The sequence below is a fragment of the Manacus candei genome, unplaced genomic scaffold, assembly GCF_025592945.1.
Source record: "Manacus candei isolate 608988 ecotype Guabito, Panama unplaced genomic scaffold, ASM2559294v1 h1tg000011l, whole genome shotgun sequence".
Classification (NCBI taxonomy): Eukaryota; Metazoa; Chordata; class Aves; order Passeriformes; family Pipridae; genus Manacus; species Manacus candei.
The window spans coordinates 14409813-14550260 of record NW_026138059.1 but is presented as its reverse complement, the minus strand read 5'-3'; the positions used below and the strand labels follow the sequence as shown (position 1 = coordinate 14550260).

Genomic DNA, 140448 nt, shown 5'->3' with positions numbered 1-140448 from the left:
AGGCAATCAGGGAAATGGGCCCCTTAGGAAGACAACTCAAACTTTTTTTCTGAAAGAGGAATCTCATGCTTGGGGTCTAGGTGAGAGAAAGAAAAAAACGTGAAGTGAAAGAATACATTTTTAAAATTCTTATGAAGCAAAGTCTCTTTGTGCTTATACAGCTCTTGTACCTGCCCTCAACCTTTGGGAATAAGTGGCAGTATTTTTCTCGCACTCTACAGAATACCAAATTTAAAGACAATAAGATTAACGATCTCCAGCAACAGTACTTACATCTGCTCCATAGACCAGCCAGCTACTCTGGACTCCTCTAAGCTGTTCTGAAAAAGAAAGCATTTGGATAATTGGACAAAGGTGCTTGGTGGAGCTCTAAAATAATTACTACCATGCCTCATCTTTCCCAGCCCTAAGTATATATTTGAACTCTATCTTTTAATCCTGCTTTTTGGCAGAACATCTTTAGTCTCCTGCCCTTCCATACTAAGAAAACTTCATCCGCATGTGAGTTTCAGTAAAAGTTACTATTTATAGCAATTTAAAGTGGTTTATATTGTCTAAATTTTTATTATACTGTCATGATAAATTTGCAGGCTTTTTTTCCAGTGTTTTGCTTTGAATAGAGACTCATATGTATGCTCTGCTTACAGTATCTAACTACTGAAGTTGGATGACTTTTTTTTTCTTCCAGTAACAATTATCTCTACCCCTTCATAAACTTTTTTTAAAATACAATTTGAGGTCCCTCAGAAACAGTTGCAAATTTGACTTGCATTTTTTTAATTGTTCCTGCCAAGTGAAAAATAAAGACAAATTTTGAAAATGAGAAATTTCCAAATGCTTTAAATCGTATGGTTTTGTTCACAGCAAGTCTAAGGTGCCCTTCATAACCCTGTTTTGCCACTGTCGGTGCACTCATAGTTAAGACACAATATAGTAGTTTGGGTATTTCCTTAAAAGATGCCCTACTCAAGCCCTCTACCTACTTCTTTTTTGAAGTGTTTCCAGCCTCTTCTAGCAGAATGTAGTGTGATGGTTCTCACTGCCACTCCTTATGAATTCCTGTTTTAACTCCTGAAATATTTAAGAAACTATTAGTTCATGTTACTTTGATTAGTGAGCGAGGAAATAAGAACTGCATGGTATATTCTGATTCTGTGGTCACATAGAAAAAGCAATTGTTTGTTCAGCCTGCTATACTCACATCCTAAATACCTGGGTGATGATTTCCTGGATACTTTATGTTGAGTTAATAAAGACATTTGATGCTGTGTTTTGGCTAAGGGAAGGTCTAAAAAGTGGCTGGATTAGTCACTTGCCTTAAGACTGCTAACTTCTTAGTGGCCATTGCATAGGATAAGCTGTTTTCTTAACGACTGTTTCATTTTGTTATAATTCCATGATTGTTGTGGCAGAATGAATTATCAGATGTAGGAAAAAGCCAAAGCATCTGAGCTTAATTAATCATTAACCCACTCAGTGTTTGCAGGGAGCTGTAGCAGGAGTGTGGACAAGGCTCTAAGGCCTCTATATGATAGATGTAAATCACGACAGAGTAAGAAGTCTTCAGGAGTTTCTGAAGTATCAAGGAAGGTCTCTTCTAATGTGGGACTGAATATAGAATCCTTCTATTCTGATTAAGTCTTGCTGTACCCAGTTTTGTGCCTTACACTTCAGGAAAAAATTGTTGTTCAAGTAAGAAAGGAATAGCAGAGTAAGATCTTGAAGATGGTATCTGGAAAGAATGAATGAATAATGTTACACTTTAAGAAGTGTACCTGGTGGGACGATCTAAAATAAACAGAGGAAGAAAAGGCTTTGATTTCTCGATCAGTGAAGCACTGGTCAAGAAGTATTAGGCAGAAACCACAGTATGGAAGGTAAAAGTTACCAACAGAAAAACTCTCTAGTGATTAAGAAGTGAGGCACATATTCCTGTACAAGTGACAGGAGAGACATACCTCAAAACAAGCTAGGGTTGAGTCTCCAGCACTATCCTGTCTTCTGCCATATGTGTTCTGAATCACGGAAATTTAAGTTTTGATCATCCTCCTCCAGATGAATGCTGTAAATCTTAGATCAGTGGAAGATAACTGAAGATAAGACATGATCTCAATGAGTATGAGCAACAAAGTCCAAACTAATGATGTCTCTTTCTGCAGGACAGTATCAGTATTGGTCTTGTGACTGGTCTGAAGAAGGGAAGAGGCTAACGAGCCATACCCAGTAATGTGTAGGACAGGGCTGATTTATGTTGCTGATACTCAGCAACATAAATGCTGGTTCTAGTTAAGTTACTCACTCAACTGTCAGTTGTGTTTCGGTCCCTGATCTAGAGCATAAAATAACAACACTTCAACAGAAGAAGCTGAGTCTGCCCACTTGCTTTCAGAAGGGTTTCTAACTTTCAAGTTCTTCTTTAAAGATAAGGGTTAAAATACTTGAACCCAGAAAATTCATTAGCTACTGCCTGGATTAGTACTTTAACCCCTGAACTACTGGATAAAAAGAACAGATGAAGGCTCTTCACACCAGATATTTTGTGAAAAATTTGACTTGAAGAAAATCAAATGAAGCTATTATATAAATTTATCAGGATTTATGTATATTTTTAGGGTGACTGAAACAGAACATTTCAAGGGAACCCCCACCACCACCTTCTTACTGCTGTAAACTATTGCTAAGATGTTCTTTTTAGCACTTTGGTGTTAAATTGTTAACACATTTAGGCATACAAGGTTATATTTAATGTTTCGACATATCTTTGTGAATGTAATGTCTTCAGTCTTTTCTGGAAAGATATGACCTGACAACAGCTGTTTCTCTTATGAGAACAATGTCATAAGTATTGTTTAGATATTTGCTGCTGTTTTAAATGTCTCCCAGAGACCAGTGGACAATGCTTCTATACAGTTTATTTTATGAAGGGAGCAAAAAGCTAACTCTGTCATGATCCTAGAAGACAAGAAATTAAATAGACATCTTGTTTTATAATTAAAGTACAATATATGCAAATACCTCTTTTCAGTTCTGCCGTCTGGTATTAAAATGCAACCAATTGCAGACTTAACTATTCATAATATGATGATTCTTTTCCTTTTTTGCCCATTGATCAAAGTACCAGAGTATTAGAACAGTCTCTCACATTATTTATGATTTATAGGAACAAGTTTAAAGTTATACCCCCACCCTATTTGTTGCTTAGCTATTTGGAGAACAACTGTTGTATAGCCAAATTTAAGTACTAGTAAATGGATTATTGGTTCCAACATATAGAACCTACACATTCTCCAAATAGCTCAAACAAGTACCCACCCACTCTTTAATCCCCCACTGCTCAAAGCAGAGAATGACTGTTTTCTGAGCCATGGATCTGACTACTGTCCAAATACTTTTTACTTTTTTTTTTATTTTTTAATTCCCTCATACTTATCAGTTATGGGACTGAAAACCAGAATGGTGAGGAAGGTGAGCCCACCACTGTAAAAAGAGAAACACAATAAGCAATATAAGTGCAAGTCTGGGAGAAAAAAAAGTACGCAAAACAGAAACAGAAGAATATTTTTGGTATTTTCTCCTTCTATGTTAGCATTTGTTGCTGTCACTGCTCATTTCAAGAAAGAAGTTTTCCCAGTCTAAGTTACTTTTTTATATTAAAATAAAGAAAAACTGGCACTAGTAAAGAGCTCTATGTGCAGTTTTTAATGGGGAAAAAAAGTTATAAGAACCTCAAGAGCAGATGAAGGGCTGTTGAAGCCTATAGCTGTGACAGTGCTTGTGGGAAAGTTTGGAACAGCAGGAAGGAAAGTGTGAGCCAAGAAACCTGAAAAATAGTCCAAATACTATCATAAAGTCCTTCTTTTAATAAAGTAGGTTTAATTCTCATAATATATTACTATTTGGTTTGTTTCTTAGGGACCCATGTTCATTAGAGAGAATTCCTTCAAGCTGTCAGTCTATGGGATTCCCCTAAACTCCTCAACATGCAGCTTTAGCGGTTTTCCTCTGTTTTGAGAGGGTACATTAATAACCACACACTACTGCAAGCATTAAATAGGCCACCCACTCTCTGAGAAGCACAGTTCACATTTCTATCCACACTTAATGGCAACTAGCCTAATGGGAATGATGTCAAGGGGTGCAATGAAACACTCTGTGTGTCTCTACTCCTGTCTTGGGGAGGATCTTGTCCTGCTTGACAGCTATGCATTCAGTCAGGGAATATAATAAAGAAGTTGATTCAGTGCTGATGAGGAGGAATGATGCCACCCGCTGTATTATCAGTAGAACTGGTGTCCGGCCTGTGCTGCTGCCCTTTGGTCATGTCTGCACACATACAACCTGTAAGATATTCTAATTACTCATAGCTCTCAAGTTTATCACTTACACATGCTGCACAGCCACAACCTGTGAGCAACATCTGCAGAGGCGGGAGTCTCATTTTCTGGTTGACTCCAGACTATTCATACTTGCTCTCATAACTCTCTATCCTTCCCATCTGCCTCTGGCCAACTCCGCTGGATCTGTCCAGGAGCAGACATGTGGGCATAAATGAGGTTTTTGAGGAAGTGCATGTGTGTGCTTTTGTGGATGTGCAATTTTTATTACAAGCAGGGGTGGCAGCTCTATTTATTTAAAGTTTCCTGGAACTTTCCACTACAAAACTCAGCTTCCAGTTGCTGAAATTGAACTATTTGATCTGAAATGTTTCAAGTCAACAACTCACCTCAGATTCAAAAGTTTGTAAGGGACATGTGCCCCTTACATTTATTTGAAGTTCTCAGGCAAGCCCCTTCAGTAGTTTCCTGAAAGTTAAGGACACCAATACTTTGCTTTACAAGCAGTACTTTTCCCACATTAAAAAGCACACCTCTCTGGTGAGAACTCATGCCTTCACAGTAGCAGGCATGACTGCCAGTTTGGTAGCTAGCACACTGGCAGCTGCTGGTCTAGAGGAATGTTCTTTCAGTGATAATGTGTTCAAATATTGCTGAGATTTAAGCCAACACCTCAGAAATTGCAACCTGACCTGTAACTGCAACTTCGTTTGCTGTTGTTGCAGCCACCTGAAGGAACATGAATTGGTTGCAAGCTGCAATCTAGTGTCTCTTCATTGACAGGACTCCAGACTGTACTGCTGTCAAAACTCATGTGGCTGACACCCATCCTACAAGTCTTTAGGACATGCCTCAAAATGCTGGTGGCCATCTTTCAGTGAGTTAGGAGGGCCAGGTGCCATCCTCTAGCTCTGACACCTGGTGACTTGGCTGCATCCATAATATATAGCACTCAATCTAGGGTCCCCAAATATGTGCAGTATATATCTGTGCACCTAATGGAAAAAGTTATACCAAAATTACCACAGTGAGCTGACTCTCTCTGCTGTACTGAATTCACTACTCTTCCTGATCTGCCCACACATAGTAGCCATTCCTTTGATGTTTCTCAGCATTCAGAAGCCCAATCAGCTACTTCTCTGACCAGAACAGCAGACAGATGGGCTTTGCAAATCCCTCCGGGACAAAGATTCTGTGTGGAATAAAAAAATTCAGGTATTTACTGCAAAACTCAGATATTCAGATTTGTGAAGAGGGCAAAACCAAAGCATCTCAGAAGGACCAAAAGGGGTCCATCACAACAGATAGAATAGTCCATCCTTACGAAAGGGAATTCTTCTCCATCCAGAACCCAACACTCCTCTCTGCTATCATGCTGCTATCAGTAAATGCTAACAGGGTGACCTATTCCTCCTAGTGATAATCAACAAAGAAGACCACTCTAAGTGTGATATCAAGTTACTTCATTTGTTCAAGTGGAAGAAATTTTGTCTGGTGTAGTGAGAGATCAAAGGGCTGTTACATTAGGTTTCTCTTCTCTTTTATCTTCAATTTTCTTTTTTTTTTTTTTTTAAATTTCCTTTAAAATGAAAACCCCAGACTTTCTTCATACATAAAAGAATTGTAATCCAATACCATATTCAGATACTCAGAATTTAGGAAATTCCAGAACAAAAGGCTTTTCTATCCTGTTAGTATTCATATGAAATATGTGAGTTTATAAAATATAAATATAGAAAACACTATATAGTTTGCATTGATGTAAACAAAGATCAGATTTTTTTTCCAAAAGTCTTAATCACAATGTGCATTATTTTCTGTTTCCTAACATGTAATCTTTTATTACTGTGTCTGCTTTACAAAATTTTCTTAAACCATTTTTTTTAATTATTAACTCTATTATTTGCCTAAAATAATTTTCCAATTGTTGAAAAAATCCTCAGTTTGATTGTTCCTTCTTTCTAGAATTGCCACTCATGGATAATGAACCTAATAACTTAAGCACTTTCTTACTTTATTTGGCATTTTCTTCATGTAAGTGTCATGAATTTTAATCAAATAAATTAAGATTTCCTACAAACATACCAGAAGAAAATTGTATAATACAAAGCAATACCAGACTAAAAAGCCAATCAATCATTTCTAATAATTTTTTAGTGTTGGGAAAGAAAAAAACCAAACCCCAAATCAGCACATGATGTTTTCAAGCAGAGCAGCTTTCAGTGAGTTTTTATCAACAGCAGCTGTCACAGATGGGTTCTGTTAGTTAAGAAGATTCCAAAACAGGAAAAAAAAAGCCCATGCTTATATAAATGAGAAGAATATCAGCTTGATTATAATACTCTTTCACCAAGAGAATATACAATGTTGGGCTCATCTGTGTTTGCTTATACATGAGTAAAGAAGTGTAGACCATAAAAGTATGGTCTTCTGAGCACTTTTTCCCATCTAAAAAACTCGCATCGATTCACATGCTCAGTGATTAAACAGAACACCATATATCATTCTGCATACCTTGAGGACTTTGTAGGGGTCTGGATGAGTGAAGTGCTAAGAAGATCTTGAAGCAAAGCACTGAATTCTTTAGTTAAAGGATAGCACATTATTGCCAGATTAATTTCTGAACACTATAGATATTTTTACTTTAATGGATTACAAATTGATGTAGTTACTAATTTTTACAGGAATTTTTACAGAACTTCAATTTAACAAAACTCTTTTCCATAGAATTAGAATAGACAGTTACAAAATGAAAGGTATTAATAATCTGAAAATTAATAGAACTTTGTCTGACGTCATCTCACATTTTCTGGTTTTAGTAATGTCAATAGAATTAAGTGGAGCGTGCTCTCATTCTTGTAATCTGTGTTATAACACAGCTCTTTGTGAAGTGAAAATGATGATGGTTATATTTGTCAAATTCACTGCATAGTCACATGGAAGAAAAAATTACCATCAGTACACTGATTTAAGAAATATTTCTCTAGCCAAATCTATCAGCATAATCTAATAATAAACTATCTGGTTTAGTCTTTGCTATCAAGATTATGTTCTTTATTCTGTCTAAGTAGTGTAAAGCATATAGATGAAAAATGCAATCATATTCTTGATCTTATGTACTGAGCACTCATACAATCATAGAATTGTTTGGGTTGGGAGGAACCTCAAAAATAATCTAGTTCTAAACCCCATGGCAGACGGGCAGGGACACCTTCCACTAGACCAGGTTGCTCAAAGCCTCATCCAGCCTGGCCATGAACACTTCCAGGGATGGGGCATCCACAGTTTCTCTCAGCAACGTTTCACTGTCTCATCACTGTTATTTTAAGAAACATAACTCCTTTAGGTTCCAAAATTTGTACTCTTGGTAGTCCAGCAGTGCACCTTCAGCAGGACAGTATCCGAACACTCTCTTTTAGATGTATCCCTCATAGTCATGTAGGCTGATGTTATCCACACCTTCCCAAGGAGGCTAACTTTCTCAATTGATTCTATAGAGAATGCAGAGTGTTATAAATTCCATTTCCTAAAACTGGCACCTGCAAATCAGATGTAGTTAAGCCACATCAACATGCTCTTCTCAGAACGTGCCCAAACAAGAGAACATCATTACACTCTACTGGAGTTCGAACTGCACAGATGTGGAGGATCAACTGGAGAAAAACTCATCTCTGCATGCCCTTATACTGCTTTCCAAACTATCTTCTTCCCTGTACACCTGGCATTTCGATATCCTGAATTTATTAGAAAGGTCTCTTTAAGTACCGGCCTGACAGAACCACTGGCTTGCTTTTGGCAAGGAGGTGTTGGAGGAATCTTAGGAGAGCAGTTGTTCACTGTAATATGTAGAATAGAATGTTCTCCATTCTATTTCAACTACATTCAAAAAATCCCTGTAACTTTGAACTACAATCCTTAGGAGAACATATATTTCCCTAAAATGTGTCTCTTGGTTCTTTCAGGGCAACAAACTTGATAAGTTTTCCTGTTGCTGGCATCCTCCTTATTCAAATGGTCTAAGCAATTTAATTAATTCAGTTAAATTAATAAAGTTAAAATAATTCTGCAATTAGCTTGAAGTTTGCTGCCTGCATTTCAGATCAGCCAGTTCCTGTGTTCCTAAAAATGTGTCTGTTATTCCTAACAGCATTGATCTAATAAACACCTACAGTCTGCCTAAAATCCTTCCTCCATATTATTGAAAATCACAGACTAAGGAATCTGTTGGACATCTATTCTAAGCTTGTCTGTAAGTGGTTTTGGATATCTGCTAAATATACAGTTTTCTAAACTTTTTTAAAGATAAGACGTGGGCAATTCTGTGTGGGAACTATCACATAACACATTGTAAAACTTTTAAAAGTTTAAAATGTTTCACTGTATCAAGATGCCAGAATGATAATAAAGGAATGTGTTAGTTTGTTTTTAATAAAGACAAAAGGAAAGGTCAATAATAAAGACAAAAGTAATGAAGAGTAAAGCTGCTTAAGGATTAAAAGGGGTAAAAATATAAATAATTATAAATAAATTATAAATAATTATAAATAAAATGATAATGCTATTTAACTGTAATTACATTCTCAGTCAGATTTTGTATATATTGCTCTTTATGTGCACAACAGCAACATATTTAATACTAAAAGTAATGTTATTTTGATAAAAAACTATTTTGCAAATTTATAAGAATCATTTAACATTTAGAGATAATAAAAAAGATAAATAACAACATAATCTGTCCTAAATGGCTCATAAAGCCAATATCTAAACAAAACAACTAAATTAATTTCAAACTGATTGTAAATCGAATTTGTTTGAATGTGAGGTCTTCACGTAGCCAATGAACCAGTAAAAGTGAAATGCTATTGAATGTACATCAAGACATCATCAAAAGAACTTGCTACCACTCAAAGGGGAAGACACTATAAATGAATTCTCCTTAGGTGAGAATGATGTAAATGGCAACAAATCCAAATAGAAATGTTATTTATTATTCTTAATCACTGTTAATCCAACACAGAGTAAAAATTCAAGATTGCTACTTCTTAAAAAACATTCACAATGAAATAATAAGGCAACCCATCCTTTGCCTACCAATTTCTTTCTCTTTTTCCTTCATTCTTGTTTGTACTGCAGGAGGATCTTAGCCTAGCTTTTAGTGAGCTACTTAGCCCTGACCACCATACTCTTTTTTCTTATTTTCCTTAAGCTGCAATTTAAAAAGGTATAGCAGCTACATTTCCAATTATATATCTGTAGAGGACAACCTAAGAAGAGCACATGAGAGAGGACCAGCCTTCTCATTCTCACTTCCATCAAGTAAATGCCATTGTTTGGTAGACCGGAGGAGGAAATTCAGGTTGTGTATAATACTTTCATCCAATCACCTCTTCAAAAGCATTAACTTAGTCAGCAGAGTTGTAGTTATTCTGCCAAAACACTATATATCTTTGGCATTCCCAAATAATCAGACATAGAATATATTCCTACAGGTATAATTGGATTCTGAAATAAGTACTTATCGTAGTATAAAATACACTTAGGCAGCACTTTCATTACAGCACTTAATCCAGCTGAAATCTGTATGAGTGCCTCAGAATTCCTCCAAAGAATATCATATTTGCAAAATAGATTTGACAGGCGTACAATAGGCCACTAAGTATTTAACAGAGATAATACCTCCAAAACATAATTACTTCCCATATGAAACGTATACAAAAAAAAGTGTAGATACTTCAACATAATATGTCTGAAACCCGACACATTTTATTGAAGTGCCTAAGGGAGACCAATAATTTCACAAAAAATGCTGAAATTTCTTACCAAGTGGAGGTGGAATATCTGCACTCTGGACATGGCTTCCAAAATACCATTTTTTTTAACGTGACTGTAAGACTTTTAAGAAACAGATTGGTAGGAGAAGTATTTTAGTGGGGTTTTAAAATGAACTCCTAAGATTTATGAAAATTATTCTAATGATTTATTTTCAAAACCACTACACTTCATTACAAGACATAACAGACACATTCTGAATAGGTTTACAATTGCCAAATTGGTTTACTAATTAAGACAAATCCGGAGCTTTTGGAACTTTTACTGTCTTTCTCTGATTTCAAAATTTTGCAAAGCTATACTTCAGTAAACACTTATTTTCATTTAATTACTTCAGATGATGTTTCTGTCTTTGTTGAAGAGATTGCAAACTATAGAAAGCATATTTGGGTAAAAAAGGTCATAAAAGACAGTCATCATTAAGTGTATATATTTAAATTGCCTTATGTTCAAAAAGAAACATTTAATAATATGTGAAACAGATGTTTTCAGCATGGAAAACTGTGGAGATTTTATGCAATTATCAAAATTACATGGGAGAGTGTCCTTTTTCTGTTTATACAACATCAAAATGCTTCAGTGCTAGTGTCTGATCTGCATAACCACTTATAGCTGTTCCTTAACTATGCAGTTTGTAAATCTGTTGGCTCTTGTTGCCTAATAACAGCTGCCAGATGATCAGAATGCAGTAATTTGCATTATTGTTACATATTTTTTCTTTAATAGCCATCAGCTGAAGAGGCAGATCTCTATTCAGCGTGATGCCTCCCGGCCTGCAGTAAAGCTACAGTTTCTCTCCACCTCCTCTCTCTTCAATTCAGGCAACTACGCCCAACACAACCCAACCCAAGCCAGTGCAACCCAATCCAATCTCATCCAATCCAACCTAATCTAATCCAACCCAATTGAATCCATTCCATGGTAGAATTATTTACAAAAAAGAGAAAGAAAATCTCTTTCTCTGCAGACCTAATGGTGGCAAGTGGAGTCAATGGAAGTTTTGCCAATGACCTCAGTAGGAGTAACACTGTCTAAACTTCCTTTCTTCTAGCAGACCAATAAATTTCTTATTTGCACAGTCACAGACACATATTTGGACCACATATTTTTGCCTACAGTTAGACTAAGTTAAGACTGGGAAATGTTACATAGCCATAAATTTGAAAGCATTTAATAGGGATTTTAGGCATATAGTCTTCTGCAAATCAACAGAAATTATGCAGCTGAAACCTGAGGTTTGCTCTGAAAGTGCTATTGAGGTACCATTTTCTTGTACATGGTGTGACTGTTAGTAGACATATGGGGTTTTATATCAGAATAATGAATGAAAACTAGACATTGTTTATTTGTAATATATTCCATTGAACATGAAGGACCACCGCCTCCCTAAGATCTTGCTTTATGGTGAACTTGCCACCGGCTACCACAAGAGAGGAGCCCCAAAGAGGAGATACAAGGACTCCCTGAAACAACATGTCAACCTGGGCCATATTGATCATCATAACTGGTCTACTTTGGCCTCCAATTGGGAGGCCTGGAGACACACCATCTATAACACTGCTGATGCTTTTGAGAACGCACGCAGGATCACTCTTGAGGAGAAAAGACAACGCAGAAAGAATCGTGCCTTGCAGAATATACCACCTAAGGAGTCTTTCTGCTGTGCCTTTTGCAACCAGACATGCCTGTCTCATATTGGCCTTTTTAGCCACCAACACGCTTGCAACAAATGTGGGTAGAGTCCTTCTTAAATCTTTGTTCACCAAGCCTAGCCATGAATGATTCTATTGAACACCTGAAGTAATGAAATGGAATTTTTGGATGGATAGCATGTCCAGGGAAGTAAAAAAATATCTATAATTAAGAGTGATTGAGGCAGAAGTTCGATGTGTTTCTGGTTTTATTGTCTCTTACTGAGAAAATTTTGTTTCAGTAATAATTTCAGCTTTGGAGGAGGAAGAGCAAATATCCATGTTATGAGTATAATTAGAATATAGACCAATTTAGGCAAAGCTTCTTTCCAAACATCAGTCTACTCAGTATGGATTGAAAAGAGCATCACAGACTGAGATTCCAGATGGATGCAGTCTATTCTGACTGAAGAAATAGAAAAAGGCAACTGTGATGGACTTCTGGGATGATCACATCTGCCCATTAGGGGTTGGTCCTCTATCTCTCTTTACACAGAGCTACCGAGCAGACATCATTCACATTAAATCTCTCAGTCCATTACCAACAGTTGACCTTGTGACCTTACATTAAATGCTTCACATCCCATTACTTTCCTCCCAAGTCATCTATTTTCCCAATTTTTTACAATAATGCACTTCAACTTTGTCACACATTTCTGGCTCCAATTCTGGAAAATGTTTCCACTCAAGAAAACACTCCACTGTGTGCTTTACTTTGCTTATCTCCTGAAATCAAAATGAAGCATGCTGTTACCATTTGCTCTCCACAGAGATAGACTGAAAACATGCTTATGGGCTTTTCTACCCTGGGCTCTGAATGATGGAAGTTATTTTTTCCAGTCTGTTTCAGACAGAAGGACTAATGTAATCATAAATGCATTGAAATTAAATCCTAATAAAGGGTCTTCAGAAGAATATTCTTGTTCCCACTTAAAAAAAAAAGGTTTATTACACTTGTAAAAGATATTTGAAGCATTCCAGCTTTCTAAAGCATTGCAGTATATTTCTGCAATAGTTTGCTACCCATTACTGAATTGATTTAATTATACTTTCTCTGTAGTAGAATTACAGTTACAGATGTTTTTTTGCTACTGATTGGAACATCAGTAATAATTTAATTAGATATTATGACAGTTTCCATGGCTTATATGTTAACGCAGTTAAAGTCTCTCTGTAAACTAATTTTGAGAACAAATGTTTCTGTTCAAAATCTTTTACAGTGGAAATGTTTCAAAGGTAGAAAAAGTTAATTACAAGGCTTTCCCCCCCCTCTTCTAAATCCTCTGAAGGAGCAGGAACATTTTCCATGGAAATATAGTCAGTCACTGAAATGTCAAAGAGGTTCTAACTGACTAGTATACAGAAAGCATATGAAATTTAAACTACCTCACAATCTAAGTTAAATCGTACTATTTATTTATATAACTATAGTGACCCTCAGTGTGCAGAAGATATGCTTTTTACTGTGTGATTTTCATGTATGCAAGAACATTGAATGGCTGTATTATATTTAATTAAAAGCAATAGTGGGTCTACCCAGATGTTAAAAGGGCTTGATCTGAACAGTGTGTTGACATCAGATGAATAGGAGAGGCCACCTGCTAGCTCCACTTTTGGCTTTGTGGATGATTTGCATTCCTGTGGCCTGTTGCTCTGCATGATTGCTCTCAGCACTTCACAGCCCCATGAACTGTTTAATATCATGGATACCTTCCAGCCATGCAGGCTATCTCCTTTTATAACATCAGTGCAAAAGAAAGAGTGACCACTTGCATGAGTCTGATGGGTAGAGTATGATGTTTTCACTTAGCATATACCACATCAAAGAAGAGGAAATGCTTTTCTATAAACCAGATTAAGATAAAAATTAATCCATTCTTGCCTAAGAGTGTTAACAGACCTTTTTTTCTCTTTCTGAAAGATGCTCATCATTTTAATGTGAGTATAGTACAGTTCAGACTGTATCCTTGGTTTTTCACTTGAGCACAGAACGTTTCTAGTTTAAATATGTAAAATTTAAACAACTTACAAAATATATGTACTGTTTGAACTCTGAGAAGGCCTTCAGTAGTATTATTGTATTAATGAATACAAAGGCAACTATTAGACTTCATGTGCTTTATCACTATTAGATAGTGCCAGTGCAGTCCTGATCCCTTTCACCTTTCTGAAAAACTACAAATATTTTAAAGTGAGAGGTAAGAAAAATGTATACCATTTTCCAGCAGGTAATTCTGAAAGACAAAAAAAAATTCACATCCATGTTTCCATATATTGTCCTCTCCTGAGATTACATTTGCCACATGGAACTCACTGAAAGTTCCCTGTAAGTTCCCAACTTGAAGGTTATTGAAGGAGTGGAAGGATGCTCTTATCTAAAACTAGCCATAGTTATTTTACAGATTCCCTTGTATTTGTGATCTGTATTTATTTTTGCAGTGGTGAGTTGGCTGCATCCCAACAAACTCTCAGTGACATTTTCTTATAGTTTTATACTTCAGTACTAAATAATAAAATAATAATATACTTGCTTTTCTGTTCGATGTATCCTTTTTATCATGCAGTATAATGATTTAAAGTACAAGACAGAAAAATCAAATATTAATCCAAAACAGATTTATATACAGTATGTGTGATAATTCACTTCTAACATGTCATTACAAGATCTCTAAAATTTTGAAAATTTTAAATCAACTTTTTGCTATAACCTTCCTGACAAATTAGTTACTTAAGAACTGGGATAAGTGAGGTTAAAGAGGAATTTATATAGTTAAATGCATTTTTAGAAGGCTAACTCTAAAGCACTGATTTTTTGACTCCATACTCAACTAAATGCAGTATAGAAAACTCCTACAGATTTAATCTTATGATTTCAAAGTTGCTCACGTATCACAAATTTTACTTCTCAGCATATTCACAGATGACTCCATCTTAATGCTTAGAGAGAGCAGAGATTTAATTTTGAATTCCAGAGTATAAAATGCACCTATCGCTGATGAGAAATGGGGTTACAATTCCATCCTTTGGCTGAAAGAGTCTGAATCTAGCAGTGTTTCTACCTGCCAGGCTTCAGAGGTTTCACAGAACAGGACCTGTCAGTTTCTTCTGATTAATTAGTGTTTTTCAGTGCCCAATTAAACATTTTCTAGTCAGCTACTGTGATTAAGAAAGTCGGTAACTCCACGGCCTGCTGATTGATATTGCTCCTGGAAAAATTATAATGATGGCTAGGGAACTTCTGCAGTCAAATAAAAGTGCTCAACTATGACAGGCAGGATGTGGACCACTACCAGTCGACTAAATAGAAGGTATTTGGCTGTTCTTGTTTTTTTGAAAGAAAAAAATTTTCCTTCAGTTTCCAAACTATGAAACAGCATGAGAGAGAAGTATCTCTTTAATCTGTAATTAGGCATCCAAAACTTTAAAAGCGATGAAGTTGAAGATAATCTCCCATTTATAGCATTTTAATTTGAGATGCTCAGGGGTGTCCAAGACACCTGTGGCAGGTTTGACAGATGTCGCAGGCCTGCAGGGGACTAATTCCCTATGCTGGCAGCCAGGAGACAATGGCATCTTGAATGGCACCAGGCATGTTAAATTTAGGGAACCGAATCCCAATAAGGGTGGTTCAAGGTTGTGTCATAGCAATTATCTAATCAGCACAGTCTAGAGAGTGATTTAATTATCTTTGTATTTGGAGCTGGGAATGGCTTTTCCAGCTCCATTGACTGCATTTGCTATGGTTTTGCTGGCTGCCACTGGAGCTCATGCACCTAGCACACATGGAGACAAGTGCATGTAGACATATAAATTCAGGTCTTAATCACGCACTGAATCTTATAATTAATTGTGATATTTACCATTACTTTCACTATAATCAGTAAAACTATTAGTATTTAGAGAACACATTGCTGCAAATGCCAATGTTGTAAATCACCTAACTCTAACCTGGCCATGGAGGCCAGGTATCATACACTTGGACTTCCATAAAAACTGCAATTATTTACGCATGTCTTCTCCACAGCATGAGGGATGTGAAAAGAGAAGAGAACATATTGATATTATTCCCCCAGTGAGCTAGCTAGCAGCACTGGGTTTAACCAACAGCTAATATAGTTCATGTCCACCATACTTCTGAAAGGGCCTTGCAGTCCTAAAAAAGCTGAAGGACTTGAGACTGGCAGCAAATTAAAGTTTAGTATGTACTGCAATTTGTATCTTTTAGAATCCTACATCACTTCCCCTCCATAACTGCGTGTTAACTGCCATTACATTCAAGTATATGAAGTAATAAATAGGTCCCAAGTGCCAAAGCAATGCTAAAAAATATCTGAGGCATTTCTTTTCCATGTGGGAACCATCTCTAGTGAACTATACTCCTGTAAAAGGAAAGTTATTACTGCTGTTCTGCAAGTGCTTTCCTTCATTAGAAAGCTGCTATGGAAAATAACAAAGAGTTTACTCTTTTGTTGAGTGCTCTGTAAATGCTGTATGCCTTCTCCAGATACAGCTTTGCAGATGGAAATATTTGAGGTGAGGTTGAATGCTTTACTGAATTGTGACCTGCTATTCCATGAGTTTTCTTCTCAGCCTAATTCTTTCTGATTTGCACTACTCAGGTGCTGCAAGACAGCTGCTGGATTAGCTGATCTATGCAGATTTAAATTCTCCTGCGTGCATGAATCCCCAAGTCACAGGGATGGAAAAGGACTGAAAAGTTATGTCCTGACTGACTTCTAGCCATAAAAAAGAAGTGGGCTTTCCCTGAAGAGGTGATAGTCCAGAGCATTCCTGCACTCCACTGATTCCTGTATCTTTGGCTCTATGTACAGATTTGTGTAATTTTGAAGCAGAGCTAACTTCTACAACCATCAAAATAGTTTCTGCTGAACCTCAAGAACAGTTGAAGTGACATACAGTCATCTTTGCCACCCATACATGACAGAGGCTTATGTTTAATCAGCACTTAGTAAGGAATTTAAGTAGAGAATAATAAGATTATATAAATTTCACTTTTAAAAGAAACTAGATTATCATCCCTTTGACCATATCATGGAGACAGCTTTATGATAATATCTCCAAATATGTTCAAACACAATAAGGAATTGATAGCGGATGTTTCTGTTGTTATAGCAAATGGAGTGGTAAGGTATGATGATAACTGCTGCAATGCATTGCTATTGTATATATAATGATGGAGTTGCTGGGCACCACACTCTTTAGGGCTTATCTTCGTCTATTTTTAAGCAAACTGTTAACTGAGTGCAAATGTGTCTGATTCTGTGATGTAGAGAACTGTTCTTTGTTGACAGTCCTTAGCCTCCTGACTGCTCTTTTGGTATTGGCCAGCTGTGGCCTTGACTGATGAAATATCTTAAAATATGAACTATGCTTTCTTCAAAGTATGTATTTTGCCTTCAATATGGTGAAGCAATCAAACTTAAACTTAGCTTACAGGAAGAGAACAATTTTGCTGTAATAAGTACTGGGAGGCCTCTGTTCAAGGAAAGAGAGGATGGTGAGGAATGTTAAAAGCAGACACCGCTATCACTCCCTTTGTGTAGAGTTTACCTTCACCTATAGTTGCTTCAACTACTCCCTCTCTAACCCTGAAAAAAGCCTTTCAGGAGTATAGTGGCATAATTTAAGGAAGGTATAGCACTGAGGGAGGATAGGAAAGGGACTATCCCCATCTTCTCTTCATGGTATTTTTACAGAAAATGTATAGGCAACCCTCTGGATTCCATGAAAAAAAACCAAAAAAAGGTCTCCCCCTGCTACCTTAGTAGGGGATCAAACCCAGTTTCATTGATATTCTGACATAAGATGCAGATCATGAATGGATTCATTTTGACAAAAAGCCTCTTCATATCTTTTTGCAATTTAAAATCTTAAAATTTCAGGACCTTCCGGCTTACAAAATAAAGAGCTGGCCCCAGCCTTGACAACACTCCCTCACTCCCTGAACCCACACCTAGGCGGAAACTGAAACCCCAGTGAAGTCTGTCTTCTGTTCATCTGGAATGAGGCCACTGGGTCATTGATTTCAACAGAGCTACTTGAAAGTGCTCTAGAGGTGCTTGTTCCATGCAAAGGGGACAATTGCAACTTGTTACTTGTATTTTTTCTTTAGTGTGTTCTCTGAAGTATCTCACAACATTTCTTCTTTGTCCTTGAAAAATAAATGCAATGATCATGTTTGTGCTTCATGTTCACTCCAGTGGTGTTCTTGCTTCTGAGCTCTTCTGAAATGATAATCACCTATTTCCCACTCTCTGACATGCTCTCTTCTCTTCATTTCATGTCAATAGGAGAGAGTAAAATTTTCTGTGACTCTCTTGAGAAATAGTTGGTTTCCTTATTCTCTGACTTATACTTCTTACCTGTTGAAGTCAGAATTCTGACTTAATCATTTTATCAGCTATTCCTTCTGCTGTCTTCCTTCAATAGAAAAAGTTGAAGGCCTCCTGCTCCCACATCTTCCTTACTAGTGCTTTGCGGACATACACTGGTGTTGGCAGAGTGCAACCCTCAACAGCAGGAAATTGATAGTTATAGGAAGTTAGGTGCAGTTAACAACCTGAGCAGTGAAAGACAGGTGTTCTAAAAACAACTAGTAAATTATGCTTTTGAATCAAAACACCACCAGATATTTGCCTTTTTATTTGCAGAGATCACATGGGTTGCTAAACTTCAAGTTGTATATGTCTCTCTTTACACAACACACATTTATATGCATTTAGGAGGCTCCATCATGCACCTGGTAAGATGGTATCAACAGTAAAGCTAGGAAAGAGTAGCATTTCATACTTTTTTCTGGATTTTCTGTAATTCTAGTTATGTCAGTTCAAGACATAACTTAGGTAACTCACTTGAAACAATAATAACAGGTTTGCTTCTGCTGTTGTTGGTGAGAATCAGTAGGAAATACAATAATTCCACAGAGGGTATAGCTTGAGTAGGCCATACAAAAATTTCTTTTCCTGTCACCACAGGAAAAGGGCAAAGAAGGAAGGAAAAGAAGTGGTAAGAAATGGAGCATGCTATTCCTTTTCCTTCCAGTATGAGCTCTGGAAAAATAAGACTGTTCTCAAAACTGCGCTCTCAATCTACAGAAGAGAATCTGAAGTACAAAAATGAGGATCATTGTCCCTTTTTCAACCTTCTGTAATTTTTCAGTGAAACAAACATAGGAGAACACCCACCAAAAAAAGGAACTTGCACTGAGTTTAAAAAAAATGAATTTAAAATTCTACTGTCAGAAAGAAATGTTATTCCTAAACCACTTTATTTTGCTTAACTACCCAGAAGAAATATGTTTCATTTTTTCCCCCCTGCTACTTATATGCACATTAGCAGGTATCCTGAATCTGGAGTATCTCTTCTTGAAGCATGACTGTAGTTATCTACAGTCCTGAAGCACTGCACTCTTCAAGGTTAATAAGGCAGAGCAAAGGTTAATGGAAGCTCAGCTCACCACTTTTTACAGTCCACCTTTTTCTTCAGCACATAGTCTGGGGAAGTCCAAACTGTGGTGTTTCAGTCTCATGAATGTCTTTTGGTTTTCATTTCAGCTTGTATTTAAAGCTGGATAACTGTTTTAAAGGGCACTTGAATTCAGTGTGCTTTGTAGCACATTGATCTGCATCTGTTTAAGAGGTGTTCCATGTGCTTTTGGCAGATGATATTTCCAGCCATTCTGAAACGTTTAAAAAGGCCAGTTTTCTGAACTGCCTGCTGATGTATTATATGCTGTAATTCAAATTTGGGCTTTTGGAGTTATAGATAAATTCAATATTTTAGATGCACTTTGTTGTGAAAATAACAATAAAAAGAAAATACCCCTTCAAAATACAAATAGAGAAAAAATGTAAAAATATAGGTTTAATATTTTTATGGTTTATCTTTTAAAATTCTTATGTCTTTTTGACACTACTGGGAGCCAACAAAATCAGTTCTTACTGTAGCAATATGGAAGTCATCAGGTCCAAAATCTATAATTCCAAAAGAACAAATCATTAATTCTGGGCAAATAAAAACACTGTGGATGATTCTCAGAATGAGAAGACCAAATCTTTATGATATTATATTATAGATTTCGACACTCCCCACTGCCACATGGAAAATACAAAATAAAAAAGACTGACCAAACAGAAAAGTTGTTTCGCCTTGCTGCATTATGCAAAATCCATAGCTGAATAAGTAAAATGGTGTGATATATATGGATGCCCTTCCTTTCCTTTCTGGTTTGTTCATTAGAAAATCAAAACAGAAGCTGTTGTGACAGAACATGAGACAGAGTTTAAAATTCAGAGGGTCTGGAGTTGTTTATTTTTATATTAGCCTTAAACCACCTGTTAGACAACCAAAGTAGATGCACAGCCATTCTAGAAAGGCACAAGTCACAGTCCCACGTCTGCCCATTCCATTCGATGCATGCATCCTCTTTAATTTCATATTTTTTAGCCTCACACAAATGTCTTATTAACTACAGTGCTTAAAGATACCAGGCATCCATGTCTGTGAACCTGAATCACCTCCCAACTAATTATGATGAAACCATCATCTTTTAACTCATATGTTTATAAAATCCAATGCTTCCTATGCATAAATTGCTACATTTATATAGATTTCTAAATTTACGTTAAACAAGGTAGCTAATGCTTTTCTACTGTTATTTAGAATAAAATCGTAATAATCTGTTCAGACACTAGAGGTGTTGAGAGATCAATGGACTTGAGGCTTTTAAATTTCAATAGCTTCCATATAAGGCTGGTATATAGGATATATGCACTCAAGCATTGTTATTTTGGGTAATCAGATCTGCTGACACAATAAAATGCCTTTCTTTTTGCCTTGCACAGCTCCTTTTTTAAAATACTGTGTGTCTTAAGTTAAGAGTGCTCAGCACCTCACAAAACAGAGTCCTTAAGTCACACAGTCATAAAGTTGCATTTCATTATGCTAACATTGCACATATACTTTTCAGACTTGCTATCAACTTTATACTGTACACACGTTTTGGTGGCTTGCTATTTTCAGGCTTGTCGCTTTTGCTTTACAGTAAGAGGTCAGTTTACAATACTGCACAACTGGCTGCACCTTGGTAAAAAATATATTGCAGACATGTGCTAAGCAAGCATCCCTGGTATCACTTTCCTGTTGTACTCTGTTTCTGATCTGCCACACCAGGGTTATCATAGCCTGAGCCTTTCTGGAGCTAAGCCTGCCAGATTTGCTGAGCTCTGTCAAACTTGTGTGGCAAGTCTCTGAAGGATTCATCCAACATGAGGGAGGTTTCATCCATATGGAGGTTTTCCCCTAAACAAAATAGGTCAAATTGAAAGCAGTTGTAATTTAGAGCATAACTCATACATCAAATAACAGAACCACAGTTTGCCTGTAATTTTCATGAAGAAAATATGCATACTCGGTATTTTGCTGAGAAATACTTAAATAGATTTTAAATATAAAAGACAATAGTTGCTTTAAAGGAAGACTGGTGCTTCATTTGAGAAAATATACTTTATCATTAAGATAAGTATCCAAACTAGTATGGGTCTGCAAAATTCCAGAATGATTTAAAATAAATTTCAGTTGGAGAGCAAGGTCCATTTCAGACTGGTTTCTACACTCTGTAACTTGCAGATCAGGTTTTTAAAAGTTTCTATGTAAGTGGGAAGTGCCCTTTATCTCCTTTCACAGCAGGTGAGTCTGTCAAAGGTGAGGAATGATGCCAAGAAGACTTCTTCCAGTCCACTTTATCTTTCAGTCTTGTTTTGCTTTATTAAATTTTTTTAGCAGTTCATCAGGTTAGTCACCAAACTTTATTCTTTATTATTGGACTAATTTTAAAATGATACTATTTTGACTGTGGGAATAATGAGAAAAAGTCATTGGGGATCAGCTGTGGATATATTGCCCCTCCTTTACTCATACTCTCATGGGCCAGATTAGTCATGTGTTGGTTTAAAACATCCCTACAGGCAATGTCTTAGTGCTTAAGGTTCAGAAATATGAATAATAAAACTAGACCATAAGCTATTTAGCTTGCTAGAAATTAAATTTAACAGCTTTAGCTCATGAATCCAGCTGTAAAACTACATACAGGGCATTAAATTAACAGGAACACATGGAAATCTACAGGATCATATTCCAGAGGAAGCAAATTTTGTGTTTGTTTTACCAGATAATCTGGTAAAACTAGACAAAACATATTTCTTCTTTTTTTTTTTTTCTAACATTAAACTTCTTATTCTATTAACTGGCTGAAGAAACTGGCTGCTGCAGAACAATATTAATTACTCTGACTTGTCGTCCTCTCATAAAAACGCTGTATCTGTCAACTAGTCAACTTCCTTATCCCCATAGCAAGAAATTGATGGACTAGGAAGGCTTAATGTGCCCAAGGGATTATCTATTTTTTTCTGAATATATTGATGAATGCTACTAAAAATATTGCATCTGATCAAAAACTTCTTGTGCCTATCCATCACAGTCACAGAATTGCTTCTAGTGTTAGTTTTTGAGAATATACTCATATAAACAAAAATTAGTGACTAAAATCTTGCATCTCAAGAACAAACTCCACTCCAAAGGGAGTTTATACTTTCCAGAGACATTATTATTGTTATCAGTTCTATAGAGGAAGTAAACACTGCAGGAAGAGGCAGCAGTATAAAATCCCAGGGACGGAGTTTCACATATAACACTGTAAGATATATTTGAGCCTTGTGTGGCAGAAGTTTCATGTAGGAAACTTCTGTGTTAAATGCTATGACTGCTCTTGAGACAGTGATAAGTAAGGAAGTAGGGGTGACAGTATAGTGGACTTCACAGAAAGGTGAGCTTTGCATCTATTATGAATATATCAGTAAAGACATATTAGGGTAGGGCAAGAGGAGAGCAAAAATGAACATCGTGCAACTTGTCTTCCTCCAGACCCCAGATGTAACACCTGTACAAAAGACTTTGTCATTACACAGGATTTCAGGATTTCTTATTGTATGAGGGGGGGGGAAAGTAGTTTTTCTCCTTTGGGGCAAATCCTAATTCTGCTTCTGAGGCCAAGATGACTTCTGCATTGCAATTGTATTTTGGCATCACAAGGCAGGACACTAGACTTCAAGGGTATGTCTCTGTACAGACCAGTGCACCAGTAATGGTTAGGAATGGGAACCAGGCCAATGACCGGCTGATAGCCAGCTCTCTTCCTTCTGCAGAGTACTGAGTGACACCAGAAATAGGATGTTCTGTTTACTTAGCCTACAGCCCCCCCTAAAAAGATGAATCATTATCAAAGTCTTGGGTCATATCTTGTATGAAGTCAGTTGTCTCTTGTTGCCTGGATATCCTTTATATAATTACTGTTAGGCAGCCTTTTCCGGATAAAGTTGATTTTCTCACAGCTACATATCCATCAACTTTATTGTCTTCTGACATCATCCCTCACTGCTGTTGCTAGGTGACGTTACCTATTGTGAAATCAAAACTGAGTATGTGTTGTTCATGTTATTATGGCTGCTGTCTTTTCAGCTATTGTATACGATCTTATCTTTTGTAGTGGTAGAGATGGAAGAGATTCATTATGGCATTATAAAAGGGAGAAACTAAGCCTCTAAAATCATGACCTGGTTCATATCCATATTAAAAACATTGCTTTGTTTACATCAGATATATTAAGACACCTCTTTCTGTTCATATTAAGATACTAAACACCAGCTGTAAGGTCTATCTAGTAAGTAACCTGTCTCAGGATCTGGAATCCATAGGTTATTATAGAAAATCAGACAATGATGAATAATTTAAATCTGCATGTAAGTAAAACTCTCTAATTCCATGTAGTATCAACTAGGTAAATAATTACTATATTTTTAATCTTTCTTTTATAGCTATATTTTCATGCACATAGGCAGTACTATTTCTTAGAATTCTGCTAAACTCTTAGCTTCCAAGATATTTTATGCAAAGAAAATAATCTCTACCTAGTTAAATTGCCTTAATATGCACTGTAACAAGAATATTTTTATGAGTCTGAAATGTTCTACCTGACATGAGATACATCCTTTGTTTTAAGTTATAAGGAAAAAATGTTACATACTCAATTTTAACCTTGGTTGAAAAGTCAAACTTTTCTGATTTGTCATGATGACATGGGTTAGGAATCAAAGGAATCATTTGCTTTCTTAATGGTATGGGAATATAATTTGAATTTTGTTTTTAAAAGCTGAATCACTGTTTGCAGATATTATTCCTAGGAAACATGTTTTCAATTATACCCACTTCACTTTTTCTCTCAGACTAGCTATACTATCTATTTAAGCAAGGTAAATTATTTTTTTTCATAGACATATCTTTCAAATGCTTTTCTCCATTTTTTGTTGGAATTGCTTACATAATATCCAGAACAGGTCACTTATTTTAATTATGCCCAATTAATCCTGAATGTGCATCTCATTGATTATGGACTTCATTCACTCTTACTTTGATTTGTGCTTTGGAAAGCCCAAGTCATTGATGTTGTTCATAGACCTTTAACACCCACTGGCAGTAAAAAGTTCACATTCCTTTAATTTCATATTCCTTTAATTCTTTAATTCATTCTTATATTCCATGTCTGTTGTGATTTGATATTCATTCCACATCTATAGTACCAACTGCACAATAATTCATGACAGTACGTTCCAGATAAACCACATTTTGAATATAACACAATAATTACCACCTTACAGACCATTCATGTTTCTACAGAAGGATCCCAAATCTATCCCAGCAGACTACAGGATTAATGAGAATAAAGGTGGTGAATTATTCATCATGCAGTACTCGTTAATTAGCTGATTGTTTCACATTTTCCAGCAGAAAAGACACTTCAACTGTTTTTTTCTTTTCCATACCACTGTTTTCTGGGTGGAGCCCTCATCAGCGTAAAATTTATCCCCTGTGATTAGAATTTTACTTCCAATTTCATAGACCCCTGCCTATTCCCCTGATCTGCTTTGTTCAGATATCTAACCATGACAAACAAAGATTATTTCTTTATTTTCTTAAAATGTTTTTAGCAATGCATTCCCTTCTTCATAATTAATATGCTAATTCCTAAAATCATGTCAAAGATAAAGAGAGAACAGTAAGAGATTCTGCACCCTCCTACCATATTTTCCCAGTTGCTTCTGTCTTAAAGGAACAGGACTGGCTATATTGTACATTTTTTGTGAATAAAAGGCTTTTTAAACTCAGGTTTTTTGTACGACTACCTTTCCTTTCCCCTATTTCTGTTCTCTTCTGTCAATTTGATAAACTGAGATAGGAACCATATTTTATTTTATGTCTTGATGCAGTCAAGCTCAAGGCAAACATGCAGGCATGGTTATATATGTTCATATGGTCATCATTAGCATCTTATATGCATTACCTGAATGATCTCTTGCTGGAAATCATTGTTTTAGTAGAAATAAAATAGTCCACAGGTACAACTGAATTCCTTTAGAACTTGCATTCTCTGAATTAGCATTCTCTGAACTTTCTATCCATACTATAAAAACCATACGCATCAGATGTGCAATCTATGAAGCATAGCATCCTGTCCGTGATGGTAGCCAGCACCAGATGTTTTACATAAAGGTGCAAAATCCCCTTACAGTAGGCAGATGTTGGATTATTTCTCTATTAAGGAGGTCTCATCCTAAACCCTAATACTTAGAGATTGTCTGAAGCCCAGAAGCATGAAGTTTTATTTTTATTCCAGAACTCCTCTTTAGTGTCTCACTAATCTTTACTCTTTGAAAGTGTTTGTTGTGGACCAGCGGCAGGAACGGAGTTATGTGAGCTCCAGATGTAGGTTCAGTATTGTTTCCTGTGCTGGATCAACATGTAAGAGCAAAATCTGCTTGGAGCAACTGGAATATTAAACTGCTTAGCTGTTAGCCCCTGGCAAGTATAAAAGAGCAAAACATAGCTAGAAAATCACATTTCTCAACATTTTAGAAATTAAACTGATATTCATTGGGACAACAGAGGGCATGTTCTTGACTCCTGGCTATACTGCTGCTAAACTCCAAATTCTTGCTACAAGACGTGGAGATCCCTGTTCTTTTTGAAACAGTTGGACACACCTCTGTAACAGAAAAGTTTTGGTAAATTAAATATAGTGGTCACTACTTCAGACACGAATGTACCACAGGTAAATAACACTGTGTTTACAATGGGAACATGAGTTCATTGTCTCACAAACATGTGTGATGACAACACTGTGGCAAAGCAACAGGAAATGGATGTTAATGAGGCTGAAGAGCCAAAGTCTCTCTGGGACCAATTGTGAAAGAAAGTTAAAGCTTCCCTTCCTGGTTGTCAAGCATTGGAGCACTCCTACTGCCTCTGGCTACAATGCTGTCTTTCCTGTCTGTACTGGGCCTTCTGGTGTCCCATGGTGACCTGTTCCCCTTCCCTCATGTTCCTCAAATGACCCACTGAAAAAGGAGTATAAAAACTCAAACTACCTCTTACCTTTGTTAGCTCTCTCCTTGAGCTCAGAATAACAAATCTGATTTATAATAATTGAAGCATTGGGTCAAATTATGTTCCTTAACATGGTGCAAAACACCTAAAAAATTTTAACTGAAGTTCTCTATGTGCAGAAGAGAAATAAAAACTTTTTACAAATAAAAACCCCAAACCCAATAGTCTTAAGTCCAAAAGTCTTCTTACCTGTTGACCTGAAGGAAAACTATAGATCTTTAAGAATCTTTCTGTACTAGGACCAGCAATATGCCAAGGTCAAAGGAAAATCAGAACTGTAACACTTGTGTATTACCATAGAACTTAATAAAATATTCTATACATTATTTTTGATTCCTTATTACTCAAATTCCTGGCTGTACAGTGATCCAGTGTCAACAATTGGTTTGGCATTTAGGATTGTCTCCTAGTAAATGGGAAGTATGGGTTCAATACTCTGAAGGCTTCTCAAACTCAGCCAGCAACTTTGTGGCTATTCGTCAGTGCTTGATGTTTCCTCCTGGCCAAACTTCAGTGGCTACTTGTTCAACATGTGAACATGCTGCCCTGCCTAGAAGACACCGAAGTTTCCCTAATTGCAGTGGAAAAGCAAGTCTGTAGCTAAACTGCTCCAAACTACTCCCTGAAGGTGATGTGGACACCTAGTTCCCTACTCTTAAGGCACAAAAATGCAGCCTAAATCTCTCTAAAGGCTCATAAATGCTGCAATGTCTGATTTTTTAAGTGCCTTAAGTAGGAGGTTTGACTAATGCGGTCCATACTTATTTCAATCCTCTGCAAACTCACGCAGATAGACTCTTGTATCAGTTCGTTGTGGGTTAACCCTGGTATGCAGCTCATCCCCTTGCTCAGCCACTTGCTCACTCCCCCACAGCGGGATGGAGGAGAGAAACAAAAGGGTAAAAGTGAGAAAACTGTGGTTTTGACACTGATCAGCAATAGCTAAAGCATGGGTGTGTTATCAACACCATTTACTTTACAAATCCAAAACAGAGCATCACAAAAGCTACAATGAAAGCAAGTTACTCCAACCCAGCTAAAACCAACACCCTGTTGTACTTGGACCACACTAACACATTTTAAAGCCATTATTTCCAAACAGAAATACGAGAAAATGGTGAATTTTCTTAAGAAAATTGCTAATTTTTGTGTTGATACATAATTGTGGCACTTCGGGACATGTTTTAGTGATGGACTTAGCAGTGCTGGGTTAACGGCTGGACTCAATGATCCTAAAGGTCTTTTCCAACTTAAAAAATGCAATAATTCTATGAGCTGACACATAGACCTTAAAACCCCCAGACCTACCATGTGAAACAAATCCCTTCTCATTCTGGTATACAAACACCTGCTTTGGAGAAGAATTGTGTTTTAATGGGGAAAGAAATAACTAAGGCTAGCATGGAATGGTTGATAATGCAAATGGCATTCTTGTTATGAAAAAGAACACTGTTCTCTTTCACAGAATATTGCTTAAGCAAACTGTGGGTCCCTCAATGTAACAACAATATGATGTATTCTGCTTCACAATTTGACATTAGCATTTTAATTTAAAGGTATTTCAGTTTTTTTTTCCCCTGATGAAGTTTACAAATAAATTTTTGTCAAAGATGCTGTGGATTCAAGAATGTGCTAATTGTTCCAATTGCGACATCAAGTAGTGCACATTAATTTTTATGTGATTACATCCTGTATTAGTGATGAAGATGCTGAAAGAAGATGTAAAAAACCTGAGAGTTTTTCCAAGCATTTTATTCTATGGTGTTGTTATTACTATTATGCTGAAAGGGGAATCACTGAATGTCAATACCATTCCAGTATTTCCTATGTCAGCCTTTCTTCTAGAGTTATAATATTCATTTGCTTGGTTCAGTCTTTACTGTTGAAGCCAAATCCCACAATTCTTTTCTGAACTTACACATACTACCAAAGAGGATTTTACATCACAGGACTCAGATGAAAACTGCAATCTGACTCTGAAGTTAAATACAAACAGAACTGGAGAAATAAATGATGCACACATTTACTCGGTGATCTCAGATTACTTTGTGTTATGGTGCATGTGATACTTGTTTTTATTCTACATTACACACTATTTCAATTTATTTTTCATTATTTAGTAGTATGCTGTCCAAAAGTTTTTGTTGTGTTGGTAATTTAACAACTGCATTCAGTTACTATGGATATGCATTTTAATTACACATTATTTAGGCAAAATGACATGAATTAAATTGAAAAACATGAGACTGCCATATGAAACTACCTTGAGCAAACTACCTTGGCAAGCTCATCCTTTACGTGCAAACATAAACTTTGCTCTGTCTCTTCAACAATAACTCTGCCTTTTTTACTGTTTATTTGCCAAATTAGGCAAGTTTATACTGCACCAGAAAACTTAATTTTTTTTATCCTAAGTTGAGTAATGTTGGTGACAGAAGAAATAGAAAAATTATAGTGTCAGACAGGCCATTATATTAGAAATTAAGCTGTTACTATTGCTCTGCAACAATTTAATGCCAAGGTCATGGAAGTTGAGTACCCCAAATAATTTTAAAAGGACAGTTACAAGGCAAATGCTTAAAAAAAAAATTCAAACACTTATTTCCATAAAGTAAGTTTTGCACATTAACTTAGAAACTAGAAGAATAAAACAAAAAAGGAACAGATGAATTTAACTTTTGGATTCATATTGTCTACATATATTTGTGCTTTATTCGATAATGCCTAATTGATTTTCACTTGCTGGAAAAGTTTGAAATAGAGAAATTGCATATGGTTCATAGAATATGGTTCATTTGATACTAAAATAGGTATTTAAAATAAATCAGAAGAACTGCTCCCTAAGAGAACAGAAAAGGTGCAGGTCTTCAACTCTTTTTTCCTGTTTGGAAAGCACTATTCCCACAATGCAGTGCAGGTACACTTTCCAGGTGGTTATTTTGCCCCGTTTTGACTAAACTCTGATAAATGCTCTTTACTTGAAAAGAAATGGATATAGCATAAAAGCTGTTCCAGCATCTCTTTATTCAGTAAATATTTCCTAAGGGTAACTCATAGTTTCTCTTTATCCTACAGGATGTGAAGGGGTCACTTCTTGGAAAAGCAAGAAAACTAGCCTCACTGACAATCAATACTATTTTGTTCGCTCTTAACAACATAAAGGGAAGAAGGAAATCAGAGGTTACTGCATATTGCACCTTATAATCCATATAAGAAATCACATCAGTATTTATTGGCAGAGAAGACTGGGTGGAGATGGAGATACTAACTGCATTTATGTGGAAAAAAGAGATGGAAATGAAGTCTGTGTAACAGTAGGCAAAATACTTGCTCTGAAAAGGAAATATTTTCTTAAATATTATAATAGCACCTTGAAAATCCATTCAGGAATTGGCTCATAGTTTCTCCTGATACTGCTGAGTGGTAGGTCAGGTCACTGAGACAAAGAAATTACAGTCTAAATGATGGAGTCAGACAAAGGACACATTTGGTTCATCAGCATTTCTGTCAGTTATGGAAACAACTCAAATGGAAAATGTTATCCATAAATAAGGACTTTCTGCTGCAATTCTCTGCTGTCTTTGATATGCCTCATAACAGTTATATGGAGCTATGTAGTGCTGGTACTTTGGAGACCACCCAAAGACCCAAAGGGCTGCCGAGTACCATTCTTACCAGTGTAAAAGTCATTGCCCCTTATGAATGTAAAATAGCATAGCAAATGATATGCCTCTTTCTTTTATGACTCTGTGTACTTACGTATAACTGTCGTGATTATGAAACCAGGTCCACACTCACAGGATTTCCTTCTTTTCCTATTGAATGCTGCCTAGTGGCATGAGAATAAAATGTTTCCATTTTTTTTGTTTATTTGTTTTACGTTGTGATGTAGTTGGCAAAAAAACCTGCCATCTGACTTAATAAGTGAAAGAACAGAAAAGAACATAGAATAGGATTCAACATCTGGCAAGATGTAACTTGGACTTTCTTCTTGATTGTGTCTGTTTCGAATGCCAGGTGTCTATCACCTGGGATATAGTCTTACTTTGGCAAAGTAAATCTATTACTAACTCTCTGAAGAATGCCGTCCCTGAATGATGCCACAGCTAATGGAACACTGATTTACTGCCACAACTGTAAAGGATATTTTTTAACATTGTGTTACACTTCCCATCAATTTAGATCAACCAGACCTACCATATGTGAGAAGTTATCTGCATTTTTCTCCAATAAAACTGAAATGATGAAAGCTTTGCTTTCCCTGAGGTATGATCCAGTATTGGTAGCCCCATTGTTTTTTCTTTAGCCCTCATCTTCTTTGTCAGGGCTGGAGCATATTATTCCTTCAATGCTTGCCAGAATTCTATGGCTTATTTGTTGTTTGAGACTCACCATATGTGTCTTTGATCCCTGCCTAGTAGGCACCTTGGCTACTTGCCAGTTTGGCACTTATGATTATCAGCAGTATGAATAGCTCCCTTGCTTCTGATTCTGTCCTTCTTGCTGTCATCAAATCACTCTTTAAACAACTTTCTTATTTTCTTTTAGATGCTTATAAACGATCAACCTATTTTTACCATGCCTTTCTTGGCCAAGGTTTTGTGTCACACTGCAGGAAATCCAACAGCTTTATGTTTCCACTCCTAATGATCTGACTGCCAACTACCAGTGTAAACTGTATGGGAACAATAAGGAGTACAGAAACATCTCTCGTGGTAGTATTTGTAGTTATTCTGTATATTACACAAATTTGCCTGTTCTTCCCATCTGGTTGGCTTGGTGGCATGACTTTTATGAGAGATTATTTATTTTAGCGAAAAGCATTCCTTTTAATAAACGTTTTAAGACCTTTGACCAGAACACAGTGTGAGCCAATGACAATGATAAATTCAGAAGAATATCAGAATGATAAATAGTTTTAAGAGACAGATGGAGAGCCAAAAGCCAAAATGTGCAATTTCTACTCACTATCCTGATATACCACTAAACACATCTGAGTTCTTCCACATGTTCTAGTAAACTGAAGTTGTTCCAAAATACCATTGTTAAACTAAAGATATGCAGAATCAAAATAAGGAACAGCATAGGGCATGTCCAGACTACGAGAGGCCCATGTGCTGCCAGATGCCATGATCTGTCAGAAATGTCCATTATTCTTTACATGATTTTGCAAACCCTTCAATTAATAAATATATTGCTATTATCACTGAAAGTAGACAAGGTTAAACATCATATTGTACTGCATTTGCCTCCATGTTAACTCACAAAGTGGGATGGAGTAAATTTTGCAGCCCCTGCAAGCAAAAACAGTATCAGGATGACTGCACATGCCTAACATACAATCTTCTTGGAGATACTTTCACACCCTACTGACCTATGTGACTTGTGTTTAACAATAACAATTCCTTTTAACTCTAAAGCTTTTAACACATACGGTTTTTTTCAAAAGATAAATTATCACAATTCTTCTTCTCCTGAGAAACATGCAAGTTTCAGATGAATGTGTTTTATTCATACATCTCTTGATTTTGAAACAACTCCTTGCATGGATTTAGGAGTAGTTGAAAAATTCAGTGCCAAATTGGCAAGGGTGAAGAACAAATGCTGATTGCAGGGAGAATGAGAGGTACAACACAAAAGAAACAGTGAGAAACTGTTGCATGAGAAAGTTTATTTGGAATTACTTTAGAATATATCTCTGTTATATTTTCCTTCTCCGCCCAACACCACCTGGATTTCAGATAAAGATGCTCCTTTTCAGCATATTTGTTGGCACTCTAAGTCTTAAAGTGGATTTGTGTCAGAAAATATTCACAGTGGGCATAGGGTGGAAGAGCCTACTGAAGCTTTAAGCCCTACAAAAATGGCATTCAATCTGGCAATATGTTTTATTGTTATGTTCATAGAAACAGTGACAGACACAGAAGTGACACCATTAGAAGGGATTTAACAGGGAGAAGATAGCAGTTTGATATCTAAGCTACCTGCAGAGAGTTACAATGCAGCTAATTTCAGAGATATTTGTAAGAAAGATGATTAAAGGCCATACGAAATTTCACTTTGGTACTTGAGTAACTTGTGAACAGGTCAGGTATGTAGGCAAGCAAGGTACACTTCATTCACATTCTCTAACTTCCATGCAATTGCAGTTTTTAATCCTTTTTCCAACTCGCTATGAAATGTACAGAAAAGCGAAAAAGAAAAATAATTTTTTAAAATCTTAATAAAGTTGTTTTTCCTTCATGTATACCACATCGTTGGGAAACTGTCTCTCACTGGGAAACAAAAGAGAAAGGCTTGATTTTTTGGTCAGCTTTTCTACATTTTATCCCTAATTTTATGGGTAACAAGATCAAAGCAGTACCCAGCGTCAGCATTTAATGGAAACTTAGTGGATTTTTGAACTGCGAAAATATAAGAATGTTGAGTTTACAAATATTTTACTGGAAGAAGGAAGAAAAGATATTAACTGCGTCATATTGCAGTCAGTAGAAAACCCCCCTGGCACAGACTTGAAATTGCAGAGATGACCACCAGCAATATTTTAAAATAAATTTTAAAATTGAATTTGAAATATTTTATTTCTGAGAAGCCATCATTACCCTTGAAAACCAAAAATTTCCCCGCCAATCAATCAGCATCCAGTTTTGGTTTACAGTGGCTATGGAAACACCATTTTTGGATGCACAGAACAGCACGCATGAAATGCAAAACAGCAAAAGAAAAATACGCAGCTTTGAGAGCATCGCGCCTGTCTGTGGACGACTGAAACAGAGACTTGGCAGTAAACCTGATAATCTTTTGCAGAAAATTACTGAGAGAAAGGTTAGTCAATTTAAGAAAAAAATCTCTGATACCCCAGAAAAGAAATGACCCAGAAACAATTTCCAGTGCATTCGGTATTTCGCTTGAGGGGAGTTTGGAAAGTTGGCTGACACATTGAATGCTGAAGGAGTTGACAAAATATAACCTGCTGCTGCGGAGAGAGTTGTTGAAATCTGAACAGTATTCCATTTGCTATGCTCTTAAGTTTCTGCTATCCAAGCGGAAAGCAGAAATGGAAGAGTGCGCATAGAGCCTCGTGTTACACGGACGGCCGAGGGATCAGGGCCGTGTTCGGCCCCGGGATGGGGAACAGGGCACGCGGCTTGGTGTGGAAGCAGCCCTGTCCCTTCTCCTTGCTCCTCTCTTTCGCCTTTCTGCCTAAAGCCGTGCCAGCTCCGCCTGGGCTCCGTGTCCCGCGGCCGTGTCAGGGAACACGCGGGTCAGCACGGCCGGCTGTCCTCGCGCTCGTGCCCGCCGCGTCCCGGGCCGCGTCTCCCCTCAGGGGTTTCTCCCGCGCGCCCGCCCCGCCATTGCAGGCTGCTGCGGCGCCGGCCGAGCCCGCCCTGGGCGCGGGCACCCAGTGCCGGGGGCTCGGGGAGGCGAGGGCGGGCGGGCGGCGCTGTGAGGGCTTCAGGCGGCGCTGTGAGGGCTTCAGGCGGCGCTGTGAGGGGTTCGGGCGGCGCTGTGAGGGGTTCGGGCGGCTGAGGCGGCGGCCGCCGCAGCCGCGCGGGAGGGGACGCGGCGGCGCCCGCGTTCCGCCAATCGCGGCGCCGCTCGCGCGCGGGCCGAGCGGCTGCGCCGGTGCTGCGGCGGGCGCGCTCGCCATGGGCACGGTGCCGTCGGCGCTGAAGCAGTGCCTGAGCCACCAGCACCTCCTCAGGGAGCCGCTCTGGATCGGGGAGCCGCCCGCGGCCGCGCACGCCGCGCAGGTACCGACGGACGCGGGCAGGGGACGGGACGGTGCCAGCCTGGCGGGGAGCGGCCGCCGCCAGGGGGAGGACGGGGCCCGCCGGGCGCCGCCGCCCCTTCGCCGCCCCCTCGCCGCCCCTCAGGGCCGTCCCCCGCGTCTCTGCTGCCCGCTGCCAGCCGCCTGTTCCCCGCCCTCGCCCCGGTCCCGGCGTGCCCGTAGGAGCTCCGGGATTGTGTCAGCGTCCCCTCTCCCCCAGGCCGTGCCCGGTCCGTGTTTCAGCGCACGACCGGTGTTGCACCATCTTCCAGGCGGTGCAAACTCAAGTGGGCGTCGCTGGTGGCGCTGGGGCAGCAATGAGGCAGCGGTAAAGAAACCTACCCAGCAGCGTCCTCGCCACCTGTGAGCATCCACTGTGGGAAAACCATAAAATGGCAGGGTGACACACATTTTGGCGACGCCATGGCATTGCCTTTGCTCCCTGCAGCTTTTATTTTTCAAGCGAGTGTGGTGGGCCCGTCTCCTGGTGGCTGAAGAGTTACTGCAGCCGTAGGGGTGCGGTGGCAGAGCCAAAAGCATCTCTGGAGTAGCTACAACCTCTCTGCCTGGCCTGGGGTGCTCGGAGTGCCGGTGGGGTTGTGTTGGAGGGGCGAGTGAAGGGTTGCTCACCCTCCTGTCTGTCAGCCATGGACAGGTGTGGAGAGGGGCTGGAGGTGGTGTGGAGTGGAAGAGGAAGGTAGGTGAAGAGGCACGTGGGCAAGCGGCCAGATGAACAGCATAGGCCATGACTGTCCTAATCATGGCTTTGTAAGGAAAGAAATGAAGGAAGGGGAAGCTACCGGCATATCGTCTTTGAACTGTCAGTCATTACAGCTCTAACTCCAGTAATCAGTTGGTGCCTCAAATATTAAAAAGCATAAACCAAAACCTAGAACAAAATTGGTTTAAAAATCATGTCTTCAAAAAAAGAAAGAACTTCTTTTTGTTGCACCTTTCTTCCATTTTCAGGTATACTGGGGGTACATCCTCCATTTCTCGCTGTCATCTGGAAGTGAAATTTAATTTTTAGATAGCAATGTGTCTTCAGAGGTGGGGAGGTGATAAAAATGTTCTGAGTGCTATGAAAGCTGGCAACATACTAATTTTGCTTCAGATAATCTGAGCCTCATTGCTCAAAAGCTACATACATATGTGGAATACCAAAAGCGATAGTGTTGTGAGTACAGAGCTTTGTATAGGTAAGCCCCATACAGCTTCCAGCTATCGTATTTCTCTGAGAATAGTATCCATCCAGCATTAAATTTTGGGGAAAAAAAATCAAGAAATTTTTTTTTTTTGTAAAGGTGGAAAAATGTTTTATTATGGTAAAAAGAAACAGAATTAAAGGACTTTTATGTATTGGACTTTTATGTATTAAGGCATGAAGCAAAGCAGTATAATTCTGTTCATGTACCTTTGCTGCATTTTGGTGCATCATTTCCTTTAGAAAGATCTGAAAGTTATAAAAAAATTCTTTCAAAATACCTTGATATGCCACTTGATTGTGTCAGTCTCTGTCCCCATCAGACAAAGCATTTGAATGGTTCAAGGGCTTTTACAACAGAGAGGGTTTGCAGTCAAAGATAAGCAATAACATCTTCCCCGAAAATAGTAGAATAAAAAAAAAAAGTTTTCTTCATTGGAATGGATGCCTGTAATTTTTGTTTCATTTTTGCAGTGCTTTTCTTTCATTTTCATGCTCATTTTTCTTTCTCCAAGGATACAGAAAGATGTCTTCATCAGCAAACATCAGAATTGGATGTTTATCATCCCTGTGCACAATGATGTGAGTGTAAGCTGCACAGTGCACTGAGCCCATTGACACTAATTAAATCCAGAGTGAGTCACTGTTAATGTTTTAACATTTGCTTCTGCATTACCTTGCTGTGACTTTACATGAATCTGTTCAAATTTCCATTTTTCTCACATGGATTCTTAAACAACCCACAAAGGTTTTCGTTTTGTGGGAGTGCATTCCATACCAATCCTGTTAAAAAAAAAAAGTGTTCCTTGTTATGTGATCTAGAAACCATACTAGCTCAAGTGGTGGTTGTAAAATAGGGAAGGGGTTTAGGTGCAAGAACAGTTTCCCAGAAATCATTTAGTGCTTCCATGGGTGATGAAAATAAGGAGCTTATTTAAATGCTGAAATATTTTCAGGAGTTCCTCAGGATTTTTCTTTAAACACAAAGTAAAATGTAGGTGTTGCTACTAGGGCTCTTGTAAAAATAAAATCGTTCAATTTCATCTAAAAAAAATCCCAAATACATAAGAATTTGGTTATATACTGTGCTGATTAATTTGTAAAGGTCAAGGTTTAATCACTTGGAGCTGTACTGGAGGTGAAATAATAGGTCCTAGAGTGAGTAGTGAGATGTCTTAGTCTTTGTTTTCCCTTATTTGTTCTGTTTCATTTAGCCAACCAAATGCTACAATTTTTGTAGCATTTTTAGAACCATACTTGACATTAAAACATAAGGTTGCTTGAGTAGCAAAATTATTGAAAAGGAGAGGTGAAAAGTAAAAGGCAATTGGGCTAATGGCTAGATAGACAGTAAATAAAATCTTCTACTATGTATTAGTAGTATCTATTTCAGTCTTATTTAGACTAGCCTGTATTGCATAAAAAAGTTATTGAACCCCTGACTAGTCTGTGAGATACCACATTCCTGTGGCAGTGTGTTCATCATTCTCCATTTTCCTAGTTTCTTAACTGTTTGCTTCAGAAATACTGTGGTATGCTTAATGCAGGGAATATAATTCAGCTTCATTTTGTCAGGATTGCTTCAGTTTTTATTAATAAATGTGATTAACTTAATATTAAAGGTCTAATTTATTTTTACTAAAGAAGAGCTATGACAAATGAGAATTTGTTAAAGACATAGATTTATATCAGAACTGTAAAACGTGCTACAATCTACCTAGAAAGAAGGTGGGAGTAGATGTTGCACTATTATGGAGATTTCTGCAGCAATCAAGGTTGTTACTGATGGTGACTCATAGGATTTGACTGGAGTTTGTAACGTACTCTGTGTTCTGTTTTGTAAAATACTCAGGCTGAGCAGCAGGGAAGGTGTTTATCTGCTGCTGATGGTTGTCCTCTGGCTTAGCAGGAACCTTCTGACTGAAGAAAAGATGATCTAGGAACAACTGACATTGGTCTCATCCTGCAGACTTATTGTCGTATTTTCATGTTGGTTAAAATGGAATTTTGATGTATTAGGAATATGCAAAGGACACAGCAGGGAGGAGCTGGATGGCTAAAAAAGTGATGTAAAAAACTGGGATGAAATTCAAGGATATTGAATGATTAGGTGCTTTGAGACCAATAACCCAAACTAGAAACTTTGATTTTATCTGTTAGAAGAGATTGAAGAAGAACCTTGGAATATTCACAAATCATAGGATGACTGTGAGCTGCCAATACAGCTGTTAAAAAAGATCAAGTTAGGTCTGCAGATATGTTAGATCAAGTATTTCCAGTCAAACAGGGAACTGTTGGGTGCCATTGCAAAAAACTGAATCTGTTCAGTTTTGGTTAGTCATGTTCAAGAAATTGAGTTCTAGCTGGGACAAGTGAGGTCTTGCACTGCTGGAATGGTTGTGAAAAGGGAGATGAAGTGTAAAATGACTAAGGTTTGTTTAATATATTAAGACCTTGAGGGTATGCAAGCAAGGTGGGAAGGAAAGGAATTAACTGCTTAAAATAAAAGAAGATGTTGCCACACACAAACAAGTGCTTATACTTTATCTATGTATTAAAGTAGAAATTTGAAAGCTAATTGTCCGTTGGTGACATTCTTTAGGAGCCTTCTAGTCACAGTAAAGAGGGTGAAAAACCTGTATTATTTAGGTTTACAATAAGGATTATACGATGTGGTTTCCATAGTAGTAAAAATTATTTGATTCATAAGAGCTTTTAAAGATTATACAATAAGGAATAGAGGACTAGATATGTCAGTGATGTAAAATACAGACAATTCCATGTCCAGATTTTTAATTACATTGCATGACTTACAATACTTTGGAGAAAATAGGTTAGTTAAGGTCAAAGAGTCAACTTTGGTGTGAATATTCATCTTCTGCCACTTTAAATTGAGGAATCCTACTCTACAAGAAGGTAGTGGCTAAATATAGCTGGTAATCAGCATCTTTCTCTTAGACCCTTGTGTTTTAAAGTGTACTAGGTAGGTGTACTAAGAGGTATAGTATATTAAGAGTATATTCGAAGTTATATGGTTTGGTTGGGGCTACCCACACCTACCACAAACAAAGCAAAATAAGTAAAAACCAAAGCTCTAGTCTCTTGCTCCCCCGGATGTGGCTGTGACTCTCAGAGGTGTAATCTGTCCAAATAATGCTAATGTGTGCTATGTTATCTTGTGGGATTTCTGTCACAGATTTAGACTGTCATATAGGATGCATTACCCAGAATTATTAACAATTGTTCAGGATATTACCATTGGAAAGCACTGTATACATTATTGTCAGTTTTATAACTGGAGAGGAACACAAATGCTAGGTGCTAAATATATAAAATAATGAACATAAGCTTGAGTCCTCTAATTTAGACAGCTAACTTCTGTTTCAGTGCCTAGATTGCCATGATTTATTTGCTACAGGCCTAAATATCCAAATCAAAAACACAAGCCTGAGATTCCCTCATCTCCTCACTGCATGACATTCTTGGATCAAGAGATGCACACAAGTGTCTTATTTTTATGGTTTTAATTTGCTAGGTTAGATTTTTCAAGAGACTGTCATGTTTTAAACATATGCTAGAAACCTCTCAAATTTATTTTTAAGTAATCAAGAATAACAGTCCTGTAGTATTGTGCTACCTAAGAGGAGATGGTTGACCTGTTTTATTTGTGTCTTTTAGCTACACTTCAGAGCAACTGACTTGAGACATACTGTATTTCACATTCTTTATATTACCATGTAATGATATATTCCAGGAATAAATTAATGTTTGCAGACTGTCCTAAATAGCTGTTTAGGCTATTTTTATTTTTTAATTTAATTTATGTAGTTAAAAAGTACTATAAAAATTGCTTTCAACAATATTGTAAATTTATTAATTTATTATTGCAATTACAATATGCAAGAAACACATCATTATTTACATTCTTTTCTTTTAGATATTTTTGATTGCATAAAAGTAGAAAGAATAAAGAAGCTAGGTGTCCTGGACATTATATTGCAAAAGTTTTGTTTCTTGACTTTTTAAAAGGATGACATTATTTAAAGATAATTAATGAAATCATTATAGAGAAATTATGTTAATTTCCTGGGGCAAAGATCTTTTTTTTTTTCTCTTTCCTTTACCTACATACCTTATCTCATTTTGTGTTTTCATCCTGAACTTCCAAAGTGTTTAAATTTTGCATTGTCTTTTGTGTAAATGAAGACTAACTGATCACTAAGAGACTACGAAGTTCCTGATTTCCAGCCCTTCATATTCTTCTACATGCAGAGACCTTGCCAATACAGAACTCAGTAGATGGATCTTTATCTTAGTGAATACATCACAAGAATCTCCCAAAAATGAGACTTTTGTTTTGTTTTGTTGCAGATTCCCAAGGAACATTTATTTTCTTAATGTTCATAAGATGTAAAGCATACAAAATTATTATAAAAAAATAAAATAAATAGAAGAATAAAGTAGAAAAGATTGCTATAATTTAGAATTAAATTATATACTACTCAGTTTGTATCAGCATGCTGTATCTTTTCTTGTTGAATTTAGAGATGATGAATGTCATATGATACATGCTGATACGGAAGGTAATAAATAAAACACTCCCACGGAATTTTACTGGAGTAGAGAGAGTTCAATGCTGAGCTCTTTCCAGAATTTTCTTTGAAGTCAAGAGGAGTTTCCTCTTTAGAAGATTCAGTCAGTAGACTCCTGCCAGTTTTTTTCAGTCAGGTATTTTATATGCTGCAGGATAAGAGCTCAAGAACATTGAAAAGTCCAAAGAGGCTGAGTACTTGGTTTGTTAGAGGTGCCAAACAGGATGTTAGAAGTTAAGAGACTGATAATAAAGTGTAAGTTTGACCTAAATGGAGTCACTGACTTTTACTTCTTTTGTGCCATTGGACTGTGAATAGTGGAAAGAGAACAGGAGCATTTTAGTTGATAGAGATTTATGCTATACTGGGATCATTAAGTGAGTTTAAAACTTTACAATAAAGCTGGAAATGTTGTAAAGGATTTTACAGATCTTGCTCTGCAAATTTGGGAATTAAAAAAATGCACAGGAAATTTCTACTCAGATCCAACATCTGTTTTTGGTAAGGTCTCGATCTGACTTTTCCCACCTCCATCTCCTTCAAAACCTACATGTGGGCACAGTGATACTCATTTCCTTGAATGCCAGCTCATTTCGGACACACCATGTGTCAAATCATCATTTCAAAATTCGTACATCTTGAAATCATTCTTCTTCATTTTCTCATTGCTTTGGCTGAGAGTGAAGATAAGTGAATTTCCTGATATCAGCTAGATCCCAATTTAATGCCTACCGAAATAAATGGGAATATTATCTTTGTCTCAGGTTTTAATAAGGATTTTATTTACAATTTTTAGGTCTTCTGTTTTCTAGTTCCAGTAAGGAAATCTCAGAAGTTCCTTATAGGACTACTGTAAGACTTACCAATTGTTCAGATATAGAAGTTTTCGTAAAGAAAAATATTTACTGCTCCTAATTAATCAAATTTTGTGCCTTCGAACTGTCTGATGTGGTGACAAATAGTAGTAACAATTGTCTCTATAGAGACTTGGATCATACTTTACTGGGTTTTTTTCACTTAGGTGGAATGCTGGGTACCTAGCATGAAATTACACTTACTTTCTCTACCTTTTAATCATAAGACTATTATTTGGTGCTTCTGAGGAAAAGGTAGCTCCAATTTTTGCAGCATCTCTGGGTTGAAAGAGTCACATGTTTATGAAAGTATGTGTTTGAATTTCACTTTATATAAGAAACTGGTGTGGTGTAGGTACAGTGCAGAGATAAAGCTGAGATGGGTTCTTGTCCCAAAGAACACGCCCTGTTCTTTCACAACATAAATATTTGAGGTGTTTAAACAAAGTGATGATTCTCTGAAATTTTAGGAAATTGAAGGTTATGGAGAACTTTTCATGTGTGAAGTGTGGAAGAAGTTATGTTTAAAGAAACAGAGGGGATCTTCAGAAATTCTTGAGATAAGAGCGTGATCAAAATCAGACTTTTGTACTGTTCTAAATACCCGTAAAGCTTATTCAGCATTTTTGTTTTTCAGCAAAAGGGAAGTATTTTATTATTGCTCTGTTAATGTACACTTGTATAGCCCCCTTTTAGGGCAGAAATGTCAAAATGGTATGCACACGTCAAAACTAAGCAGTGCAGTGGAGATGAAAGTTTTTCTCTATTTTGTAACATGTTGAAAGTGACATAAGTTGCAGTGAATAACAAATATTGTATTAAATAAGAGATTACAAATCAGATACAGATTTTATTATTCAAAGGAACCAGAAAACTGATAAATGCATGACTTACATTTCAGAAAAGTACTTCCAGGGACAGTTTTAGGGTTGCCTTTCAAACTTAAGGTATTAAAGTTGGAAGTAATCAGCTCATGGCTTTTCAGACTTTTACTGGGTTAGGCATAATAATCAATGGTGAGGATTTTGATCATCATTTGGCACAAAATTCAAATGTTGCAAAGAATGAAAGAGGTGCTGCAGGTCATAAGAAGGAAATTATACTTGCTGTCAGAATGTTGTTGTAGTTGATACTATTTTTAGATAATTCCCTTGTTAAATGGAGATTTATTTTATGTTTTGGTGTAAATGAATGAAAGTTACTTCAATTGTTGTATTACATTTGAATTTATTTGGATTAAATATTCTTATGAGAGTCACTCTCAGCAGTTCTTGTGACAAAACCCCAGATTTATTACATGCAAAAGCTGCTAAAGGGTGCAGTGGTAAAAAAACTGTGCTGGGTAGACATTTCTTCTTTGTTTGAGTGTTTTTTGTTTTTTTTTTGTCCACAGATGTTAGCTGTTTTGTATGGGAATAAAGGTGTTAGTTTATGAGTTTCTTGGAAAAAGAAGTTTAAAGGCTTTGAATGCATAGGATGTGTGTACTGAAGCGCCAGAGGACATTGGTGGAATGTTAGGTGAAACCCATAGGGAAATAATTCAACAGCAGCATCTGGAAAGGAACTGTATGTGGCTTTAGGGCTTACTTTTAATGCAAGTAGTTAAGATGAGATTAAATATAGGTGTTAGTATGTGAGAAATGGGAACAAGGTAAATGGTGAAGGTATATCACGTGGGACACTGGGATTAGGAAAAAGATTTAACAGAATCCACAGCTGATCACAGCTGAATTTTTAAAACCCTGGAAACAGAGTTTGAATTGAACTATATATTGGCTTCATATAAAGTAAAACAGTTTACATGAAGATTTTATTGGGGAAAGAGAAGACAGAAGATAGGCAAGTTCATTGGCCTTGCTGTGTCTCACTTTTGTCTGAATGGGATGAGGAAGATGGAAAGTTAAGCTACTAAGCCAACTGGCTGTTGGCCATGCTGAGAGGAATCAAGTGGTGATTGAGAATTTTCTCTTGTCTCCCTGCCATTTTTTGATATTTATGACTTGAATCCATTTCCCAAGCACTGTTCTCTGGTACCATGTGAGTTACCATTAAGGTAACTGAGATGGCTTATAGGGTTGGCAGATATCAAGTAGGATTTTTGGGAGACTTGGGCCCTCTGGTGCAATAGCTGGAGGCCAAGTTGGATGCATCTGGGATATGCTGGGTGCCTGTAATTAGCCATCTGACTTGTGCCCTTAGCGTTTGGCTGAGTTATTTGATATGCTTTTGGCCGCTGCTGACAGTGCTGAGAAGTGATTTGGTTCAGCTGGCCAAGCTTCATTGCTGATGCCTTAAGATGCCCTGTAATATCCTACTTTACCTCCAGGTCCAAAGAGGCACAGGTCCTGTGTCCTGCATGCTGTGTTTAGGGAACATTAGGACATTTTTCGTGAACATATAAATCAGCTGTACTGGGATACCTAGGACACCTGTAGACAGAAATATGTAGATACCTAAGTTCATGTGCTATGAAGTCCAGTTGAGTCCTATCATTAAGAACATTTCAGGACATGTTGAGCTTATTGAGTGGTATGGCTGCATTGCCATTTAGTCTGTAAGTAGTAGTATGTATCATGACGGTTTGGAACACTCCTTCAGTCGAGATTACGTATCACAGTAAAACAAAAGTACAGCTAGTGGTAGTATCAATACATATTTTTTACTTATTTTGTGCTTAGTTCATGCTGGTCTTATTACCAATTTTACAACAACACACATTTCTTTCTCCTCTGTTGTGCACTTTATCCAGAATATGGAGATTTGAAAAAAATCTTCATAAATGTGCAAAGGTTAGAAGTGAAAGCAATAAAAAATTATGAAGTCTCATGATTCATTTTGCCATGACAACCCCTAATTTTATCTTCTCAAATAGTCCAAAGTGATATGTTCTCAGTTTGGTTTTGTCTTTGTCACAGTTCCTCCAGTACCAGTCCATTATCTTCTGCTTGTTCCACTCCACTGTTTTCAGGTTTGCATGATTAGAAATTGTTAAAATCTTATTACTGTTTAATGTAATAAATTGGAAATTTACCAGTTCAGCAGAAGCTGACATATCATTATTATATGAGTACTTTTTAATAAGCTCATAGAAAGCGCTAATTTATTCTAAATGCTTATTTTAAAAATAAGGTCTTATATCTATTTTTTAAAAATTTCATATAAGCAAAATTCTCTATGCCTTTAATTATTTTCAGTTAAATGGGCATAAAATTATAGTCTTTAAATATACTCATGTTTGACTAATTTCATTGTGAAAATGGAACATTTTTATAACATCAAGAATGGTGTAGTATTCAGGATATAATTTCCTTACTATTATTGAGAAATTATTATGATAACACTTTTCAGGTGTTATTTTTCTGAAGGACTTTATAAATTTTAAATTCTCCTGAAGGATGAGTTGCCAACAGTGGTGAAATAAATAACCGTTAAACTACTGTGATTTTTATCAGTGTCTTTTGGAAAGAGAGCTATGGAAAACGTGCTGGTGGGCCACCTGTACTTGAATTAATGATTTACTTGATCTTTTAGGCCCTGCTTTTGTACACAGGGGGTGATTTTGATTACAATAATAATTGAAAATTTTGATTTACTTCCAGCTTTTTACTTGAATTCTTAAAGATCTGTGCATAATTCACTTTTATTGACAATGAGACATTTAAAGCAACTTACCTGATAGGGTGGATGGGCTGGATCGTCGCTATATATTCATTTCCCCCCCCATGGATATCCCAAAGTATTATAAAGGGCAAATTACTTTCACATGTTGGATTTGTAAGGATGATCATGCCTCTGCTTTTTCAATGCGTGTGGAAACACCACTGTTTCTCCCGTCTATAATTCTGTCGTTAGTCTTGCCTGTAAAACACCATACACGCCGTAATACTATTACCATAAATAATAGTAAAGGAAAATGTGGGAGGTTTTGGCTCCAGTGTCATCAGTATGCTGTTGATCTCCGTTCTCTGTATCTTTTTCATCCAGCCCAGGTGGCAGGGTATAATTGCTTTTCCAGGCTTTAACCAAGATAGGGATATGGATGAAAGTGAGTTGGCTGCAAACCAACTTGATTAATGGAGAAATGCTTCTTGTTAGCCAAGGGAAGCATTTAGGGAAATAGAAAAAGGTAATGTATACACCATGTCCTGAAAATACATTTTTAATTCTTGCTGCAGTGACTGACTGTGTTGGCTTCTTGCTAATAACAGAGGTCTCTAGTACCATTTATTATTAATGATTCCATTGTAACACAAGTCTAACTGTGTTTGTCTGTGCCACCTGACTCTTGTAATACATTCCTTCATCATTTTGCAAGTTATCAAAAATTATCTGTGACTACAGTGCATCTGTCTGCTTTTAGATTGTGTGAACTGTTAGCTGTAACTGATCCATGTGATTCCATGTACTCTGCATTTGTTGAAAATAGCAACAAATGTTTCTTAAAAGGTGTCAAGTTGTCAGTGATAATTCAAAAAATTCAGACTCATCCAGGAGACTATTATTTGACAGATTTGGTCTATTGTTTTTGTTCTGTCAGGTTACGAATGATTTGATGTCAAATACAGACATGAATATTAAAGAAGGTGTTTGTTTTCAAAGATTGTGAACAGTCTTTAGGCTTGATTTTACCTTTCTGAGTGTTGGTCCTGTAATGCTATTACTTTTTATTTTTGATAGCATCCAACATGATGTCAGAGAACTTAACATGGTTTGCAGTTACTCTTAGAATTAGCTGCTCCTTCTGTTAGACACTCAGTCCCTAGTTCCTGAAATCTTCTTCTTTGAAGGGCTGTTAGAACAGCAGTTTTGGTAGCCTGCCATCTGCCTGTGGAATTTTGCTGATCCACTGGAGCTGGCATGTGGTAAATTTTAAGCCATGACCACCAGAAGTATTTGTGTGACTCTCTGGTGACATATAAGTTGTCCTTGGTAGCATAGCATGGAATGTCATGATTTTGATGATCACAATTTAAAATGTGTAACTTATACAATTCGAGTGTTCACATTTCTTACCTTTGCTTACTAAAGAGAAAGGCTTCTGGAGATCTGTAACTATCTTCACATTATAATTGCTTTTATACATATTTTATACACATTTTATACGTATACTTTCACTGGCTTTTTTTCAAATGAGTTATAAAAATAACAATAAAATATGTAAATTATTAATAAATCTTAAATGTTGGTAAGAAATATGCTGTTATTTGAAATAACACTAGTAATTGTATTTTATGTCAAAATTATATTATGTATGTTTCTTCATGAATGTTTATGTTTGAATAGGTGGTATTAGTAGATTTTGCTCTTTATTGTTACGTTAAGTGGGAAATACTGCTTTTATTGGTTTTCTATCCAGCATAGCCATTACTGTGTACCTGAGATAAAACCACCAGTTAAGTTCTGTGCTATCATTTCACTGTGTCTGTGCCTTGCACAGTTTTGGGATTTGAAAGCTATAGATGAAAAGTTACAAATCAAGGATTTATTCAGGACTAAAGCTAAAGAATATGGGCTAAAAATTCATGGTTTTATATATTGCTACTGGGAAAAACACTTGCCCAGTGTAGTAGTTCAGTGTCGCACTTCAGTCTTGGAAGAAATACTGTTACATCCACTGTAAGCAAAAGAGTAAACTGCAAATAATAGAAAACAATATTAAGCAGGTGTTTCACCCAAATTATGTGCGAGTTGACCTCTTCCTCTAGTATAAAGGAGAAAATACTGGGAAGTGAGGAGTTCCTTCTCTTGTTCCCTCTGTTAGGCTTATTAACTCTGTAGGTCTTTTGGAAAATGTGTCATTTTGTGTTTGGTCTGAAGGAGATGTTCTTTCATATAGGAAGGAGTTCCTTATTTGTTTTGCTACATCTCGTTGTGTTTTGCTAAGACCAGGGAAGTACTGTGTTGTGAAATTGGTTCGCAGACTTAGTACCTCTGCAGTGATTGTCTGTGTAGTGGGTGATTAAGACTAAGTGTGTACAGCATCTGAAGTTCCTGTGATAGCCACTGCAGACCTAGGACAGGACTGAGTTGCCTAAACGTAAGTGCCTAATGCCATTCGAAGTACAAAGGATACATGACACATCCTTATGGGGTAGTCATATCCTGGACATTGTAAAATGCACAGGAGACCTGTATCCTTCTGGAGTGGCATTCAGTCTGCCAGCAGTTAAACAAACCCAGCAATCGAGATCCTCAGCCACTAGCTGTGAATCTTACAATGATCTGAATTACTCTTTGTCTCCATCACCTGTATTAAATGAAGTTTCTTCAGCTGCAATGAGAATTTAGACATCTATCAAGCCTTCATACACCTGCATGGGGGGAACTGTTTAGGAGCTCAGTTCAGCTGACAAACAGATGTGTCTAGTGCCTTTTAAGATGCCCTGCAGCAGGTAGACATCTGGGTGGATTTGAAATGAGACCTACAGTAAATGGGCGAAGTGGGACTCATGGCCTTTCTGAGCAGCACTTGGAGGCCAGAACTCTGAAGTCATCCAGAATGACTCCAAGTACATATGTTTAGACAGCAGGAATGAGCTGAGGTTTCTTAACCTTGAGCTGAATACCTCTCTTAAACCCTGTCTTCTGTAGCTTTGGAAAACCTAAAGGATTTTCAAAAGGAACAGTTGTATATAGATGGTACTTTGCTTTTTATTATTTATAACTATGTCCATCAGTAGTGTAGTTGAGTGTGACTTGAATGTTCTAGTTCTGTTTAAGAATATTATTCCTAACACAACAACATTTTTTTTCCACATTTGGAGGATTCCTTATTAATGTCATTTGTTACCTTTTGAACTACCAGTTCATCAGAATACTGCTCACTTGACAGAATTATTTTTTTTTAAAAATCTTAATTTCTATTTTCTAAATAAAAGAGGTTTTTCTTACTATTTAATATTAGTATATTATATTATTATACTATTATGTATTAGTACTTTATGACTTTTACCTTTACCATTAAAGTCCTCCTTGTAAACAGGACTAGATCAAACAACTGACCACTCCAGCAGCATAAGCATTTATAGTTTAGTTGAATTCCCTTGTTTGTAAAATCATCTTTCCTTTGTTTTCATATGAATGACTTTCATTTGAAGAGCCCTGCAACAATTTAAGAAGTGTGCTAGCAGATTAGAATTTAATAATTAATGGAAATTACAATGGAAATGTTAGGGCTGTTACTTTAGTGTAGAAATCCCTACAATGAATTCTCAGTCAGTTCAGGTTATCTTCTGATATAGGTAAATCACTACTCTTTCATGAGCTCACACAAACCCTCTAATAAAAGTTGTAAGCACAAATTCAATTTTAAAAGGTGGACTGAACTAATACCTATAGATTTAACCCCCAGTAAACGAGTCATAAATATACTTGATCAGATCCAGCAGAGGGCATCCCATGAAGATGATGAATGGGTTGGAGCATCTGCCATATGAAAAGACGTTTGGGGAGCTGAGAGTGTTTGGACTGGAGAAAAGAAGGGTCGGGGGATCTTATCAATATGTACAAATACCTAGTAGGGTAAATAAAGAAGACAAAGCCACTAACAGGACAAAGGCAATGGACACAGTCTGAAGTACAATAATTTCCACTGAAAGATCAGAAAAGTCTTTTTCTGTGAGGATGTCAACACTGGAACAGGCTGCCCAGCAATCTCCATCCTTGGAGATACTCACAACCCACCTGAACATGGTTCTGCACAACCTACTTCGGTTGACCCTGCTCTGAGCAGTGGTGCTTGAACTAGATGATCTCCAGAGGTCAACAGGTCTGACCTCAACAATTATTTGGTTTATTCCAGATAAGTTAACTCTGCATTTAACTAATTTTATTCTGTAATGATTTATTGCATTAAGGATTAATTGCATTTAATATTTTGCCCTTCCATGGACAATCTCCGTTTGATTGAATTATTTTTTGAAGTAGGAAGTCCAAAATTAGACACAGCATTTATACTCATTAAGTGCCAGGCTACTATTTTATCTATGAGATCTCAGTTTATAGGTTAGGATCAGATTTGCCATTTCATTTTTTTTTTCTTGAGAGCATGGTGTTATTTACTTATTTTCAGTTTGCTAATTTCCCAGTCCTTTTTTATGGAGCTGTTTAGCCAGGTACATTCTATCCTCAGTTTTACAAGAATCTTTTTTTGGGGGGATCAAAATTATTACAGTGGAGAAATATGATAGGACTTGTAAAGCACAACATGCAAAAATTCTTTTGATTAGTCAGTCAGCATCAGATATGGATAGTCATAAGTGTTTCTAATATATTGTTTTTATTGAAATGCATCTAGTATGTCAATGGAATTTTGTATTTTGGAATTTGAAATTTGGTCCTGTTGTCTAAAGCACTCTCAACTGCTTTGTTTGTGGTATGTCTGTGTTGCCATTCAGGTCATGCATATACAGTGATATCATAAGAAAAATTTACTTGATGAAAGATTCTCAAGTGTTGATGAGGGATTTTTTTAGTCATTGTCCCTTCCTGGCTACTATTCTCCCAGTCACGTTAGCAGCATGCAACAGAAGTTCCAGGATGAATACTCAGCTTATCTTTACTGAGGAATATTCACCAGGTGTGCCCACTGTTTTCTGAATATCTGTATATAGCATTTATATCTCACAGGTAAATCTTCTCCATTTTCTCCCTACTTAACTTAGGAATTAATAGATTTTATTTCTGCCTTCCAATAGTGTGAACTATATAAACAAGTCTCTGTAGTACCACTTCAATCATTATTTGGTTATGTACTAAGATTTTAATTTCTTCCTCTTTATTTCCTCTATGTATTGTATCTGTGTGTTCAGAAGATTGACCACTCTTTTCTTTGTTCTTCTTCCAGCAGTCATATTATTTATCTCATAACCTTCTCCTGGTTTTTGGGCATTTGTCCATGTCATTGCAGATATACATATGGAGTTATGATGCCACCTCCCTGCTGATCCTTGTTTAAAACTGCTGTCCTAAATAATTCTTCCTTGTGCAAGATGGACCTACCTTTGTTCAATTGTCCTCTGTGCCAGACCACCACCTTGTGGAAAAAGGAAGCAGAGCTTCATCTTTGGTTAGAAAGACTGAAAATGCCTGAATCTCCAGATTCTTCTCCCTTACTTTTGGGTCCTTTCAGTTACTTTTGAGTAGCTCTGGGTAATATTTACCAGTGCTATTTTTGTCCATGTGAATGAGCTTCATGGAATAAAAATCAGAAGGCTGAAGGAACCTCAGCACCTTTACTAGAAGTAGTGAAGCAGTGGCAGAGCTTAAAAAAGTGTGTTTATTTAATTTAATTACATTTATGGTTATTTTAACTAGATTATACTGTTCTAATTAAGAGTTACTAGGATTTTCTATAATAAACTTGAATTTTCAGCTATTTATAGTTGAAGGAGAATGTTTCCATACAGAAATTTGGCATTCGATGTCTCAAGCTGAAGGGTTTGGTTTTGCTTTTCCTATTTTTAAAAAAATACTCTTTGGCTGCATTCTGTTTTGAGGGAGGGAATTTTTTTGTGGTTTTATATGCTTTTTGTTCTCCCTTGGCAAGGCTTGATACATGGAAAAACAAATTTTCCAGGCTCTTAGTCTTTTATGTCCACTATTTCCTTTTTGATACTTAAAACATGATACTTTCGTAGTCATTACTTTTTAACAGAGATACTGTATTATTCAATAAGCAGTAACTCCTAAGTATTTGCTATAACTACTTTTTATATTTTATTACATAAAAATACTTCATATAGTTCAATTTAGTAAGTATTTTTCCTGAAACAAAATTATATACCTGACATGGTTAGTGTTTAATATAAGTACATGTGTATTTCTGCAAAGTTCACCTTTTTTTGATTCTCTTAAAATATAAAAACTGTTTTTCATTTTTTCTGTTTATTTCTATTTAAATTTTCTATTTATTAGCTGTAGGCCATTTAATGCCACACTTGAAGTTATTGAAATTCTCTAAATTTGTCTTATTGTTGTTTCTGAAAATCCATCCTCTTACCCAAGGGCATGGTGCACATTTGAAATGCCCCAGTTAGAGTTTGGGGAACTCAGTTCTTCAATTCACGAAACCCAAGTGCTGGTTAAGGTCTAATACCATCTGGATAGTAAAGAGAGAAGGGTGTAAACTCTGCCCAAGTTCTTAAAGCCTTCAGTGTGTTCTGTGCATTTGAAGCTTGGCTAGCAAATGCAGATGGCATTGAGCCTGGCACAGCAAGTGCCTTGTGGCTCAGGTGATTTCTTCAGATGGGATTTAAGTGATGTGCAAATATTCTGCAAGTGTGATGCTGTGATCAGAATACTTCCAAGAAAGTACCTTCCTTTCTCTTGCCAACGGCATTACCAAGTACATACTTCTGTTTTGGAAGAATGTCCCAACAGCTAGTTACCAAGTACTCATTCATAGGACAGGTGAGATTCAGGTGAAGAGGTACTCCTTTACTCCTCTGATTCAACTCTGTGACAGAGAATAGAAAAATGTTAGAATAATTTTAGCAGAAGATGGTACACGTACTCTTATAGTCTCTAGTTTGTTTCTGAGTTTTACTCTAAGCTGTCAGTTCATTAGTTTGAAGAATGTATGGATTTGTCTATAGTATTGCCTTGAGTTTCCATTATGTGGCACCTGTGGGAGTCATCCCATATGTGGTTCTCAGTGTTGTGTTCAAGAACAGTGAATTCAAGTTGGGACTGACTAGTGGACAGGATGGCTCTGGAGAAAATCGGGGGCTGAGAGGCCTGGACTATGGCTCAAAGAAATTGTATGTCTGTAATATCACAGATGGAAAATAAAACCCAATACTTGAATATCTTTCTGCAATGTCCCTTCCAAACTTCTGTCCCATTCAAAATCCACAGGCTGCAGGTATCACTTGAACGTCTGTGTGAATGGCTACTGCACGTGCTGTAGCTGTGTGAACTGTTCTGTAAAGGCAGGTACAGCTCTTTGATTTCAACAAAAGTGTTGCCACAGTAGGAACTGAGTCAGATTTACAAGATTTGGCCTAGAAATTGAACATTTTTGCCATCGAAGTTTTATGGACATTTTTCATGCTCTAAATTAAGCTTTGGTTCGCATAATCTGCTTTAGCTTCTTCTTCATTTTCCAGTCACAGGTTTACTCATAGCACACTTGTGGCATTTGTCTTGCAACAAGAAGGATCTGATAATCATGACATATCCCAGATTTATGCCCACAGTGCTGAGGCAGTGCCATATTTGTGAAAATAACTTAAGAGAAACAATATGCAGCAGATGTGAAGGTTTTACCTTCACATTTAAGTAGGTTTATACTGTCAGCGGGTGTGGGCTTAGCACGACCTGACAGAGTTTCAACTTACCAGATGTTCCATGTGATCAAATAGATACTATACAGCTGTTTCCCATTCTTTTACTGGGCTCAGATAAATACACAGTAAATGCTCTGAAATATGTTTATAGTATTTTGGCGAGTCCTGCAGAAAACTACCCACAGGCACCAAGAACGTGGGGAGAAACCAAAGGTGCTCATAGGAATGCTCATTTTTCATTACTGTGAGGAGAAATTAGCAGCTGTTTTGTTGAAACAACCCTGATAACGCTAGCCAGGGAGGGATGAAATATGGCTTTTTCTGTTGTTTGTGGATGGTGTGAGATTAGTGGCTGTATTTATGGAGTGACTTTGGTTTGGGGGAGCCGCGACTCCCACGGGTATGAGCTGTCCCTGTGTGCTGACAGTGTCATCCTTCCAGTGGTGTTAAACTCCTGGGAGAGGTGGTGGGTGCAGTGGAACAGCTACCCACAGGTAGCTCATGTTAATCCCAGCTCATGCTTTCAGAAACACTGGAATGGAGAACTGGTCTGGCTTCTGTATTCAGTACAATATAGAAAACAGGGCATCTCCAGAGCTCCTGGCAAGGCTGCCTGTGTCCCTTCTGTCCACTCCTGTGAGCACAGGAAGAGTGCCACAAGTTGACCATGGGATGTATTTTTAAAGACACACAGCTTTTGGGGGTCAATCCAATCAACTGTTCTGAACTGTTTCAGGATTTAAAGACCCAGTTTACATTAACTGCCACACCTGTCAACTTGATTCAATAACAGAGCAGCTAAATATTAAAAAAAGAAGTTTCATTTCCCTTCATCTGCTTTTCTACTCTCATTTCTTCTTCCTCCCCCTCCAGTTCCCCATGCTCTCCTTAGCCCTTTGACCTTACTGCTGCCTTCCTTCCCTCCTGTCCCCATCAGCTTCCTGCCTTTCCAGAGCTGCCCTTACACCTGGAAGATTCTTCTTATCTACCGGAGGCCTTCCTTGCTCTCCTTTAAATCCTTTTTTAAATACTTCATCCTCAGAGGAGTAACTTTCATCTTCCATTAATAATCTCTTCAACATTTCTTGACTGCTATGTTCTTTTCAGATTTATAGCCTAGTTTTTCAAATATTTACAGAGCTATTCAGTTAAACTGAGAACATTCAGTTAGAAGTTTAGAGGACTGGATTATTCACTGTGAAGATTTTTGAAATGGGAATATTTTTCACTGTAAAACATAATGTTCATTTATAGTTCTATATACATTTTTATAGTAAACATTTGTGGCCTGAAAGGAGCAGGGGAGCATTCACGCAGCTAACTTCTACTTTTGACTTTTATTCCCTAAATCAAGGTGTGGAAGATGTTTTCACAGATTTTTAAATACCCTGAGCTAACTTCCTGTTGACAATACGATGTTATACCCAGAATCATATGAGAGGACAAGTACAAGCTGTACGTTTGATCTTGGTGACCTCCATTGTTTTGTGTTTCAATATTGATTTTTATTTCAGGAACTTCAAGCATCTGGACTGCCTGAGTACATAAAGATTGTAGAAGTTGGACCAAGGGATGGATTACAAAATGAAAAGGTAACTTTTCTCCTTTTTTTTTTTTTTTGAGTACTTTCACATAGATATTAGTGTTATTTTCATTGTGTAGACCATGTACGTCCTGCTAATTAAGTTCCTTTCCTTTTGCACTATTAAATATATCTATTTCTTTACATATTGATAACTGTTTTCTGTATTAGAATAAAAGTGTATTCCTATTTACCCAGCTTTTAAATCATACAGTTTCTTTCTATACTTGGCTAACTAGCCTTTCTGTTACTTAACTGCCATTTCTTTTTCTGGAATTTGTCTTGTCAGTGAATAGCATTCTGTCATGATGTACTTGGTAAATACCATGAAACACTGACTGTCTTTGTAACATGTGTTTGTGCTCCAAGTGCTAATATAGAAGACTAAAATGGGTTTAATCATGCTTCCTGCTAAACAGACATGGGGGAAAAGTATTACTCTTCTGATAATATTATTTGCCTGAAGGGTGGTAGGGGGAAGCAAGGAAGAAGATTGAAAGAGACTGTAGGGTACATGTATCAAAACAGTCATCTGTTTCCACAAACAGGAGGATAAGCTCACATATATAATTGTTACTGATATCAAACACGTTAGTAGTATTACATTAGTAATATTAAATATAAATATTATTTATTCATAATATTATTAATATAAACATTTAATAGTATTAACAGAATAGAATTACTCTGCCTCAGCTGTGGAGCTTTTTCCTCACATTTTTCTCTGGTTGAATTGTTACTATTTCCTTTGCTACTTCTTTGCTAGATTAGTATTTGGTTAGTAACAAATAGCTTTTTTAAAGGCCAGATCTATAACCAGTGACACAGGAGTGTCTTTTTTGTGATGGACAGAAAATGGAGTAGGATTGTGTATACTGCCTAGTGCCTTCCTTATGCAGAAGTTTCCTACTGTGAGGAAACAGTAGAGTTATGATAAAATGTGTGAGTGGAGTTCGTTTAAAAAAAAAAAGTATTGATTATGTACTGAGAACATTTCACTTACAAAAGTTTCTTATCATATGAAATATTTTACTAAAGTATTTCTCCATGTCTGTAGGTGATAGTCCCAACTGATATAAAAATTGAGTTAATCAACCGGCTTTCCAAAACAGGCCTGCCTGTAGTAGAAGTGACCAGTTTTGTTTCATCCAAATGGGTGCCTCAGGTACGTAAAATCATCTCCATTCAGAACTATTTCAATTTAAATGCCATTCCATTTATGTGACATTCAGTTGTAACTAGATATTTAGGATATAAATGACAAATCATTAATATAATTTAATGTTACTACTTCTTTTCTACTCTTCTAAAACTAATAATCACTGATGTAAAAAAGGAAAGTAGCATACCTTATTTTCTTTTTCCCTAAATGAAATGTAATTTTCCACATTTGGAAATGTGTTTGGATGATCTAAATTTGGGACTTTTTATATGGAGTAGTAGTTAGGCATGCTACTTATTTTGCAGTTCTAGCACTCTATCAGCAGCCACACTGAGTTTTGATGAATCATAATAATTTGCTCATTATTTGTCCAAAATTTTTATGTTTGGTACAACTTAGCAGAAACACTAGCCTTTCTGAAATCAGCAGCAAAACTGAACTGGCATTAGAAGTGCCAGTTTTTCATGTAAGATTTAACATTGCAAATTTGGGCTTAGTCCTAAAGTATACTGTATAGGTCCTGTTTGTGCAAATTAATTATTCCCTGCAAGGAAGGAAGTAAGTCTATATAAGTAAGGAAATACTTGTCTATATAATTTAAACTATTTTTCATGAAATTACACACTTGTTTGCACAGGAGCATTTGAATGCTTTATATTTAGTGAGGATCCCAAGTTATTTACAAATTAAAACATGAAACTAATTAATTTGAGAAAATACTTCAGTTTTTAACAATGTTTGTTGCACATCTGTCAAAATATATATAAAGTTTTATATTTTAAACTGAGAGTACATCCAGGGCTGTATTTTACAGCTTTTATCTGAGAAAAACATAGTATGGTCGTACTTATTCATGAGTTAGCAAAGCAAACTGTACAGCACTCTGAGAGACACCTTTGATTTATTTCAGTGTTCTTGGGATCACGAGGGAACAGTCTAGAGGAAGGATAATAGGAAAGGGGAAGAGTGACAGTGCAGCATTTCTTTGGCATCAATGCAGGGACAATGATATTGTATCTGTTAAAAGTGACCAAGTTAAGATTTTCCAAATGTCATCAAAATTTGGCAGTAACTGCAACAAAGACTTATGTAGGTTTTTAAACATTAGAAGAGAAAGTCTAAAGCAAAGGTGTATTTCTTCCTTTCTTGTTTAATTATTTCCTTTTCCTGTGAACCATTAGAAGTACCAAATTTAACATGAGTTTTTCATGTCTAAACACTTTGTTTTAATGGCTTAATTTGTGCTTAAAATGTTTTTTTATTTAAAAAATAAGATTATATTGCATTGATAGAGAGTGCAGTCTTGACTTTGTCTTTTCTTTGCTCCTTTTTTTTTTTCATGGGTCATGGGAATAGAATTCACGGTTATGTTTAGATCACTCATTCACTTCTTTTTTTAGTATTTTAAAGTTTTTTTATGGTTTCCAATCCGCTGTTGTTCTTGGCAGAGATTTTTTTACTGAAAAAAGCTACAAGAAAAAGTTCCACAGTAGCAAGGTGCCATGTAAAACAGGATCCCACACCTATAACTTAAACGGCCAAAAATTATAAATACCTACCTTTAGGAAGCTTATTTTAAAAGAAATTTGGAAAAGAAATATTTTATTACAATGTAAAATCTTGTAACGTGAAATATGTGTAAAGATGGGATTTTACTTACAGGAAAAATAGTAATGGGACAGATTTAATACATATAATATTTTTTTGGATCTGGCAGGTTTATACTGGTTGAAAAAGTGTCATTTTGGTTTTCTAGTGTATTTTAAGTCAGGCTGTAATTGTGAAGTGTGGATTTAGTTCCAGTGTTTGCCATTTAATGAATCATTTGGTTTCAAACATTCTTCCTTGTCCTGAGAAATGTAGATACTATTTATATTAAATTAAGGAAAAATTGTTCTTAAAAAATTAATGTGTTAACAAAGGTTTCTTTGTGAGGTTATCAGACTGATTTAGTTTAAGTAGAAGCAGATAGAAAAAGTTGCCTTGTGCTATCACTTGTTTCCTGATGAGAAATTAGTTGTCTGGCTATTAGACACTTTTCCTATCCACTTCCTTATAGATATGTTGGGCTTACATTTGAGGAGGCATATGTGAATTTTTCTGATATTTTTAATCCATTAATTTTCAGAGTAGGAAGCCAGTGACAGGAAGATTCCAGGTTGCCAGTAGTATTCTCAGTTAATAATGTGGTGTAATTTAATATCATGTATTTAGAATTGTGGTACTGCGTAGCTATCAATAAGGTATCTGCTGAAAGTAAGATGTAATGAAAGCTTTGTAGTTCATATATCTTTTCATATGGTACTTCTCAAATGACTTTTCACCAGTGCGGAAAGAATCAGAAATCCATTTTAATATTGTTTTCTCGAGAGATTTGCTTTTATGAGAGCTAATTTAAAAACTAAACACTATTCATTTTTTAAAACTCAAAATCTTTAAGGCATGAAATAAGAGGGATATGTTTTATTAACTGTGTTGTTTTCAGGAATGCACACCATTGAAAAATCTTCATTTTCCATCCACTTCTTTCATGAAAATGTGCTTACCTAAATAACCTGTTTTGTATTACATCAATAAGTCTTTCATTCATCTTGATTAGTACATGTAGTATGTTCAATCTTGAGTGTGAATGAGAAAAACGTAAAAGTGTCTTAAAAAGGCAGAGTTTCTTTTGTGAGGGGAGACTAAGGAAAACAAATCCTTGAATAAAGTAATGCTCTGATCTTTGCTATAGTAAAGAAGTATTTTCTTCTTTAGAAAGAAACTTCTAAATACATTAAAATGCTACACTATGCAGACAGCTGGATTTTGCTATATTTTTTTAGGGATAGACTTGTGTTTAGTCTTTTCAAATATGCTGATTACAATTTGAGTATTTGAAGTTCAGTTATGCTTAACATTGTGAAGTTGCATTTATCAGAGTGCTGAAGTTTTCAAGATCTGGATGTTGTTTAAATGTCAGTTATTCTGTTAATTCCATCTGTTGAGTCCAGTGAGGTAAGATTAAAGTTGCTATAACAGTTGATGAACAGCATGATCACAAGCCTGTCAATTTATGATGCAAATTATATTTTTACAGATACACACAAAAAGAAATCGTAGCTCCAATTCTATAATCATAGAGATCTGAAAAGATTGCAACTCAAATGCTTAAAAGTTAAGATATTAAAAAAGGAGTACTTGTGCAATATCAATTTAACCCCTTTGTTGTTAGATTTTTTGTATGCACTGTAAAAGTAATGAAGGCAAACCCACAGTCTAGGCCACTTTCTGTTTAGCTGTATAAAATCAGAAAATGACTGCTGATCAATACAAATTATTTATGTATTTTAGATGGCAGATCACAAAGAAGTAATGAGGGGCATTGAGCGGCATCCTGGAGTCCAGTATCCGGTTCTCACGCCTAATCTTCAAGGTTTTCACACTGCTGTAAGTGCCTCCATAGATATTCAGTTCAGTACCATAAACTAGCTATTTAATCTTAGAAATAAGTTAATTGAAAAGTCTCAGTTTTCATTATGAAAAATGAGCAAATTTACAGAGTGATATTACACTCTGTGTATGTATATTTTGATGGAAGTAATGATCAGTCTTTTTAAGTTCCTTTAAATTATGCTTGTATATAAAAAGGGCTTGTATATGAAAAGTTTGCCCTAGAAAAGTTTCTGAAGAGTGTCTGCTTATTAGAAAGTACTGAAGAAGAATGAGGATGTGAAAATGCTTTATAGCAATTCTGCGTTTCATTTTGGTAGGGTTTGAAAGTTTAAATTATTTCAGTTCATACAAAATAAGTACTCAAAATTATAGACTCGAAGTGTTTGGAAGTGTGAAAATAGAGCAGTTCAGTCTTAAAACATATACATTGATAGTCAAATCTTTGCATTTTTTTGTTTTCTGAAAATTCTTAATACTTCTGTGCTTCTGTCCTGATATAGGACAAACTGTATTTGGAAAGTGTACTTCTTGGTGGATATTTGTGGTGTAGTCTATCATTCAGTTCCTATACTGCATGTGAATGAAACAGAATCCTGTGCATAGTCAACTTAGCTATCAATAGTCAACTTATAGTGCCATGACTTTGTCTCAATGGTAGCTTGTATGAGTAGAATTAATTGTGCTATATATGTATACAGTATATCTCGATACTGTATTTGGTGATATAATGAAAGGAAAACAATTAAGAAATAGTTGTAGGTGATTCCTGCATTCTTTCTTGATGATATTTTTTCCCCCTCTGTTTGAAAGAATATTTGTCCCTGTAAGAGTTACTGAAGCTTAGACCTTATCCTGCAGAAGCAAAGACTAAAGGGAAAATCTTCATCCCTTTTCATAAAACAAGAGTATTATTCTCACTGGAGAATGAGAATTAATTAATTAACTCTTCTCCTAAGCTTAAATATTTTCTTCTCCTATCATTTGTCTTTCAGCCTTCTAGTTTGCCTCATGTTAGTTGATTTACTCAGTACAAGCTCAGGCTTATTGCCCCTTGAGTTGTCACCACATTTACACATTTTCTAGGCTGGTGTTTGCTCTGAGACTTTCTCAGCAGGCTCTCACATACACATTTTCCACATTATCCATAGCAACTATGACACGAAGACCAGTGGAGCCCTTGATCCTAGAGCTGCTCTAACAAAGAAATCGCTATTAGTTATTGTTGTTGCTTCTAGACACATGCCCACAGAGAGGATTCCCAAGCATGGGAATGACTTCCTGGCATTTGGGAGGAACAGACTGTGCAGGGGATGGATATTTCGAAGCTGATATATGATCTTTCCCTTTTCTGAAAAATAAATATAAGTATCAATAATTGTTATTTTTATAGTTGGTTCATGTGATTTCCTGCATCTTATTACCTTTATCATTTATCAGTTTAAAAACATGTTTACCTAATTGGTTAGAAGAGGAAGGAAGTAGCCATAGTGAATGAACTCAAAATTTGATTCAATCTGTCTGTATGTGATAACTTAAAAAAATTTGAATTAAACTTATATTTTAGATATGGATAATATACTTAATGTACTTTAAAATTCTGGAGTGTTGTACAGAATTAAGTGCTTGATCTAATATTTTAATATAGTGTTATGATGCTGTTTTATTGAAATGTATTTTTTAGATTGCAGCAGGAGCTACAGAAGTCTCAGTATTTGGCGCAGCATCTGAATCTTTTAGCAAAATGAATATTAATTGTTCAATTGAAGAAAGCATAGAAAAGTTTGAAGAAGTTGCTAAATCTGCAAGGAATATGAATATTCCAGTGCGTGGGTAAATATAAAGATTCTAAAGTAATACAGAATTATTGGAGTTACTGTTACAGGGGGTTTGGTATCAGTAGAAAAGTATACTACCAAATTTTTACATTTTAGATAACTTGTAATAATAGTCTGTACTGTGATTTTTTTTTTCAAGATTGAATATATTTAGTAATTTATGCATTTTTAACTAGTAATGGTGACTACTTTTCTCTGTAAATTGAAAAAAAATTGTGTTTATAAGATACCTATTTTATTATACAAATTTATTTTTATCATCACAGATGACATAATAAAATTTATTTTATGTTGTTGAGAGTTCATAACACTTGCCTGCACCTTGAAAAAATACCCTACATACATTTTTTTTTTGTAGCATTCAGAATATATCACTTCATACGCTGTGGCATCAAGGTGTAAAAGTGAGAAAACAAATCTACTCCTGAGAAAAAAATTATTCTGTATATAAGTTATTCTGAAAACCCTGGTATTGAAGTTTTTGGAGTTTCCAGCACATAAAAGTCTAGAATTGTCCAGTATTTATTTTTTTCTCTGAAGTACTTTCTTTTAAACTTTATCCTGAATGGTACTTAACTCTTGAACAGTATTTGTTTTTCATTTTCATTTTCTTTTGCATCACACAGAACTACTTACTTAAGATTGTTTGCAAAGGTCCTTCTCAATGTGGAAGGGTGTACAAAGGTTCAAGGAGAAACTCAACAGTGAGATTCCTTGAGGATTACTGGTAATGCAAACTACATCATGCTCAAAAAATACCTGGATGTGAAAATAGATAGAGGTAGATATCTTAGAGACTAAGTGCTTGAAAACCTGTCTGGGAATAAATACTGGGATCTCTCTTTGCTCCAGAAATGGTGATGGGGTAATGCTACTGCACGCTTTTTTTCACAGCAGCATGGTTGTTTGGGCATTTGTCTTGAGAAAGGGAGATCTGACTTCTAGTTATACCTCACCTACAGAGAATCACAGAGTAACAGTATGGTTTAGGTTGAGAGAGAGACCTTTGGAGATCATCTTGTCCAACCCAAGAATTTGGGGGTTGACAAAAAGCTCTATGTGAGCCAGCAGTGTGCACTCACAGTCCTATCTGTACCCTGGTCTGCATTAAAAGAAGAGTGGCCAGAAGGTTGAGGGAGATGATTCTGCCTCTTTATTCCACTCTAGTGAGACCCAACCTGAAATATTGTGTACAATTCTGGTGCCCTCAACATAAGAAGGACATGGAACTGTTGGAACAGTCCAGAGAGTGGCCACAGAGTTGATAAGGGGACTGGAGCAGCTCTCCTATGAAGACAGGCTAAGAAACTTGGGGCTGCTCAGCCTGGAGAAGAGAAGGTTGCATGAAGACCTCATAACAGCCTTCCAGTTTTGGAAGGGGGCCTGCGTGGAAGCCAGAGGTGGACTCTTTGTCAGGAACTGTAGTGGCAGGACAAGGGGGAAAGGTTTCAAACTGAAAGAGAATAGGTTTATATTCGATATTAGGATTAAATTCTTTACTGTGAGGGTGGTGAGGCACTGGAGCAGTTGCCCAGTGAAGTTGTGGATGTCCCATCCTTGGCAGTGTTAAAGGCTGGGTTGGATGGGGCTTTGAGCAACCTGGTGTAGTGGAAGGTGTCCCTGTCCATGACAGTGGGGTTGGAACTAGATGATCTTTAAGGTCCTTTCCAAGCCAAACCATTCTATGATTCTATGATTTTCACACACACAGAGCCAACCAAGGATAGCTCATAAACATGTGGGTTCTTTTCCTTAGCCTGGTTGTGTTTCAGATGGAAAATCACTGAATAAAGAAGCAAGGACGTTCACCGTATTAAGAAACAATAACTTGTACTAGAGTTTAAATACTCTTCCTAGCTGCTAATCTGCCAGGTAGTAAGTTTGCCTGCCTGAGTAACTTCTTTTACAAGAGGTCTGTTGTTTAAAAGCTCTCTGCCACTACTGTTTGTCACATTTTTCCAAAACTAAACTCTGAGTTGAGAACCTAACTAGCAATTTGAGTTCTCCAGGAGGATTAAACCCAGGAATGTGTGGCTTTATTAATATAATAAATAAGTAAACCCACACGACCCGGTTGGTTGGAGTCCCAACAACCAAATCTGTTTAATGGAATCAAACAGCATCTTTTATATGCACTTTAAAACAACATGTGATTCTCTTAACCAACCACCATGGGATTTGCTACTGCCCGTGTGTATTTGAGTACATTTGGGACTACATCTCCCAGGGTGCCTCATCCAACATCCCTAAAACACATTCCCTACATCTACCTCAGTTTTATTATTAAGATGAATCATAGAACAGTGCAAGTAATACACCAGTACATTTTTAAACCTTGTAAAACCTGTAACAATTACCACTGTATCACAGTGACCCAGCTCACTGCTTCACCCTGGTTCTTCAACAAACCTACTTATTAGAATTTCTCTCTTTAACCTTTTGAACCTGCTTGATATAAACTTGAACCTTTATTTTCCTAAGGGGTGTAACGTAACTGGGATAAACAACAACTTTATTGATCTGAGGGTTTTTTATAAAACTGAGTGGTACTTATGTAACTGGAAGAAACAAGAAACATTAACCTTTATTTGTCTGAGGGTTTGTGTAGAACAGGGAAAATTCCACTTTATTTCGACAACAGGGTTTATTGGGGGGTAAACATTATGAATTGAATTCTTCTAATGTGACCATGTGGCTGAGGTAGTGTTACCTTTTTAAGGCTTAGTGTTTAAAGTGCTTGTATTCTCACACAGTTCTCTTTCATTCACTCATAACACACTCACACCTGCAGCCACCTCATTCTTTCTTCACATGCACACTTATGGCTTTTAATAAGATTCTGTATTTTTGCCACACTGGTCATTTTCAGTAGTAAACATCAGTTATGTGTCTTTGTCTGCAGTCTCTTCCACTATCAGCCTGGTTCTTGCTGCTGCTGTGAGGGTGTACCGTAGGATTTGACACACCTGGAAGGAATCCATTTTAATTCTTTATCTGTAGATATGCACGCATACCCCCTCCCCCATGTCACGAGGTCCGCCGGTCCCATCCATTGCCCTGATATTAAGTCTTTTATCATGACCAGTGGTTTGGGAGATGAAAATGCTTGAGGTCTGTGTTGTCTCTCATACCTACTTTTCTCTGCACTGTCACAATTTAAAAAATTTATGACATATGTTGCCTTCCACAGATGTTCCTGTGGACTACAGATGGACTGCCCCTTTCTTTGTCTTTTGAGCATGTCTTTTAGGGTATGGTGTGCTCTATCTACCATAGCCTGTCCTGTGGGTGAATGTGGTATGCCTGTGGACTGAGAGATTCCCCAGTCTGTTAGGAAAGTTTCGACCTTTGCTGAAATGTATGCTGGAACACTGTCAGTTTTGGTCTTTTTTGGGGTCCCTAGAGTTGCAAAGCAGTTAAGCCAGTGCCTTATGACATTTTTTGCCTTTTCCCTGGTATGTGCAGTGGCAGTTATGTATCTGGAGTGTGTGTCGACTGTAACATGAACATATTTTAGCCGACCAAACTCAGCTATGTGTGTAATGTCTGTCTGTCACACCTCATGAGCTATCAGTCCTCTGGGGTTAACTGCTTCCTGGGATGGCATTGGAGTAATTTGTTGGCAGTCTGGACATGACATGACTATGTCTCGAGCCTGACTGAGGGTGATTTGAAATTGTCTCTTCAGAGAACATGTGTTCTGGTAGAAAAAAGAATGAGACAATTTAGCTTGCTCGAGAGTTCTAGGCACTGTAGTAAACATAGCTGCTGCATCAGCTCTTTGGTTCCCTTCTGCTATAGGCCCCAGCATTTCTGTGTGTGACCTAACATGCATTATGTAGAAATCAAATGTTCTGTGGTTAACAAGAACCCGTACAGTACGTATTTCAGCAAGTAAGTGTGGATTAGCAACGTCTCGAAGGAAGGAAGCCTCGAGACATGAAAGCAAACCTACTGCATAGCATGAATCTGTAACAGTGTTAATTGGCTGATCAGGAAACAGTTCAAAGGCAATATGAATAGCTGCAAGTTCTAGGACTTGTACTGAACCATGGCTTATGGTCTGTACTGCCACGGCCTGAGGGTAAAAGGAATAAGGATGCGACACTGCACAAAAGGGGTTCTGACACAGTAGAAGGTCAGGGTGCAATGGCCAGTTTATTGGGGGAAACAAGGACTTATATAAGGTTTGGGCAAGGGGAGGTTCCACAACTGGGGCGGAGCATGGGATTGACAACTCAGGGCAGAATGGGATTGGGGAATAGGAGAAAGATGGGTGGAACTTTGGAGTATCCAGGGGAAAGGACCAATGGGAGCTCACTCTGCACTGCGGCATCCATCAGCCAATCAGTGAGAGATGAGCGGGAAAGCCAGGGGAGAACAAGGGAGTAAACAACTTATGGCGGGAAAAACGTGAAGGCAAGTCCAGGCAAGCCCTGAACAGTATAAACTAAGGGGAATTAACATGGGAGTACATTAAACTTGGTATAATGCTGGGGGATAACGAGAAAGTCCGTGGAGTAATAGTCTTTTCAGGCCCCATACAAGTCCCTCCAGGTCTTGAATCGTTCCCAGTCAGTTCGATGATCCTCCTCACTGTACCTCCTTTTCCCACTGTCCTGTGGCAGGGTTTACCCACGTCAATACAGCCTTTTTGGACTGTCCAGATGCATCGGTAAAAACGGTGAGACCTTTCACTGGCTGGTGTTGGCATCTGCATGTGGCTTTTAAGGGTGGGTTACCCATTTCTGCCCAAAGTCTGTGTTTAGAATAGTGAGTGGAAATGTCACCGTCATAGCCTGCCAAGGCTGCCTGGAATCCTGCATCTTCAGCCAGTAGCTAGTCAAGGTTGTCCTTCATTGCTGGGATGTAGATGGTCACTGGATCCTGTCCATCCAACTTCTGTAGATGTCCTCTGCCTTTAATGACAAGCTGAACAAACATTTCGTTAATTGTCCACACAGTCTTTGGTGGTGAGTGGGGCAGAAACAGCCACTCCAGATCCACTCAGTGGATCTGATTCAGCCTGGTCCCACTGAAACAAAACTGCAAATGGCTGGAACCTGCTAGGAACAAGTGCAAGGCAAGTGTGAAGTTCAGGGTTTCTCCTTCTGCTTTGTCTGCTCTCGATTGCCTGAGAACATGTCTTTAATGCCTGCTTTGCCTCTGTGGTCAAGGACAGACTAGATGTTAAGTCTGGATCACCTTTCAGCAGCTCAAAGAGGGAGTGCAGTTCCTCTGTGGTCAAGCCTAAAATAGGCCTTAACCAGTTGATGGCTCCTAAAAATTTCTGCAAGTCATTTAAGGTTAAAATGTCCTTTATCTTAGTTGTCAGTGACTGGGGTGATATTTCTTGCTCCATCCAAGGTAGGTCCAGGTTTGAGAGCATTGGATCTTCTCTGGACTAACCTGCAACCCTGCTTCTTGGACAACAGTTATAGCAGTCAGAGCAGTTATAACAGTTTGTAACTCAGTCTCTTTGGCCATGGCGACTAAGATGTTGTCCATATAATGGTAAATAATTGCTGAGAGGTGAAGCTTTCTGAGAGGGTGGATAGCCTTTGCCACTGCAGTCTGACAAATCGTTGGACTGTTATGCATCCCCTGAGGCAAAACAACCCAGTGGTACTTCTGCATGGGCTCTGCATGGTTTAAAGCAGGGATGGAGAAAGCAAGGGGTGGTACATCATCAGGGTGTAGGAAAATGGTGAAAAAACAGTCCTTTAAGTCAATTACCATTAAAGGCCATTCTGCTGGAAGCATAGCAGGTGAGGGGAGTCCTGGTTGTAATGCTCCCATTAGTTCTATGACTGAGTTAACTGCTTGTCGGTCATGCAGCATCCGCCATCTGCCACTTTTCTTTGGAATGCAGAACACTGGAGTGTTGCATGGACTGGAGCTTGGCACTATGTGTCCTGCATCTAGTTGCTCTTAGACTAGGTCTCTTAGGTGAACAAGCCATTCCCTTTTCAGGGGCCATTGATTTACCCATATAGGGTCATGAGTTTTCCATGTCAGCTTAATTTGTCCTTGGAACAGCTGGTTAATGGCCCTCAGTGAAAATCCTGAGCATCTGTAGTTGCAGTTTGCATGACAGTGCCAAATTGGCCTAGCACATCTCTACCCCACAAAGTGCATGGAATAGGAGCAAAAAAAAGGAGCTATCTTGGCAACCTGTCCCTCTGGCCTCAACACTGTGCGTATTCGTGCACTCTGCCTAGGCCTCTGCGTGCCTCCAATCCCTTGGAGAGACGAAGCAGGAAATACAGTGGGCCAGTCAGCTGGCCACTCAGTGTCTTTGACAATAGTAACATCTGCTCCTGTGTCCACCAAGCCTTTGAATCTGCATCCGTCTATCTGATAAGTCATCATTGGTTGTGCCACAGAAATAGTTTTTGCTCAGAATATTTGAGGCTCACCTGTGCTCCCAAAAGCCCCCGAGCCCCTTTCTCCCTCCCCAGCCAGTGACACGCTGCAAAAGGGGATTAGCTGGGCAAGCTGTTGTCCCTCAGGTATGTAACAGGGAGGCGCTGGGGTCCATGCCATGATTTGTATCTCACTATGAGAGTCAGAGTCAGTCACTCTAGGTAAGACAAACCCATCCTGGTGGTTGACAATTGTCTGATTAGAAGGGCATGGACTCCTGGGCCTAGGGGTCCCCAAACTCCTGTGGGGAGCAACACTACGGCAGTAGATTTGCAGTAGATGTTAAAGTTACTGGCTCTCTGGAGGCCAGGTCCAGCGCAGCACTGCCAGAGGTGGTGGCGAGCAGATCGCTAATCTGTTCTCTTGGGCCTTATTCATTTACTGGACTGGGGTGCATGGCTTCCCATTCTGTTGTTATATCGACTTTTGATGAGCTGTCATTGCTGTAGCAGTTCCTCTCTTAAGGGGATTGGAGATGGGGATGGGAGTAGGGATGTCCCCGGCTGCTCACCTGCCTGGTATGAAGACCCACGTCCGCAGTCTGCTGTTCAGCCGAGGAGGACTGGTGGGGTGATCACCTCTCCAGGTGTCACCTGAGCCCTGGTGAGCACAAGGGAGTTCCTTCAATATGAAGGACGTTCTACCTTGCCCCACGGCCTGGGTGCCATATGCCACGGTCCCGTGAGTGAGGGAGTAGGACCACAACACTGCACAAAGGAGTCCGACAAGGTAGAAGGTTGGGGTGCAGTGGCCCTTTATTAAGGTAGAGCAGGGACTTATATAGGGTTTGGGTCAGGAAGGCTCGGTAACAGGGGAGGAGTATGAGATTGGCATCTCTGGGTACAGCAGGATAGGTGAACACAGGAAAGGAGGAGGAACTTGGGAGGAGCTGTGTGTCAGGAGCCAATTTGGACCCACCCCGTATTGCGGCACTCTTTGGCCAATCAGTGCAGGATAAGTGGGAAAGTGAGGGGGTAAACAACCTTTGGTGGGAAAACAACCTTGGGCAAGCCTGGGCAAGTCCGGGACCATACAAACTAATGGGATTAGTACAGCCAAGTGGGGAAAATACATCAAACAGTGCTCAAAGCTGGGTATAGACAAGCAAGTCCATGAAATGGAGTTTCTTCAGGTGCTGTAAATGTCTCTCCATGCCTTGAAGTGCTCCCACTCAGATTCAGGCTCCTCAGCACAAATGTAAGGCAAATTTCATACAGTACGTGCAGAACAATTTTATTGAGTCTGTCACACAAGGTGCTGTGTGTTACTGAACACTTCAACTGTGAACTGCTTAGTATCACATAGACTGCAAAGTGATCAAAGTTGTGAATGAATATTATGTAAAGTGCACTCCAGCTATAACTTTCTTCCTTATAGGCTTACATGTCTAAGAAAAGTGAATCATTCAGAAGTAAGAAGCCATTGACAGAATCATTAAATTTATGGGATTATACCCAAGTAAAAACCTAAATGGAGAGGATAAGTATATTGAAGAGAAGCTACATTTATGTGAATGTTACATGTATCTTCATCATATGATATTAGCTTGAGAATTACTTTATCCAATGAAAAATAGAGATTTAGCCATTAGGAGATAAGATGATGGACTAATGCTACACTTCAACAAAACAAAAAGTTTAGGAGAGAACTGCTGGTATTTTTCCAGGGGATCTATTATAACTCAATAATAAAGTAGCCAATCTGCTAAAAACCTGCTGAGAATCTAAATGGCAGAATATGGAGCCTTATTTCATAACAACAAACTGTAACTGAGAAATTTTGAGTATACATTGAACATGGATTTCAGTATATGAAAATATTGAAAAGAATGTTTTGAACATCCTAATAAGTTAGAAGATAAAAGAGAACTGGTTAACACCATACATTTGGACTTTGAGTACTCTTTTAAAAAATTCCTCCCAGGGAGATTTTGAGGAGGCAAAATAATAATTAATGAGGAATAAAATATTGCTATGGATTAGAGTCTAGACTGATATGTTTTCAAGAGAATAATTGCCAAGTATTGATTCTTGTTCCTGCCTGTTCTTACTCATTCAGATGCACTCCTCATGGGTTGCAGAGTTACAGGAATCCCCGGGACACATTGAGACAGAATGATTGCTCAGGAATAATAATAAAAAGGGATTGGTTAGTGTCCATCTACTTCACTACTTTCTTTTAAGCTCCACTGTACTGTCTTTTGTTGAGTAGAATTTTGATGAAAAAAATAGAAGATTGAATATAGAAATACAGAATTCAGAAGAATTTTTTTTAATTGTAGATCTCTCAGCAGTTGAACAGGGCTCTAGAAGGTGGACTTAAAACTTTTAATTAGTTAAAAAATGAAAAAATACACATAAAGAAGAAGCATCAATTTTGAATGGCAAATCCATGAAGTGAGTAAATCTGTTTACAACATTGCAGCTGCTTGTGAGGAGAGAGATTATGGAGCAGACTGTCATTTCCAGCTTAATTCTAGAAAACTAAACCATAATCTTCTCTGGTAGTAACAGCCAACAAAAGCTTGCACTACCATAGGGATTTCATTAGTACTTGAGAGAAAGTAGTTCATTACCTCCCAAAAATTGCAGTACATGTAGAAGACTTCTGAAGTTTTACATTGTATTTAATGAGATAAAACACTGGGCTTCTTTTCCTCAATGAAAAAAGGTGTGAAAAGATAATCAGAAAGTAAAAACTTAAAATGAGATTTCACAGAAACCAAGGTGACTTTTTCCTGTAAATAAAGCAGTCAAAACCAAATTAACTAATAAGGCCTATGATCTATAATCCCATATTTAGCTGTTGCTAAATGTCACCGGAACAGAGAGATTTCTCTGAACAATTTTTCCTGCACTCTGTAGACCTTGCTTGCCATGGAAGTGACAAGCTGTATTGTTTATACTTATAGACTGTGTGAAAATATGTGATGTTTATACTTGTTACTGTGTGTCTAATTATAAGGTTTGAGAACATAATATGTTTATAGTAAGAAAACTTTCAGAACCTAGAAATAAAAGTACACCTGCAGATCTAGGAAAAACCCCTAAAAGCAGATTAATTAGAAAGAGGTTTCTATGCCAAGAATGATTTCAGGTCGCATGGACAGAGCCTCAGATCCAATAAACTGAGAGCATGAGACGCGTGCACAGACTGAGCTATCCAATCATCTTGTTGTGAGCATGTACCCTGAGCAAACTGAACTGTATAAAAGTTAACTGATTTAAAAATAAATTGGACATTGCTTTGATCACACCGGTCGTGTTGCTATGTCTCTAAACCTCCTCATTGATGGCTAAAGAAGCTGCTTTTAGTGACAGATAAAATAAATGGGATTTTGGTATCCCATTCCATGCAAAATTCTCTAAATGCTGAGACAGCCAAGGCTTTGCGGCAAGTTGTTCTTGACATTCAGTATTTTGAATAGGTGCTCGTGGTTTGACTGGTTGTTATTTGATTGCAAGAAGGTTAGTTTCAGGTTTTATTTTGTTGTGTGGCTTCTATTTACTGTAAGTAGTTATATATTGTTTACAACTGCTGATGTAACATGAGGCAGATCTGAGCATGACCACACAAGCCTGAGCTTGTCATCCTAAATCTTCCTGTAGTACCTATAGGGAATTAGGCAGCCTTCAGGCTGTGGTTCACTGTATGTGCTTTTTAAAGTACTTGCCTTAGGATAAGTTGAAACACTCTCTGGATGATCCATCCTTTTGACTAAAGGAGCATAGGTCCTATCCAATGCTGGTCATTCTATAGATGGCATAGGCTGTAGGTAACTATCTTTGATATCAGAAGAACAGATGAATCCCAGCCTGTGCATAGGCTGAGGATTAGGACCTTTTAATTTGTGTAAATTACAACAGATAGAAGAAATAGGCTTTGTGCTGCAAGGTAACAGAAAATGTAGCTGTGGACTTTAAGGACAAAGATTTGTACTCTGTGGACTTTGGTTTTAATCACTGTTTTAGAGACTGGCTAATTTAAAGAACCATGGCCAAAACCTGCAGCCTTTCCTCAAGCAAGCTCCCAGGACTACACGTTTTGGCTTCTAATATAAATTTTGTAGGCTAAATATTTTTATATAATTACTTAAGTAATAAAAATATTAATATGCATAAATTGTATTTGTATTCATTTCAATACAGAGATTGTTTCCTTTCTAAAACACTTATTGTTTAAAGCATTATTTATTTGCAGGAAATGGATAATTTAGTGCCTTGCCCTAACCCCTTATTTGTGCAGTTGAAAAATACTTCCAAAAATAATTTTAAGAGGTTCAAATTTTATTTCCTATTTTTACTGGCAATTTAAAATTTATGCAGTGAGCATAAATCATTGGCAATCCTTGAATCTTATGAAAAATGCACTGAAGCAGTTGAAACTAAACTTTAGGCTTTTGCATGTCTTACTGTTACTACAGCTGCACTAACATTGACTCGGTCATCATCCAGAAAATTTATGCTGTCAGCTGTCACATTTAAAAACTGCAGCACAGTCCACAGTTTTCGAAATGTTTACTAAATTAGTTCAAATGTTTATGAAGAGTTGAAATATTGCGTATGGTCTTAGAAGTTAGACTATTTATTAGCATCATAAGGGGGTTTTATTTTTATTTTTTTGTACATGCATAAGAACTTTACATTAACACCTTGGACACATTCTGTGAAGACACTGAGCCAAATCAGTTGTGAACTGTGTGGTCACCAAATTACTACTATGCATGTCTTGCATGTGAAGTAACACAAAATAGTGCTGGTTTTAAATTTGCATCTTTTAATGCATAATTAAGATACTATTAAAAATATCACAAGTTACTGTGGTTAAAAATTAAGTCAAATAGCCAGGATTGATAAACATTGGTGGCAAATGGTAATTGCAAATAGTTGCTTGGTTTGTCTTTTAAGTTAAATATATCATTATTGTACATATGAAGAAAATGTCAAGTAAATTCTGATTATACTAGATTCTTCCAAGTTAATTTATTCCAAAATTTAAAAAGACACAAGAATTAATTGAAATTGGTACAATAGAACAGTAAGGAAGTAAGGACTTGCATTTCCTCCTTTTCAACGAATGGTACCTCACAACCTACTTTGTGTCCTGTGACAATGAAATAAAATCCAACTATCTCCCTCTGAAACATTCAGTTCTGTATAGAACTGTCTTAGTCCTAATAAAAATGAACAGGGGATACAAACCTTAAAGGTTGTAATTTTTTTTCCTCTACTAAAAGAACACTTCTCCGTGATTAGCAACTAAAAGCTGTATTTATGTCCCAGACCTGAAAATTTTTCATGTGAATAGCTCTTCTAAGGCCATTTGTGCAAATGTTTAGAGACTCAGTGTGAAAACAGATGCAAATGATTGCTGTAAAATAACTCTAGAAGCATTTCCTTACAAAGCTGCTGCTTCGTGAAAGCCTATGTAATCACACATTAATTCTGAACTGGTGTATGTAATTCCTTTGTTTGTGCCCTGTGTCTTTAGGAATGGTGAAGTTTACAGTACATAAAAACATTTTGAAATTTATCAGTATTTGACTTACACCTGTGTTTGTATAGAATTCAAATACTGGTTGATATACTCGAAATATAGCAATATGTTTTTCTGTGACAAATAGATGCCAAACAAACTATTGTGTCCAATATTTCTGTTATTACCTTTTATATTATGCTGTAATAAAGCTTACAGGTTACAATATATGTAATTCCTTGGTGATTTGATTTGCAAAAAAAATGTGGAAGAACACATTATTTCTATTTTAATATACTTTATAATAAGTGATTTCAGAAACTAATAATGATGTCTGTTTTGTTTATAAAGAAACATGTTAATTGTCTAAAACTTCTGATTATCAAGACCATCTGATCTTTATAATTCGGTTCAACAATGTTATGTTTTCTTTTGTTACAGTTCATCCTAAATAACTTAAGATATTTATATGGCCTTACAATACTGTATTTTTTTTTACGTAATAAGAAGTACCATAACATAAACTCCAACAATTCAGTTTTGCAAAAATCAATACAATTCAAGTGTGTTTTATGAATACAGACACTTGAACTTGTGTTTGCTGGTATTCTGGAATACTTAAGGCTAGAATACATGTGTTTTTTCACATTGCTTTAAAATGCCCATTTTTAAGACTACACTGTAGTTTAGCACAGTCACAGTTATATTGATAGCAGGATGATTTATGCCCGTTATCCTTTCTCTAGATAGTAAAACCAATTAAACACCTTCGTGTCACTATAAGTGAGCCTATATTTGAGGTTATGGGAACAACAAAATGTAGATGAACATTTAATAGACTTGGAAGCAACACATTTTAGTATGTGAATGGTAAACAAACCTACAGGGTTACACAGTATTAAGCCAGCTGGTCACAGTCCCTTGGAGAAGTTTATGAAGGCAGAGATTTCTGGGATGTGGGGAGTTGGTACGTTTCTCTGTACTGGGAACAGGTTAAGAAAAGGTTGTTGGAGCCATTGTACTAACTCTATCATACTGGATGATTGCACTATGTAAGGGGGGGGAGGTTTAGGAGTAACGCTATATCAACTTTTACCTGTTGTTTTTGTACCTGCAGAGAGAAAATATTATTACTGGGCCAGAAAAGCTGTTTAAAAAAAAGAAAAAAGGAGGAATACATTTCTTGCGTGTTTCTTCTTAAAGGGAATAATCTGACTTGAAATGTTAGTATGAAATTATGAGGTTACAATACAATATCTTTGCTAGTATGTTATGTATTACTCCATAGATAACTTGAGGTAGTTATTAAAAAATCAAATGGTAAAGTGGCCCTTCATTATTGTAGCTGTTTGGTTATGTTTTTAGAGTAGTAGTTATTTTCTAGAACATAGTTCACAATTTAACAGTGTTTTCTAGGCATTCTAAAAATAGTCACAAATATTTTTTACTCTAGTATTCACTGTGAATAGCAAATATATTACTTGTAACTGGGTACTAAATACATGGAGAGGTTCTTTCTTTTTTTTTTTTCTTTTTAAACTCAAATGTGGGAAAAAAATCTTGGCCTTATTTACACATTTTGGGCTTGGCTTGGAGATTCTGTTTCTAGTTGCTCTCTTCTCTTCCTTGTAAGGATTGCCTGTTTTCAACTGATGGCTTGCTTTGCAAAAGAGACAGAATATATCAACCGCGATATTATGAATTCACCAAATGAGATGCATATACATTTTAGCACAAACATCCAATAAAAATAAATACATCTGCAGTGAACATGGTAAATTATATGCAAACTTACACTATAATAATAAACAGGAAACAGCAGCATCTGAGTCTGCAACTGGCTTCTCAGGAGGCTCCATGCCTCCAGCTGTGGTAGCAGCTGTGGATCTGGCTCTGGAACTCTTGCTGAAACAAGCTGACAAAGGGCTGATTACAACATGGAGTTCAGTTTCTGCTTGGATTCGTTTTCCTTTTAACGCCCTTTAGTTAAGAAAAGTTTGCTCATTTACCCTGTTTGAGGTTTTATATTCTTCTCTTCATAGGCATTGGGCTGGTGTGGTGTTTATCACCATTCCTAGTGACCTTGATTTTGGGGACCTTATACTGTCTATACCATTTCTGGAGCATTGCAATTTGGTTTCGGCTTACTGGAAGAAATTGAAAACTCTCTTCCTCTTCCTTCTCTCTTCATCCCCAGAGACTGTTCAGCATTTTTGTGCAAAATATTATGCAGTAAAGTTGTCTATTTTTTTATTTTTATATGCACAGAAAACAATTCAGTAGAAGACCAAATGATCCTCACCTGCAGTGAAATCTGTAGAACAGGGAAGAGACTGGGAAAACTCTGCCAGGTGAAACAAGTAGAAAACTTCTTTTTATCACTTTTTATTAAAGGGAGAAATTCTGATTTCACAAAACATCATATACCCATGTGTTTCTAAAGCAGCTGTATAGATATGTTCGCTTGAAGGTCCTTCTTTCCACCCTGGTTTAATGGGCTCTTTTCTTGATGGCATGCTGAAGATGTAGTTAAGCTACATCTGGCCTTGATTCAGCAGAGACTTAAGCACATACTTAGAATTAAACACTTCCATTGCAGAATCTGCTTTGTGAACTCCCAGTTTGCTTCTGCTCTCATACTGTGGAGTGTCTCTGGTGAATATCCTGAGATTAGGATATTCTTTTTCATTACACTGTATTTTTTTCTTTCAGTCCTGCTATCTTTTTGGAAAACAGCTGTATTTTCCAACTTAATTGAATTCCCAAATTAAATCCCACTTGCTTCTGCAACTTATTGCTCAAACTCTTCTTTTTTCCTCTGCTGCTTTTCTTCATGTAGGATCTTGCTTTTTCCACTAAGAAAAATAGATACAGTATCCTTTTCCTTCTGTCACTCTCTTCTCTCTCCCCTCCCCAGATCCTTTCTCCTCTACTGTCAGAGCAGCAGAAGTTTCTTGTCGACTTTCCGTGTACCCCTTCCACTTGCCCCAGTGACCCCATGCTCTGTTCTTCCTCCTATTTCTTCCCTCCCTTATTCTCTTTCTTAACTTCTCACTGTCCTCTGGCTCTTTTCCACTTGCAGTATAAGCAAGCATTTGCCTCTTAAAACTTGCACCTTTGACCCTACTTGGTTCTTCATATCGTATCTCATCGCCTATCTCTTCTTTATTCCTAAACTCATTGAAGGCGTTGTTTATAATTACTGTCTGGGGACCCTCTTCTGTGATTCCCTCCTATAACTCCCACACTTTGGCTTCTGTTCCTTGCTTGCAACTGCAACAGCTCTCACCAAACTCCCTGATGACAAGATCTCGGAAACAGTAGTCTTTCCTCATTCTTCTTGACTTGTCAGTAGTGTTTGCTGCAGTTGACCAGACTGTTCTTTAAATTTTTATTGTCTGTTTCTCTCCATGGCTCTGTTTTGGTCATTTTCTTCTTTCTAAGCAGTTCTTCAGCATGTTCTTCAAAGTTGTCTCCCATTTTGGAAGTGTGTGGGGGGAGGTCCTGGGGCTCTGCTTTGGTTGGATTCTCTTGTGGTTTTGATGCCTTATGGGTTATTTCATACTGAAAAAAAAAATGTAGCAGCCAAACATATCTGTAGATAACAGATCTACCTCCCTTGAGAAACTTAGTTCCTCACACTCTTGCTTATTAATTTGGAAGCACACAAATGCAATTACAAAGCATCCCACTCAGCGCTGCCTTCACTGTAGATGTCTTGGCAAATACTCAGAGCAGACATATGATTATCTTCCCTCTTTCACACAGACGTGTATTTTCTCTTTTGGTATGCTAGGCTCTCTGTATCCCTAGTTTTACTCAGCCCTTGCTTGCATATGCTCCAGCTTGTATGAACTTTTCTACAAATGGCTCAAATTTTATCTCTTATTTCCAGTAACAATACGCTAAGATCTTGTCAAAAGGAATTTATATTTTATAATGTCCTCTATTAAAAATGCTTATCCTGATATATGTCTGGACCGCATTCCTCATTTTGAGCATTTCATTTTCTTTGTCATTGCCATCAACTGAGTCCCTTTTCTATTGCTTCTGTCCGTTTTCAGTGGAATCTCAGTGCTTTTTTTGGTTTGTTTTTTATTGACAGTGCCAAAAAATTTAATGTTATCACCACATTTCTACTTTTTATTCCAATTCATTAAATGAAAATGTTAGATAAAATTCTGCCAAGATCATTCTTGATGAACTCTACTGAAGAATTGTTCTTTCACTGTCCACAGGACTTTGTTGTCTCTCTGATAGGAAGTTCTTTTCCTGTCAAATTCTTTCAGTGATCCTTATTTTCTCCAGTTTAATATTGAATATTAGATGCCCAAATATATCTGTCATATTTTCCTTGTTTAAAATGTAAGTCTAGTCACAGTGGTGTAAGTATGCGGAGAGTTCATAATCTCAAACAGATTTGTGTATTGTAGTAGGCAGATTTCTCAGGTCACCACATACTTTCATACCCCAGCAGGCCCAGCTGAATTATGTGAGCTCAGGCAATCTGCTCGCTGGTGTGAACCACAGGGAGTATTCCCTTGTTCTCTAGATACCTTTTGGTCTACTTTTGCTTTTGTTTGCCCTACTCCATTCCAGATGTCATTCATGCCATATTATTACTACCAAATGCATGTCTTCTTGGTCTGACATATGTAGCCATTAGAAACCTGTAAAGATATATGTAAATAAAGGGAACATGTGCACATATGTTCTGTATGTTTTGCATTTACTTAGTATTTAGGACTGTTCTTGATCACTTCATAAAAAAGTGGTGTGGCTAATTTTGAAAATAATTTCAGTAAGTATATGTATTTGCTAGCTCTAGGCACTGTAGTATTATGTAAAAAGCAATCCTTTGGGACTGAAATTTTTCATGCTTAGTTTAATTTGAAAAACTTTGTATGCATAAAAAAAATAATAAGGAAATTATCCTGAATTGCTTTTGAGTTATGTGTCACTGAAAATTGGGGCAGTGTTTAACTGTTTACAGTAGCTACTTTTTTGACTTTAATGTAGATAAGAAAATTCATAATTTTGAAATTTAAACAGTGGCATCTATAATTGGGGCTGATATCTAATGAATTCTGTGGCCAAGTTTCAAAAAAGCTGTTTTTCATAATGACATACTGATAATTGAAATCATGCCTCACAGGCATCTGGACTAAAATTATGAGCAAGATGTAATGGACCCAACCACTTTCATGGAAACAAAATTAATTTCCATTTCTTTGTCAGGGCTAATCAAGTTCTTTTTAGATTCAAGGTTTGTTTCACTCTTGCTGCTATTTCTAGTGTGCCAAGATCATACTTTCATATAAGGGAGGTAATATGTTCTATGCATTAAAATATGGACCTTTTTTCACAATTTCTTTTTGCCTGTTACTGATCCTAATTTCACATTCTATCAACCACTTCCTCCTTCAACTGCAAAGAAACAATACATCCTTCACCCTGCAAACCTTGACTACGTACAAACTGGCATCTGTTCAATCCCTTTTGCATTATACAGTGTATAATTTTACATTATATCCTTCAATGTTGAGCAAAAGGGAATGACAGGAGAGTGATGAAGGCTCTTGTTCTTCTGTAAAGCAATTAAGCAACCTCCCACTGGGACTCTGCCTGCCTCTGAATCTGTTGTAAATCTTTTTAGAGTCACACTTTTGATTTTGACTGGCTGTTTCTGGTTAGTTTAATCGTATTCCTAATAAATTTAAGATAAATAATTAGAAGTTTAATTAGAATTTCATGGCTCTTAATTGTCATTAAAAAGGGGAAATTTAAACCAAATCCTATGCTAAAAGAGCATTAGGGCTGAACAATGGAAGTTTGGTTGTGGCTTTCAATTTCTGTGCTTTATGGGGCCAGTAGCTGCTGAGGGACATGGTTTGGCTTCTCAGTTTCTTCTTATCCCAAGGCCTACCTAAATTGCAGTTTGCAATGGAGCTATAATTCTTCTGGGGCAATGGGACAGAGATGCCAATACAGAGAGAGAGGATGGAAACTACCTCATTCACCACAGTTCTGATGACTTATGAGATGGTGGGGTTGTTAAAAGTTGTTTGCGTCCATGTGTTGCTTTCTCTGATCTGAGTAGCTAGTACAAGGAAGAAAGTGGTATCTTCCTCTGAATACCTTCTGTGGGCTAGGCAAGGCAAAGCTTGAGCTGCCTCTTGCAACTTCATAAGGAAATACCAAGAAAAATGAAGTCTCCTGCAGCATCATTAACTTGGCTTCGTTGCCAGTCCTTTACACCCTGTGACATACATTGGGTGTAAATAAAGCTGTGATTTAAAAGGAAAATTAACAAACCTGCTATTTTCTTCTGATTTAATTTTAACTTTGCATTCAAATCTTTGTTCTGCATTGACTGTCTTAAATATTAAAAATTATATTTAACCCATTTTTAAATGTCACATGGATGAATACATGCATTTGGTAGATATATACATATAAAACAGAAGTATCATTGTGTGTTCTTTCTATTACAGGTATGTGTCGTGTGCGCTGGGATGCCCATATGAAGGAAATATCACACCAGCTAAAGTGGCAGAAGTAAGAGTGAACTTCTGGCTTGTCTTTTTAATGACTCAAAAATACAATTTAAAATGTCTATAAGTCATGTTCTCTACTTAATCATAAAAAGATCTTAAATGGATAAAAATTAAGGAAAACAAGGACAAAATATACCTAATGCTAAAACTGGGTGCATAACGTCACTCAACCATGTGCAGTCAAATATGAGAAAAATAGTGTATTTTGGTTGTTATCAGTCATGAAAAAAGAAAAGTTCTATTTCCTCTACAAAGTAAGTAGGAAATGCTTAAGGAAATAGACTCTAGCACATATGTCAGTAGACTGTGTTGTCCAAGATGGTTCCCAGCACCACCTCTTTTTTTTAAATCCATTTTATACTGGAATAAGCATACTGTGCTGTCAGCTGGTAGAGCCTCTGCTACAATGTGCTTCAGGTGAGTGTCATGTGATTGATACATGAGCCAAAACTCAGCCCCAATATGACTTCTTAAATTGCTCTACTGCCATGATGGAGTAAGTTGCACCCACCCTTCCTGCCCCCTTTTCCCCTTTAGGATAAAGGATAAGGAAGAAGATATCTTAATGCAGCCTTTTTTTCCCAGCAGGGAGGTGAGTGAAACACAAGTGTAAAATTTTGTAGGAAGGCAAAGAGGGTATGAAAGCTGAAATGGATGTTAAAAAACAAAGCGGAGAGAGAATTCAAAAGGCAGAAGGCAGAACACACTGGCCTTCCACCTAGGGATAGACTTGTCTTCTCTGTTACACTTAATCACTTATTTTTGTTGATCTAGCAGAATAACCAAACAATTGTCTTTTACTTTGTAGCCCTAGCAGCTAGTCCACATTTGTCTAATATATTATGTTCTGCATGGGTGGTTTTCAGGTCCTCTTCTCCTGTATCTTCTCTAGTATACATTCCATAAGCAACTTGGTATAATACTTCTCCCACAGCAGCCACACATACTCATATTTGAAAAAAAGTAGCTAATTTGAAAGGTAATCAGTATTTCTAAATTAATTTGTTCTAATATGTGAAGGTTAGTTAGCTTTAGTTAGAGCAGTGATGACATATTGGTTATCGTGTTCCTCAACAGGCTTCTTTTTTTAACTCCCTTGCACGAAGAGCTCCTTTGATCAATGCTTGGTGTCAGGGCAGTTTTCCCAAGGGGAGTAGCACAAGACTCATGCATAGTAAAACTGCTCAGTGGTGCAGAACACAATGCCATTCAATCAACAAAGCTGCAAGCTCATAATCACATCCTAATTACACCGACAAAACAGTGTGTTCTCTTCTCCCACACCCTCCTCCCAAAAATCCAGGTTGAAAACTTACAAAGACATAACTAATGGGCTGCCTCCTACTATGGTAAAGTAGAAAATTCAGTTTGAAAAACTTCCATTCAGCTTCCAAGCATGCACATTCTTCTTGAAAATAAGTATAGATCTCTTTGTAAGAGTCACTTTAAGGTTAAATCCTGACATCAGTGGTGATGATGAACTTGTTAGCAGAGTTTCATCCTCTCTTCTTTCATCTTTCAGAACTTTGTTTTCAGAAGGCTGAAAGACCTAAGGACTCAACATGGAAAAGAAGTGAATGCAATATGATTTCTAGCAGTTTATATAGTCTCAGTTATTACTGAAACGCTCATCTAGAAAAACTTAGAATCATGAATTAGAAAGAACAGGAGAAAAAAAAAAGCCATCTTCTTCCTTTACCCTGATCTTAAAGAAAAGCTGAGGTTTGGGGAGTAGCTCGATGTAATCCACCCCTAACTGCAGATGATTGTGTTCTTTCTTACAACGGTATTCTAGTTAAAATGCCTGCCATGTGTTGATGATATAAAAATATACCATGTGATAGAATCCCTTTTGCAATCTGGTGATTGTCCCCTTCTTAAAATGTATATTGAATTTGTGTTGATATGAACCAGTGAGCCTGACTTTAAAGCACAGTTTTACTACATTTGCAATAGTCATAGCACTTCCAAGCCTTAAGCAGGGCAATTCAGACAATGTGAAGTTCTTTTTCAGCTGTTCTTTGAATTAAGTGAACAGCAATATTAATCCAGCACTTCCAAGACTGCTGGTGCAGCACTTTGTCAGCTTCCTCAGACATATTCACAGTAATCCCACTGATGCAGTCCTTGAATTGCTTTAACAGCAGAGTGCAGTGCAACTGAAGATGTCTTGGAAAAGAGTTGTATTTTTTCATTTCTAAAAATCTAGACTGGTATTCTGTTCCAGTGGAGTGGTCTTTTGGGATCATTAATACACAATGGGGAATCCTAAAGGGGACAAACATTTTCAGCAGCTGAAAGTAAGGTGAAATGTTTCCAAATAAATTCAACAGAAATAAGATGGAAAGATCCTGAATTCAATTTCCAAAGCAATATTGTCGGTGAAAACACGATTTTGTGCTTCTGAATATATGTTTCTCTTCATGCAAAAATTATGAAGCCAGGCCTCAGTTCTTTTACTCGTGCAAAAAACTCCTCAAAGAAATATTTAGGGTTCTACTTACATAAGTAAGATCTATTTGTATACGATTTTGTTTGGTATTAAGAAAATTTTTAAAACTTAAGGACTAGAATGTTAATTAAGTTGCAGTTTTGCTTTGTTGGTATTTTAGTGTTTGATTTCATGAAAAGCAAACAAAATTAATATAGCAAAATTAATATTGACTGCAACATGTTAAAACTTCAGTTTTTATTGATTTTTTTAAGCACCAAGAGAAAGCAAAATCAGGCTTCTTGTTAATTATTTATTGTCTTAGTTTGGCCATGTGCTTGGCTTCATGTAATAAGCAAACAAAATGGCACAGCTTATAAGCTGAAAACTACACGAAGAAAACCAAACAGCTGGGGAGTCCCCAGAGAGAGAAAAATGTTGGGAAAGGACTTGACAGAAAATTTGTAGTTTTAAAATTTTGCTTACTTGGATTCTGTGGGAGAGCCAAAAGCAAATTTTTGATGGATTTGGCTTGGTTGGTTATTCCACGTACAGAAGCAGAACTATAAATTTAAAATAAGAGGATCTATGGGATCTTCTCGGATGACAATTTTCAAGAATGAATAGAGTGTGTGTGATAGATAGATCCACCTTAGTAGGTCAAAACCTGAAACCTGTACAGAAATATGTATTTTTAAATGTATATTCTTGACGATATTTTACATTCTTTTATCTTGACCTCTTCATGTTTTTCTGTTTCTAATCAGGTATCTAAGCGCCTGTACAGTATGGGCTGTTATGAAATCTCTCTGGGAGATACAATTGGTGTGGGGACTCCTGGAAGTATGAAAAAAATGTTGGAAGCTGTTATGAAAGAAATTCCTCTGAGCGCTCTTGCTGTTCACTGTCATGACACGTATGGTCAGGCGTTAGCCAATATCCTCACAGCCATACAGGTAACTCAGTTTCTCTTTTTATACATACAATAGTAATAGTCTTAGTTTAATTCAAATGTGCAATTTTAAAAAATGCTGCTCTTAAAAAGATCATTAGAAGAGGAAAAGGCACTCACTAAACTTTCAGAAAGTGTCACTCTCACATCAGCTTGTCAATAGGTATTACTCCGGTTGCTTTTACCAGAAAATGTCAATCCTTGTCTATTTATTACCTTCACTTTCATACAAAATCACTAAGAAACAGTGGAAACTACATTCCATTGATACTAGATGAAAGAGGGACATAAAATTAATTTTTTCTGCTATTTCAGATTCCACTTTTCTTAGAAACAACTGTATGTTTGTGGTCCACTAAACTAAAATTTCTATTTCACAAAGGTGTCTAGATAAAAAATGGAATAATGCACAATTACATCTTGATTTCAGATTATTGGTAATTATGTACACAGAATTGTCTAGATAATTTTACTGCTGTTGACATGCCTTCATTATTCTTTTTTTTTAATCAGTTATATCTTCCAAGTAAGATTAGCAACAACTTGTATTTAATCAGCTTTCATATCTGTGGCTAAATAATCAGAAATAGTTAATTTTCATAAGAGATTTTTTTTCTTATGTTGATATGTTTTTCAGAATAGGACATAATGCAAGAAAGAGACTACAGGTTCTAATGTCATTTTTGTAAAGATATAATCTTGAAAAATACCTTAATGTGCACATGTATTCATAAGGAGACCAGTTTTTACTAAGTATTACAGAATCAAAAGCTGTTTACAAATTGTAGGCCTTTATTGTTCTATTTTATACTTAATGGCATCTTCTGCTTCCTTGTAATTCAGGCAGCCATTTTGAAGGTGAAACTTTTCTTTGTCCTTAGTTATTCTGGCAGAGCTCATATTATGTTGTTTAGATATAACAGCAGTTGTGTTACCAGTATTAGTGATATAAGCCACAAGAAGGAACAAAGAAAGTTTCAATATGGGAATCCACAGGTATTTGATTATATAGTGAAGGACAAAATCTTGCAAAAAAGGTTCTAACTTTTACTCACAGCACTCACCCTTACTCACTTTTACTGTTGCAATTGCGTGTGTATGTATCATGGGATAAATAAATTGCTAATTTCACAGTTAGCTTCAGTTGCAGATGCAATAGCTAAAAGCATGAAAACCCCTGAGCATGGGAGGAGTTGGCCATAAAAGTACTTGAAGCATTGTTTTTCAAATCCTTCCTTAACATAATTGCTGTCATGGTGCCTACTAAACACTGAACAATGGCTGCTTTTTTAACCCCAGTATTTGCTGTGATTCTTGTCTCAAGTTTACCTCTTGCTTCTGTCTTTTTATTTACTGCTGAAATCAACTTTGTAAGACTTAAAGGGAAAAAAGCTCTTAGGTACCTAATACGCAGTTTAGGATAATTAACATGTAAATTCAAAGAGCAAAAGACCTAAAAGGAAACCCCTATGCAACTTTCTCAGATTTCTGGGAAGCCAGGGGTGCCTGAGACCCAGAAAAAAACTTCCCTCTGTGCTCAAGTTCTCCTACAGTGCATGTCTAAAGGTGCCGTGGTTTTGGCTGAGCTGAACTTGTCACAGATTTTGCCAAAAGTCCTTGATGAAGCAGGCATTACACAGTCTCTCTGACTGGCTTTGTGTAAGCTGCTCCTTGGCTCATTCTAAAGGTAGATCCCCAGGCTCTTGGATCCTCCAATGTGGTCTGCACCTCACAACATCCTCCCTTGTCTCAGGTCAAAACAAAGCAGCTACTCAGTGAATTATAGTTAAGCAATACTCCTTCTAAAACAGGACAACTTTTACAGGTCAGCCATGCTGAGAAGTGCCAAAGCCAGTGGATCAGCGTGCCCAGGTAACTTCTGGCCCTTGCTGTCAGGCTTTCCTGTATTTTCTTCCAAAGATACAGGAATAGCAAAGCACTGGAGTAAAAACCCTTGTTTTCAACTCAGCTGTTGTTTCATAGCCCAAACTCTCCACAGACACAATTCCTTACCCTTCCCCCTTTATGGGTCTGTGTGACCGACACAATATTTCATCAAGACTGAAATGTATTTGGAGGGTTGTAGAAACAATAGGCTACAGTGATTGTTTGAAAACAAGTTTAAAGAACATTCAGCAAACAAATTACACTCTTCCTAAGACATTGCAAAATACAACCTCAAGCTGAGTACTATTGTATTGTATATTGTATTTCCTAAGAATTAATGAATGACAGCTGGAAAGCCACAAATCACTCTGCACTAATTCAGGCATTGCTTCGATGGGAGATCTCCTAAGAGTGGAAAGAGGTGCTGGTGATTCAGTAAGTGATTTTTTTATAAAGATCACATTGTTCCATGCAGGATTATACTACCCAGAATATTTTCTTCTGGTTGGGGCTGATCCAAAGTCATCTAGAACGGACAGGCTGTATCTGTATAAGAAATTAGCAGGGCAGTGGTCTTGCAATTTTAGCATTCAGTTTTATGTGTGTTGTTTTAGCAAAAGGATAGGTAGTGAAAGATGGGAGAGAGATTAGCCATCTTTTAAAGAGTAAGTAATTTTTTGCGTTGCTAAAGTGAGTAATACAAATAGAAAGCATTGCCTAGAAAAATGAAGTTTATTTTATGAAGAGAATCTGTGTAAAAATGTGAGGAACATGAAGTGATGCTTGAAAACAAACCAATAAACATTTAAAGTACAAACATGACTGGCTCTTAGTTAAATGGTTTAATATAAAAATACCAGAGTATAAATTGACCAAAGAGGTAAATTCAGAAGATGGGAAGTGATGTGGAGATCTAGTTAGAGATTATGGTATTCTGAGTAAAATTACATATGTGGCTTAGCTAATGTGACAAACAAAATGTAGCTAAAAGAAGTAGTAAAACATTTATAGGAAATTATTACAGACCTCCAAGGAAGGGTAAAAAGATGGGTCAGGAAACTTCTGCAGAGGCCCTGGTAAGGTAGACCATTGATCTAAGACGATTCGAGTTTCCTTGACAGTTGACTCTTGTTGTGTGTACAGAATGGGTAAGAAAGGGAAGTTTTTAATGGAAGTGTTATGGAAATCTTTTCCCTTAAAGCTTGTGTAGTTGACAGAAATAGGTTTGTCTTTCTTCATAGCACATATACAAACATGAGAAAGAATACGCTAAGAGGCAAAGAGGAGTTTTGGCTGGCTGTGATACCTCAATAAATGAAACAATCTCATGGTAGTCCCATAGAACTTTATCAAATTCAAATCACTATCATAATTCATTAGTATGAACTGATCCCTACACTACTGGGATCAAATACGAACTTAAAGAAAACAAGACTGACAAGGACCAAGGATTTTTACCACATTGTGTAATCATTTCCACCTTATTGGACACAGTGAAATGAATGAGATTGATTACATGCCAAATGAAACCACTTTTTATTAGTTCTTTTTCCAGAAAACAGGAATTTTGAAATAAAATCCCCAGTTTAGTACTAGAAAGAATTTAGCAAGCCTCTAATTAAACTTTCAAGGTTCAGACTGCAAAATCCAAATTTGAGAGTGCGAGTACAAATAGTTTTTATGAAGATTTAGAATTTATTTTTGAAATTGAAATTTAAAAACAGAATAGATTTTGAGCTTCATATAGAATGTAATTTTGAGATAAAAAAGCTAAGTTACCTGAGTGGGCAAGTGATCAAAATACATACATGCCCAGTCAAATTATCTGAGCCCTGTAACCCTCCACTTCTTTTCACCTGCACAGCCTGGCACTCTGTAAGTCATTATGTAGTACAGTGTGAAGGTGGGAAAGACTTGCTATATGAAGCATGCACATTTTTTAGGATATTGAAAAAATGTTAATATTTTTGCATTCTTATTTTGAGAGCATAGAAGTGGAAAGGTTTCAGCAAACCTCACAAGTTTGCTTTTCTCTGCTGTTTACAAATATATGCCAGGAAGCTGCAGAAGACTTTGAAGAGATCTCCAGAAACTAATTTCAGGGTTCAGATAGGGAAATATTAGAAAACACAGCTTGACTGAGAATAGCTGTACAGAATTCAGGAAGGGCTGGTCATGCTTCAGTATTTTGCTGGAATTCTTTGAGGCAGTCACTGCCAAGGAAGACAAAGGATATACAGTGGCCATCATATGCTTTGATTTTTCAGAAAACAATTTATAGTGTCCTGTACTGGAAGTTAATATTAAGGCGTGGAGGCATATAATAAGTGGAAAGTTGGCTAAATGGCAGGAAACAAATAGAATTATGAAACAGAATTTTTTCAAACTGGAAAGCACCATCAGTGTGGTTGTGGATCCTAGGCCTGTGCTTGTGGATCAGTGGGCCTGTGGGTCCTAGGTTTTCCTGATTAAATGAATAATTTGCAATACCATGATGCTCATGTTAAGGGCAGTTGTTCTAAAGTGTAGAAATTAGGTTTTGCAAATTTTACATTTGTGAAAAATTCTGAAAAACAGGATATCTGGCAGAATTTGTAAGTGGAAATCTGTGTAATATTCTAAACTATGCAAAAGAAAAAGTTTGGGATCAAACATAAGAGTACAGGAATACATATAATTTTAAGTAAAGCGAGAGACTATTACAACATGCCTGTCCTTTAAAATAAGGGTCTTCCTATAGCTTTCTGCCTTTGGGTTTCTGTAGGAACTAATTTATCCTAGGTATTTTCTGGGTTTGAAGTGTAAACAGTGCTTTTGAATTATTTGTCAGCAAACTAAAAGAGCTGTTGGCAGTAACACAAAATTCTTTAGACAACGTCAGTTTGCTTTTTTGTTTCTGTTTCCTTTTATTCTCCCTTCCCATGAAAATGACATAGCACTTAGCTAAAGGTAGTAATTAAAAAAGCAGACATGAAGGAGTACGTGATATTAGGAAAGAAAGTGAGTAGAATTGTTTAATATTGAAAGCTAACATGACAGGTGAATAAGACTCTATTTGAAAGCAGATAAGTTAGGAGGAAAATGGCAGGTCAATTGTGAAAATTTACCAGGCTGCAAGGTAGACATTTTCTTCCTGGGAAGAAAACTTAAAAGACAGTGTCTGCTTTGGTAAAGTAGCAACACACTTGCATTTTATCAAATAATATTGTTACTATGAGCAGTCAGCTAGTTACTTTTGTAAGTGAAAAAACATACTGCACAAATGAATAAATCAGACCTACATATGGGAAGAAAATAAAAACATAGGTGTTCATGCTAAAAATCTGACCAATGCTTTCCAGTATTTTCTCTTTTTTTTTTTTGGTCTTTTTATAGGTACTGGTTTTACATTGTTGCCTGTAATATCAGCAAAATAATACAACAAGCAAATGAACAAGCAGCACCACTCCTTCTTTTCTCAGATCAGTACAAAAGATATAGCAGCCCAATTTTTGCTCTTTCCTCAGATCAGTACAGAAGAAGTAGTAACTGTATTTTTATTAATTTCTGCTGCTTTTTGCAGAATGTGCATAGTATGCAATTTCTGAGGAACTGAAAATTTTTTACCTCTATCCCTATGTTTCAGAAAAACTTGATAGCCTGATAGTTCGCAAATTAATCATTGCTATTACTACAACTGCTACACTATTATTAGGGAAAAAATTAAATGGTAGACTTAGTTCAAGATTCTTATTTTTTGAACATTTTAGGATAGGAAGGGCAATATATTTGTTATTGGATATTGAAATAGCAGTGAGAGTGAGGCAAAAATTTGTTTACATGCATATACTGATAGATAGCCTATATGTATGGGTTTGTGGATTTTGGCTTTCATTTTAAATGAAACTTCATATATTATAAAGGATTAACAAATAATAAAAATCTACATTGTTCTAGCTGCTTCTAATATAATGATTGAATTTCAGAAGCTTTCAGCCCTAGTTACTGAACCAAAAACCTGAAGTCTAAACCTCTTTCAGTATACTAATCAGACAAAGAGATCCTTCATCAGGTATAGATTATTCTCATCTTCAAATTAACTCACTAGAGCTGACTTGGAACAGTAGACAAACTTCCCTTTGGCTTACAGTCAAACCTCAACTGTCTTTTAAAACATATTTAAACATTGATTTCCACATGCAAATCTACGCATCTTTCTTTATATCTCATTGAATTCATACGTATTTATCACTCTAGGTCTAAATGCAATATAAATTGAGAAATCATTGCAACAACTATAGAAATAAAATCTGAAGTGGTTTTAAAACCAAAGTTGCTTTTAAAAACCAAAGATCATTTCTGTACAAATAGTATTGAAGCTGTAGATTTATAAAAAAAATAATTTGGCCCAGATATTGCTTGCTCTTTTTCTGTGCTTGTGTCCTTGCATGCTTCTGCTTTTTTGTTGGAATGTTGTTTTATTGAAGTTTTCCTAATCACATCTTAAATGCTTTAATTTCTGAGTTCCCCATCCTGTAAGTGGTGTTCATTTGCACATTTGATTCTTCAGTGTCAGTGGTACATTTCAAGTCAAGCTTCATGGAAAATGGATCATTTTCTGATTGATTAAATCTAGCACCATTAAGGCCATACTGATTTGGTTGATCAGGACCTAAAATACATTCCAGTATTGCTTTCATTACTGTGCATCTTTTTCCTCTTGTGAATGCACTTCTTCCCATGCAAAAAAAACCCCAAACAGATGCAGAGAATTTACTCTAAATTATTCTCTTATCTTCATCAGATTCTGTTCTACTGCATCTTTAGTTGTCTAGTTGTCATATCAGGAACTATAGTTTGTAAAAGGTAAAGGAATTAGTATTAGTAGAATATGAGAAGACACTTCTGTCTTATTTCACCTTTTTCCAGATAATAAGAGGAAAAATTAGTGCTTGTAAACAAGGCTCACACAAAATAGCATAGAATATAATTTAGATACAAAATCAGCAGATTATAGGTGCTTTTTAGGGTAATACCGCATACAGACTGTTAGTGTGTCTGCTTTGTTCTCTTTTGTAAGGCCTTTTTGCCATTCTTTGCCTCTGTCAGTTCTCAAGCAGAGTAAATATTGTGCTGGCAACTCACTGCCAAGAAGAGAGAATGATGTGAACAGATACTGTGCTCCTGCATTCACTTAATCCTAATGTTTTCCTAGGCACTTATGTTAATTTTTTTTCTCTTTCACTATTTTCCTAGTCATTGTTTGATAGTTGTAGGTCCACATGGCCAGAGCAATAGTCTTTTTACAGACCTCCTTTTATCATCCCAACTGTGTCTTGTTTAACTTGACTATTTAAATGTCTAAGAGTCAGCATCATCCAGTTCTGAAGTGGACTGGGCAGTAATCCAGCTCTTTCTGTTAGAGACAGACATTAATTTTTTTTTGGACTAGAAACAAATCACTTCCAAATGCTGGAAATGTAAGAAGGCTTTTCAAAAAAAGGATTTCAGGTGTTTATAGAACAAATTAGTATAAAATAGTTTTCAAAATGCTAAGCCAAATTTAAAATAAATATTTAGTACTTTTAGAAGCTGTGAAAATATAGCACTGGAAAACTGAAGTCACTGATCTGTAGCATACATTAAAAAAATGGTGAGGGCACACCAGTGTCAAATTCCCCATACATATTTCTATTGTACCTCAACTGGATTGCATAAAAAAGGTAGGTGTTTTTTTTTTTACATGATCGATAGTGACTGGCTGTAGGTTTAATGAGATGACTGCCTGTAGCATTCAGAAATTGAACTGATAACTGTTATTTTACAACAGTTGTTGATTCAATTCCTAAAAATAAAAATCTAGATTATCAAGATGACTGGAAAATGAAGAATTTTCACTGGTCTGAAGATTGTTTCTTCTGCCTTAGGCAGCATCACGTAAGCAATCTCTCATTCACAGAAAGACAAGCTAGTTCTCCACGGCTGTTACCTGCCCCTTTTAGTTTTATGGTGTCTTGCTTGTCTCTCCCACATCTTTCAACTTTCACAACAAATCAAATGGGATTTCCACAAGTATCCTATACAACTGGCTCATCTCAGAGCTGCTCCACACTTGCAAGCCCACCCCATTCTCTCTTCTCAGCACCCCTCCCACAGCATGCATTTCTTCCTCAATTTCTGTCTCATCAGCTGTCACAGTAATTTTAGATATGAGGCTGTATGTCTGAATAGGATTTGCACTCCTGTGGTTGCTGTGTCACTCCTTTACAGCGTTGCCAGGCTTAGTATCTCCTGGCCTCTCTGGCACTATGGCCAGTTGCTATGAAAAGATTGCATCCAGAAAATCAAATTCTTACCCTCCAAAAAAATGTCAGGACTTCCAAACTGCCAACTGTGAATGATGGTGCTAGTTCCTAGACTGTGCCAGAAATTGCTTGGTGGAGCCCAGGCCAAAGCTGTGCCAGGGATTGTTACACAAAGGGGACAATTGAATTCCAGTCCTGATGTCATTTAGTTCCTTAGTCATATATATATATAGCCACAAAAGAGCACATCTTCCTGTGCATTAACATCACAAAAGAGAGACTTTTGCTGTCCTTCCTAGTGGCATTTGTAGTGACATTTGAGGATGTCCCTGGAGCTGAGATTTCAGAGGTTGTGGTCAGTTCTGAATGTGCTACTGGTGTCCCTGGGGATTTGAGCTTACATGCTGCACACTAAAAAGGTATATGGAGCAGTGACAGAAATAACATACAATATTTCAACATAATTTTAAAATGAATTGTAAAAGAAAAATTTCAAAATTTGGTGAGGATACAATTAAGTACCTTAAAAACCTGTTTTTATTCAGAATTTAATTCCTTGTTCAACTTACAAAGTATTTTGAAAATAAATTATTTCTATAAGTGTTGCTTGACTTGTTTTTTAGAAATTATCCCTGTAGTCATATTGCACTTTAATCAGGCTGTGACTCTGTATACATCAGCTAGAAGAAGATAAATGGCTTTTAGACATGTTTATTTTTCTCCTTGATGGGAATACTCCCTCTCCCTTTTTACCCTAAAGTAGTTTTTTCTTCAAGTTTAATAACAAGTGTAAAATAAGGACAGAACTACTACAGTGGTTCCCACTTAAAATTATTGTTTCTTTTCATGACCTTTCATTATGTGTGTGTCTAGTTTTTGTCTGAAAAAGAGGATATTGCACGGAACCTGAATTTCAGACCTAAGCAAGGGTCAGAGGAGTTTGCCATGGCAGGAACAGACTTGGGAGATCACAAATCCCAGGGTCTCCAGTAGGGAAGTGCAGTGTTTACAGGATGAGGCTTCCTTCCTTTCTGGACAGCTCTACAGACAGCTGTGCTGAGGGGGTGGAACTAAATCTCTGGCCATTCTTGCATATTTACAGCTCCTGGAAGGAATTTTGTTACCATCCAGCAAACAATAAAGGAGGAAGAGTTACTTCCTATTGCTGAGATACATCAGGTGGCTTTAAACAAGCTCTTAGGAGTAAATTAAACAGTAAAAAATCTGGAGATACTATGACCAGATAGACTGAAGTTCTGAACTCACTCCAAATGAGTGTGTTGGGTGTATCTTTGTAGCTGTATGAGAACAAGTGAGCATTTGCATAAGTGGAATAAGTTAAAGATGACTCTTCAGCTAAGATGGAAACCAACACTGATGTAGTAGTGAAAATATGACAATCATTTTTTCTTTCTGTGTTGTGCAGAAGCAACAGTGAACCAGTCTCCTGAGTCAAATTATGTAATTTATCTTTTTGTTTCCTTTTGAAATATTGCACTACAGATTGAAACAGCCAGGCATTCAGAAATAAAAACATTTTATAATTTTAAAACATAAGTGAATGATAGTTTTATATACTCCAGAATTTTGCCAGCTTGCATGTTTGCTTGTTTATTTAATTTTTTGCTTTGTTGCTTATTTCGAGTGCTATATGGTAACAGATTGCCAGAGACAAATGATGTGATTTGCTTAACAGAGTCCTTTCAAATGCATAAACACTCAGAGAAAGAAAGATTTTTTTCTCTCATCAGTGTTCATAACAGTTAAATTTTGCTTGCACTGAGAGTTGCAACAATAGGTAAGAATTTTTAATTTGAAGTAGTATCTTTTCCTCTAAAGAATAAAACAAGTGAACAAAATAATAGTAGATTTAGCAAGGCAATATAATGTGCATATATAGCAAAAGCTAATGTACTAATTTGAATGCCTTTTTAAACAAAAGTGTTCTGACTTTACTATTGGCAGATACATTGGACAAGCATTGCAAATGTTTTTTCTTAAAAAGGAACTTCAATTAGAATAAGGGAAAAATATTTGAAAGACAGTTTACATTCTGTGCTCCCCACCTTAATGCTTCCACTTAATTAGTCAATATATTGGAAGGGAGAATTCTTAAGGAGGCAGTGTAATGTGATAAGATATTGTAATATGATGAGCATTACAAAATTGATCCAGTTAAAATGGAATGGTAGATGAGAAATTGTCACGCTTTTTAAAAAAGTTTCTTGCATTGTAATGAACATTGTGATGAAAATTTTATTTGAAATAAAGAGTCACTCTGCCTAGGGTGTCCAAAAAGATGCCCTATTTCATTGCATCTTCTTTGCTCATGTTACTGTAATTATTAACTGTGGAATCCCATCCTGGAATTGTACTTAAGACTTTATATTTTTACACAAATGTAAAGTTCTACTTCCTTGAAATTATACAGATGAATGACTAAAACATATATTCCGTAGCTCTTAAGGGGAGGTTGTTCCTTGGTTCTGAATCTTTGCTGTAGATGCTAAATTTTCCAACAAGACCTTTGTGGTCCCATTTGTTAAATACATTTGTCTGAGTCTTGAATCAAATAAGGATGTGCATAGCCATTTGCAAGTTCACGGGCTATTTAGTGAGAATGAATTTTAAGCAAAAAAATACCAATAGAAGTAATATACTTTTTTTCTTGTTAAAAAAAGGTGTAAAGGGAATAATCAAATTGCAAGCAAACAGAAATACCTGGTACTTTATCACATCATCATGTTTACTGCAATATTGCCATGATTTTTCCTTAATTCTTTGGGTAAACTACTCCTTAGTTCCTCTAGAGAATGAGGTGTACAGGAATGAATACATTTCGGTTTGGTTTGGGGTTTTGTTACAATGCTATTTGATGGTGGTGTATTTTTTTCCCTTGCAATGATTTTCTAAACACAAACACCAGTGAAGAAAAAAAAAGAAGCAGTATAGCTGCTGTAAATATTTTGTGAAATGTCCATCTGAAGCCCCTCAGTCTCTGGTAATTAGAGGCCATACTGTGGAGATTGGCAGGGTAAATTACCAGTTAATGTTTACACAACAAAACATATGCCCAGTACAATATCCTACACTGATGTTACTGAAACCAGAGTCCGGAAATGTACAGTGGAAACAAAATGTGGTACTTTTCTTGTGCCAACATAAACAGCAATTACAGCTCAGTGTGAGAGAAGTCATAAGAAATACTACTGCATATCAGTAGTTCAACAAAGTCAGCACTTTTGTGTAATTGCAGGGGAAAAGGGCTGAAAAACATTACAGATCTCAGCAAGAAATGGCCCTTTATACTTTTAAACTGATCCTTGATAAAACAATGCCGGGGTCATGAGAAGGCTACTCTGCCAATTTTGCTTCACTGTGGGATCCATTGACATCTGGCTGAGCTGCGGAAGCTGGAAAACTTCTTTAATATTCTCTTGACAGTAAAGTGGACATGTGGAAAACATTCTAATCTGTTAATCTTTGGTGCTCCTGAAGAAAAAGGACATTTGGCTTTATACTTTGTGATGATAAATATTGTCTCCAGGTCTAGCTGTAAATAAGTTAAAAGCATTTGAATGGAGGATGCAGTTCTTATTTTCCATATATGGGAGAAGATGGATGTGCACCTGTGTAATCCAGATGATGTAATCAATGCCAGGAGGTGTTTTCTAAGGGTAGTTTACCATATGTCCTGGAATTCCACTTTTCTTTATGCTGAGTATGTTTTGTCAATGAATGTTGGGTAACAGAATCTCTGAACCTCCTTATATCCTACGTACTAAAGTAGAATAAAGTGTTTCACTCAGGGGATTCTGCAAATAGAACTAAGAGAGATTTGAAATAGTAGTTATGTCTGAATAAAAAGTGCAGGCTTTATTTAACAAAATTAACTGTACAAATTGTTTTTGGTCAACCTTAAATCTAATATGGAGTGATAATGATGAATGTAGAAGCTAACCAGGACAGAAAAACAAGACTGAAAGAATCTGTAGTTTCTTCCTAAGGTATATATACCAATAAAAGCAGTACGTAAAATATATCAACTAGGTTATGTGTTCCCTGGATGGAGGAAAAAAGAGCCTTTTCAAATACTGTGATGGTTGGGTCAGATTTGCCATTTTCATTGATAGATTCACATGTTCCACATTTGCCACGTGCACTTCAAATACTAGACCAGTGTCCTTCCCTGCTTCTCCATAGTAGCACTTTTCAGTGTTGTAGCTCACAGTGAAGTGCTCTCTCTGCAGCCTAAATTCCAAAAAATGATTTTTACCTGTTCCATACTTCATTCAACCCATTCTCAGCTGATGTCCCATAATTCAGCCAGTAAGATAATTCAGCCATTTATTTTCGTGGGTATGTGTCTACTTAGCTTGTCTTCTGTAGCCTTCAATGGTAGTGAGTGGATTTTTTTTCCTTTTCTTTCTTCACTGGACCTTCATTGTCGGCAGTTCCAAACATGCTTTCTCCAGTCCCAGCAAAATTTTCCCTGCCCAAAACTACCCTCAGTAACTTTACCATCAAGTTAAGTAATCATTTTGTCTTCTCTGTCCATTCAAAACCCTTTGCTTATTTTTTGATTTATTTTTATTCATTTACACTTGTATGTTGCATGTGAGAAAAACCTGATTGTCAACTGGTTACATGTAGGGCACAGGCAAGCTGGCACAGTTCTTCCTCCTCTGGACTAGACGGTTCTCTCCCAGCCTACCCCAAAACTGCCCTTTGCCTTTTCTCTCTAGTTCTCCCTTTCCCTCCAGATCCCAAGATTATTATCTTCTCTGCTCTGTATATTTAATTGGTCTTCTGACTGTGTCCAAACATATCTATAGAACAAATATTTCACATTTATAGATTGGGTTATTTCATGACATAGCAAGTAGGCAAACTGTTAAATCCTCAGAGGTTTGCTTGAGAGCAGCAATTTCTGCTGAAGAGCATCTGGGGCAGTAACTACTTACTTCAAATCATCGGCAGCATCTGGCAATGCCCTGGGTTGCCTGGGGAGGGAAGGAAGGGAGACTGGAAAGTTGCTCAGTGTTCTGATGATCATTGCATCTTCATGGGTTTCAACAAGACCTTGGCGTGTGCCTCCTGCTCCCCCTGCAGCTTTGTGATCCTTAGCAAAGCAGGGTTCGAGCTGCGCGCAGCCCTGCATCAGCAAACCCCGTGTTTTCTAAATAAAAGATTGTACTTATTCCTAAAAGGAGCAGAATAAGCCTCCATAGGCAATACAAATAGTGTTTTGTGAACATCTGCCTCACAATATTCCTTGTGTTATGGCTCAGGATTTTTATTAGCTTTCCAAAATCTCAAAACCAGTCTTGTGTTGAATTGGATTGATTCCCCCTAAACATCCATGAATGTTCTCCGAAGAAGTGGGTCCTCAGCACAAATGTCACCGCTTTAGCCCACCAGTGAGAGGATTTTTGTGCAGGTGACTCAATGTCAGTCAAAACCACAGATTTTCAAACTCAGTTTCAGAGAAACTGCTTTGCAGTTTTTTATTGAGGTTGAAGGAAAGAGCATGGTCAGCTGCTGGTCTCTTGACCCTTGGGCATTTTAACCCCCAGACTGACTAGGTCCTGACAGTGAGGTGGAACTTCCCTAAGCTTGTAACTAAGTCCAGACTGTGTGATCTCTTAAGATCAGTATCCCTCTTGTGCCAAATCTGAGAGTGAAAAACTACAAGAGCATCTCCAAGAAATTCATGTTAAAGTTATTGAATATTAGCATAACAAAGTATTTTTTCTTCCCCAGAACTTGTTCTTGGAAGTGGCCAAGCCCATTTTTCACTAAAACTTTCAAAACAATCCAGCCTGAGGCAGAGACAAGGTTTAGAAAACATAAGTTCCAGCAGTTAAAGGCTGACAAAGTAATAAACAACTGAAAGTAGGGCCTTATGATGGAAAGTGTTAGGGAACTTTAACTCTAGATGTCATTGCTAGCTTTGCTTATAATAAATGTGTCAGTAGCAACGTGAAAAGATGTGTGCAATAAGTCAAAGGAATGCTGTATTGACCTATTTTGTGTGGCACGTCTGCCCACAAATTGCTTGCATCTCAATATATTTTGGGAGAAAAGAATTTTTTCTTTTCTTCCCGCTGAATGTATTAATTTTCAAACGAAATTAACTGGCAAATTAGATATTTTAATGTAACAGTGACACCCTGTGGTCAGTAGTGATAGCGTTAACTCTGAAAAGCATGTTTTGTGATGCGTTAATTTAGCAAAAGTGGAGAGAAAAAGAAGTAGGAAGGAAATGCAAATAACTTTCAGGGCTTTCCACACAGAGATGTTACCCCATTTTATTGCCTTATTGTAGAAATTTATGCTTCTACTTGCTCAAATACCAAAATAATATTTATTTACATACATTTGTTTTATTGAAAAACAGAGGAATGGCAAGCTTTGATTTTTAGACAACTTGATAATGTAAATCAAGAAAGGGCCTTTGTGATCACTGAACCTTATGAAGCATTGCTGGCATAGTTATTTATATTTCTATGGTTACCTCTATCTCTACAGGATAAGGTGTTTTCCCTGATGGCATGCCAAGTGGTGTGGGTAGCAGATTGATGCCAGAGAGACACAGTGATAGGACAGAACCATACCATGCCAAGAGTGTCAGTTAGGCACTGACCGGGCTTCAGGATTAAATAGCATTAGTCTTGTGCTGCCTTTTGTGGACAACCTTTGACCTGATGTGTGTGGGTCCTCCTTTTACTTCTTCCTCCCTCCCTTCTCCCTTCCTTGAACAAATGCTGAACCTACATGCACTTATCTTTAAGGCATTGGCACACAAGCCCCTAGACTTTTTCACACAACAAATCTTTGCCTGTTTAATGCATACCTAGGATCCTTGATATTATGATTTCAAAATCTCATAGTTTAGAAGAAGCCTAATTTATGAGAGACCTGGTTTATATACATTCCTGGGGTTACTGATGCTGACTTTGCCATTTTTAAGAGAGGGACAAAGCTAAACTTCTGCCAGACAAAGCCAGGTTTAAAGATCAGTAAGGAAGGAGACTGACTGTCCCAACAAGAAGTTATGGGGAGGCAGTAAAGCAAACTGAGAAACATAAAGCATTTATTATTCACTGGCAATAATGGTTTCCTGTTAAAATTGGCTGTTTGACAAAGGTGATAAATTTAATTCCCTGCTCTCTCATTGGGGAATTGGGAAGTTAGCATGGGACAGGAGCAAGAAGCCTTCTACCTTCTCTAGAGAGTAAGCTAAAGCTAGCCAAAGCTAAAGTTTGGAAGGTGTTCAGGAACCACTGTCAGGAATTTAGTGATTATCGAAAGGCTGCGAAGTGTCAAAAAAGATTGGAGCACTAGAGTTGTCCTGGAAGCCAAGCTATTGTTCACCCTCACACATGTCCACACATAAGTAGCTGGGTGAGTGCTCGTCTAGGACATATCCTATGGAATAGCTGCAGTGCAACTTCTCATGAATGTCAGCACAATTTAGTGCCTGTCAGGAAGTGACAATGAGACTGTAAGCTTTTTAAAGATCTCCTATTGACAGTGAATACTTTGCAAGCTCAGATTGCTAAACAGCTTGAAACTTGTTATCTCCTGTAAAAGCCTGACAAATACTGGAGATGTAATGAAGGAAAAGACCTTGTTTTACATATTTAGTCAATTTTTAGTTTGTTTTTTTTTTAGAGTCCCTTATGCTTTTAATGGCTGCAGAAGCAAAGAAGCTTCATAGCTGCTCAGACTTGCAGAGAATTTATTTATTAGGTGCTATTTCAGACTGTGCTTGGACAGGCTCAGCTGTAATATCAACCTCCAAATTAGTTAGTAGCACTGCTGAAGGATGTTTTCCAACATCTGTTTTTAGCACTGTTAGAATGGAGCTTGGACTATGGATTATTTAAGGTCTTTTTTGAATGGGGCCACACTGAAGATGAACTGCAGTGATTCTGCACATGAATCAGCAAACACATTACATTTGTACAACACGCAAGAGCAGACAGATGCAGCTGACCCTGCTGCTGAAATAGTTGTATGTTGCAGTGGACATCTTATCAGAAGCACTGTGAAGAGAACTTTAAAAGACATTATCCTAAAGGCAGAGACACCTGTTCATTGCATATTAAGAGCATTGATTTGAAGAACTGCCAGATCTGGAGGTCAGTCAGAGCTGCTGTATTATATATACCATGTCAAGACCTTGTCTACAACTGGCCTAATGTTCAAATAGCAAATCCATCCTGATGGAGAAGCAGTTTTAGTGACTTCATGTTTATACACTGCTTCTGGGAAGTAATGGTTTAAGAGTCCTGTACTGGGATGAAAGCCACCACACCAAGGACATTACCAGTGTAAAGCTGTAATTAAGACTTTCTCCTTTTTCTGCTTAGCCGTGATAGTCAATGTTTAAAAGACAGACCAATTATCACTGCCAGTCATGTGCAAGTTACCATTCCCACTACTTAGCCAGCAGAAGGCATTAGGATTTTTATGCTCTTGCATCTACATTAGGCTAAATTGACTGAGCTTACTCTAGCTTCCAGGGAAGGTAGTTTGAATCAAACGCAGACAAGGCTGCCTGAGAATACAAAATGTGGCTAGACAAAGATATGTGTTCCATGTTACCATCAAGTTGCTGTAGTATCCTGTACTCCTCCATGTATTCACAATCACTTTAAACAAATGATTGTAAGCAACCTGTTCCCCAGTGTTACAAGACTTGCACTGCAAATGCAGGATTACAGTGGCATCACAAGTGTTTGTACAAGGATATCAAGAAATTTTTATATATATTTATTCAATGCTTTCAGAAAACATGCTCCTCTAATGCCGGCAGGATATTGTTTCTTGGTTTTGCTTACTGTCACTGACTGGAGCAGGTTACTGATAGTAATACACACTGCAGAGGGAGAGGTTCTCCCCAGCTTTGACCTGGCAAACTTTTTTTGGCTGTTTTTCAACAAGTACAATTTACTTGATATTTTTTCCGATTTTTGCACAAGGACAAGCATTTAATGAGATAATTCACTGGGATTAGAATGTGACTCTTTATATGGGACTAGAACGTGACTCTATATGCTACTGAAGCTGTTTCTGAGTCTGCTCATCTTCCTTGGGAGTTTAACAGCTGTGATGTACCTTATAAATTTATTTGCCTATAGCTTTTATCACCATGTAAAAGTTATTGAAAATAAGTACATCAAGAAGAATGCTCTAGAAGTTACAATATAACCTTACAGTTTGGGGAAAACTCCATGAAAGACACTTCCTTCACAGAATCACAGAATATGCTGAGTTGGAAGGGACCCACAAGGATCATCAAGTCCAACTCTTGGCCCTGCACAGTACCATCCTCAAGAGTCTTGAGAATATTGTCCAAATGCTTCTTGAACTCTGTCAGGTTTGGTGCTGTGACCACTTCCCTAGGGAGCCTGTTCCAGTGCCCAACACCTCTTTCTAATATCCAACCTAAACATCCTCTGACACAACTTCAGGCCATTCCCTCGGGTCCCGTCATGAGTCACCACAGAGAAGACCTTCTACCTTTTCATCGCTGGAACAGCAATTTCTAATTGAAGTCTTAAAATTAAACTGAAAGAGCAGGCATGGTAGTGGAATGCATGCTTGTATCAACCTGCACATCCATGTCAGACACCCTTTTCTGCAGAACCTCACCATACCCTAAATCTTTCCACTAAGAGGCCTTATGTGTGTGTCTGCAGGGACACTTGCAAGCCTGAAAGTTGCCACTGTGGAGCTTGTAGCAATGACTTCCAGCATAAATGCATGAATCTTAGCAGCTAATGCAAAAAGAGAGAGAATTTCCAATTGAAAGCTATCATGAATGCTTATCCTTTGTGTATTAGACACAGATGTGTCATATAACACATTTTCTGACTGGTAGGTTACACAAAGTGTGTAAAAAGTGACTGAAATGTGAAATGTACTTTGGTGATTCACTCCAGAAGTCACAGATTAGTGTACTTTAAAGGACAATATCCTTCCTTAGAGACTCTCATTGTGTGAGCAATATTAAACATATCGTCTTGCCTGTCACAGTTACACACCTCAACTCCTTTGAGGTCCTTATTACAGGCTTTGAGCAGCTACCTAACTCAAGATAATATTCCCTGTCCAAGAAAAGGACCTGGAACAGCACTTCATTGGATTACTTTTTATTATTGCCCTCCAGAAACGCTGGAACTTTAAAGAGCCTGTAAGGCCAAAGATAAAACTACAGAAAGTGTTGTTAAAAGTAGAAGCAAGTACAACAAAACATCAGGGAAGTTTATTTTGGAACTAAAAAAAAAACCAAAACAACTGATGGGTATATTTGGATAGGGGTCTTAGCAACTGCAAAATGCAGGACATATTGTTTGCCTACCTTGCCAGCTAGTTGTGTGCATGGCTGTGAAGGAGAAGCTCAGGGTTCTGGACTAGCTGGCAGGGGTAGGTAGGTCCCTCAGAAGGGAAATCAGCTCTCTCTTCAGCCAGGCCTCAAAGCAGATCTTACTGACTTGCAAATGCAAGTAACAGGCATGGTTTAACATATGAATTTCTCTGGACCCAAAGTCAAAGTGGAACTCCTGTCCTGAATTTGAGCTGTTATTGCACTCTGATTCAGTCTGCCTGACTTCTCCTTCTACAGTTTTGGTGTATGTCTGCCTAAATTAGCCCTATGGGGAGGACCCTCAGTGTACTTAAGATAGAAAGAAGCTGGTGTCTTTGAAGAGCTGATGACTGTTCTGCTTAATACCCTTGTCTGCTTCTGATTATCTCTAGAGCCTGAATGCCTCCAGAGGCATCTGATCTTCTTCAAGGGGAAGACTGAAAAGCTTTGTCTGACAAGGGAGACCCAGTGTCCTGGATCACATACCTAACATGTTGTAACAGAAAAAGATCTCTTCTCAATTTCAGCTTTATTTTAAAATCTAATTACAGAATGAAGAGGGTGCAAGCGCTCACTCAAATCAGTGGAAATTACAGGCTCAGGTTTTTTTCCCTCCCAGTCTGTCTTCCAGGGAAGGCTTTATCCCATAGGAAATGTAGTATTATCTGCTAGGCAGAATTGGTAACTGGTTTACTATTTTTTATCATGAATATACTGAGAGGATCAGAAGAGAGAAGGCACTTGGGTGCAGCAGTAAGAAAATAAAAATCAGAGAATTATGAATTTATGACAGCTGAGTGTTTTTTCAAGTCTTAATTTAAGACTAGTTAAAATGAGAAAGGTTAACACCATGCACCAAGTATTCCCTTAAAAATATTCAAAGTAAAGCTCAGAACCTATATCTAAGGAGAACTTCCATTGATTGTGTTTGGTTCAATGAAAGCATTTACAAGAATAGATGCAGGCTACTTAGAAACATGTTGAAAGATAAAGAGAGAAAAAGCATAAACCTCTGTTTGACTCTAAAGCAGCAATTATCTTATCTGTCAAAATCATATGTAATGGACTGTTAGTTCTTTGTTCCATATCCTGTGTTTGAAGAGTCTTACCTTATAAAGATGTCAGGACTAATTGTTCCATTATAAGGAACTTCCTCCAAGGAACACATCCATTTGTAGAGAAGTGCATATTTTTTGCATGTAATTAATCCATACAGCCTGCCATTTATCAATAAATGTAATTAATACTCTGTGCTGATGTTTTGGTTTTGTGTTGTTATTTTCCAGATGGGAGTTTCTGTAGTGGATTCATCTGTTTCAGGACTTGGTGGTTGTCCCTATGCAAAAGGTGCTACTGGAAATGTAGCCACAGAGGATGTGATATACATGCTTAATGGTCTGGGAATCAATACAGTAAGATATTTTTACTTTCTACTTTAGACTTTAAGGAAAACAAAAATACTTTTCTAGGAAACATACAGTACATACCTGCCAATTACTTGTGCTGTACAATAAAATACTGTGAGCCAACTGTAAATTTTGCAAACTCAGTGCTTTGACATAGCTTGACACATAACATGAATGATGTTGTCTTCATTAGCAATTTAGGGTAGAATTGGTTTGTGTATTTAACATAATCTGAATAATCTCCCTTTCCCTACCTGGAGCTATGGTAGCAGACTAGAGTTTAGTAGCAGCTGCTTTGAGTAGCCTCAGGCTACTCAGGCTCTGCCTCAGTAGCCACAAAACATTGCTCCAGAAGGCTTATCAGCTCTACAGTGGAAAGACTGAGTGGACCCCAGTTTTTGTCACAGTTTTGGATTTGGTTCATAGTGCTTATTAATTTGTTGTAAATTTTTCTGGCTTCAAAGTTGAAAAAAAAAAAAGTGGTGTTTGGAGTCCAAGCAGAGGGCATTGTTGTTTCTCAGGTATCCACTTAATATATTTCAAAATTATACAAAACCTGTTACTGCTTAGCAGGCTTCACAGTAATTCTTATTTCCAGCTCTGTTCTTGGAGTAGAGGGTAGAGCAGCTTATCTGCACTGAGCTGCACTTTAATGAACCTTACCAGTGAGCATCCACACCTCAAGAGCACACTTTTAGTATCTCCAGCATGGTTGGCAAGTTAATTATTCTGTTTTTGTGGGAACCAATTAATACTACCTTCTCCAATGAATGTGTGCTCTTTGTTCTTCCTGTTGGCCACTGTTGTTCTAGCACAATGTGTTTGTGCTAACTCAAGCATTACAGCGACTTTAATTGATACACAGACTCTGAGAGTCAAGTTCAAAGGAGAACACATAAAGAGCTGCCAAAACTGCAAAGTGTGTGGTTTGCATTTAAACTACTGCAGAAAGAAACTGAAATGTCTGATGTCTGAAATATGAAGATTTGAGTTACTGAGGAGCTTACCAGCTGTTTGTAGGCTGCAGTTCAGTGTGGTATACATGCTGATAGAGTTCCTTGACATAAAAGGATTATAAAACTTGTTCCCTGAGCACTGTTAAAGCATATTCAATGTCTTACAGAGTTCACTGTAAGAGTTCATCTGCTTTCATTTGCTTTTTAGGGAATTCTGAGTAGATGTCAGACACCTGTTTAGAAAAGGTTTAATCACAAGTGTCCATTTTACAAGTGGACTCTATTTTGAATTGTTTGTATACACATTGGGATAGCTTTTCTTCATGAAGATGATGTTTATTCTTTTGAAACAACACAGGTCCTTGAAATAAGTAGGACAAATGTTGCATTTCACTTTACATTGCTGTGTACTACCTTAAGCTTTCAGTAGTCTTTCCTTGGGCTAAATACCCATTGGCCTTTCCAACTGACTCATAGTGGAATGAAGCAATTAAATAAAAAGTTTGATTTTATGAAATATACCTTGTTCCAGGCTTCTTGATAAGATTGATTAATCTGTTAATGGTCTGGTGTCCAAGCAGGAATCTAGCTTGTCCTAAAGGTTGATACCAAATCCCATGGAGAGAATCTCATCATGAGACACTTAGTTGCCCTTTTGTTTTGTTGTCTTTGTTGGTGGTTTTGTTAAATTTTGGATTATGCAAAAGAAAAACACAAAGCTTTTCTTTTTGAATCCTTTCTGGCCCATTAAATAAAGTGTGTTTTACCGGATGAGAGACTTGGAGCCTCAAAGTTATTACTTTAATATATGAGCTTTGGTCTTTGTAGTGTTGGTTGGTTTTGGTACCGTTGCCAGTTCTGTAAAATTATTATTGCACAAATCTATTAATACGTTCCTTTTTGTGTAATGGCACAAAATGAAATTTTAATTGCTAATGCTGTCCATTTGCAAGGAGCACTTTCTCATGTTCATCTCAGCTACGCACTAAAGCTTTCAGTTTGTTGACTGAAGTCACTCGAAGTGTCAAGCAAAGGATGGATAGTATTTAAAATCATACATTATTGAGTTCAGATTGACCAGATACATCAAAATAATAACTGATTCTTCTTCTATACTGTTCTTCAGAACACGTAATCAAGAAGTGACCCATGAAATTAATCTCTGGCAGGCTGAATGTTTTGAAGTTCATGGGAATTAAAGGATTTTGCCTTCTGTCTGACTTAAGGCACTTGTCCAAGTACTTAGATACTATTGAAGGCACTTTTCTTTCTGTTTTTTTGGTTTCATGCCTTGGTGTCAAGGAGTAATTGTAGATATATGGAGTGGTTACTACATAGTATATTCTGAGTATCTATCTGAAGACGTGCTATTTTGGCTCAACACCCTTACAAAGACTTGTCACTACTCTTGTCCCATTCTCATCTGTGAGTCATGCTCATCAGTGCCAAGTATTGTGCCCTCCTGGTAATCCTCTTTGGTTCACACCACTTGAATAAGAAAGCAAAAAAAGAAGAGATGCATGTACTCCATTTAATGAATGTGAACTGTGAACGTATGTTTCTTATCAACACATAGCACATTAGGCAGTGATGAAAACATGAATATTGGATAGTTTGGGGAGTTTATTTTGACATCTGCTGTAATCTAACTACCAAATATATCCATGGCGGTATGTTGCTCATTTCTGCCTTGTTAAAAAGCACAGATGCATTAAAATTTTTTTATATTACGTTATGTGCAATAGGGGTTTACAAACTAAACCTAAGTAAGGACCAAATGTTTTACATGGTGCTGATTGGAAACTCTGAAGCATTTTTTCAAATTAAAAATATTTTTGATTACATTTCTGTTAAGTAATTTCTATTCTCATTAACATTTTTAGTGAATTCCAAGAATGAAAAAGGCCAAGTTTACTGAAGAACATGGAAATAACTGCTAGAACCAATTACAGGATTAAGTATTTAAATCAGGTCTTGGTCTGAACTTTAGTATATTAATCTGAAAGTGAAAGTGTATTTCTGCTCCAATACACCTTGTACTCTTTAATGTTGAGTGACACCCTTCTCCCAATTTTGTGTGACTGCTCAGTGTACTGGTAGTTCAAAGTCCCCTTTTGCATCCCTTCTACAGGAACTTTACTGGCTTCTAAATTCCAACCTTTGGAGCAAGTATTATTACCACTTATATGATCTAACTCTAAAACTTTTACTACACCCAAGTAATCCAGGAGACTGATAATGAAGTATTTTTGCCTCTTTAATCAGTAATCTGATTTCATTTTCACAGTTAAGCAGTACTGATATGTACCTTATGTTAGTTAAAAAGTGGTTGCTCAAGGGACATGTTTTTTAGCATGGGCAGATCAAGCAGCTGCAAATTTTTGCTCAGGTGTGATAGCAATGTAAACTGTAATTTTGGATTGATTCTCCTTCAAGAAGGAGATTATGTTTACTCATGAGAATACAGGAACCTGTTTCTCCCTGAACACAGTTGCCAATACAAGTGTGTTTCCTCCATTTTCCTGAGCTGCAGATGGGATACTTAAATACATCAAGTTCCTTAGCACTGGGTGATAAAGAAGTACAGTACATATGTAGACATTACGTTTTTCTTCCAACTTCTTCTAGTTGTAATTCCAGTTTTTTGTTCCAGATTCTTTTGAGTTTGAAAAATATTACTCCAGCATTTGGTCCACTGCTGTTAAGAGAAGAAATCACTCTCAAAGTGGTAGAACCTTCCAAACAACGGGAAGCTGTAACTATTCAGTAAATTGCTGTAACTATTCTGTAGATCACTCTAACTCTGCTGATCAGTGTTACTGACCTACAACATGAATCAGGCCCATTGTTTGCAAAAATTAGACCCCGGAGCAAAAAAACTCAGAGTCTAAGCATTTTCATCATGTACATTTATTATTCTTAACATTTTTCACCTCTTTTTTAGGGAGTAAATCTTTATGCAGTGATGGAAGCTGGAAATTTCATCTGCACAGCTTTGAACAAGAAAACAAACTCAAAGGTTGCACAAGCTTCCTTCAATACTGGGACTGTCAATTAAATGGATTTTTTTTTTTGCAGCTTGATCACATTTTTCATCTACCTTGACCAAGGACATTTGTATCAGGAAAGCAAACATAAGAAAACCACTTCAGCAAAGAAGCAAAATAGAATATATAATTTTTTAATTATGGGAAGAATTATTGTACTGTACTGTCTTGTTAAGAATTGTCTGATTTGTAAGTAAGAAATAAATGATTGTAGTAGAGAACCACATGCTTGGTTCTTCTACAGAGGAAAAGAAATGAATTTTTAGTTCTTTTCAGGAAAACTGGATAGAAACAGTGAATACATAGTTAATTTTTAATCAAGATGACTTTCAGAACAGTACAAATATCTGCAGTAGTTTATGAGATCCCATGCTGTGTGTGGCCATTCTATTGTGTTTTATTTATCTGAATCTTTACTTTTCATCTGTCAAGTTACTTGTGTTATGAACATGGAGACAAATCTGAATTCACCATAAGAATTTTTTAGCAATAGAACTTTTTTTAATTTTGCTTTGTTTAACATCTGTGAAATTATAGATAACTTTAGTTTGTTCCAAGACATTGTGGTGAGTGACAGTCTGCCAGATCCTTCAAATATAATGCAAATTTCCTTATTTGTTATGTATGTTAAATTTGTTGTAGTTGTCTTTTCTCGTCAAATTATTAAAACCTAATTATATGAAGCAAACAAAAATTGTCAAGCTCTTCAACATCATTCAGGTTCATAGTAGTAGAAGGGGTGAAATTTCATCCAAGGTCTCATCAAACAATTCGATTTTTCATTCTATAGGCTATGAATTGATATTCTCCCTCATCAGTCATGAGCCTTTTAGGATAACAGAATGCTGCTGCACTAGCTTACACAAAAGGAACCACTTATAATTTTTTTCTGTGCTCTACTGATAGTGATTCTTTGTGAGCATCTTGATTTGCTTGAACTACCCTGGATGCATGTTTGGATCACCACAAAAAAAGCTCTGTCCTCTTTTTCCCATGTTTCAGCTGGGGCTTTGTTATTTAGCAGACACTATGGCTCATATATCAAAACATGAACTTAAATAAAACCAGGTTTTGAACCATTCACAGATTTTAAAATTCTGTAATGGATTAAATCCAATGAAGTGAGGAATCTGCAGCAGTATTTAGGCTGTACTTAGACTAATAATTAGTAGTTAAGCCTAAACTTGGTGCCAGAATTGACATCCTAAATACTCCCTAATTTAAGTGCCATTTACCCCTGAAGGTGACTAACCACACTGTAATATCTTCCCATTTAACAATAAATTTTCCTCTTAGTTTTCTCTGTGGAGACATAGAATTGGCTCATTTTGAGCTGAAGTATGCAGTTCTCATGTAGGGCCTGATGAATTTTCTTCCACCCAAGACCCTGTGAGCAGGTTTAATCCACATAAACAAGATTTAGTTTCTCCAAGAATGCAAATGAAGTCAGCCCTTGGAAAAAAATAAAAAGCAGCTGTGATGCAAACCACCTTTTAAATATTAGCCTGAATGTCAGAGTAGGCAAATGATGTGAGACTGAGCTTGCTGCTCAGCCTGAGGAGATTCAAATACACATTTTTGGGGCATCTTAATCAATGGATCTAACCACCCCTCTATATACATAACTGAAAAAGAACACACTTTCAAGTAGATCTGCATGAAGTTGTGCCATTGAGTAGGATGGAATTAAAAATTCCTAAGACCAGAAAGATCACAAGGAAAAACATCTCTGCAACAGATTGCAGAGTTCTTTTCCTTGAAGGTGGGTGGTGAGGGCTTCAGTTGTCAGCCAAGTTAGGAACTGAACACATACTGTCCTTTTTTTTTTGTTAAATATACTAACTACAGCATATTAGATAAAAATAAGTGGGTTTACTACTAACACAATTTTTGTGTTCAATAAAATACATATGTAGAACATAGACTATAGAATAAAAGGACTAGCTCTGCTCAGTTCTGTGGGAATTCTAGAAGTCTGTGTTCCTAACTACCATGAAGCCTTGCTAGCTTTAGCTGTAGGAGATCCTTACACTGTGGAGGAGTTTTCCAATATGTCTCTGTGCACAGCACATCATATCATAGCCTTTTGGGCTGTCCAGTTTGCAATTCTAAGGCTCTTAACTCTCCCTATGCAGTGAAACAGGGTACCTATTAAATCATGGGGATGAACAAGCTAAAATGTCTCAGTTCATTATTGGATCTGTTTTACAAACTACTTGGAAGCTGGTCTGTTATTCTATAATGATGTGAGCACTGGAAAAGATGAGCAGTCATATCTGGAGCCTGTTTTTTACCCACACGTATAGCTTCAACCACATAGTGAGTTATAGTAATCTGGGGTGGAGGTCACAGACAAATAGATTGTTTGTCAGGATTGTTACAAGACAGAAAGAAACACAAAGAATAAAAAGAACCACAATAAAACAACCAACCAAAAACCATCCTAGTGTTTATGTGCCAAAAACGCCACATGGGATGAATTTAGGTCTGTGGGTCCAGGTGAGCAATCCCTGTAAAATCCTTGTTTACTTGTAGTGTGACTGAGAGTCCTGAAACATCTCATGTTGTCCCTACTGAAATTTTTAGGCATGTGAAGTGCTTCTGCTTTGCTTTCCTGGGTTGGCATCATTTTTACTGTGCAGAACATTTTGACACCCAATCTTTAGCTTCACAGAATAGGCATATGTTTCTCTTAAGATCAATAGCTATGCTACACTCCTTCAGAAACATGTCAAGCCATGGGATGATGTTCTCCAGTGCTTCTGACTTCCTAATCTTTATGCTTATATTCAGAGTGACCCATCAGTAGTGGTGTCTGTTCTTTTAGTCCCTACCAGTGTCCTCCACTGAGTACACTGTTGTCACTTAACCCTGAAGTAACCCTCTGGCTGTGGAAGGTTCGCATCATGGCTTCCATGAGCAGGTGTTCTTATCACTGTGTCATTATAAAAATTATATATATATTTTTATTTGTGGAAAGGTATCAAGAAAAATCAACAGAGTTCTGAATATCATGATCACACTGTTGGAATGTGGGGACATGCTGTTTCTCTATTTTGCTGTTAATGGTGAAAAGGCTCTGAGAGCGTGTGGGAGGGAAGAACTAGTTACTGACTGCCCTCACCAAGGCTTATCGGAGACAAATGAGATGTACCAAAGCCTCTATGCTTTGGAGACTTTCTTCTGTAGCACACTGTATCAAAGTCACTGGAGAGATCTCACAGAACAACATGGAGATCATCTTCATGTACCAAGGCCATGGAGTATGTAAACTGGAGTTCCCAGGGCAGTCTCTGGTCTGTGCTCTGGTCTGAACCTCTGGAGGTTCAACAGCTAACCAGTGTCATATTGCTGGAATTTTCTTTAATACTTTCACAGTAGTTTTTCTTTATCCCATGTTGTTGGCAATAGCTAGAAAAGCAAATACTGTCTTCTTTGGCTAGTCAATATATTACATTGTTCTAAAGGCACGGCTGGTGTGCTTTCTGGAGGACAAGTTGATCAGTTCCATTACTATGGGCATAATCATTCTTCAGTGCCTTTCAGAAGACAGCAATGACATGGATCCCATACATGGATAGTGCTCTTGTCTTCCAGCAGCACTTGGTTTGTAGTTTAAACTTTTATGTATTAGGGCAATTTGGCTCTGCACCAGCACTTTAATGTTTCATTTTCATGTATAACCAGAGTTTATGGAAAGAAGAACTAAATAGTCTGGTCTTGAGAATAAGTCCAGAGAGGCTTTGGCTAATTTTCCTCTCTTAATAGCGTCATTTGAGTTCATAAAACTTTTATTATTGTATTAAGGAGTCACAAAATTAAGACTGCAAGTCTGTGAGGTACAGTTCTTATGCTTGGTATCAGTGCTGTTGAAATGGAATAATACTTGTCCAAAAAGTTAGGGTGAATGTATGAGACCTGCCTATTTTTTCACTGAGTTATTTTAAGGGGTAGAAATATTGTTTAGTTACTGTGATACCTGAAAATCGGTATTCTCTGCCACTGAATTCTTTTATGATTCCTGACACTGCATTAAGTTCTCTGTTGACTGTGAAGTACCTAGAAAAGTGACTAAACAGATATATCAGTCTGGAGAAGTAAATGAAAGATACTTATTTTCAGTCTTGACTTGCTGATCAATGCTTTTCTTTTGTTATATTTTTGAAGATTATTTTTCTCTACAGTCCTGCTGTAATGCAGTGATATTCATTGCTGCAATAACACAGCAGGCAAAAGGAATGCAGCCAAAGTCAACTTAGTCCTTTGAAACTGATGTCAAAGAGATACTATTTTGTTAAGGAATTGTCATGTATCCTCTTGGTTAAATGCATTTGTGATTTTGCAATATATGGTGTTAGCTGAGATAAAATCTGTCTCAGTGTTTATTGAAACTGATAAACTCATGTATTACGCCAGATTCAGCAGCTCTGACTAACCAGCTCATATATACAGCATTAGCAAATATAAGCTGTCACTGACATGTATGCCTGTGTTGACTTTATTACCTAGTAATAAATTTTGAGTGCTTTTTCTTAGGATTACCTTTTTATCTGGCATTCCTGTGGGCTTTTATAGCAGAAAAATCTCTTTTAAGTTACTAGGGAAACATTTCTTTCCTGCATTAACTAAACAGTAAAAGCTACAGCCAGGAGTAGAGGTAGGAGTTGAAAAAAATTTCATGAGGCATTATCTAACTTCACATATTCCAATACAGGTAGAAATTTGTGCCCTCCAAGTGATGTCTGATGAAGACTCCCTACATACTTCATGGGAGACTGAATGACTTCAGCATGTGGTCTGAAACATCAACATGTTAATCAGGGAGATTTCTTGGCAGTCAACAGCAAAATTCTCTACCCCGTGCTACTATTGAAGTGCCTCTGCATGAGCTGCAGTTAATTATTTTCACTAGTTTGAATGCAATGGTTTGTATTTTCCCTGGTGGAAAGACACCTACAGTAATTTTTGAGATAACTGAATGGTGTTCTATGTTTTATGGCACCATTTTGGGGACCATGTTGATGCTGCTCCCATCCATCTTCTGTTACTAGCTTGATCTGACATCTAACTCAGAGCACCTGGATGCGATTGCCACAACAGCCTGAAAAGGTCAAGCTCACGTCTGTCCGTCCAAGCAGCTCATTCTCTCACCACACAAACAGGTGAGAATGGCCAAGAAAAAATCTTCATTTTGAAGAATTCAAGACTCACTGTGGCAAGACAGGAAAAGTGGAGACCTGGACTTTACAGCCTTGTAGCTTTAATACTGCATAAAAAAGAGCTATTCCTGTGTACTTGTCTCAAAAACTCTACACAATTGATTCGGAACAATCTTTAGATAAAATGCATAAACAATCTCAAAGAAAATACCTGGTATTCCCCCTTTCAAATGACAGTGCTGTAAGGCAAAAATTTATGCTCTCTTCCTCTAGCCCTATCAATCTTCATGTCTTCACTTTGCAAAGTCCTGGCTCCAACGGAAAGGGGATAAATGCCACATCCTTACCCAAAATGACCCTGTGTCCTGGGAATTCCAAGTCATCAATGAGACTTAATTTTCCTCATTTGGGAAGATGTCATATTTCAGGGGAAACATTTTTAATGATGAAGCTCTTACAAAAATACTGCCTTTTCTTCCATCATGATTGGATTCAAAGATCTTAAAGGTCTTTTCCAAACTAAACAATTCTATGATTCTATGATCACAAAACTGTTCATGAAGCAGAGTTTAATCATGATCACCTGAATACAGATCATCCCAGCAGAAATTCCTTTATTTAATAACTAACACCTAGATACAATTCACAGAATGCAGTATCACTACGAAATATGAATCACAATAATACTTTTTGCATGCATAATGGAGGAAATGTACTTTTTCCATTAAGCATGTAATTCATCTCTAATGAAGAGAGCCTGTAAAATCACAGAAGCAACACAATAGCCACTAAATATCTTGCTGTCTTTCAGAGTAACTCACATACTTACCCTCAGTTTGAAATATGTTCTACATATTTGTTTGTGAGTGTCAGTGTGTCTAAGCACATATATGAGTTGGAATTCTAGTGTCTAAGTATAAGATAATTAGAAAACAAAAAGCTTCTAAGAACGAGATTTTTTTGTGGTTGACTAAAGTTTAGTTAAATCTGTATTTAAATGGCTCTCTTCAAATTTTGTGACATGGAGGCTTCAGCATTGTATCACTGTTTTTTGAAGTCAGACTGAAAACCAGCACAAGGTTCATGTCATAAGTACATTTCCTACATAAAGAAATGTTTTTACCCAACACTGATGAGAACATATTCTCAACAGTATTTTCAGTTTTCTACTTCACAGTTTTAAGATGAAGAATATGAATATACCACTTTAAAATACCTATATGTTGGGAGGTGAGCTAAGTGGTGCAAATTGCTGGACTGCCAAAGGAGATCTTTTTAATTAACAAAATAACTGCATTTTTCTGTTTCTGTATTTTTGTCCAAATGCTGATTTAGTAATGACAAAACATTTGACTGCAAAACAAGAAAAAGTTTTTTTGGTTTATGCAGAAAATGCATATTTTAATAATTGTTAAAAATTTCTAAACCTCTCCCCAGCAGAACTTAAGATTTTGCTCTCACACTAATCATTTCACAAGCTACCAAAGCAAGAAGCAAAAGTCGCATTGAAGAGTAGAGATCCCTGCTTTTCTGATCACATAAATTTCTAGCCCTAGATCAGTCATCTGTCATAGTCAAAACTGGAGCTGAATTACATTTAGTAATAATTCAAACAAAATTAAAATTAATCACATTCAAAATAAAATTAATTAATCAGATGCTATTATAACAAGACAATACATGTGCTACTCATTGATAACAGTGGAATAAGAAATGCCAGTGCATTATCCTGTGCTCACCAGAACCAGACTGTTACCAAGATTTGACAAAGACCACTCACTGGTAACAAATAGAAGCTTAAATCTAGCCAAACAACTCAGCTACAGAGAGAAGTCCAGAGCCCATAGCCAGGAAGTGGGATCCAGAACGGTGTGTTAGGGACCATGACTCCCAGTACAGTGCAAGGGGAGAATAAGGCACTTCGGGTCTTTCCTAGAGGCAACAAATAGGAAACACAGATAATGAGATGGGTCATAGCTTCTCTCTTGAGAAGCAGGCACTTCAGCCCCAAGCAAGTGGCTCTCTCCACTGGGCATTCAGACCACAAAATGCTTTCTAAACTTACTGTATTAAACGTGGCCAACCTCACTCGTTTCTTTTAGAAGCATATTGGAGGAGAAATTAAAACCAGTTCCAGCAACAACATTCTGGGGTCAAAGCAGTAGTCCAGATAGTCATTTTAGATCTGAAAGGGCTTGTAATCCTGATCTTCTCCTAGCCCCCAAGTGCTCCACCATCGAATTACAGGCAGCCTACCTGTGACTGCTGCCTTACAAATACCACATCAGGTACTTGGTATCTGGGAGCCTAGTGTACAAACCTATCACATATGTGCTCTTTATCAGCTCTCTAAAATGTTTTTGACTTGATTTTTTTCTTTCTTCCAGATGAGTTGAGATCAGAAGGGTAGGCTTCAAAGACTGCCACTGCTGATGCAGTATTTATACCACTGCCATGTGCATCTAAAAATATAGGAAATGTGCAGCTCAGGACAGATCTGTGAATCTACGCAAATAAGAGAGAGCACACTTCTACCTTTTTTTTTCTTTTGGCTTGTGAAAGGTTTTATATGAGCTAATAAATATAAAAATATTTTGTATTCCTAACTACAAAATTCCGTAATTTATAGTAGTTTTTCTAATATATATTTTATTATCACATCTGTACAGGCTGGCTTTCAAGAATAGCCTTAAAAAGCATAAGCAACAGAGTAGTTCATCTGTGACTTTTATAATGGGCCATAAATGTTTCAGAAGAATGGTCTGGCAAGAGACTTCTTGACTCATATTTTGTTCTGCAGGCTCTGAAAACAAAGAATGTGCATGTATTCAACAATAAACTGTACAGCTTTTGTTTTGAACTTTGGCTTAATTGAAATCAGTGGCAAAATTCCCCTCTTTTTATGATGAACACTGTGGTAAAAAATAATTCGCTTCATTGTTATTAATGCACTGTTCTTTCTTCCATCCTCTGTATTCTTTAAATCTGAGTTTTATTTATATGCTGATATCCCTGTAACTGCAAACCTAAAGAGGAAGTCTCTGTTCCCATATATTCTTGATTTGCCTTCTGCATTTTTCTACGTGATTCCTCTTTGATCTGCCTCTGAATTTAATAATGAAATTTGACTCAATATCCCTTCCACTATATATAGCTCCTGCTACATCATGTTCTGTTACCTATCATCTGACAGTGTAATTCTTGAAATCTGGCCATTTAATTTGGTCCAAGAAAATGTATCATTTAAGAAAAGGCCATATTCATTTAACTAAGTGAATGCACATTTCTGTTTTCTTACCAAGCACTGGTGTGTGGGCAGTTTCTCATATGGGGCAGGGGGTGGGAGGGGAGGATGGTGGGGATGATGGGTGTTGTTCACAGAATCCTATCAGCAAAAATGGCATTTGGCAAGAATATTAACTACAATAGCAGCATTCATGGTTTGGTTTCTAAATACGTTATAATCCTGAATATTCTCATTTCCTTTTTGCATTACTGCTGCCTGCTATGGGGCTAGGAAGGTAGCCTCACAGAATTTCTGAATTCAGATTTCACCTTCCCCTACCATGGGACAGGAAATGAAACCTCCTAAAGCCTGGGATCTCTGCATGAATGGAGGGCATTGTAGATACGCATCGTATTTCACTCTTCCCTGCTGACACCCACAATGTCAGTTCTTTCCATCACTGGGACTGTTTTTAAAGACAAACGCAGTGTCTACCTCTTAACCAAGTCAAAACATTTTATTTTCTGCTTTTCCAATTTCCTAGAACCCGTGATTAATATCCCTATCAAATTACCTGATGTTGAGGAGAGTCAACAGGACTATTCCTAATATGAGAGCTATGCAGGAGGAGTAGGCAATAATGTAGACTGTTTCACCTAAAAGTAAAAAACAGAAAACAGACATGAAGTGTTTACTTTCTCAGTAATAAGAATCAGATTTGAGATCTGAACTAGAATGCATACATATGTAAGCTAAAATAGCTATCAATTTTGACATAAGTAATTAAAAGTAGGGAAAACACCTAAAATGGTATGACAATGGTAGGAATGACTCTTCCTTCGCCAGTTGGTACAAAGCAATTTTCAGACTTCTTTTAGTAAATACCAGCTCCAATAGCACTTCACAGGAGTAGCACTACCTTTTACTCTGCTCCAGGGGAACAGCTTGTTACTCTGATTTGTGTTTTAGAGTATTCTCCCTATTCATTTTAAAATGTTAATTTTTTTCTGTGTATCAGAGCAGACCTGGCTCCTACTTGCCTTCTAGCCTTCTTTTCCTTTTTCACATATTACAATAATTACAGTGTACAGCAATACTTGATCTAGAATCAAATTAATGTAAAATGGGATTTAGATTTAAACTGTGTTTCTGGGCCCCATTCCCATGCAGTTTCCTCTTTCTCTTAGGCTTCTCACCAAAAAGTCACTTAGGTGGCTTATGTGCTAAAAATTCCAGCTGTTGAAAAACTGGGAGCTGTTTCAACTTTTGTTTTCCAAATGAGGAGAAACTTATTCTTCCTGAAGGAATGAATCCATCAGTTTTGATCAAATATTCTGAAGGAAATATTTCAGTTGAGAGTGTAATGGAAGCCCTGGACATGGTATGGAGACGTGTGGAGGTTAGATGACTTGACAGGAGGGCATAAATGCAGAGCCGCAAACAAAAACCACGAGACCTTTCTGTGACTTTCCTGTTGCACTGATTCTGTCATGTTTATACAATCAAATAAGTTTTATTTACATAGAAACTCAAATGCAGAGAGCTTTAGCTGCTCTACCTTACATAGCTGGTGAAACATTCACTGAAGAAGAAATGGATTCCTGGCCTCATCACTGGGCCACTTATCTGGGCTGTGAGAAGGCCAAATTCTGGTCTCTGAATAAGTTATCAGTTATTATATGTCTTGTGTGTTGTTTGTGCATATGCACACACAAACCCTAAATGAGACATTTCTGTATACACTGCATAAATGCAGTAGATGTAGCATACAGTGTAATACAAACACAGGCTGTTTGGATGCTGGAGCAGCTCCAGTAAGAGAGTGAATATTTATTCTACAGCAGGGCAAGCAAGGAGTTGAACAGGGGGTTGGATTTGCCTGGCTTTTATGGTACGATGGTGCTCTGTCTCAAAAAACTACCCCAAATTCAAGTTTTCCAATACAACAAAAATTAAAGCAATGATTGAACCATCACAAGTTGCACAGAACGAACATAACACTTATTCCAGCAACCTACTGAAAGATATTTAACATGGTGAATTTTTGAAGAAAGAGGTGTGAGGTCCATTCTCGTCTCAGAGCAGGATTGCTAAAAACATATATTAAAAACCAGATCAGCAGTTGGCCCACCTCTCAAGTTACAACATTTCTTTAAGATAATGAGTTTTTGCAAAAGAGTAATTTGTAGGCATTTTTTCAGTTTCTGAATCTTAATTTTGCACATAGTCATTTTTAAAACCTTTTTACAAGTGCAGGAGCAGTTGTAGGAATAACAGTTTCCTGCTTTTTTGAAGTGGAAGTGAATTTCACACACATTTTAGGCAAAAAGAAGTTTTTAAAGTACATCACTTACCACAATGCTAGGAAAATCGTTACACCTTACAAGTTTTTAGGAATAACAGCCATGGGTAGTTAAAAATGGGCTAATAATTTTCCACTGAAACATTGTGATATTTTTCTCAAAAATTTGTAGGAGGTGTTTCATTTTGATTAAAAAAGCACTCTTAAATGATCAAATGAAATGAAATTTTTCTATTTTTTTTGTCAAAATCTTAAAAAATGTTGTGTTTTTGGTGAATTGCTGGTAAAAGAGATGTTGATAAAGTTCTGTTGGGAACAAAAGAAGGATGTTAGTGATGAGATCATGCTAGAAACCATGTATTTTCTCAGAGCTGCAGAGAAGGAAGGAAATTTGTGAGGCCAGGAGAAGGCAAAACTTTGTGGCTGAAAAGCTAATTCTGCATTTTATATATTCTTTGTGGTTAAACTACTGGTATGTACAGAGACACAAGTGGATGGTTGGCGTTTCCATGGGGCTGTGAGGTGCTGGGGTCGCTGCTCTGTGCCATGGAGGTGGCCTGTAGTCCTGAGAAACTCTTGGGCCTCCTCACCTCCTGGCAGGTCTATAGCAGGGCCCCCGTGTCTGCATGATGTCCTCAGGGACACGACGACTGGGGCTGTAGGTACCACTGAAGCACTAGCTGGAGCTGCCTACACAGACACCTGGACATTTCCAGTCAAGAGGCTTGGTAGAGGGTAACTGTGGGTCAACAGCTGGAACAATTAGTGGGATTACACTCTATTGTAAATCTACCTGCTTCTGTATACACAGTGCATATTCATCGACCATCATGCCAGCTTGTGCTCAGACGTTTCTTGGCTACCCACAGCTTGTCACAGGCGTTTTTCTACATTTAAAAAACAGTCAGATGGACAATGTTTCATACCTTACAAATTAAAGTCACTGGAGCTGAACTAATCTCAGTTCCCACAGCAGCTGGTATAATTATAGATAAACCCTGCCAATTACTTGTTTATCTAGATACTCAGCACAGCACAACTCCTCAGCAGAAAATATATAACACTACAATTTATGACAAAATGAGATTAATTTCAACAGTCTTGGGTCAAGCCCAATTTTATTGTATCTCACAAGAACAGGATAAACGTTCTGTATTTCTTGCTTTCTCTTCCATAAAAAAAACCCTAACTTAGCTCCAAAGCTCTGTGCTGATGAATGTCAATGCTTATCTTCACACACTTTAATTTTTCAAATTAAAGTGTGGGAAGCAATCTTTTAAATTATGTGGATCTGAAAAATCGTGGAGATAATTTGCATAGGATAAAGTCAAAACCAGGCTGAAAATACATAATTAAGATATGAAATATCTTTGAAGTTTGGAGAAATTTTGATTTATCAGGGTTTTTTTCCAAAAATGGAATAATTTTTGGATATTGTTTCCAAAATGACATAAAATTCTGGCCCCACCTAAGCTTACAGCAAAAGTGTCCTTAACTTTTACATGGTCATGACTCTGACCATATCACATCTTGTTAAGAGAGTTTTATCAGCCCACAGGTGACTGTGTTGGCCTGTTCTCCCCTGAGAATGGGAATGTGTTTAGATCCAGTCAAGATTTTTACAGAATCCTGGTATAATTTTTTTACACCAAAAGCTGGAATAATATTTTTTCAACTACTGCAGTTCTATTTATTTGCAAATATATTTGGATATATGTATATATGTTCAGACTTATTGTTTATTATGAAAGACTCCTTTTATTAAAGCAATCTTACCCAATGAGATGATTCACAACGCTGCTGAGTAGAATGGAGAAATCTGTTTTTTTGAACAGTAAGCTATTTTTTGAAGAAAAAAATTAAGAAAAAGCTGAAGAAATATTGAGTTTTCTTCTGAGCATGGTCATCTGTAGATGGTCATTCATTTCAACTGGTGAAAGAGTTTCTTGTATCTTTCAGTGACAAACTAAGTAAAGGTTTCTTCTGATATTTTATTGTAGTGACATCAGCAGATTGCATCTCCTGCTTTCCAAGCAGAAAATAGCCAAGAAGCAAATAACTTCAAAAGCCTTCACACACACAAAAGGCCATATTGGACAATTTAACTGTTTTGCCTCTGCACCCTGAGATTCTTCTTGGGATTTGATTTCATTAAAGATAAATATTTTGTGAAGATGATAACTCCCTTTGCAGCCTGAGTAATGCACATTTACTAGCAAATTTACTAGGATACTGGGTTAGTTTTTTGGCTGTGGGACTTATGAAACAATTTGCAATGTGGTTTTTATCATCAGGTAGATATCCTGAATCAAATTGTTCTCCTTGCCTGGCTTCCTATGAGACTTTTATGGCTTAGAGAGTCCCCATCTAGTACATGACAGCTCCAATAGAAGGAATATTTTATTGTATAGTTTAGGCTGGTCAGTGTTCTTTTTATTTTTCTAAGGCCATCCAAAGTTCTGTTAAGACTTCAAGGACAGGGTTTTGGAAAGTGTTCAGACTTCAGTGGGAACAGAATTAACTGGGTGCAGGCTGCTTTTTTTGCAAATATTTATCTGAATCCCTGAGGGAAATGTATAATATATTTTACCCACTGAAAGGGTCTGCAGTTAGAACTAGTCCCGGGGTGAAATATCTTGCATTTTGCATTTTCTTACTTAGAGCAGGATTTCTTGTATTATGACTTGCATTATTTAACCACTAGAGTCTCTTTCCAGCAAGAGATTCAGGCTCCCTCTGTACTTGGTAAAAAGAAGTCCATGCTTCCAGAAAATGCAGTCCGAAAATATAGGATTAATCTTCTTTTGAGGGTCCCTGACTTTCTTCTCTGGCTACACAGAGCACTTGGATGACATGCATAATTCTTAAGTAGTTTTAATGCCAACACTACGGCCAAATGCTTAATTATTCATTATTATTATTATATACAGGTCTCAGGAATCCCATTCCCTTAGTCTATTATTATACTTCCCAGGTTGCCCACTTCAGCAATAGTTGAAGGATGGAGAGGATAGAAGTCCCTTCATTTTGTACTACATCCAGAGACTGGATTATTTTTTTCACTGTTTAAAGTGTTCTGTATGACCCGTTCTGGAAACTAATTTTTAGTAATGTCTGGAGTATTGCAATCTGTCTTCCACAAGGTAGAACAGGTCATTCTCATTAGAGTTGATATTTGTGCATTAAGCTCTTTAGTGTTCTCACTCTGTAACTGGGTCCCTCAAAAGAAAATATAAAATAATATTATTTCAACAATGAGAAAATTTATATATTAATTCAGTATCCTTTAACTTTATGTTGCTTAGTTGCTTACTGTAAATGCATTGAAATAAAAGCAGATATAGCTCTTCAGCCCATGGGATATCGTGATCCACAATTGCGTGTCCTTTAGTATGAGAAGGTAAAGTCTGATGAAGCATAACACAAGCCCCTTTTCAGACCACTTACTGCAGGTTCCTAATTTTGTTGTTGTAACTACTACAAAAAGTCAAGAGAGATAAAAGTAGTTATGACATCAAAGCTAATAATTTGTATTACACATTACGACTACTACTCTCTAATGACTGTTCAGAGAGTCAGGCTCTGGAAGGTTTAATAGCTTAATTTTCCCCAATTATAATATAGTGATCGTGAGACATCTATTTCAAAAGCACTTATCAGAGAAATTGGTTCAGTCTCATTAACTTTATTTTGTGGTTATATAAGCTAAGCCAAACAAGTAGGGAGCTATCCAGGTTGAACAGGACAGGAAGAGGTCGAGCTCGCTTGCCTGAACCCACCCAAGGAACCCAACCTTAAGTCTTTTCTATCATACATGAGGGATATTTCAAGAGTACTTCTATGGAAATTATGGAGTGATTTGCCCAAACTCACCACTAATTGCAGAAGAATGGAGCTGTGCTCCAGAAGGCTTCTTCCCTGGCATTTCTGTATTTACCCAGCCAAAACCATTCTTCTGAATGGAAATTTGACCTGAATATTGGAAAGAAATTACCCATTCAAAATATTGCTTAAAAAAAAATAATTTAGGTGACTATTGCAGTTTGATATTTTGATAACCACCACAGAATTTGTAAAGGGAGTTTTAAAAAATACTGTTTACTGATACTCCATGAACAAGTTGAATGAGTGCATAACAGCTTTTCCTTTCCCATCTCAGTTAAACCTCCCATGTAGTTTGTCTTATGGGGGACAAGCACACTTTGAAAATATTCTCTGCCACAAAACAGCTTAAGTTCTCTTTTCACATAAACTATTTTAAAAATAGGCCCACCAGAATTGGGCCTATCAAACCAATATAAAAATGATGAGAAATGGGTTGTACTTAGAAGTAATTTCCAAACCACAGAGTTTATTCTCCGAGTTGACAGACATCAATACATTTTTTCACAAAGGCCTATTCTCGTAGTGGACATAATTTCGTGAACGTATCTGAAAATATGCATCTTCTGTTGATGAAAAATAGAATGAAATGAAAAATAGAGGGTTTACCTAAGTAGAACAGTTTACAGAGCAGGAGGCTAAACCATACAAGACTGTGCATGGTCACTCACATGAACTCTAAACTGAGAAATTTTTATTCCCTTTAGGAATGAAAACAATATAAGAAAGGCTAACATTTTCAGCCTGGAACATTGTCCAAATAAAAATAGATAAACCTACCTGCAATTTATTTTTTTTTCTGTGAGATCCAAAAGTACAACCCAGAGTTAAAATATTTTGGAAGCTTCGGTTTTAGCTTTCTCTCACTGACATTTTTGCCTATTTCTATTGTGACACCAATCCTACACTGGCACTGATCCACACTGTGCTTCTGCCTCATATAGCAGCCAGTCACAATTCTTGCCTTTTACTGAGTCTGCAGCAAATGTAATCCTGTAAGCACAGCCCCGAGAGCATCTGCTCCTAGCAAAGGCAGTGCCATACAAGAGTAGGAAGATGAGATGGTGTAAACACCACTTGTGGGTCTGTTCACGCCAGTTCTAGAGGTAAAGAACCCTTTTCCTACCCCTGGGTATTTGCCTATTCAGAAAGACTTCAGTGTTAAAAATCACTGCCACTGTAAGAGTCAAAGTCATCCAAAGTTCACGCTCAGGCCATATGACTGAGTCAGCAGACAGGGATGGGTGGGCTCTGCAACAGAGTAGTCACTCCATGTCTCTGAGCTGCCTTGCAGATAATGGCATTAAAATTGTGCCTCATAATAAAACCCATAGTCATCACCATCATCAGTTTAGCTGCATTACAACTAGACATCTAGAAAAAAAAAGCAGCAAGATTCACAATAACCTGCAAGTGTAGAGTAGGTACTGATCCTTTACTCAGCCCAAGGTCTTGTTTCCCTAAACAAGTTTTGTTTAACTACCAGGAAATTGTTACACCCCATGAGCATGTAAGCTTCTGTTCTTCAATCTCAATTAGGTTAGGGAAGTTTCAATCACAAAATAACCTCAAACCATTTTATCCTGAGGCTGCTTCAGGGAATGGCAAAGCTCATGAGCAATTATTTGATTATTCCGACATGAGGATCATATTTTTTGTTTTGTAGGTAAAGAAATAACTAATACAACAATGTCTTCACTCATTTGGACCATTAAATTCAGCTGTAAAGCAAACAAACAAGTAGCATTCAAAAGCAAAATCACTGCCAGTAGTCTCAAATCTAAGTGTGTCCCCTGCTTTTTCAGGGGACTTGTTATATGATTTTTAATATTTTCTCAGATTCTGAGTTTGAGTAATGATTAACTAAATTAAGGGCAGTGTTTCAGCAACTTTATCATAATTTCTGGATAGACTTTGAGTGACAAGAAAGAAAATTACACTCTTATCAGTGGTAACATTTTGGTCACTAGAATTAAAAAAGCAGCTAATTCCTTCAATGAAATGAATGCACACAATTAATATGTTTTCAAAAGGCATTCCATAGATAGAACTATGAAAAAGCCATTGCTCTTCATTGTAATATTTAGATATAGTTACCTCTCAAGCTAGTTTGAGAATATATATAATTACATGTAGAAGATGACTGGCATAGGGTATGATGCACTAACAGGTAATATATCCTAAGAGGATTTATATAGCAAAATAGTTAGTGTAATAGATCAGAGATTTGAGAGGAGGATATTCTGATCTTTAAGCTGGTCAATGGACCAGACAATCTGGATGTAGCTGGAGCATTGCAGAGGTGACAGATGAACCCTCAGGTTCAGTTTTAAGCTGCAGGAATCCAGGAAAACCACCCTGTGATGCAGAACCGCACCATGATGTGACCCATGACACTATGAGTGGGGACAAACAGGAGCTTTGCTTTAAAGGCACACTCCTGATTCAGACTAAAACATTAATATTTTTTCCCAATGCCATTTATTGCATTAGCAATTCTCTCTTAACTAAAGACTTGGCAAGGACCTTTATATTTAACAAAAATAAGTAGCTGATTTATTTAGCACATAGAAGGTGATACTGGTTCTGAGAAAGTGCATGCATTTCATCTGAGTTAAGGCCAGTGTTTTTAAAGCAGACCAAATCCTAAAGCCTCCATTGCTATATAAAGTCCTATTTAAATAATTGAAGTATTTTCTGTGCAATGAAGTCTATTGCTAAATAAGTGTAAGGTAGACTAATATTTAGTCTCCAAGAAGAAAAGAAAGAAAACCAACATCCTGCCTCATATTATTTGTAAAAAACAGTGTACCAAAGTACAACATTAAGCCAATGACAGGAAGGCTTTGGACTTTTTTAAAAAAAAGCTGCAACTATAAATCTTGCTGAAATCTGTGGTATCAAAGATATAGTAAAGATCTGGTGAAAGCCAGCATCTTAATACTCTTTAATTATTCTTAGAGGTTTTATGTGTTACTCACGTAACTCACTGAAGCAGGATTTGCTGTGAAGCATGTGATGGAAGAGCTTGCACAAAGACTGCTCCACGGGAGGCAGATTCTGGCAGGTACACTCCACGTGCAGCATTGTGCCCCAGTTGCTAATGTAGGCTGCTTTGCAATCAGCATTTGCAGAACAGGGCATGTCATCCTTGATTAAAGTTTCAAGACAAGCTTCATCATCATAGCATTTTTTTGTCACGTGTCTCCAACACTTTGAACGAAAAGATGTGTATTTTTTCCTGGTGGGAAAAAAAAAAAAAAAGAAGAAAAGAAGTATACAATGACACTGTAAAAACTGTGATTTCAAGAAAAGACATTTAAGGATCACCACTAAAATAGAGTGTATTTCCAAGTTACCACTTAAGCCTTCAAAAATTGCAATATTCAGTGATAGCTAGCCTAATTTCTGCTCTGATTTTGAGAAAAAGCAACTGCTCTTCTAATCAGCACCTGTGGAGATTTCCCCAGCAAAGCATAGTGTGAATTCCAACAGTCTCTGATACTCAGAAAAAATGCCGATAGAGGAATCAGACCAGTCATCACAATGAAACCACACTAGGTGCTGTTCTCATGGATCAGTTGGTTGGGCAGTGTGAAGGAAGAATGAACACTCAACTTATTTTACATTAAATAATCTACGTTCTTTGTCAACCCCTTGTCCCCCTGAATGCTAACAAAATACAAAATGTCCAAGGCTCAGGAAAGTGTAAAGTAATTCAACTGAACTTAAAGATTAATTGATAGCGGAGATAAATTACAAGAAGAAATAACTTGTTTCCCAGATCAATAATCTTCAGTTTATTTGCTCTTAGGATGGAATAAAATTGGCCTTTAATGCATTGTATATGACAATAGAAAACATCTATTATTAATTAAGAAATCTGTAGATTTCTTAGCACTTACATTAAATGTTAGGGGATGATAAAGGTAAATTCTTGTATATTGTACATTAAGATATTATTTTTCCTTAATCATAAAATTAGGTTATTAATTTGCTGTTGATATTGTGTAATGGCTATAAGGAAGTCACATGGAAAAGCATGAACTGTTACAATACTGGCTAAGAAATTTCTGTAAATATTTTCATTACACGAGCAAAGTTTTCAAAGCAGATGCCACCTCTGTTCTAAGGAATTATTTTTATTCATCTCCTGATTTATAGATATGCCTAGCCATAATTAATAGATTAATTTCTCATTATATGCACTTATTGTCAGTGCCAGGAAACATTAATGTTCCCAAAATTATGGGGACTTCAGAAATTTTCAATTATGATACTACATGTTTACACAGGTACAGACATACATTTGTAGCCCAATTCTTTTGACATAAAAAGAGGTAATTCCCACTGGCATCAACCTAAATAATCTGTACAAAACCAAAATCATCTTTTGGCCTCCTGGTATGCTGACTGAAGGTTAATTTGAGCACAGCTTTGAGCCAAAATTCAGGTCTAATTCACAAGGGAACTGGTAACTAAACTGAAAATCAAAGTGGGCCAATTGACCATCCACAAATGGTGGCAATGAAGTAGAACTACAAATATGGGCTAATCCTGTTGCATGTTTTTTAAACATAAAATAAAATCTTGAAAGGGCATTATTCTTCATAAGTTTAGTGGTCTGTGCATGTTTCAGGCCAACTTTTTGCAAGAATCGGTATGCTGGAGACAAAGGGAGTAAGACAAAAGTTTTCTGAACAGGCCAAGTTGGTTGTACGGCTGTTGGGTACAAAGGGTCAGACTCTGCGCTTGAAAAGGTAATTAACCAAACAAACTTCATCTGGTCTGCTGCACCACTTGGGCAAACTGCTAGAGAGCAAAGGGGCAGATGGGCAGGTGTTATCTGAAGAAAGTGGTAATGAAAATATGCAACAGTATTGTTTGTCCAGCAGAAATGGTGTTATGTGTCATGATACAGGAGGAAGAAAAACCATCGCCAGATTCCAGACCTTTCTGAAAATTAATCTTTTCAGTTAACTTGTGAAATTACTTCTGGAATTACTACAGTTGATGCAAACATCTGTGAAGATGTCAAACACAGCAGATTCAGTGCAGAAAATAATTTTGTTATAGATGAGATATAAAGCATATATATATAAAAACGATTTGACCAAATCATTATTCAAAAGCACCTTACTGTACAAAATACTTCTACTACTAACCTGCACAATTCATTCTCTTCACACATATGGATTACATTCAGGCACGATGGGGCTTGAACTGCAGTAACTGCACAGGGCTTGCCATGGAGAAGTTCTTTGGCTCTGTGGCAGGATTCATCATGCTGGATACAATCACAAAATATCATCATTTGAGCAACTTCAAAAGGCATGTTTTGATAGAAGAACCTTAGGGCTGCTTGACATTCTTCCATGTTGCACTTCTTATTTACTGAGCAAACTTTAAGGTACAGGGACAACTGTTTGTTACATACTTCATCTTCAACGCACTCCCTGTTCACATCCAAACAGGTTCTATTTGTTGTGTACACTAAAAAGAATAACAGTTTTAAAATGAAATCACAAGAAAATTTTTCTCAAGTGATGACCGGTAGTCACCCTCTCTGCAACATTCCCAGTAAAAACAAGTCTGACTCCCAAAAATTCTGATCCAGCTCTTCAGCAATGCTTCTTTTAAGCCTATTGTGTAATCTTCATACTTCTCTTTTCCACTGCTTGGCCCTCATAAGCAACCCTCCTGAAACTGCTGAGATCTCCATTGTTATGGAGATATGCTAGGCTATGTAATAAGTAATGAAGAAGAGAATATAAACGGCATTTTTGTGCTTTCAAAGTTAGTTTAGATATTTCTAGACTGCACTGTAAACCTTCCAAAAATATCGAAAAAATTCTGCCCCTAAAATGTTTATGGGATAAGATTTTCCTCTGTAAATTTAACAGGATCATGATTATTACCTGGCATTTTTGAGTTCTTATCTACTCAGTGGCTTAACTAAAAATATGTTGAATCTGTTGACTCCTTGCTCACTCATCTGAATGAAAAGTATTAGTTTCAATCTCAAGGTACATTGTACACTATCTGAAAATAGAACTAAAATGATTTATTAGGATTCATAAGTAAATTCAGACTTACCTTGTTTTGAGAGAGCAGATAAACCCCATTGTAATTTGGTTTCCATACTAATATTGTCTAGAAGAAAAAGACACAGATACAGGCATAAGTCATAAATAATGTCTCGGCTTAGCTTTTTAACTTTAAAGTATTGGCTGTCTTGCTTGCATAGTGCCAGTAGTAAAAATGAACAAGAATAAAACAAATTAGTTGCACTGAGTAGAACTCGTTAACAAATTCTAAACCCTCTATTACATATATTTATAAGTTCTGGGATCAAAGCACAGTTTATTAAAGGCTGCTGATAACATTCTTTACATAATTATAGAACCTGTGAACTCAAGAAGAGTTTCTTAGAGCTTACTGCATTATAAAGTCAAATTTCTTGTGAATAAATAAAAGCCAGAGGCCTTAATGTGTTCATCAGTGGACTAGTTTTCAAGTTGAACCAGCTGCTTGTCATGACCTAAAGTCAAGGCAAGCCGACAATTTTTGCTATTAGAAAATTATTGTTAATGGTCTTATACTGTTTCTAGTCATAAAGAAAAGCTAAAATGGACTGATTTGGATCAGGTTGTATCCAATTAACATATTGAAGGACAGAAGTATTTGCACCCAGGCTATCATTTTTCTATCATATTGTGAGTTCATTTATAAACAGGCCTTTTAAAATGAACTCATTTTTAATGTTAAAGTGCAAATGATTAAGAAAACCTTTTTTACTGACTGTGGACACTACTGTTATGTATGAAAGCATTCAGACTGCTGGAATAACACTAACCTGTGTCAGTGACCAGATTCTTCTCATCATCAACATCAGCATTATAGTCATCATCATCACTGTCGTCATCATGTCCACTGGGTGCTGAAGCTTGGCTCTCTTGAGAGTATTGTAAACAACGGTTGTTAAATATTCCCTTCCATATTTTAATGCATCTCGTCTGAAGTGGCTCTGAGCACGTGCACTGTCCCAGCACTGTTTTCATCAGTTCTTTCCATGCTGACAAACACTCCTGGTTGACCATTGGAAACCTGCACTTTGCTGCATCTGCCTGGCATGCTCTCTGGAAGCTCCTGTACAGGGCAAAGCAGGAAGGGTCCTCTCGACAGCGTTGTTTTGCAATACGGCAATCGTTCTCCAATTCTTCTGAGTGCCTTTCGTCTTTGGGGTTTCTGTGCTGCCTAAAACTCAGTTCAGTGTCTGATCTTGAGAAAGACTCCAAATATTCTGTACAAATAGGTACAAACAGAGATATAAATCAAACGGAAGATGGAGCATCATCACAGGTCAGCACAAAACACAGGAAAAGGATAATTGTCTTAATGCAATACAATGAATGAAACAGCCCTAGTTTCATTCTGAGCTGTAGGTAAACACAGAATAATTTCAGACTCTTGCAGACTAATGAATCTTTCTCATGCTTACTGTGTGCTGTTATCTGTATAGTACAGTCCCCTTTAACAATTCAGCTGCAAAATAGTAGTAAAAGAAATCTTCACTAAAATTACTGCATATAAAGGGATACATTTCACATAATTTTAACCACCTACAGACAGGACATATCATGGATTATCATCTTAATCCAATGTATAATTTGTAAAGAGAAAATCACAATGCCAGCAGATGGTTCATTCATTACCTGAAATAGTAATTTAAGTTAGACAGGGAGAATTACTCATGAAAGTACCTACCAACACCATATGCTATCCTTTGTAGGTAAACTCAACACTAGTGTAACTCCATATGAACTTTTTTCCTATGCTAGTGAGAAATGTCATCTCAATCAGCAAAAAAATATAAAATTACTTCATTTTGCTAGAAGCAAAAGCAACTGCTCCAATGACATCAATGTCAAGTTTTAGATATGCATCCTTCTTGTTTGGGGAAAGGAGTAACAGATCAAGATATTATTTCCCCTGCAATAAAGCCATATATTCTACTACTATTTGATGTATGCTGTTTGATGCCAGCAGGGAGTAATGGATCAGTGCCATGAATCAGCATTCCAAACTCTCATTCACTGGCTGATTTTAGCCCTCTTGTGTCAGCTTTGCTAATCATTATGCCAGGAGACACTGGGTCACAAACTGCAATTTCTTTGTCCACTGAGTAATTCTCAATTACAGACAGGTTTTCTGAAGGGATAAGACTTCTCAGAATAATAAAATAAACTGAGAGGAGCTGGGCCCATTGATTACAACAGAAATTTTAAAAGATGCATTTTACATATTATGTACAGCTTTATGAAGGTGGTGACTATGTTTCCTACATCCAGTAACCTCTCCCAGATGTAGTAAAGGTGCTCCTGCAACACAATGTGACACAACTGCACCACTGTGCATCCCCATTTCCTCACACTCCCCTTCATAAGGTGGCTGGGTCTGTCTATATATAACCTAAATCCAGTGGTGCTCAAACCTCCTTGGGCAATGAGTAGCCCTCAACACACATTGTATTTTCACTCTTGCTTTCCAGTGGATTGAGCAAGAGCCTTAGAAACTATCTGAATTTATCACATACATTTTATTGGTTTTGTTTATTTTAAAGTAGATATGGCATTTCTTTTATATGGAGTGTGAATATCATAGAAAAGACAAAAATAATTTGGCAGAGGAATTCTCAGATTTGAGAAATATGTAAAGAAATTTGAATCCAGTTAAAATGGGGGTTACAAAATTACTCAGTTTGGTCTTCATAGTTAAAACTGTGTTTAGTTACCTTTATTAATGCTGCACTGTTTCCCAAGTAAAGTTGTGATGCTACAGATATTGTCTGTAGTGCAGACACAGTTTTTAATTCTAGGTAATCATCAGCCCGGACCTGGATGATTCTATTACATCCAACAGTGTCTTCTGCCTTGCACTTATTATTAGAACTCACCATTAAAATTATAATGTTGTTAATGTTTATGAGCGCTTAAGTGATATGTTTATATAAAACAATTCAATTGAAGCACAAAAATAATATGCTTTGCCAACAGAAGATGGCTTGCACTTAATTTTGTTTGAAAACCTGTCATAATTTACAAATTTTAAATAATATTCAGAGTAATATAATAAAGTTGCGAGTACAATATTCCCTTCTTTTATTTCATCTGACCCATTGCCAGAATATCTGTTCTCATTTACAAGGTACATAAAACCTTTAAGGCATACCTTTTATTATAAGTAGATGAGGCACAGAGACCAAACTGAAAAGGTGCAAAGGAGTGGAGGGGCACGTTCTGAACTGAGGCCCTGAGAGACTGATCTTGGTCCTATGTAGAAATGAGGTGCCTGGTATAGGGATAGGAATTCACAGTGCAGGCTAAGGCACTGCCGTGTAACAGAGTGTGAGGGAGAGGACACAGATGGCAGACCTAGTCCTGTGATAATGGTGATGCTAACCCCAGGCTGAGGAGATGTCAGCACTAAGTCAGATTCTCTAACTCATGTCAGGATAGCATGAGCCTACAAGTGCCATTTGGATATACCCTTGGACAGCTACTCTACAGAACCAGGTCATTGTCTGAGAATGATAACAAATTTAAATTAGTCCAAGAATACTGTGATTTTTAGGGGTTTTTTTAATAAAAATAAAGGAGAAGTTAACATAAAAAAATATGCAGAAGCCCTAGCTTACCAGCCCAGTTTTAAGCTCATTGCTTGTGTGTGCACTTGGACTCAATGACAAAGACACTCCCACAGGCTGCCAGGTCATATTTTCCTTGTATGTGTAACAAAGAGCATATACTAGTTTTTGTAAAAAGGTAAATCAATCAATTCTCCACATTATGAGCTGAAAGTTTTTCAAAGTATTTTATTATTTATTATTAAGAAAGTTACACATTACTTCAGAATGTTACATAAGAAGCAATTTAACACCATTTAAGAAAGTTTTATTTTGTTAAAGCCATGAGCTACCTTGTCAAAACAGGTAAGCAGGTACCCAAACCAGCACATTTGCTCTCTTCACCTCATAGATAGTGTCTCGCAATATGTCAGACAAGGAGTACATGGTTCATGAGATCCAACCAGATCCCAGGGCAGCATGAGGATCAGTTTTAATCTACCAAGCACTTTGGCTATTTTCTCTGCCCTGTGAATGCTGCTGTCTGGCTTCCTGCCTTGCTGCTTCCCCACTAGCCTGGAGCAGCAGAGACTGTGCACTCCAGTAAAACTGAAAAGTGAGAAGCTATGTGTCACTACCACCATGGGCAAGATTTAATGTGATTGGAGTTTTAACATCATTTATATGTTGCTGTCACAAATAGCAGTGGAAAGCAATCTAGGCAAAGTTCTGGAAGAGGAAACTGCATTTTGCCTGCGCCCGAAGGAACGAGAATCATCTATTCCACAATGCACGTCCACATCCTGCCACCCCTTTTTCAAACTGTGTCTGCACTGCCCTTTCTTCTGTTGTTGTTGCTAAGGAGGGTTTGGGGGCGTATCAAAAAATGCACTGCTACAGGGGAATGTCACAGGCCAGCAGGAGCTGCAGTTCTCAGTCTCTGTTCCCACTTCACCCCTTGTATTAGCAAAGGAGGTGGTGACGGTGCCTAGGCTTGCCTGTATCTCTTCAGCCGCATCTTCAACTTGTCTCCTGCATTTTCAGAAGTAGAGCATGACCCTGACCCTTAGACCTCACACTTTCAGTAGCCAAGGAGATCAGAAGGTCTACTGAAGGTCATGCATATAAAATACTCGCTGACCAAGAAACTAGGGTGGAAATAATATGGTGACATGGGAACTAGGGAGGCTCAAGAAGGTGGGCAGATATTCTCCTCTGTGTTTTATCAAGTGAGTAAGGGATAATAGAAGAATTTCAGGAGAATGAATTTCATGGGTAGAAAAAGAACAACAAAGATCAGGAGGGGCTTGAGTAAAAATTAGCTTATTGACAAAATTTATGACTTTCTTCTTCAAGATCCCGAGGACACTTCAAGGGTGGAGGTAAATAGAGGTAGAAGAATAAAACCCACAAAACCCAGTATATCTTATACAGCACCCCAGTCTCACTTAGCTCACCTGTGTTCACGACACTAACATGTCATGGTCAGAAGTCAGACACAGGGCTGTGTTCAGAATGGCCCCATGTGCTGTGAGCTGAGTCACAGCAGCTGACAACCAGGGGTGAGGGGAAGGTTATGGGGCTATGAACATACAAACGGCACAGACAGAATCAGGAAGCACATCAGATTTATGGGGTTCCCTTGCCTGACTTCTGGAAAATTGTGTAGAAATAATCTATTATCAGTATTGGTCTGTGTGTACACTGTATTGATTCAGCTGTGATGAACAGCAGAAAATATTTTATTGCTGGTTTTCAATTATTGCTGTTTTACCAGTGATTAGTTCTAGGTAATATATTTTATCTTACACATATGCTTCCAAGGCATTTCCAAAAAAAAAAATACCCACTTAACCTAATATTTGGCAACCATTACCCATAATTAGATTTATTTATAAGTACATAATTGATGTACACGGGACCACAAATAGAAGCATGACAGAGTAGAAGTTGACACTTCCAGAGTGATAATCTCTGTTCTTGCATAGTCAGCTTTTCAGTTGTCTCAGTGGGAACTGCAGTTGAAGACTGCAGAGTAAAGTCCATAGTTTTCCTCTCTAGCACTGGTGAGACCACAGTCTAGACCTCCAGAGATCCCTTCCAACCTCAATATTCTGTTACTGTAAGAAAACTGAACTCATCCAAATCTAATTCAAAATGAGATTCCTTAAAATTTAAGTGATCTGAGGTTTTTTCTTTGAACACAGATGTTTTCAGTTCAGAAAAATTAAGAAAATTTATACTCCTCATTAAATCAGAGCTCAGAAATATTTATTTTTTTTCAGTGAAATAACAGAAGAAAAAAAAGAACCCTAAACCAACAAACAAACCAAAAAAGCCCAAAAGGTAGAAGAAGGATAGGACTCAGAGGACTATAAACTAAGACTCTGGAAATGCTGTTGGGGACTGCTGTAACTGTTATCATGTCTTTTTCATTTAGTCCATCTATTCTTAAAAGTATTCAGATACTTTTATCTGCAAAGCAGATAAGTATCTGGAAAAAGACACACTAAGAAGGACCTCTCAGATAATTTTCTGTTTTAATTATTTTAAATATTGCCTTGGGACATTTGGGCCATCAAATCTATGCAACAAATCAGACAGACAGAGGCATTCAGGTAGATTACACTACAGGTGAATGTTTCAGCAATGGCTTATTGACCATGAAGCCAAGCAACTTCTGCTGCCTGGCTTCCCTCACAAACAAACGTGGGATCAGGTCGTGACATCAAGACAGACAGAGGGGCATTCCCACTGTCAACTCTGCTGCAGCTGAGGCTCAGAACAGATTACGGCATCACAACATTCCTGGTTCTGTTCAAATAATGTCATTATAAGCAGAAGGGAAGTTTCCATGGAGATACAGATGCCTCTACATCCTGCCCATGAGAGGTGAATTCAGTCAGAAAAGAGTCCCTGGCCCTTATCATTTCCTAGTGCTGATGTAGCAATGTAGCAGCAAATCAAGGCCCTTGACATTAACAGTCAAAAAAGGTGTCATTACTAGCTTGGTCTAATGACACTATCAGACTATAGTGCAACAGCACCTGGAAGATGAACACTTAAAATGCAACAGCAAGGTCTTGGACGGATTTAAAGGAAGAGAGAGGTGGTAAATGATAGCCAAGAACTGTTCAAGAAGATAACAGGCCTTTGGAGAAAGGAACAGTTTCATCTGAACAACCACAGAGATTAGGATGAGTTTCAGGTCAAACTTATAATAACTGGTCTTTCCCTACTTAAAACATAGTTTATTTGGAAATAAAGCATCAGATATTGGAAGTGCAATAAACAGAGAAAGAGACTGATTTTCTGCCCTCATTTATGCGAGAATCTGTTTAACAATTCAAGGAGGCTTAACCATGTCATAACCTGCACTTTATCATACTATCACCGCCTGCAAGTGAATTACTGTGACACGTAGGTACTATTCATTGAAGAATTACAGTGTGCCTCCCTAAAACACAACTTCCTTTGAGGTTTTCTTTATCTGATTATTTTCTTATTGTAGTGCAATATTTAAGAATTTAAGTAACTACTACATTGTTTTGGGTATTGTGTGAGATTACAGAATCACAGAACAGTTTAGGTTGGAAAGGACCTTAAAGATTATCTCGTCCCAACCTGCCTGCCATGGGCAGGGATACCTGCCACTAGATCAGGTTACTCAAAGCCCCATCCACCCTGGCCTTGAACACCTCCAGGGAGGGAGCAGATCAACTCTTCTAAATTATGTAAAACAAAGTTGGAACTTTTTTCCAGCTGCACACTGGCTTTTTTTAACTGGATCCCATAAGAGTATAAGTTCTGCTGAATTCAGACTTCTTGACTTGGTTCAGACTCTGACTTTGTTCATAGTGCAGAAATTTCATTTATCACCTTATTGAAAGGACAATATGACTGTTACTAAAAATAGCATTGGCCATTGTCAAGGATTTCAGAAGTTGTCTGTTGCCGTAATTTTCTCTTTGAAATCTCATTGATTCATTCAGTTACCACAGCAATACTGTGATAGACTATCAATATGTATGATACAACAACTCAAAATAAAGATGTGTATACCATAAAGAATTACCTGAAATATTGCAGGCATCTTCAACAACATTCCAGACACTCTCACATCCATTTGCAGCATTTATACACTGCTCCCTCAAATGCAGACAGTCAGTAGTCTGGACAGTAGATACACATGTGAAATACATGAACAAAACTGTGAAAACAGAATACAGTGTTATATAGTTAATACAGTAGATATTGTACTGACCTTTTCCTTTACACCTTTTCCCTTTTTAGAGATTACAGAAATATAATTTACTGTAGTTTATCTATAGATTCAAGTTTTCTGTCAAGTTACTTTTTAACAGAAGAAATCTTTTCCTCAGTTTTGCAACTGGAAAATTAAATTTAAATTTCTGAAGTTGCAGTGTGGCATATTTTGCATTGTTTTACCCCAGTATTGTAACATCAACCATAGCTATATATGATATCAGTGCACAGACATATAGAAATTACTGCAGTTCTAAGATCCCTAATAAATTACAGAAAGAAAAACAGTATAAAATTCAGAGGAAACAGCATTTTATATGCATGAAATCTCACCAAGCTAGATTATACCGGAATTCCTATGAATAAACTATGTGAAAGATTTGACAGGTACACAACTGTTAGACAATAAATGCAACTTTATTTCATAATAGAGTACTCTTCACTCTCTTTGTTTTTACTTCACAGATTCATTATTTCTTGAAAGCACCACCCCCCAGTTTATGTCTTTATCTGCTTCCCTTTATCTGCAATTAACAGGCACTGAGCCTGTTAATTGCATAAAAAAGTTCTGAAACTGAGGACTGATATGGAGGTTTCAAGGTAAAAAATTTTAAAGTATCACCACCTGTGACTTATCAATAGAAAATTAAATTGCCTTGCTAAGAAAAGAAAAATCACCTGGGGTTTCATCAACATTCCCATGGTAACACAACTTCTAAATTGTAACCACATGTCTTTATTTTCTATAAAACTAAGTTTCAGACACTGATTTCAGGCTTTATCAAACTAGCTGCTGAACACCTGATGCGAATGTTTTCCTTAGTTGTTGAAGGACACAGCATCTTCTAGATCAAGTGTCCTTCCCCCCCCCCCCCAAATGTTTATGTAAATTCATATGGAATTTGAGTAGTTTCCAGCAGTGTTTAATCCCTTAAACATCATGTGCAAGAGGCATGAAATATTCCTTCAAGACTTGTCCAGACCCTACCAGGAGAAATTAAATTTTTCCAATGATACATTTTAGGGTAAGAAATTACATATAAAATATTCATCTAAATAATCTTAAAGAGCCAGTACTGTTTAGAGGTGATGACATCCGTTCTGGAAATGATATTTACCAGTGATATAATAGTGCTGCTGTAGGGAACACTTTCTGGATGCATGTTGATAAATATAAAACAACATTTAATACTACAGGTACAACAGCATCTAACGTCCCTACGAGCCAAAGAAGAGGCCACATGTGCTTATTATAGCCAGTGCTAATCCTTCCTCAGTTGTGCATATTCCTGCCAGTTCTCAGATCTGTGCAAGACTGTTGATGATTTCAGTGACTTCCAGCCTGAAATACTCTTTTAGGCTGTGTTTGTATGTCAACCTTGAAAACCGATTGATAGAAACAGCTCCTGCCTCTTGACATTGAGGAAGGGGCAGCTGGCCCACCCATAGGAACAATTTTGGCTGATTAAGACAACATTTTAGTTCTGTGACTGTCTCCAAAAGGTCTAACTGTGAAATTACTCACTATTTATTCAGATGACAGAAGAAAAAACGTTGTCAAATACTTAAGGGGTGAAAATGACTCTCTATATAAGACAATACAAAATTACAAACGCAGGAACTTATTAAGAAAAGGTACTTTGCTGAATGATCATTTGCCTATTTTGTAGGTACTGACATAACAGAAGATTTACGCATCTGATTAGGATTTGCAGCACAAAGACTCTGCTGTCTCCCTCCTGTTCCAACAGCTTTCGAGGAGCAGTGGCTGAAAATGGATACTCAAAGTAGGACTGACTGAGCAGCCAACTAGCAGCACCTGCTACTTTTTAAGGATTAAGACTGTTGCTTATTTCAAACCCACCTGGAAACTGTGCCCACAAAAACAAGGATATATTTTTGCAAAATAAAGAGCTGAGTAGCATAATCAATGATTGAAAGCAATTCAGTCAAAGAAAGGGCTTTGCTAGGTCTAATGATATATTATGGATGTGTCATTTGTTTCCTTAGCAATATGGAGGGGTACACTGTCAGAAGTATACATGAAACACTGTCCTATATGATTTTAGAATCCAGTGTACTATAGCTTATATAATTGCTTAAATTTACAGTTACTACTTTAGTCATTCACTTTTGTTATTTACTCAAGTGTTTAGAATACTGACTGTTTCCTGCTTAAAAGAGTTCAGGGCACCTTAGTAGCTAAAACTTTTATAGGGACCCATTTTGACAAGAAGACACATATATTTAAATTTCCACAGATGTCTGTATTTTTATGCAAGTGACTATTGATTCATTGTGTAGGTGTAAAATTCCATGTTCTGTAGAATTTGGTGTCTAAAGTGAAAAGGGGAGAAAAAAAAGAACATTTTAGCACCCGCATTTTGCAGATTGGGAACTGAGGAATGGAGGAATTACATTTCCCAATTCTGAGACTGCAGAATTATTCTCTGGCAGGTAATAATGAATAACATCAAAAAAAGCTGTGGTTTCTATCCAATGGCAAGACCAACAAGATAGCTAGCTCCAAAGGAGAATGGCAAAATATAGCTGAATATACTTTGAATATAGTTGAAAAGCAATAAAGGACAATTTTACTGTAACAAGAGCTCGGGAAGAACTACATACAAAATATTTTTGACAGTGGAATACAAGTTTACAATAGTGGGGTTTTGAGAAGAGGGGGAATAACAGAAATAAATAAATAAATAAACAACAACAACAAAAACCCCACCAGAAGTAAAAATATACTTTTCTCATTGTATTCTCTTCTACCAAATCCTTCTGTCCCAGCTTTGTTGATTTTCCCTGTTTCTCCACTCAAACCCAAAGGAAGTGTCAGCAGCCCTCTATGTAGCCCTGCCAGCATCCAGCACTCTCCAGCCAGCAAACAAGTGGCTGTTTACTCAGACAAGGCGTCCCATCCGTGGGTCTCCTCACCGGTTCGGCTCCTCACCGCCGCCCTGCCGTGCCTTACCTCACCCCTGCGGCAGAGGCGCTCCCCGGGGCCGGGCTGCCGGACCCTGCCCAAGCCGGTGCGAATCCCGACAGGTCTCTGGGAGGCTCACCGGGAGCAGGAGAGGGGATAGACCCGAAAGGGGAAACCACAGAGAGGAGCTACGGGGAGGCTCGGGTCCCGCCGGGGCTGGGGTCCCCTCCCGCCCCCCGCACTTACCGAGGCCGAGGAGCGCGGCCATGGCCGGCCGGGCCGTGCAGCCCCGCAGGTCGCGCCAGCGGCAGGTGCGGGAGCGGCACCGCCCCTTCAGCCCCCGCCGGGCCCAGCGCCCCGCCCGCCCCGCCACACCCGCGCCGCCACACCTCCCCACCGCCACACCGCGCCTCACACTCCGGCCGCCCCGCCACACCGCCACACTGCCACACCGCGCCTCGCCACACCGCCCGCCATCGCAGGGCCGGGTGCGTCTCGCTCGGATGGGGCATTTTGGTATTTTCCACGGGATCTGGCACTCCGTCCGCGTTCAGTTCTCACTTGATTTCGAGAGAAACTAACAGAGCAAGTCTTTGACTGCTGCCTGTAAGCTCTTTAGAAAATGCCTGTTGCTGTGTCCGATCATCTGCTGCAAGCACTTTTCAACACGTTTTAGAAGTGAATTTGTTTGTTTTCATCTCAGGTGTGGAATAGGACCGTGATCTGTTAAGGAGAAAGAAGACCTGTGGAACATGTTAAGACTCAAACCAGGGGAACAACTAACCAGTTGTTAGTCTAGATCCAGACTGGATTGTGAGTCTGGATCTAGACTGGATTGTGAGTCTAACTTCAGGAGTTTCACTTAGATACATCAAAAACAGTTTGCCATACAAAAGTCAGTAGCTGACTTGGTACTTAATAAAAAATAAATCAACCATAATGCATGCACTCATACACCTGCTGGCTTCAGTGTGTGCTCTTTGCTTTTGCACTGAAAGGAGGGGGAAACAACAGATCTCTATTGATTTCTCCATGCTACTCATGAATCTTATTTTCACTACAGAATACTTTTAACTGGATTTGGTCCTTGAATGCTTAAAACAAAAAACCATAATGGAACTTTCAGGTTATCTGTCAAAGAGATGTAGTGGTTGAAATCCTGTGCCTATTGACAAACCCAAGTCCAGATTTTGTTTATTTTTTGTTTAGCTCAGGAAAATTCAATCTTGCATTTTATTTCTAACACGATTTTTAGCTTATTTATTTTATTGCATTATTTATTTAAACTCCTAGTGACAAAATTGCTAAATATTTGTTTGTTTTTAAATCGTATTCAATAAATATTACTTCACCCAGTACATCCAACAGCCACAGAAAAACCTGTAGAAAGAACGGTCTGAGAGATGAATATAATTTTAGCTGCAAGACAAATTTTCAATTTGAGAGCTACCTTGGTTCTTGGCCTTCAACCATAATAACATGCAGCAGTATGTTATCATACAGTGAGGGCTGAGTTAAGCTAATATTTAGTGTACCTTCCATGCTATAAAGCACTCACCAGGTTAATAACATGGATTTTTAATATCAACAATTTTGATAATATCAGGGAACAAGATGGTACCCTCTATGCAGTCTAGAAGAAAAGGGGGAAAAAAGCCTTTTTGGCGGTGGAGAGAAGGAGATATTATCTTGCACTCATTGTGACTGCAGGACACAAGCTTATCACTACAGTGACAACAAGAAAGGAGAAACAGGTCAAGATATCAGACCTCCAAGGCTGTGAAATATGTTGAGAGACAAAGTACCAAAATGACCGTGGCACAACAATTTATATCTGCAGAAACAAATATGTCGTGATTTAAACTCCGTGTTCAGTGCTGCTGTGGCCAAGCAGAAACAATGGCATGAGAACTCCATTTCTATGCTTCTAACCTGCCAGTGGAAATATTAGAATATCAAAACAGCTAGAGGCAATAAAACCCAATTAAGGTTCAGCTTTCAGATAATTTTCAGTATTTGTACACTGGATAAGAAATGCTCATTCATCACCTTTTTTCTTCTGATGGATAAGAAGTCCAGAAGTTCCTTTAAGATGCTTAAATTTGTTTCACATGCAAAGGGCATTACATTCCATATTGCTCTTAAAATCTTACCCTCTCTTCTCACAGCCATTTCTATCTCCATTAATAACTACTGCTTACCATTTGGTTTATTTCTCCCAGTGATTATTTTAATTAAAAAAGAAATACATCTGATTAATATTTTGAATGTATCCAAATATTTAGATCTTTCTGGAGTAAAAGGCCCTAAAACTGGCAAAGAACCCCCTATCACTACTATACACAATAAGTCAACAGATTTTTAAATGGCTGTGGAGTCTTTGCAATGAAATGATGCCTGAAAACATATCAGAGCTAAAGAAGAAAAGGTCTAGATAGTTCTCAAATTTTGTAAAACTAAAGAAATAAAAACATGAATATTTGCATCAAAAATATTTATTTCGTAGAATCCAGAAATTTTTGAATGAAAAGTCTTTTCATTAAAATAACCAAATCTTTATCTTGATAACCATATTTAACCAATTTTTAGCTTGATAACCATGGAAGTTCCCAGTCCTTAGTTAACACTCTCTAGCTATCCTTACAATTTCAAATCTTAGATAAGCTCTGATTGTATCATTTGTATCTGAAAGATATGCTATTTACTCAACAAAAACTGTCCAGAGGAACACCCAGAATCATTTGTTAATGTCTCATTTTTTATTTATTTTCTCCACATAAAAAGTACTGTTAAGTTAAAATTATGGCTAAAAGAAATTCCTAAAAATGTTGGAATATTTTAATTTTGGAGATCTAAGTGAAAACAAGAAAAGAGAAAAAAGAGAACAAAAGAGACATTTTCTGTTACAAAAGAGAAAATTAAGGCCAGAACCTCCATTTCTAAGATGGCACAGAAGACCTGCAAGAGCCCAAAACTGCCATTGACCTTTAGTGATGTTCTTGCCTCAGAACTGACTTAACTAACACAATTTATCCCACTGGCATTAAGGTAGCAACAAAAAGAAGACAAGTTGTGTTGGCAGGTGGTGTTCACCCCCCTTTAGAAAGATGCTAATTAGGACTTTTCCAAGAGTATCACTAACATTGTTGTTTTAGTTCCTTATGTC

General features: G+C 37.2%; 2 protein-coding genes across 7 annotated transcripts; one reads left to right on the top strand and one right to left on the bottom strand.

Annotated features, from left to right (window-relative positions):
- Positions 1-33980: 33980 nt before the first annotated feature.
- Positions 33981-107764, top strand: HMGCLL1 (3-hydroxymethyl-3-methylglutaryl-CoA lyase like 1). 4 transcript variants are annotated; one of them, XM_051777883.1, is made up of 9 exons: positions 33981-34125; positions 53595-53672; positions 54720-54827; positions 58158-58253; positions 59941-60089; positions 78490-78553; positions 81751-81939; positions 101771-101896; positions 105791-107764. In XM_051777883.1, exons 1-9 carry the CDS (start codon positions 34021-34023, stop codon positions 105902-105904), a joined length of 1029 nt encoding a protein of 342 aa, XP_051633843.1. In that variant the 5' UTR covers positions 33981-34020; the 3' UTR covers positions 105905-107764. The 4 variants fall into 4 exon arrangements, with proteins under 4 accessions (XP_051633843.1, XP_051633844.1, XP_051633845.1 ...); XM_051777884.1 differs by lacking the exon at positions 105791-107764 and adding an exon at positions 83761-83807 and having other exon boundaries at positions 34008-34125; positions 101771-101893; XM_051777886.1 differs by lacking the exon at positions 33981-34125 and adding an exon at positions 35938-35981.
- Positions 107765-111189: 3425 nt separating this feature from the next.
- On the bottom strand, positions 111190-137577 carry GFRAL (GDNF family receptor alpha like). Of its 3 annotated transcripts, none has more exons than XM_051777868.1 (9): positions 137529-137577; positions 134163-134297; positions 127319-127765; positions 126559-126615; positions 125628-125955; positions 123444-123703; positions 120454-120552; positions 114853-114934; positions 111190-113514 (listed from the first exon to the last, which is right to left on the bottom strand). In XM_051777868.1, the coding sequence occupies exons 1-9, from the start codon at positions 137548-137550 to the stop codon at positions 113466-113468; spliced, it is 1479 nt and encodes a 492-aa protein (XP_051633828.1). In that variant the 5' UTR covers positions 137551-137577; the 3' UTR covers positions 111190-113465. The 3 variants fall into 3 exon arrangements, with proteins under 3 accessions (XP_051633828.1, XP_051633827.1, XP_051633826.1); XM_051777867.1 differs by having other exon boundaries at positions 111190-112984; XM_051777866.1 differs by lacking the exon at positions 111190-113514 and adding an exon at positions 113768-113855.
- Positions 137578-140448: the final 2871 nt, after the last annotated feature.

Excerpts from the sequence above, each read along its gene's own strand:
- HMGCLL1 (XM_051777883.1), top strand. The coding sequence starts at position 34,021 with ATGGGCACGGTGCCGTCGGCGCTGAAGCAGTGCCTGAGCCACCAGCAC. Across the intron at positions 54,828-58,157 it reads CATCCAAATGGGTGCCTCAG|ATGGCAGATCACAAAGAAGT; the intron begins GTACGTAAAATC and ends TATGTATTTTAG. Across the intron at positions 60,090-78,489 it reads ATGAATATTCCAGTGCGTGG|GTATGTGTCGTGTGCGCTGG; the intron begins GTAAATATAAAG and ends TTTCTATTACAG.
- GFRAL (XM_051777866.1), bottom strand. The coding sequence starts at position 137,550 with ATGGCCGCGCTCCTCGGCCTCG. Across the intron at positions 125,956-126,558 it reads ATCTGCTCTCTCAAAACAAG|TGTACACAACAAATAGAACC; the intron begins GTAAGTCTGAAT and ends TATTCTTTTTAG. Across the intron at positions 114,935-120,453 it reads CCATTCTTCTGCAATTAGTG|GTGAAACAGTCTACATTATT; the intron begins GTGAGTTTGGGC and ends TTTTACTTTTAG.